Genomic DNA, 144,179 nt, shown 5'->3' on the forward strand with positions numbered 1-144,179 from the left:
TGATTTACCACTTCTGTTCTCTATTTTTTCTTCTCTGTACATCGATTTGTATGTGTACAATCTACTGCTTAATTAATTTTCAGAATGATAATTACAATGAAAATTTTCTGGTGCTGCAGAAGAGGTGCAACAATAGTCAGTTTGCTCAGAAGCATGTGTCCAGCTAATTAATGCACAGCGATGCATACTCCAGACAGTCAGGCTTATGAATGTTCATATGCACAAAAAATCTGTAACATAAGATTGTATTATTTATAGTTGTTGGACCTTTGAAGTTATTTACCTCTTCTTCTTCTTTAAAGACAATGTTAAGGCATCCAGCTTATTCTGCTTAAAATTCTTGCTCCGCCAAAGTATTACAGGTACCAGTGATACAGATAGATCAGGTGAAATAAGGAACTAATAAGCAACATAGCCTTCACAAGAATTAATACAATTCACACTATCAGTGAACTAAACGGGAAATCACATCCTCTCTCTATCGTGGACAGGAAAATACAGACAGTACAAGATCAATGAAACATCCACTAGGAATTTTACAAACATAAGAAAATTGATATTTTTTTCTCGCTGTCTCGACAGGCTTCATTGCTGTTGGCATACCACATTTTAATCTTTGCCATTAACTACTTAGGCAAATTAATTCATAAAAATAAACACAAAAATAAAACGTACACCCACCTAGGTAAACCAGCAATAGTCCCAATACAACTGGCCCCCTACTGTGTATTGGCACAGTCCACAATTACTGGACAACAGTGTACAGCAGTGGTGCCCTTTCTACAGTCAGTCATAACATATTAAAATTTGTTTTCAGTTATAACTTATAATGTATTTTGGCCTTGGCAGGGTTTAAAATCCCGTTATTGATGGTCAAACTTATTTTAATGTGAGCCCTATATGTGCCAGCCCCCCCTCTTATTTTACAGTTTCATTTACATATTCTGAAATTTTTTCCAAGTCCATGTCGCAACAAATGGCATGTTCAAAGTTAGAGTCCGTGGCTCTATTACTGCGGAGCAATCGCTACACGCCCCTTACAGGATACATTCACACACATTAAGAAATGTGGGTTGTGCACATGCCTCATAAATCGGGTAGGCAGTAGTTTCTTTTCACAGTTTTTAGATAACAATGAATTTCGTGTCATCAATGTCTGTAGAGCTGCTCCGTCAGTATGTATAGGCAAGTGCATGACAGTTTCCGATGCTGCAATAGAAAGGCCCAACATTTCTGACCTGTAGTACTGGAACCACATTGTGCGTCATATATTTCAGTGTCCAAGGCCAGCCCGTACATTCAGCAGCATGTTGAGATCCTGTAAATTTCAGTTAAGTCTGTAAACATTTTCACCTTGTATGGTCCCCTGTAGCAAAGACTAGCATCCCTCACCACTACAAATGAACCAAAAATGTTTGGCTCACTGTAAGCGCCTGCATCGCAATAACACACACAAGTGTAACCTTTTTAAAGCACATGTCAAGCATTTGATAATTGAATAGTTCCTCTTGACATCTCTTCTGTCAAGTATATGGTTTCACATAATATATACAAAATAGGCTTTACAGTTCAACATCACATGATTTAACCGAAACACACAAGCCTATATCTATGTGTTGCTGACACATCAGGTACACATGTGGTACAATTTATACATAGTCACATCTAGATCATTTTAACATTTATTTCACAATATTTGATATTTTCTTTGATCATTCGAAGGCTGTTTGTCTCTTACAGATTTGTTATGAGCAGGTAACAGTGTCTGTATATGTGCGGATGGATGTGTGTGTGTGGGTGCGAGTGTATTCCTGTCCTTTTTTCCCCCTAAGGTAAGTCTTTCCGCTCCCGGGATTATTGGAATGACTCCTTACCCTCTCCCTTAAAACCCACATCCTTTTGTCTTTCCCTCTTCTTCCCTCTTTTCTGATGAAGCAACCTTGGGTTGCGAAAGCTTGAAATTTGTGTGTGTGTTTTTTAATGTGTCTATCTACCAGCACTTTCTCATTTGTTAAGTCACAGCATCTTTGTTTTTTTACATATATTTTTCCCACGTGGAATGTTTCTTTCTTTCTATATGTGTGTGTGTGTGTGTGTTTCATTATTTTTCTGTGGTGCCAACTACCTAAATTATTTGTGCATTTATCAGGACATTCCTTGCATCATTAACTGGAAAAGAAACTTAATAACAACCTGCAAACTAAGAATGTGGTTACTTCATGGTTAACTTATGTTTCTCTTCACAAACACATCTTTTTACTTTAGGTACGTGGATATGCAAATTCATCAACTCCTTTTAATTTTCAACACCAATGCTAAAGAGCAAATATTCAGAGCATGTGCATCATTTTGACTTACCTTTTTCAGTCCTTCCATATTTATTACACCTGCATTTAATAGGCATTGTTGTAGACATGCTCAACCTCGTTATCTTTCACAGTTGTTCATAATGTGACCATAGTCCTACATTTATTGTTTCTTTCATTTTATGTAGGTACTTTTCCTTATAGGTTTTATTCATTGTGTGTATAACTACTCGTGTAAATTTGAGTATACTGTCCAGTTACTTTGGAATAAGGCTGGGCATCTCGGACATATTCTGAGTTGTGGTCACCTTTGTGCTCATATGGCAAAGACTACCAAATCCCCCGGTTAGTCCCTCAGCCGTTAGGGGTAAAACCCAATGGGACTCGGGGCAAGTAAGGCTAGCAACCTGCTTCCTTAGTACTTTAAATATGATGCTGGCAACAATCGGAGCAAAATGCCTCGGACCTTTGGAGGTGACGGAGTCCCACCTCTAACTGACAAACCAGGGACTCCTAAGATACGACTTGGCAAACAAATGGTAATGAGATGGGGAGCTATTAATATCAATGGGGGCTACTCTGGGAAGAAGGTAGAGCTGGCAGAGGCTGCAAGTAAGATGGGGCTGGATGTTTTAGCTGTTAGTGGCATTTGGGTAAGGGGTGAGAAAGAAGAGGAAGTGGGAGAATACAAGGTCTACCTGTCAGGAGTCAAAGCAGGAATAGCACAATGGGGTGTAGGGCTTTACATCAGGAAAGAAATGGAACCCAGCGTAGTTGCAATAAGGTATGTAAACGAACGACTGATGTGGATAGATTTGACAGTGTCTAGCAAGAAAATTAGGATTGTGTCGGTATATTCGCATTGTGAAGGGACAGACCAAGATAAGATGGATAGTTTTTATGAGGCACTGAGTGATGTAGTTGTTAGAGTAAAGGACAAAGACAGTGTTCTGCTCATGGGTGATTTTAACGCCAGGATTGGAAATCGAACAGAAGGGTATGAAAAGGTTATGGGTAAATTTGGAGAGGATATGGAGGCCAACAGGAACGGGAAACAACTCTTTGATTTCTGTGCCAGTATGGGCTTAGTAATCACAAACTCCTTTTTTAATCATAAGAACATTCACCGGTATACCTGGGAAGGCAGGGGAACCAGATCTGTCATTGACTATATAGTAACAGATCAGGAATTCAGGAAGGCTGTGAGGGACACACGTGTATTCAGGGGATTCTTTGATGACACTGATTATTATTTAATCTGCGGTGAAATTGGGATTGAGGTCAAAAGTGCAGGAGGTCAGGTCCATATGTAGGAGGATAAGAGTGGAGAAACTTCAGGATAAGGAAATCAGGCACAAGTACATAACAGCGATCTCAGAAAGGTACCAGTTAGTTGAATGTAGTCAATTACAGTCATTGGAAAAGGAATGGACAAGGTACAGGGACACAGTACTAGAAGTGGCTAAAGAATGTCTTGGAACAGTAGTGTGTAAAAGTAGGATCAAGCAAACAGCTTGGTGGAATGATACAGTCAAGGCAGCCTGTAAAAGGAAAAAGAAGGCGTATCAAAAATGGCTACATACCAGAACCCAGGTAGACAGAGAAAGTTATGTTGAAGAAAGAAACAAAGCCAAACAGATAATTGCAGCATCCAAGAAGAAATCGTGGGAAGACTTTGGAAACAGGTTGGAGACTATGGGTCAAGCTGCTGGAAAACCATTCTGGAGTGTAATTAGCAGTCTTCGAAAGGGAGGTAAGAAGGAAATGACAAGTATTTTGGACAGGTCAGGAAAACTGCTGGTGAATCCTGTGGATGCCTTGGGCAGATGGAGGGAATATTTTGAAGAGTTGCTCAATGTAGATGAAAATGCGATCAGTAATGTTTCAGATTTCGAGGTAGAATGGGGTAGGAATGATGATGGAAATAGGATCACATTTGAGGAAGTGTAAAAAATGGTCAATAGATTGCAGTGCAATAAAGCGGCTGGGGTGGATGAAATTAAGTCTGAACTAATCAAATACAGTGGAATGTCAGGTCTTAAATGGCTACACAGGATAATTGAAATGGCCTGGGAGTCGGGACAGGTTCCAGCAGACTGGACAACAGCAGTAATCACACCAATCTTTAAACATGGAAACAGAAAAGATTGTAACAACTACAGAGGTATCTCTTTAATCAGCGTTGTGGGTAAAATCATCTCAGGTATTGTTGAAAGGAAAGTGCGAGTATTAGTCGAGGACCAATTGGATGAAAATCAGTGTGGGTTTAGGCCTCTTAGAGGTTGTCAGGACCAGATCTTTAGCTTACGGCAAATAATGGAGAAGTGTTATGAGTGTAACAGGGAATTGTATCTATGCTTTATAGATCTAGAAAAGGCATATGACCAGGTTCCTAGGAGGAAGTTATTGTCTGTTCTACAAGATTATGGAATAGGAGGCAAACTTTTGCAAGCAATTAAAGGTCTTTACATATATAGTCAGGCAGCTATTAGAGTTGACGGTAAATTGAGTTCATGGTTCAGAGTAGTTTCAGGGGTAAGACAAGGCTGCAACCTGTCTCCACTGTTGTTCATATTATTTATGGATCATATGTTGAAAACAGTAGACTAGCTGGGTGAGATTAAGATATGTGAACACAAAATAAGCAGTCTTGCATATGCGGATGACTTAGTTGTGATGGCAGATTTGATTAAAAGTTTGCAAAGTAATATTTCAGAGCTAGATCAGAAATGTAAGGACTATGGTATGAAGATTAGCATCTCCAAACGAAAGTAATGTCAGTGGGAAAGAAATATAAACGGATTGAATTGCAAATAGGAGGAACAAAGTTAGAACAGGTGGACGGTTTCAAGTACTTAGGATGCATATTCTCACAGGATGGCAACATAGTGAAAGAACTGGAAGCGAGGTGTAGCAAAGCTAATGCAGTGAGCACTCAGCTACGATCTACTCCCTTCTGCAAGAAGGAAGTCAGTACCAAGACTAAGTTATCTGTGCACCGTTCAATCTTTCGACCAACTTTGTTGTATGAGAGCGAAAGCTGGGTGGATTCAGGTTACCTTATCAACAAGGTTGAGGTTACGGATATGAAAGTAGCTAGAATGATTGCAGGTACTAGTAGATGGGAACAATGGCAGGAGGGTGTCCACAATGAGGAAATCAAAGAAAAACTGGGAATGAACTCCATAGATGTAGCAGTCAGGGCGAACAGGCTTAGATGGTGGGGTCATGTTACACGCATGGGAGAAGCAAGGTTACCCAAAAGACTCATGGATTCAGCAGTAGAGGGTAGGAGGAGTCGGGGCAGACCGAGGAGAAGGTACCTGGATTCGGTTAAGAATGATTTTGAAGTAATAGGTTTAACATCAGAAGAGGCACCAATGTTAGCACTGAATAGGGGATCATGGAGGAACTGTATAAGGGGGGCTATGCTCCAGACTGAACACTGAAAGGCATAATCAGTCTTAAAGTCAATGTTTATATCCTGTTTGGAACTTTTTTTTTCCATTTAAGTGTGCAAGACTGTGAACACCTTTTACAACTTCTGGATAGAAATCCAAAAATGATAAAAAATATACAATGCATTAATTTCACTAGGTACATCATATGCAATAGAATAATTAGTAATATGTTTTAGTTACACTGGGAATTTGAGTTCTCAGAAAAAAAAATAAGATTAGACAGTAAATGTGACATATTTCTGAGTGAGAGAGAGAGAGGTGTTCATTTCCTCATGAAAAAATTTGGGAATCTGTAAGAACAAAATTGCAAAATATAACAAGAACTAATAAAACAATGTATATCCATTTGATTTCACTATATTATTAAATTCATTATGTATTTATTAGCTTTACATTTTCTACTGAATTAGTACTCTAAACTACAATAATAAATAGTTTCAATATAAATATCAATAATGCATAAAGGTTATTATGCATATATATTTCACAGCCTTTTTAAAATAACGGTGCAGGCAACCGTTACACAAACAGCAGTTACAATATTAGTTGACGTCAGAGCGCATAATGTCCAGTAACTTTTTTGCAAGAGGTTGTCTGAGGTCCTCAGTTGGAACAACGGATAGACTGACTGCTATATTTTTTTCCGTAAGTAATTTTTCTGCAGTCTCTCTGCCATCCACAATGCTTCCCATTAGAGATGCACAAACGTTGACCCATATTGAGCACGATGTATGCTTCACAGATTGTGGAAGGCAATTAAAGAGATAAAGCACTTTCTGGAAGATTTGCAGAGATGACTGTACATTTTCTGATAGTATGGCTTGACAAGTGTTTTCCTGTGAAAGAGAATGTGTAATTAGTGTTTGTTCTTATTAACACAGATAATAGATTAAGTGAGATAAAGTTACATGTATACACAGCTAAAGATACACTTACAGATATACTGTCATCATCATTCTCCCTCTGATAAGATAATATGAAAAAAGAAAAATCTCTCTCTCTCTCTCTCTCTCTCTCTCTCTCTCTCTCTCTCTCTCGCATGTGTGTGTGTGTCCACTCTACCCTCTCAACAAGGCAACTGAATTGTTATTGGTGAACTGTCGATGACATCTTCTCATATCCACATTCAAATAATTACATTGTCTCATTGTGGCATTTTGGTGTATTGTTCAATCTGTTGCCAGCTCACGGGAAGATAAAGAAACTCATCATTGGATCTCTTCTCTTAACATCACCTTCATGTGGGTCTCAGACTACAGAATAATACTAAAGAATCTGTCTTACAAGTCAACTCCTGCTTCTTGCACTCCTAACTGCCGCAATCTGAACAAAAGCAAGTGATGTTGGTGCTTGAATATAAACACAGATTAAGCATTGAAAAATTCTTTTAATATAATGATAATTTTGTATTTTTTGACGTATGTGGCTCACATACCATTACAATTTATTTGGTGTGTGTGTGTGTGTGTGTGTGTGTGTGTGTGTGTGTGTGTGTGTGTGTGTGTGTGTGTGTGTGTGAGAGAGAGGTGGGGTGGGGTGGTGGGTGGGTGTTAGGAGAGAGGAGGGCAAAGGCAGAAGTAGGAAGAGAGGGGGGAGGGAGGCAGTTGAATATGATGTTGCACTTGAAGGAGTCTGGGTCGATTGTTGAAATATTGTGCATGAAACAGAAACAACTACTCTGCCGAGCACTCTGAAGCACACCATTAATAATTGCAGTGAGAAAACCTGAGCAATCGGATCTTTGTATGTAGTTTTTCGTATGTTTATATTCACAATGTTAACAAAAAAAGTGTCAGATACAAAATTTATGCTTTTACAGTATAAGTGAAATTTACTGAAACTCTGTGCAACTGATAACAAAAGCAGTTAAGTATTGTTTTCACAAATGTTTATTTTAGTCATGATTGTTTCATTATAAAACTAAACTTCATTTTTGCAATAGGGCCAGAGAGAAATAACAGATAAAAGTAATGATGAGGTATTATGTTAAGCACCTGACAGTGGGCTTTCAGGGCTCAAAATGTATCATGCTGTTTACTAAAAATCAACACAGTGACTGATGACACATGCTTTTCCTTTATAATTTACAGCTCTTCAGTTTTAAGCCAAAATAAATAGCACTCGAACAAAATTTACTCTCACCATTTTCTTTGCAAAATGAAGAAAGAGTCTTATGAAAAAGTCACATATTTATTGTGAAATTACTTAAATGAAAACCTCAGAGCTTTATGGTCATACAATTAGGTAAGAAAATAAATGAGGGGGTATCATTTACAATAGATGTAATTCATAAAGTTTTGTTTGAGAGTAACAGAAATAAATATTTACAATTTTGGGACGATAAAGTAATATTTCTGATCTAAAATCAGGTGCTCTGGCAGTAAAAGGCTTCTACATCATAGCATAAAACAGGGACATAATGGATGTATTTCTAAAATTTTGACTGCGAACGACTACCAAGTAGAAGTATAGGGATTTTTACCAAGTTTACTTGCACGATGTGTGTTCAATTTTTTACAGAAATAACCAATACTATGTATACTATCGATTCATGTATAGGTGAACATTATATATATATGCTGTTTAACTGAATGAATTTCATATGATTTTGAATACAAAGTATTATATTTCAGGCTAAAATCTATAAAAAGAAATTAATTTGTTACAATTGATATTTACCAATGGTTAAAATTCTTCTTGTTTTAAAAATATTTGAAACTACGAAATTTCTGGCCTACTTAAAATTCATATTATTAATTCCACAATATAACACTAATTATTAAATTTATTTCTGGATTCATTTATAAAATAATGTTATATCTTGGTGATGATTCTTTTTTTTACAAGAAAGTTTGTACACTTTTTTGCTTTGTAAACTCTTTGTAATATCGCGACAAAGAATAAAATTCAAGAAATATACAGGAAAATCTTCATCAGTTATTTAGTAATCAGAAACTGGCAATGTTATATCAAAATTTCAGCAGCTAGAATGTACCCCTAGACACAATAAGTGGAGCCAACAACAACAAGAAGAGGAGAAAATGAAGATACGTAAAAAGTTTTTCTTTTGTATATCTTACGCCTCTCGAAGTTTTTTGAAACTAATGAAGACTCTAACAGAATTTTAATGGTGATATGTGGGAGGGTAAATTTACAAGCCTATCTAACTTAGTTTTGGATGCCAACAATTTGCTGCTGTTGCAGAGATTGTTGATGTTGCCCAGATGTAATCAAACAGACAATCAGTGAAACTTCCTGGCAGATTAAAACTGTGTGCCCGACCGAGACTCGAACTCGGGACCTTTGCAAAGGTCCCGAGTTCGAGTCTCGGTCGGGCACACAGTTTTAATCTCCCAGGAAGTTTCATATCAGCGCACACTCCGCTGCAGAGTGAAAATCTCATTCTGGAAACATCCCCCAGGCTGTGGCTAAGCCATGTCTCCGCAATATCCTTTCTTTCAGGAGTGCTAGTTCTGCAAGGTTCGCAGGAGAGCTTCTGTAAAGTTTGGAAGGTAGGAGACGAGGTACTGGCAGAAGTAAAGCTGTGAGTACCGGACGTGAGTCGTGCGTCGGTAGCTCACCTGGTAGAGCACTTGCCCGCGAAAGGCAAAGGTCCCGAGTTCGAGTCTCGGTCGGGCACACAGTTTTAATCTGCCAGGAAGTTTCATATCAGCGCACACTCCGCTGCAGAGTGAAAATCTCATTCTGGAAACATCCCCCAGGCTGTGGCTAAGCCATGTCTCCGCAATATCCTTTCTTTCAGGAGTGCTAGTTCTGCAAGGTTCGCAGGAGAGCTTCTGTAAAGTTTGGAAGGTAGGAGACGAGGTACTGGCAGAAGTAAAGCTGTGAGTACCGGACGTGAGTCGTGCGTCGGTAGCTCACTTGGTAGAGCACTTGCCCGCGAAAGGCAAAGGTCCCGAGTTCGAGTCTCGGTCGGGCACACAGTTTTAATCTGCCAGGAGGTTTCATATCAGCGCACACTCCGCTGCAGAGTGAAAATCTCATTCTGGAAACATCCCCCAGGCTGTGGCTAAGCCATGTCTCCGCAATATCCTTTCTTTCAGGAGTGCTAGTTCTGCAAGGTTCGCAGGAGAGCTTCTGTAAAGTTTGGAAGGTAGGAGACGAGGTACTGGCAGAAGTAAAGCTGTGAGTACCGGACGTGAGTCGTGCATCGGTAGCTCACTTGGTAGAGCACTTGCCCGCGAAAGGCTAAGGTCCCGAGTTCGAGTCTCGGTCGGGCACACAGTTTTAATCCGCCAGGAAGTTTCATATCAGCGCACACTCCGCTGCAGAGTGAAAATCTCATTCTGGAAACATCCCCCAGGTTGTGGCTAAGCCATGTCTCCGCAATATCCTTTCTTTCAGGAGTGCTAGTTCTGCAAGGTTCGCAGGAGAGCTTCTGTAAAGTTTGGAAGGTAGGAGACGAGGTACTGGCAGAAGTAAAGCTGTGAGTACCGGACGTGAGTCGTGCGTCGGTAGCTCACTTGGTAGAGCACTTGCCCGCGAAAGGCAAAGGTCCCGAGTTCAAGTCTCGGTCGGGCACACAGTTTTAATCTCCCAGGAAGTTTCATATCAGCGCACACTCCGCTGCAGAGTGAAAATCTCATTCTGGAAACATCCCCCAGGTTGTGGCTAAGCCATGTCTCCGCAATATCCTTTCTTTCAGGAGTGCTAGTTCTGCAAGGTTCGCAGGAGAGCTTCTGTAAAGTTTGGAAGGTAGGGGACGAGGTACTGGCAGAAGTAAAGCTGTGAGTACCGGACGTGAGTCGTGCGTCGGTAGCTCACTTGGTAGAGCACTTGCCCGCGAAAGGCAAAGGTCCCGAGTTCGAGTCTCGGTCGGGCACACAGTTTTAATCTGCCAGGAAGTTTCATATCAGCGCACACTCTGCTGCAGAGTGAAAATCTCATTCTGGAAACATCCCCCAGGCTGTGGCTAAGCCATGTCTCCGCAATATCCTTTCTTTCAGGAGTGCTAGTTCTGCAAGGTTCGCAGGAGAGCTTCTGTAAAGTTTGGAAGGTAGGAGACGAGGTACTGGCAGAAGTAAAGCTGTGAGTACCGGACGTGAGTCGTGCGTCGGTAGCTCACTTGGTAGAGCACTTGCCCGCGAAAGGCAAAGGTCCCGAGTTCGAGTCTCGGTCGGGCACACAGTTTTAATCTGCCAGGAAGTTTCATATCAGCGCACACTCCGCTGCAGAGTGAAAATCTCATTCTGGAAACATCCCCCAGGCTGTGGCTAAGCCATGTCTCCGCAATATCCTTTCTTTCAGGAGTGCTAGTTCTGCAAGGTTCGCAGGAGAGCTTCTGTAAAGTTTGGAAGGTAGGAGACGAGGTACTGGCAGAAGTAAAGCTGTGAGTACCGGACGTGAGTCGTGCGTCGGTAGCTCACTTGGTAGAGCACTTACCCGCGAAAGGCAAAGGTCCCGAGTTCGAGTCTCGGTCGGCACACAGTTTTAATCTGCCAGGAAGTTTCATATCAGCGCACACTCCGCTGCAGAGTGAAAATCTCATTCTGGAAACATCCCCCAGGCTGTGGCTAAGCCATGTCTCCGCAATATCCTTTCTTTCAGGAGTGCTAGTTCTGCAAGGTTCGCAGGAGAGCTTCTGTAAAGTTTGGAAGGTAGGAGACGAGGTACTGGCAGAAGTAAAGCTGTGAGTACCGGACGTGAGTCGTGCGTCGGTAGCTCACTTGGTAGAGCACTTGCCCGCGAAAGGCAAGGAGTTCGAGTCTCGGTCGGGCACACAGTTTTAATCTGCCAGGAAGTTTCATATCAGCGCACACTCCGCTGCAGAGTGAAAATCTCATTCTGGAGACAATCAGTGCTTTCAAATATTACTATAGATCAAATGGAAGTAAAAATGAAATTTTTTCTGGTAAGTCTTCACTTATATCAACATATCTCTGTACTCTCCGTCTATAAATATGATGTCTCAACAATGTTTCTCATTACAATAGCATTTCTAGCACTATACTAAAATTGTTTGCTAATTTGAAGAGCCCATCCTTCATATACATTTGTAACGAAGTGCCAAATAAGGACTTACAGGAATATTTCCTGATTGACTTAACAATGCAGTAGCACCACCCACATATAAAAATAATGAACCTCTAATTAAGGGTCACGGTTGGAAGAAAGCACAGGTCACTCCTGTCTACAAGACGGGTAGCAGAAGAGATCCAAAAAAACTACTGTCCAATATCTTCACCACTCATTTCTTGTAGAATCTTAGAACATATTCTGAGCTCAAACATAATGATGTATCTCGTACAGAATGCCCTCTTCCATGCTATGTAGCATGAATTTCGAAAACATAGACCACATCAAACCCAAGTTGCCCCTTTCTCAAATGACATCCTGAAAGCCAGGGATCAAGGCAGTCAGGTAGACGCAGCATTTCTTGATTCCCAAAAAGCATTTCACTCTGTACCACTCGTACTCTTATTATCAAAAGTACGATCATATGGGGGTATTGGATGACATGAGTGACTAGACTGAGGATTTCTTGGTAGGGAGGACGTAGCATGTTATTTTTGATGGAGAGTCATTGTCAGGTGTAGAAGTAACTTTAGATGTAACCCATAGAAGTATGTTGAGTCCCTTGCTCTTCATGTTGTATATTAATGATCTTGTGGACAATGTTAATAGTAACCTCAGACTTTTGCAGGTGATGCAGTTATCTAGAATGAACTTCAGTCTGAACGAAGCTGTACAAATATTCAGTCAGTCCTTGATAAGACTTCAAAGTGGTGCAATGATTGCCAGTTTGCTTTAAATGTTCAAAAACCTAAAATTGTGCACTTCGCAAAATAGAGAAACATAGTATCCTATGAATAGCATTAATCAGTCACAGCTGTAATCTACAAACTCATACAATACTTGGATGAAACACTTAATAGATACATGAAGTGGAAAGATCATCCAGTCTCAGTCGTGGGTAAAGCAGGTAAGCACACTTCAGGTTATTGGTAAAATACTAGGGATATGCATTCATTCTATGAAGGAGATTGCTTAAAAAATCACTTGTCCAACCCATCCTAAAATATTGCTAAGGTGTGTGGGACCTGCACCAAATAGGATGGGTACAGGATATTGAAAGTATATAGAGAAGAGTAGCATGAATGGTAACAGTTTATTTGACCCATGGGAGAGTGTCACTGAGATGCTGAAAGAACTGAATTGGCACACTCTTGAAGATAGATGGAAACTACCCGGTGAAAGTCTCTAACAAAGTTTCAAGGACGAGTTTTAAATAATGTCTCTAGGAATATATTAGAACCTCCAACAGATTGCTCCCATAGGGATCGTGAGGATAACACTACATTTATTACCATACAAACTGAGGCATTTAAACAATCTTTTTTCCCACACTCTAAACTTGAGTGGAATAAAAAAAGTACTAATGACCGGTACAGTGCGACATACCCTCTGCCATGCACTTCATGGTGGTTTGCAGAGTATAGACTTAGATATACAAATAGATGTCATACAAACCATTATAAGTAGTCCAAGATTTTGCAGGGAGAAATCTAAGAAAGTTGCAAAATTTTCTATTGCATTTTTCCTGTTGATAACAGCTGTTATAACAACAATTACATCCATAAAAATGTGAAATGATTCGATGGCAGCATTTGATTCTGGTTTTAAGATCTGGAACAGCTTCTCAACACAGGCTGATAATAATTTCCATTCCGCAGATGTGAGTTCTGGCAACACCTGAAATACATCAGACACTGATTATCTGACAAAAAACCTGTACCTTTTGATAAATACGTTACACTGACCTTGCATAACTGCACAAAACAGTAAGCAGACAGTAGAAATATTCTATTAGGGATTCTAAATTTTTCCCCTTTACTTATTTGACTCATTAACTACACAATTACAAGGAGGTAAAATCAGAGCAGTATTTACCTCCAAGAGGGGAAATTCCATTTCTGACTAGAAGGACACATGCACATATGCACACTCGCACATGCACAGAGAAGAACAAGAGTATTATGCCAGCTTTTCTAATTATTAGTTCCATTCAGTCAACTTTTAATTTTATAGTCTTCTCATATAACAAGTGAATTTTACTTTGGATATCATTAACCACACAGATAGACATACTCATTTTTTCATGCAGTTACTTCACCCTAAATTAAAATCATTGGAGTAATCATTCAGATGAAGTAAGTTGGACATTAGCCTATTCAAACCTTTGATCGAATAACAGAACATCATATTTCATTGAACTTATCTGCTGTTTTTATTACTACCTACCCGCTATCTTTATGCAGAATACTGCACAACAGAGATGAACAAAAGCAGTAAAACATATCAATGACAACAATATGAGGTGAAAGAAGACTACAAAATAAAAACAACTACGAGGTAAAATAGTAGTAGCAGTAGTAATAATAAGAAGAAAATATAATTTAACAAAACTGATAAAAAATCTATGCACAAAGTGGCGGCAGGAGAACACGTACGTTAAAAAAGGTTTTACTTATGCAAGCTTTTGGAGCCAGTGGCTCCTCCTCCTGGCAGAAGGGTTAAAGGGGAAAGAAGAGGAGTGATAGGAAAGGAACTGGAGAGCATTAAGAAAAAGAGTTAGCATTCAGAAAAAGACACCCAGAGCTCCAGGTCAGGGAAGACTTACTGGACAGGAGTTCTTTTCCCTTCACCCCTTTTCTTTCCCTGTCAACTCTTCTGATGGAAGAAGGATCCATGGGCTCTGAAAGCTTGCATAAGTAAAACCTTTACTACATGTGTGTCTCCTACCTGGTAAGTAGATTTTTTACCTACCCAACTACAATATATTGTATAAAATTGATTATTTTCATTGCTATAATAAAAATGAAAGATGATTAGGACAGTAGTAAAATGAAATAGAAAAAAGAGTGGAACTTCAACGCACTTTCTAACAATGCAAAGCAGTCATAACAGACTCAATCTTTGACTCCACAAAACCAAATGATCTTTTCCAAGAAAAACCAGTAAACCTCTTGTTTGTTTAAAGAACTGAACTCCCATGTATAAAACAGCTTCAAACACCACATTCCTTTACAAATGAGTTAATTTTTTAAATATTTGACTTTAAGTATGCAGGCAAGAAAAAGTTCAGGAAACGTGTACTATTATGCTTGAAGTTTTTAGGAAGTCACTAAGTGCTCTCATTATGAAACAGTGGAATGTGAATGTACTAGAATGTGTTTAAATGTAATGCCTGAATTTTTAAGTGAAAATTTTTAAAGCTTTATAAATAGAACAAACCTTATTAACATTCTAAATCTTCATTCTTCATGTCTACATATTTGCAGCTCTCTATCACTAGAGGGCTCCAAGTTTTAGTGTATAACATGGCAATGTGTAACGTAACTATGTCAGTGTGTGAGAAACAGCATGCTGTAATCCAGTTTTGAATTCAAAGTTTCTGTCCTCACAAGGAGCACGCTCTCCTTCAGTATGACAGTGCCAGACCACACATGAGCACTGCAACATCTGCAACAACCTATCACCTTGGGTTCATTGTCATGAATCATCCTCGACAGAGTCCTGACTTGGCCTTATCGGATTTTCATGTGTTTCAAACACTTAATGAACACTTTTGAGGATTTCACTTTGAAAATGGTGAAGCGGTGCAAGCAGGGGTGAGGTTATGGTTCAGTCGAGAAAGTCAAGCATCCTACAGTGACAGTATCAACAAACTGGTCTCACCTTGGGAGAAATGTATTTTTCACTAGGGTGGATGTTGAGATGTGAATATGCGGATGGGTGGCACTGCGGGGCTCAATCTTCAGAGAGATGCCCATCCTCCAAGCTCTGCTCCCTACTTACGACAGTGTTGTCTTTAAATCTTCTTGTAAAATTCATTCATTGGTAGAGTTTGACATCGCTGATCTTGGCTATATGCTCATTTTTCAATGGTCTCTTTGAACTCTGTAGTGAAATCTGACAGACCTTAATCACGTGTCTGATGGACCGCAGTTTATTGTATTGGGTACTATCTTGTCATTTGTCTTCCTGTTTCGCCAGGTTGCAGTGTCTAATGTGTGCCCTTAAGTCTAGTTTGAGTATTTCCATCCTCACTACTTCTCTGGTTAATTTGTCCGACAGATCATTACCTAGAATCCCAATGTAACTCAATATTCACATACGTACAATGGATATCAATTTACTGTTGAAAGCATACAGTTTGTCATGGATAACAGAGGCCAATGGATGTTTTGGATAGCACTTTACTACTGATGAAGTCTTCTCACATTATCAGCTGTGTCAAGGCATCGTTCTGTGGTAACATTTCAACAAGTTTCATACTTGTCATCTTCAGGCAAAATGTAGGGTTTGTGTCCTGTCCAGTTCGTTATAGCCACTGGACTGCAGGCTCTTGTGCCTCGTCTGTGTTGGCAGTGCCAACTGCGTGCCTCTGGAAGGGGTGCCATCATGCATGGTGGGGGAGAAGTCATGACGTGGTGGTGGTGATGGTGGTGGGGGCGGCGGCGACTCCCTGTGTGCTGACGTGTGTGTCGCACCCTGTTGAGGCCTGTCCATTCTGTCCACTGCCTTTGCCAGATTCGCATTGGAGTGTTCTTGTGGTGTTTTTGTTATCACTGCATCCCATGTGGTGCTAAGTTGGATACAGCTATCTTGGTTGACCGGTTGACAAGGTTATCATGAACTCATATCTCCATGATAACCTTGTCAACTGAGAGAGCGGTAACCAACTCAGCACAGCATGGGATGCAGTGATAATAAAAATATGACAAGAACACTTCGATGCGAAACCTGCGAAGAAAGCGGACAGAATGGGTATGCGACACCAGCAACTGCCAGCGCAGGGAGCCCCCACAGCCACTGGCCATGACTCCCCCACCACCACGTGCTACAACACCCCTTCTGGAGGCACATGATTGGTGCTGCCGATGCAGATGAGGCAGTGGAGCATGAGGTCCAGAGGCTATAAAGAACTGGACAGGACATGAACCCGATACTTCACCTGCAGATGACAAGTAGAAAACGTGTTGAAACATTGCCACAGAATGATGCCTTGACTCAACTGATAACCAGAGACGTTTTCATCGAGATTTGCAGAGAAAGTCTAAATTCGCATACAGCACTTGTCTACTGTTTGCAACACACTCAAGGAGTCACTAAAATGAAATTCTGTCATGGGAAAAACATTATGTTTTGTAGTGCTTGATGTATGGCTATTAACTCTGCAGTATAAATACTGGATGTTTTTGGTAAAGAACGTTGTTGCTGATTCAGGCTATGTACATATGCATAGCAGACTTTTCTATTATCTTTGGAGCCACATGTGTAAAAGAGATTAAAATGTGGATACTGGTGGATGACTGAATGAAGTGCACAGTTGTAAAAATTGGGAGTTGTATCCTCTTTTGTGTCACACCTTATGTGCATCCTTACTACTGTTTGGGGAACCTACTTTGGAGGTGTTTGCGATTGAGAATATTGCATACGGGTAATCTGAGGCAGCTGAAGTTCACTTTGGAGTTGGTTGTCCTGCTCTAAGGCACTTCATGAGTAACTGGATTGTTGGGTTGTAAGGAAAAAAGTTCTGAAGAAGAGAAATTTGTTAACATCGAGTATAGATTTAAGTGTCAGGAAGTTGTTTCTGAAAGTATTTGTATGGAGTGTAGCCATGTATGGAAGTGAAACATGGACGATAAATAGTTTGGACACAAAGAGAATAGAAGCTTTCGAAATGTGGTGCTACAGAAGAATGCTGAAGATTCGATGGGTAGATCACATAACTAGTGAGGAGATATTGAAAAGAATTGGGGAGAAGAGGAGTTTGTGGCACAACTTGACAAGAAGAAGGGACCGGTTGGTAGGACATGTTCTGAAGCATCAAGGGATCACCAATTTAGCATTGGTGGGCAGCGTGGAGGGTAAAAATCGCAGAGGGAGACCAAGAGATGAATACACTACGCAGATTCAAAAGGATGTAGGTTGCAGTAAGTACTGGGAGATGAAGAAGCTTGCACAGGATAGAGTAGCATGGAGAGCTGCATCAAACCAGTCTCAGGACTGAAGACCACAACAACAAGAAAAAAAAAGGATCCTGGGGGTGGTTTGGCATTTGATTTATTGTGATTGTATAGTTAAATAAATTTTGTTGGCATTATATTTTCAGTGGTTGTACTCCTGCGTCTGCAAGAATGCTATCAAGTGGGCTCATTCAAAAAACTCCAGTTGTCAAATGGACCCATTGTGGTGGATAGGGTCTAATATTTCTAGGATGGACAATGCTTCCACAAATGGGATAAAATAAGTGCTTTATAAAATGTTAATGAAACTTTTCAATCCACACCCCAAGAGCTGTTAGCATGGAAATGGAGACTGGTCGGTTTAGTTGGGGCAAAGGACCACATAGCGAGGTCTTCAGCCTCATCGGATTAGGGAAGGAAGTTGGCTGTGCACTTTCAAAGGAACCATCCTGGCATTTATCTGAAGCAATTTATGGAAATCAAGGAAAATGTAAATCAGGATGGCTGGATACGGGTTTGAACAGCCATCGGAAATGGAAAGTACTGGGTATCTTTGTGAAGGAGGTCCTGAGTTGGCATATAGGTGGTAATCATGTACATTTATTATCAAAAAGTCTTAAAACATGGTACTGGTCTACTACTTCCAGTTTTTGGGTTTTGAGGTATAGTTCTGGATAAGAATGGGCAGACCATATTCTACAAAAGCACATGATGCACTTCACATCCATTTGCAGGGTATAGCTGAAGATGCAGATTGGTAGGTGAGAAACAGTATCCATGGTTTTGTGCCCATTTTAATGACTGCTGTATAGCTGTCTGTAGTTTGTGTTCTGCTGTACACAATGATATGGAGCTACAATATTATGTTGGTGCACTTATGTCCCACTGAGTCTACTACGTCATTTATTATACTTAAAACTGATCCTTGTAAGACTCCATTTTCTTGCATGTATCAGGTACTTAGGGTTGAACCAACCCTGACTGTAAACAGTCTGAGAGAGAAAAAAAAATTGGGCCAAGGCTAGAAACATTACCCAAACAGCTAAGTTCATAAACTGTTTATGTGCTACACTGGTTAAAGTATATAACATAAGCAAAGTGACTCTATCCAAACCCCAGCGCTCAGGCAATTGTGGTGGACCTTGGACCATAGATCACAGGGGTGAGTGTCAAGCAGCGGAGATGTGTGTGGGCAAATAGATGTGCAACTGTTGTGTAACTGACTGCCCAGATGAACCAAGGGGCTATCAACAGTGTCTCCTCAATGACAGTTCAGAGAACATTACCGTGTATGGACCTCTGCAGCAGGCACCTGGTTCATTAACCAATGCTGAGTACTGTTCATCAGCAACGAAGTCTGGAATTTCCATGATAGTACTGCAACTGAATGTCCACTGAGTGGTGACACGTGGCCTTTTCAGATGAGTCACCTTTTATGCTCCATCAGACTGAAAGCAAACATTCTGCAACAATCGTCAGAAGGGTTCTAGCAGGAGAAGAGGACGTTATGGTCTGGAAAATGTTTCCATGGCATTCCCAGGGTGATCTTCGAATTCTAGATGGCACAATGGATCAATACATGTATTCATTTATCCTTAGGGACCAGGTCCACCCCTACATGTAGTTTGTTTTCCCTCAGCATGATGGCATCTACGGGCAGGACAATGCAATGTGTGTGCTTTGAGGAGCAGCAAGATGAGTTTACTATACTCCCTTGGTCACCAAACTCCCTGGATTTAAACCTAATCAAGAATCAATGGGGCCATCTTGATTGGGCTATTTGCACCATGGTTCCTCAACTGAAAAACCTAGCACAGCTGGCCACGGCACTAGAGTCATCATGCTCCACATCTCTGTTGGTACCTTCCAGAACTGCACTGGCTCTTTTTCTGCATGTCTTGCTGTGGTCCGCGCTGTGAAAGGTGGTTATTCCGTCTTTTGACAGGTGGTCACATACTGTCACTGCACAGTTAAGAATGTTACAGAATAAATTATAACTCTCTAGCATGCATAACGTTGTGTATTTATAACAGGAAGCAGAAGGCTGTTAAGTTTACCCCCTACCTATGGAAAAATCAATGTCTACCCCAGTGTCTGGCATATGTAAGTAATTGTGGCTATTTTCACTTGTCCCACCCTTCTCATCAGTTCAACTAGCAAACTGGACTGCCATGACTGAGCAGCACATGACACTATAAAATAAACAAAGCTCAGTTACAGTGATATAAATAAATAAATGGTTGGGATGTGACTTATTTAATAATTGCCAACTCCATGAAGTTAACACCTTGTAATAAATTATGATTTATCCATTAAATAAGATCCTTATAAATAAACCAAATATTGGACTAACAAAGTTCACTTAATGCTATAATTGCATCGCATAACTAAAATTCGAAGTTCCATCTGGCTAAATCACATAGTAACAAACACCAGTACATAACTACCTGAAATTCAAGAGTTTTATACAATGTTGAAATGTCAGTACTTTACTTGTATTCCAACTGAGTCAGGCCCACACAGTAGATTTCCACAAAATTATGGGTGTCAAAAGCTCTCCTCAAAAAATTTGGTATGCCCCTAGAAAGTAGGGTCCTTTTGCCGCACAGAAAGCAAATTCGAAAATTGCAACTCACTAACACATATTCTGCTTTGCAATTTGCTGAAAACAGTAGTGTTCAGCACAGTGGAATTTCAGAACTGAGTCCTGACTATTGTGAGCACTTTCTATGAATCTCATCACATCCTGATAGTGATGATTATCTAGCCAGTCAGAAAGTAAGACAAATTTTTTTCTGTTGCCTCAAATTCTTTGACCAAAGACGTGTAAAACAGAGGGGTCTACATGAACTGTCCACTAATATTTGTCTGCTAGTGGCAACCCCTCTATAGTCCAACAGTTGTGTTTTCTTTGAAGTGCAATATGGTCAATCATTCAAATATTACAATAATAAGTGCATACATACATTTACAGATGTGTATTACCACACTGATTATTTTGGCATCATATACAATGTTCTGGGTTTGGGTTGTTTGGGGAAGGAGACCAGACAGTGAGGTCATTGGTCTCATCGGATTAGGGAAGGACAGGGAAGGAAGTCGGCCGTGCCCTTTCAAAGGAACCATCCCGGCATTTGCCTGGAGCGATTTAGGGAAATCACAGAAAACCTAAATCAGGATGGCTGGACGCGGGATTGAACCGTCGTCCTCCTGAATGCGAGTCCAGTGTCTAACCACTGCGCTACCTCGCTCGGTACAATGTTCTACTTTTAATAAATTTAAATGACAACTTGTTTTCTCAGTTTTATTATGACACTGACTAATCTTAAATTACAGCCAATTTTGCTAATTGCCATTTTATAAAAGGTCAGATTTAACTGTAATAATCATCTTTGATCTAGATGGTATGGAAGTTATAGGATATATAGTATTACCCCACACTGTTCACTCACTGCAAGAACAGGCAGTTTCAGAGGTTAATCACCTTTGCACCATTACAGAGAATAGTAGAGCTGGTAGTTTTTCTTTGTAAAAATTAACTGCGAGCTTTAAGGTAGTACTTTTTTGTTGAAAGAAAACTGCTGTGCATAACCAATTGTGTAAAGGAAGTAAAAGTAAACCTACATTCTCAGTGCAGTTTAGTAGATCATACTGTGCCCCCCATAGTGAGTGGGACAATGTGCTTTGTGTACACTGTTCAGCCCATGAGCATGCCTCAAAGTCTTTGCATGGCAAGAAGGGTCGTCAAGCCAAACTAATTTCTTGAGGAAATGGCGTACAGCACAGCAATGTCATTTGAACATTAAACAGCTCCTGTCAGGAGAGACAAAGCATTCACAATCTGCCTTTTAGAAGAGCACTCGTATGGCCAGGTTCCAATGCTGATCTCAGGTGTACAGCCCCACAGGTTTAGCAGGCATGTGTATCAATCATGTTTTGGGTCAGTATAATATGAGGGTAGTTTGATAAGTCTAGTAAATTTCCATGAAAGAATGGAACATTTTTGTTGCACCATCATGATTGGGAAGCTTGATTATTCCCAAGATTGTATAAAATTTCAACAGTATATACCATACAGTTCATTGTTGACAGCCATCTGACTTTCAGTGGTTGACTGCTACTGAAAATGGAAAAAAACCAAGTTTCATGCCATTATTAAACATTTTAATTTGAAGGGTTGGAATGCCACACAAATCAAAACAGAATTGGATTAAGTTCATGTGGACTCTGCACCTTCACTGAAGCCTTTTTCTTTTGGATTAAACATTGACTTTCAAACACCGAAGACAAAGCAGAGTCTGGCTGTCCAGCTGAGGTCACTACAAAGGGCAGCACTGACAAAATCCATGCTATGGTAATGCAAGATTGCTGGGTAAAAATTTGTGAGATTGCTGGAACTCTAGGCACCTCAGTCAGTTGGTAAGCTGATGGCCACTGTTTTCTGGGATTCCAAAGGAATAATCCTCACGTGAAGAAAGGCAGGAACATAACTTGATTCTATTCTGCTTCAATGTTGGATCATGTGAAACTTGCATTGACTGACCAAGGTTGGCATACAAAAAAGTGCTCTTTCACCAAAATAATGCATCATGCCACACATCAGTGAGAGCAATGGCGAATGTGTCCCCACCCACCCTATTCACCAGACTTATCCTCTAATGATTCTCTCCTGTACCTAACTTGAAACTTTGGCTTGCTGGGAAGACATTTGCATCTACATCTACATCTACATCTACATCCATACTCCGCAAGCCACCTGACGGTGTGTGCCGGAGAGTACCTTGAGTACCTCTATCGGTTCTCCCTTCTATTCCAGTCTCGTATTGTTCGTGGAAAGAAGGATTGTCGGTATGCCTCTGTGTGGGCTCTAATCTCTCTGATTTTATCCTCATGGTCTCTTCACGAGATATACGTAGGAGGGAGCAACATACTGCTTGACTCTTCAGTGAAGGTATGTTCTCGAAACTTTGACAAAAGCCCGTACCGAGCTACTGAGCGTCTCTCCTGCAGAGTCTTCCACTGGAGTTTATCTATCATCTCCGTAACGCTTTCGCGATTACTAAATGATCCTGTAATGAAGCGCACTGCTCTCCGTTGGATCTTATCTATATCTTCTATCAACCCTATCTGGTACGGATCCCACACTGCTGAGCAGTATTCAAGCAGTGGGCGAACAAGCGTACTGTAACCTACTTCCTTTGTTTTCGGATTGCATTTCCTTAGGATTCTTCCAATGAATCTCAGTCTGGCATCTGCTTTACCGACGATCAACATTATATGATCATTCCATTTTAAATCACTCCTAATGTGTACTCCCAGATAATTTATGGTATTAACTGCTTCCAGTTGCTGACCTGCTATTTTGTAGCTAAATGATAAAGGATCTATCTTTCTGTGTATTCTCAGCACGTTACACTTGTCTACATTGAGATTCAATTGCCATTCTCTGCACCATGCGTCAATTCGCTGCAGATCCTCCTGCATTTCAGTACAATTTTCCATTGTTACAACCTCTCGATACACCACAGCATCATCTGCAAAAAGCCTCAGTGAACTTCCGATGTCATCCACCAGGTCATTTATGTATATTGTGAATAGCAACGGTCCTATGACACTCTCCTGCAGCACACCTGAAATCACTCTTACTTCGGAAGACTTCTCTCCATTGAGAATGACATGCTGCGTCCTGTTATCTAGGAACTCCTCAATCCAATCACACAATTGGTCTGATAGTCCATATGCTCTTACTTTCTTCATTAAACGACTGTGGGGAACTGTATCGAACGCCTTGCGGAAGTCACGAAACACGGCATCTACCTGTGAACCCGTATCTATGGCCCTCTGAGTCTCGTGGACAAATAGCGCGAGCTGGGTTTCACATGACCGTCTTTTTCGAAACCCATGCTGATTCCTACAGAGTAGATTTCTAGTCTCCAGATAAGTCATTATACTCGACCACAATACAAGTGAGGAAATGATAGTAGTTGCACCCCCCCCCCCCCCCAAAAAAAGAGACCATGTCAAAACATTTTTTCTTCTTTTTTACTATACTTACACATATCAGACACTTCTCAACACTGCTGAGGGTAATTTCGAGGCTGTGAAGTGTCAAGACAGAAATCTCCAGCCTTTTGGTGATTTGTCCATCTTTCAAGATGACAATACACAAACACCCTGCACTTACTTCGTGAACACTTTCCTCCACATGCTGGAATCGATGGAACGAAGTGGCCTGTGGCATATGCTGATGTAAGCCCAATTCACTATGCTCTAGACTAGTTCAAACTTGCAGGGAACCTCCTCAAACAGTGGCAGAGTTCAAGAGAGCCATTGTTGAAGAGTGAAACACATTGAACATGTATTGGCCACCAACTAGACAGCATGTCAAGGAGGATCCAAGCATGTTACAATTTTTGCAGTAAAGAAACTAAAGGAACACATTACTCAGTGTTACCCAGCAGCAGATGTTGAGTTCACAGATGTTCACTTTCGAACAGACTGACTATTTTTTTTTTTTTTTTTTTATTTCATGGTAAAGCTATATTTTTTCCATTTTTCATTTTTTTTAATTTTATTTTTTTAGTTCCATAAGGCTTATGATTTCACTCCTTTCTCCCCTTGAATATATGCCCACACACATTCACATACATGCAGGTGATGAATGACAGGTTGCGAATATTCTCCAAGCAGCCAAACATAACCGTTTTCAGTAAATAATCAGTTCAGTTGGACCAGGGGACTCCGTCCATTCCATGTGAACACTGCCCACACCATTATGGAGCCATCACCAGCTTGCACAGTGCCTCATTCACAACTTGGATCCATGGCTTCCTGGGGTCTGCACCACACTCTAACCCTACTATTAGCTCTTACCAACTGAAATTGGGACTAGTCTGACAAGGCCACAGTTTTACAGTCGTCTAGGGTCCAACTGATAAGGTCACGATCCCAGAAGAGGCACTGCAGGCGATGTTGTGCCGTTAGCAAAGGCTCTCACATCAATCATCTGCTGCCATTGCCCATTGCACCAACAGCTCAATGCAAACGCTGCTGCTCTCCGTCATTAAGTGAAGGCTATCGGCCACTGTGTTGTCCATGGTGAGAAGTAATGCCTGAAATTTGGTATTCTCAGCACACTGTTGACACTGTGGATCTGAATACTGAATTCTCTAATGATTTCCAAAATGGAATGTCCCATACGTCTAGCTCCTACCACCATTCCGCATTCAAAGCCTGTTAATTCTCATCGTGTGGCGATAATCACATCTGAAACCTTTCACATGAATCACTTGAGTACAAATGACAGCTACACCAATGCACTGCCCTCTTATACCTTATATACACAATCCTACCATCACCTGTATATGTGCATACCGCTATTCCATGACTTTTGTCACCTCAGTGTAAAAATGAATTACAGCTGAACTGAGATTTACACAACCGCAGTACAGGACAGAAAAATAATATTCATAGAGACTTAGCCTCCTTGCCTACAATTCAGAGCGGTATGTATTCTGGTGCAAATGTCTTCAGCAAGTTTCCACTGATACATAGCAACAAATTGAGAAACACTATAAATTTTGAATACGAGTAAAAAATTATATTATTAGCTACTCATTTTACAAATGATCACATTATATAGATTCTAGGTTTGCAGATTCCTGTTAGCTGCCTAACAATTAGCAAAGTTCATTGCAAACTGATCTATAGTCCTATGGTACATACATAACTGATTTTCTATGATAGACACTGAAGTGATCAATAATAAACTGAGCTAGCAAGCATAGACAAACAGCAGCTATTCTATGTATGTGAGGAAGCAATAATTTTATTCAAAGTGGGGGCACACTGTTTAATTTTGGTTTGTTAAATGTAGCCTGACTATGCACAAATACCTTACAACAATTTAATAACAGTCTAATAATTAACATAGGTGCTAATAGATGTTTCGGTTTGTAGAAGTATTCAACTTTTTACATATTCCGGAAGGTACTCCTCCACAGCGAGGTTCAAATAATGAATGAATCAATGAAAAGTAGTGAATTTATAACATCTATTTATTTGTGTATAGAAAACATAGGTTCTGACAAATTTTACAGCAAACCTTTACCTTTATCTCCAAAATATTTTTGAGAAAAGCAAAAGTTCTAAAATTATAGGCAAAGAGTAACTGGAATAGGTATATTGATTTATTCATTACCTGTAGCACTGCCGCCTTGAGTAACACATCTTTTTGTGGGCTTTTTCTGATTATGTCCGCTAATGAACTAATTTCCATCTTTCCATGCATTGCTGCCACAAGAGCTGAACTCAGGTTTCCCTCACAAGCCACAAATTCATCTTCCACCAACAACTTCTTAAAATATGGGATATTTATTGGTCTTAATATTGATTTTAGCTTTGGAGAAAGCCAGCTTTTTAAAATTTCTGGAACATCAGTGCAATATATGTTACAATCAATGAAAATATTCATCTGACATTAATGCAATAGTGAAAATATCTCATCAAACTTGTCAATAAAAAAGTAACCTTTCCGTCAAAATTGAACAATGGAAATTCCAGTCTGGAATATCAACCATGAAAGTAAAGGATAGATTGTACTTACCATAAAGATGACACATTAAGTTGCAGACAGGCATGTAAATGTTAGCTTTTGGCCACAGCCTTCATCAGAAAAAGAAAGTGAAACATACATACATTCATTTATACAAGCAAGCACACATGACCACCATTTCCAGCAGCTTGGACAAGAATGCAACTGTCACGTGGAATGGAGGCAGCAATTTGGAGGGGGTGGGGATGGGGGAGAGTAGTGTACAGATGGGGGGAGAGAAGAGCGTTGTCTGGCAGCGTGTGTAGAGATTAGACTGGCAACAGGTGCAGCGTTGGGAGATTGTGGGACAGTGAGTGGGAGAGGGAGGCAGGGAGCAGAAAAGAAATGGAGCAGGGAAAGATGAGTGGGAGCACTGGCAGAGGGTGGGAGTTGACAATAGGGAGGAGGTGACATGACAGAGGGGTGGAAACTGTGGGGACAGTATGTTACCGAAGGTTGAGGCCGGGATAATTTCAGGAGTGGAGAATGTGTTGTAAGGATAACTCCCATGTGCACAGTTCGGAAAAGCTGATGGTGCAGGGGAGGATCCAGATGGCTCTGGTAGTGAAGCAACCATTGAAATCAATCATGTTATGTTCAGCTGCATATTGTGCAACAGGGTGGTCTCCTTCGCTCTTGGCCATAGTTTGACAGTGGCCATTAACCCAGGTGGACAGCTGGTCTGCAGTCATACTAATATCTGATCTGCTAGTGAGTGCAACATACAATCCTCTTACATACTGCAAGTGAATTATTACTGCGACAATATACTGAACATTAGAAATGATATAATAAGATATTAACCTGTCATTCACACTACAGTTTTTTGCCAGAATATATATTTCTACAGTACTTAAGTACAATGAGATTCAAATAGTTTACACATCATTAAAGCTAACCATTCCATTACTCACAACTGAACAATCCTCCTACAACTACTTCTCCACTGTGGAATAATAAGACATGCCATCAAGGAAAGAGCTCTCCTTTAAGGGGGGTTGGATGTCAAACGGCCCGATTTGGAGCAAGGGAGGCACCACAGGACATTTTACTTTCCACTGTCTATACTTTTACAAATAAATTAATAAAATTTTGTCAGTGTGACCAGGAAAGATTCAGGGATTCACACTCATACATGTGAAGTGTCATCATTTTTTCACTTACTATTTGGCTGGATTTGTTGCTATAGGTACACTTTTCTTCATAAGTAAGAGAGATTCTTCGATGAATTTTGCACAGCATACAAACCATACTTACAAGTGTACGAAACTCAAGAATTTTCCAAATCTATTAAAAACTGTGGTAAAAATTGGGATAATTAACTATAAAATTTGAGGTTTTTCTGAACATGAAGTTTAAAATGTAACAGCTCAGTCATTTTTTCATAAATTAAATAAATTCTAGAGTTTCATACACCTGTAAGTATGGTTTGTATGCTGTGCAAAATTCATCGAAGAATCTCTCTTACTTATGAAGAAAAATGTAGCTATAGCAACAAATGCAGCCAACAGTAAGTGAAAAAAAATGATGAAATTTCACAAGTAAAAAAAATTATTTTATTATGTTTTTGCACTTCCACTGCTACGAATGTTAATCCTGACTCCTTCCTGGTCATGCTGACCAAGTTTTATGAATTTCTTTGTAAAAGTGTTGACAGTGGAAATTAAAATGTTCTGTGGTGCCTCTTCTGCTGCAAGCCAGCCCATTTGATGTTCTACCCCCCTTAAATCATCAACCGTCTATCAAATATCGTATCAGGATAATCATCAATTAGTCAACTCAAAATTTTATTTCTATTCAAAATTTTAATAATGGCAGGAATTCTAAAAGCCAGCTTACACAGTAGTCTAAATTCAATACTGACATTTACAATTTGGCCTACTGGAATCAATAATTTAAACAATGGAAAATTCAGGACAGAATAACAACAGTATTATGAAAAGGATAGATTGCTACATACCATGTAGAGAAGATGCTGAGTTGCAGACAGGCACAACATACAGACTGCTAAACATGCAAGCTTTTGGCCATAAGACCTCCTCCTAAATTACACAAAAACACACACACACACACACACACACACACACACACACATACACACACACATTCACATAAGCACAACACACACACACATGAATATTGTCTCTGGTCACTGAGTAAAGGCTGTGATGCAAGCAACTGTACATGTTGGGAGAAGCAATCTGCATGGTGGAGGTAAGGAGGAACCTGAGGCGAGGTTGGGGAGAGATACTGGGGTAGGGGGTTGGTGGGGATGGTAAAGTGTTGCTCGTGAAAGCATGTTAGGAGCTAGACCAGAGGGGAGGGGGGGGGGGTTACAGGAGCAGAGTCAGAACGAAGAGAAGTAGAGGAGGGGAAGAAGACTGCAGGGGCATCGGTGGAATTAGACTGTATTGCAGTGAGACTTCTCACCTGAACAATTCAGAAAAGCCAGTGCTGGAATGAAGAATCCAGATGGCAGAGGCGTGAAGCAGTCACTGAAGTGAAGAACATTACATTGGGCAGCATGCTTAACAAGTGGGTGGTCCAGCTGTCTCCTGGCCACAATTTCTCGGTAGCCATTCATGCAGCAAACTTATTGGTTATCATGCCCACATACAATGCAGCACATAAATTGCAGCTTAGTAGAGCATTCCTCATTCCAGGGCATAGTGAGAGGTAGTCTAAGCCCTGGTACAGAATGTGATCCAGTTGCCGCAGTCCTGGGGGGTGTAAAGTCATAAGTAGAATGCTCCTTTGTACCCGTATGGTGGGACTCTCGTGGGTGGTGTGTGGCTGGAGAGATAAGGCAATGGAGATCTGTTTCTGGAAGGTCAGTGGGTTAATTTCAGTCTATGAAAGCCTTAGTGAGATGTTTAGTATATTTGGAGATGGAGAGGGACTGCTCATCTCTACAGATGTGATTGCCATGGGTAGCTAAGCTGTATGGAAGGGACTTCTTGATATTGAATGGGTGGTAGCTGTCAAAGTGGAGGTATCTCTGGTGGTTGGTAGGCTTAATATGGATGGAAGTACTCCTGTAGCCATCTTTGAGGTGGAGGTGAACAATGAGGAAGGTGGTTGTTGGTTTGAGGAGGACCAGGTGAAGCAAAAGTCAGAGAAGGTGTTGAAATTCTGGAAAAAAGTGGATAGGGTGTCCTCACTCTCGATCCAGACCACGAAGATGTCATCACTGAATTTGAAGCAGGGGAGGCATTTGGGATTCTGGGCATAGAATGGTGCCATGCGAGTGCCTATTGCTGTACCATGGATTTGTTTGTAGGTGATGCCTTCAAAGTGAAGTGAGTGAGGTTATAGTTGGTCATGGTGACCAGGAAGGAGTTTGCAGATTTGTAATCCAATGTGCATTGGGAAAGGCAGTATTCAACACTGGCAAGGACCTGGGCATCATGGATGTTATGTAAAGGGAGATGGCATCAATGATGACAAACAGTGCATCGTGTGGCGAAGGAACAGGAACTGTGGAGGAAATGGTTGATGTCTTTTTTTATAGGAGGATAGGCTATGGGTAATATGATGAAGGTGTTGGTTTACGAGAGCAGAAATCTCTCAGTGGGGGGCACAGTAACTGGCCACAATGGGGTATCTTGGTTGTCTGGGTTGCTGGTCTTCAGGAAGCATGTAGAAGGTAGGGATGTAGGGAGTGGTAGGGGGGAAAGGGGGGTTATGGAGGGGGGAATGGAGTTAGTTAAGAGTTAGAGGGGGGGAGGGAAGGAGGGATGGAGAGATAGAGATAGAGGGGGAGAGAGAGAGAGAGAGAGAGAGAGAGAGAGAGAGGTGCGGGGGGGGGGGGGGGGGAGGGAGAGGAAGATAAGCTGCTTAGGGGAGAGATTCTGTTCTGGGATGGGCCTAAGGATTTGAGGGGAGACTGGAGATCCTGCTGGATTTCTGGAAAGAGATCACTTGGCAGAGTTTGTATGTGGATGCTGGCAGTGCCCTTCCTCCAGGGAATCCCTGTGGTTCAAAAGCACAATGGTAGAGTCTTTGTCAGCAGGTAGGATTATAAGGTCAGGATCAGTTTTTAAGTGGTGTATTGTGGTTCTTTCTGCGGATGTAAGGTTAGCTTGCATGTTGAGAAATTCTGGGAATGACGGTGAGGCAAGGTTTGAGGTTAATGAATTCTGTAATGTTAACAGGGGATGGTTTCGAGGCAGTGATGGTGGATCACACTTGGGTGGAGGTGTGAAATGAGTCAGGCAGGGTTCAGTCTGATTGATAGTTGAGTCTGATTGATAGGGATGATGACAAAAATGTGTTTCTGCTGTAGGGACAGGGAGAAGGAGATAAGATCTTTAACACGTCCAGCATGATTGAACTTGGAAATGGGGAAAATGTATGGCCTTTGGAAATGACTGATACTTCTATGACACTAAGGCTATTGGAGGCAAGGTTCAGGACTGTGTTTCGGGTCTGTTTAGGTTCTGTATTTTGTGTGGGTATGGAATGGAGTTTCTGGAGGTGTGGTGAATGTATCAGGCCTGCAAGGCAGCATTTGTCTGATATGAGGGGATGTGGGGAGGTTTGGAGGCTGTTGTAGAGTTGGTGAATAGTTGTAGTTCAAGATGGGGGTAGGAATTGAAGAGGTTGGAGAGGTTTTTTGAGGTGGCAATTTGCATGCAGCTCTAGTTTTCTGAGGGCAAGAATTTCAGTGTGAGAGATGGGATACAGGAATTGGGATTGCAGTGCAGGATTTGATGCATGGAGAGGAGGTATTTCAAAGAGGTTCAGACCTGCTTTACATGATCTTGCAGTACTAAATTGGTCAGCCCATATCTGGCAGAATCTGTCCAGATGGAGGTCACTGTGGAAGGAGAGGTTGCAGCCGGAGATAGGTAGTTTGATGGTAAGCCATTTGGGGGTGTCCCATGAGCCAGGCAACAATGTTGGAATAGTATGTGGGGCTGAGTTCTGGTTAGAGATACGGAAACTTTTCTGTACAGGTGCAGATGGATAGGGCACAGATCCATTATGTGATGTATCCTACATTCCCATAACCCCCCTGCCACAAACCTTTCCTTCACCCACATATTCCCTTCGCAGCTCCCACTCCAGCACTACACAGACTTCTATTCCACAAATGCAGCCACAGACTAGCCTTTTTTCTCCTCCTCTACTTCTCTACCCTCCTTACTGCACTTAGCTGCCCAGTCCTGTCACCACCATCCCTGCATGCTCCCACAAGCAGCACTTTACTCCCCCCAACACTGCCATATCTCCTCCTTTCCCATCCCAGGCCCCTCCTTACATCCACCACCCAGATTGCTTCTCCCATCACGCACTGTTGCTCACAATCTGGCCAGGGACAGTGGTCATGCGTGTGTAAGTTGTTTACGTGTGAATGCTTGTGTGTATGTTGCCTAATTCAGAAGAAGGCCTTTTGGCCAAAAGCATACTAGTTTAGCAGTCTTTTTGTTCTGCCTGTATGTTATTCAACATCTACACTATATGGTGAGCAGCAATTTAGCCTTTTCATAATACTGAAATCAATAATTTCAATTTTATGTCCCTTTTATGCAAGATTAAATAAAATATACCTATTAAAACCAGAATACAGAAAGGACCTTACCCTCTTCAATGTCAGTGGAATTTTCATTCAAAAGTACATTAATGATGGCAATAGTTTCTTGTCGAACAGTTGCCAACTGCGGTGTGTAAGTTGAAATATTCCACCTGGCAGTTTCAAGTAACTGTGCTAACATAATGAGCACAGCAGGAATACTGAATGACTTCCCTTCATTCACTGTACCATCTACAAACACCTATAACAGACAACAGTCATAATTATGCTTTCAAACAAATAAAGTTCACAGTAAAAACAAATAAATAAATAAATACGTAATGCTGTTAGCTAACATTTAGGCTACATGATTGCACCCCAGGCAATAAACATTGCTACCTGCTGCAGGTGCAAATGGGAATCTTCAGTACTTGAATCTAAATCAGGGGCCTCTAAACATTTTAGCCTAAGGGCCACACTGATGTTTTCACTAAGTCCCAAGGGCCAATACCTAGCTATAGTCTAAGTGTTCTTGAGGCCTGATACCATAGTACTGTTTTCAACTCCCTGGTACAATTCAGAAATTTTCATGACACTTACCATAGATGACAGTCTTCACGAGCTGACACTGAGTGGCGCTGCAGTAGTCATTATAAAGTGAACCGTTGATTGTTTGACCTTGAGCTGTGGTCTTAATTTAATGTAATATACAGTGTTACAAATAAATACCACTCTTGAAGGCCACTGTAACACACTTTCATTACACAATGTTACTTCTGTATGTTATTAACGCAAGCACCCCAACAATTAGTCAGATTATAGTGTGGTCTGTGTATGGTATCTGCACTGTGGTATATTTTCCCCGCTTCGCATTCATCACCAAGTGGTGGCAATAGTGGTTACCTCTTCATTCCCTGCTGTCACCACTGGCATGCGTCACAAAAAGCTCATCATACCAACATACTGCAGAGCTGAATTGCTTGCAAATTCTTGTTTCAAGACTAGACAATGGATGATATATCTGTGACACAGGGAGTGGTTATGGACTCCACTCTACAATTTCTGTTGATTCATATGGCCACGTGTCCACGTAATTTTACTGCCATGTTGATAGCCGATGCGCATACTGCCTTTTATGTATTGTTCCAACTAATGGGTGGTTATAATTAAACTTTCCCTATTTAACACATTATAATACAGAAACTAATTACCATATGAGGACCAAACTCGGTAGCATTAATGTCAAGGGCATGGGGAAGAGAAATAATGCAGAATTAGTTCAATCGAAACACTTTTCATGTGCTGCTACAGTACATCATACCATTACATACCAGTACAATTACTGCTACAAAAGGAGCTCAATATGGTGCCCATCAGTGTCCAGAAGAGTCTGAAAGTGCAGGACTGCATTCTGCACAGCATAATGAAACATGTCCATAGGTAAGCTGACTATCTCTCTTCATATGCTGGGCTTCATAATTCTTTTTACGAATTCATTTCCTAAATCACTGAATCGAGTAAGAAATGTCAAAGTGCTGCAAAGTCACTTTGTTTTGGGGACATCCATATGCATTTTTGGAACCCAATGGGAACACAATTTGTGAAAATTTAAGCGATTTGTGACAGTCCCATACAAAACAGTTTTTGAATTTCAGGGAACTCATCACAAAGCATTCTTATTGTGAACCATCCGTTTTCCTGAATTTTCATTTGCTTGGTCAGCCAAACCATTTTTTTTACAACATAAGGCCATCCACTCCGTGTTTTGTCATGAGCACTGGTTCATCCATCATTGAACTGTCTCACCCACTTTCTCACCATTCCATCAGTTTTTACATTTTCGTCATACGTCTCAACAAGCTGGCAGTTCAAAAACTGTATTACTGAACGCACTTCACAGACGGTGGGCTCAGAGATTGTCTTTAACATTCTGAATGATCACTAACAAATGTAAACTCAACACAGTCCAGCGGTAATGGTGACACTGGAAACACAAATGAACCTGAGAGACAAGTGTGAATGTGCAGAACTGCAACATTAGTGCCACAGTGGTGATAGAACGAAACAGTACTTACTTTCTGGACATGCCTCGTAATGCTGCAAAAGAACAGGAGACAAAGAATTAAGTGGAAAGATGCAATTCTTTGTACGCGATGTTGATAAAAACTTGAACCAGGAGAAATATATTACTGAGCCACTCAAACAACTATTGCTAATTATGCGAAAACAAATCCACATCTTTCAATGTACGGACAAGAAATTGACCTTCTATGGATGTCTAGCACTAGTGTTTGCAAGGGTCGCTAGTCCCTGCTGACAGGCAGGCTGAAACTCCAGGCGATCAGACTCATTTCGCTACGCTGCTGGCAACACACACGGACAGAGGGACCCTTTTTTTTTTTTTTTTTTTCCCCCAATGCTGCATTCCTCTCGGCCACACTTCAATGTATTCTTATGCAGTTATGAGTAAATGGCATTGTGCACCATGCAGAGAGCAACAAAGTGACACTTATACAATTTGTTAGGCTGCTGATCGGAGACCTTGGGAAGGAATGTTAGTTTTGAAGCACATGGAATGTGAGACTCTCACAAGGGACATTGGTGATGGAAGCTGAGTGAAAAACTGTTAAAAAGAGGAGAAAGGAGAGGAAAGAAACTCATGGTAAAATAGGGGGGAATGATGAGCAGAATTCATGCACTCAATCAACTGCAATGGTGATTATGTGGTCCTACATGAAAAATGGAAGGGGAAACAAAGTTTTTATGCGAATGAGAAATGAATTTTAGGACATTCTACAATAAGTCAACATCAGAGCTGGACAATGGACCCAGTCGGTAGCTGCCACAGCTAAGCAATGTAATGCAGTACTCTACTTCCGACCTAGTTCAGGCAATCTTTAGAGAATTGGGCATTCTTTTTAAGTCGTGTAATTAACTGTTTATGGAGTTATAAAGTTGAAATTTTTTTGCATAATTCCAGCACACCCCCAATATAAATGTCAATTTAATTTTAAATGCAGGCCTAGTGCCCATGGCAAGAGGTGATACCTGACAATGGAGAGATTATGGCAAACACAGGGCAATCTCCATATCAATATTATTCCCTTTAGATAAGCTGAAAGCATTACAATCTTTAACATATTTTGCTTAGTTCTGCTTATTAGTGTCTTATGGTATAGATTTACACACTCACATACAACTTAAAAAAGAATACATACTGACTCCTTAAAAAGAAGCAGTAAGAACAGAATGTCACATTCACCAACTATCATCTTTTTACCACTCCTTCACAACATGTTTATTCACTAATAAACTCCAGCATAAATAATTCAACACAATTTGAGAAAAAACAGTGATGCCAACAGGTATAATACTAGAAGAAAAAATGATTTGTTTTAATCGTTACTAAAGCTGTCAAAAAGAAGAAGAGTTCAAAGCCGCGAACTTCTCAAAAATTTTCTCAAAACTTGTAGCACGCATATCTAAGATAAAGTGTACTATGGTTATAATAGGAAACATTCCACGAAGGAAAAATATATCTAAAAACAAAGATGATGTGACTTACCAAATGAAAGTGCTGGCAGGTCGACAGACACACAAACTAACACAAACATACACACAAAATTCAAGCTTTCGCAACAAACTGTTGCCTCATCAGGAAAGAGGGAAGGAGAGGGAAGGAGAGGGAAAGACGAAAGGATGTGGGTTTTAAAGGAGAGGGTAAGGAGTCATTCCAGTCCCGGGAGCGGAAAGACTTACCTTAGGGGGAAAAAAGGACGGGTACACACTCGCACACACACACATATCCATCCACACATATATCACATATATCACATATATCACATATATGTGTGGATGGATATGTGTGTGTGTGCGAGTGTGTACCCGTCCTTTTTTCCCCCTAAGGTAAGTCTTTCCGCTCCCGGGACTGGAATGACTCCTTACCCTCTCCTTTAAAACCCACATCCTTTCGTCTTTCCCTCTCCTTCCCTCTTTCCTGATGAGGCAACAGTTTGTTGCGAAAGCTTGAATTTTGTGTGTATGTTTGTGTTAGTTTGTGTGTCTGTCGACCTGCCAGCACTTTCATTTGGTAAGTCACATCATCTTTGTTTTTAGATATATAAAGTGTACTATTATTTACATAAGTAGTATTAGCCACATTTTTTAAAATTTTCCCAAAATTGTTAGCACATGTAGCTAAAAAAATTACTACTATTTACACGAGTAGCATTAAACACTAATATGTTCATTTTTATTAAATTGAAGCCCGTGTTGTATTTAGCAACCTAAAAATAGCCAGCATGTAGCCATATTCACAAACAAATCACTTAGATGTAGTCCTTAAACTGATTTGTTCCATATCATTTTACAAAACCTGCAAATGATCCACAGAAAAAGCAACATGCTATAATATGGAGCTCCTCTCACAGCCCTTGACAAGACAACAAAAGATATATGAACATTATATTTGTGTTATACACTGCAGTTGTGTCAATCACAGTTTGTCTAAAAGTAACTTGTCTTATGAGAAAACTAATAGCATTAAGGAGTAAAGATACTTGGGAAATAGAAGCATTCCACGTCCCTGAAGAGACTTCAAGATGTACAGTTATTATATACATTACACAATTTTCATATTACCTGCTTTAGCTGCACATCCAAAAAGATAATAGGGAGTGGAAGAAGGCAAGACCTAGTCTTCTGGTTATGAATGTGAGATACTTCTGTATGCAAATATACCAAACTGAAGTGTTTTATTTGTTTATCTGAGTGATGACTCAATTTTAGCTAGTCATCAACTTGAATGCCAAGGATTTTTGCAGTGTTTCACTTACTTGACAACTCTTAATGTCTGTTTTTTGATACCAACAATTTGCTCTTATCTGTTCGAACAGGATTATGTGCATCTTTCCAAGATTAAGACTTTAGATGCTCACCATGATCCATTTGAATGCGTATTTAATAACTGTTGGGCCACATCTGGTGTGGCTGTGTTTGGGCCCTAGATTAATATGGTTGTATCATCAACAAACATAATAGCATTAAATTAAGAATAAAAGCAAACTCAGTACTGAAATATATGGTACTCCATGTTTCATGTTCCCCTTTTCTGAGTATTTCTCTTCATGTAGATCAGTTTACGATTTATTCTCTGCCAGCAGTAACTTGCATAATATATTAGTATGAGAGGAAAAAAAAGAAAAAGTTAAATTATTAATTTTTGTTAGTTTGCACATACATGCCTACAGTCCTGGACACACAGAAATTCCTGACCTCAGTACAGCAGCATGGTGCTGTACGAGTCAGAACAAAATACCCAACCCATTGTAGAGCCAAGCACTAATTTGTTTTCTGTATTTGAAGTGGAATAATGGTGCAATGGACATAGCTGAGTTGGAGGAAGCATACAGCCACAATATACCCTTATATAATGTGTTGAATCGGTGGTGAAGATACTTCCAGTAAAGTCAAACAAATCTGAATGGCAAACAAGCAAGTGGCAGACCCGTGAAGAACCGGTAACCACTAGAGAAGTGAAAATGATGGTGTTTGAAGATTAGCGTATCACAATTATAGTGATAGAGGAAAAAATGAAAATCAATTTTAGATCAGTTTTTTACACCTTGAACATGACAAATGTCGCAGCACAATATATTCTGTGACTGTATACACCTGCTCAAAAATTCATCTGAACCATGACAACAGTGTAAATGCTGCAGCTGGGTCAAGCTAATTGACGCAACTTTTTTAGTCACCTAATAATCATGGATGAGTGCTGAGTGTAACACTGTTATGCCGAGGAAAAGGACCAAGCAAGGAGTGTCAAAACATGGATTCACCACTGCCCAAAAAAAGGTGAAGATCTGGCTATCATCTGGCAAGGTAAAGTTGAGTGTTTTTAGACAGCCAGCATGGATTCCAAAAACATCAGTCAAAGTCAACTTGCACCTTTCTCACATGATATATTGCCTTCAATGACCAACAAAGCAGAATACTGTCAAATGATACTTCACAAAACCCAAAGAAATTCTGGTCATATGTAAAGGCTGCTAGTGGCACCAAAGTTAGTGTCCAGTTCCTAATGAGCAAGACAGGAACTGAAATAGAGGACAACAAAGAAAAAGTTGAAATTCTTAACTCCATTTTCAAATGTACCTATACAAAGGAAACCCCAGGAGAACTGTCCCAATTTAATTCTCATACCACTGAAAAATTGAATGAAATAAGTATTAGTGTCTGCAGTGCTGAGAAACAGCTGCAATCGTTAAAACAACAAAGCTTTAGAACCAGATGGAATCCATATCAGACTCTATGCTGAATTTGCGGCCGAGTGGCCTCTCTGGTAACTGTAATCTACTGTATATCCCATGACCAAAAACTATGTCCAGTTCTTAGAAAGACGTGCAGATCACACCTGTCTACAAGAAGGATAGTACGGGCAATCCACAAAACTACTGTCCAATATCCTTGACATCAATTTGTTGCAGAATTTTAGAACATATTCTGAGCTCAAACATAATGAAGTATCTTGAACTGAATGACCTCCTCAGTGTCAACCCGCATGGATCCCGAAAACATCGATGATGAGAAACCCAATTTACAATTTTCTTGCATGAATACTGATAGCTTTGATCAAGGCAGTCAGGTAGATGCAGTATTTATTGATTTCCAAAAAGCATTTGACTCGGTGCCACACCTACACTTATTGTCAAAAATTTGATTACATGAGGTATCAAGTGAAATTTGTGACCGGATTGAGGGCTTTTTGGTATGGAGGATACAGCATGTTATCTTGGATGGAGAGTCAGCATCAGATGTAGAAGTAACTTCCGGTGTGCCCCAGGAAAATGTGTTGGGACCTTTGTTGTTCACGTTATATATTGATGATCTTAACAGTAATCACAGACTTTTTGTAGATGATGCAGTTATTTGAAACCAAGCACTGTCTGAAAGAAGCTGCATAAATATTAAGTCAGATCTTGATAAGATTTCCATGTGGTGCAGAGATTGGCAACTTGCTTTAAATGTTCAAAAATGTAACATTGTGCACTTCAAAAAACAAACAAAAACATTTCTTATAACTATAATATCAATGAGCCACTGTTTGGAATCGGCAAACTCATACAAATACCTGGGTGTAAAACTTTGTGGGTATATGGAAAGAAATGATCACACAGGCTTAGTCATGGGTAAAGCAGGTGGTAAGACTTCAGTTTCTTGATAATATACTGGACAAGCACAATCACTCTATAAAGGAGATTGCTTACAAATCACTCATATAACTCATTCGAGAATATTGCTCAAATGTGTGAGACCTGTACCAAACAGGACTAACAGGGAATATTGAAGATACACATAAAAGAGCAGCACGAATGGTCACAAGTTTGTTTGATCCATACTGAAGGAACTGAACTGGCTGACTCTTGAAGATACATGTCAAGTACCCATAGAAAGCCAATTAACATAGTTTCAAGAACTAGATTTAACTGATGGGTCTAGGAATTTACTAGTATCCCCTACGTATTATCTCCTGCATAGGTATGGTGAGGATATGATTAGAATAATTACAGCACACACAGAGAGATTCAATCAATCATTCTTCCCACCTTACATGCATGAATGGAACAGGGAAAAAAACCAAATAACTGGTACAATAGGCTGTCCTTTGCCATGCGCTTCACAGTGGTTTGCAGAGTATAGATGTAGAATTAGATGTGTAGTGCTAATGAGTCATGCTTGTAAAGGGGAAAATAGTATGCTACTGAAAAAAAAAAACAGAGGAAGTCACAGGATAATGTCAAGACAAAGGGTTGCTAGAAGGTGTTCAAAGGGATGCTTTTGTTCAATGACCCACACTAGCTACGATGTGGGCAGCCTCTGGTGACCTGCAGGATTGATTCACATACCTACTTAAGCTCACGTGCCACCTCGTTACATGATGACAGCAGCACTCTTGGCACATGAAGTCAAAACTATACTGTCAGTGACATTACATACAAGGGTGTGCAGAAAATTAATGCCTCCGAATTTTTCCATTCTGTTCTCAATTCCAGTTGAGGTCTTACATATCATGCTTATTTCTCAGTTGATTTTCCCACATCACTGACAGAAGTTGCAACCTTTTGCCACTAGAGGGCTCCGAATTGTAGTGTGTCACTTGGTGGTGCGTAGTGTAACTACATTGGTGCACGAGAAACAGCATGCTACAGTCTAGTTTCTAACTGCATACATCTTGGCTCCGACTGAAATCTATATGGACCACCCTCTACTTCAGCATGAAATGTCAGACGACACATGAGCGCTGTGATATGTGCAACAATTTGATGCCTTGGATTCACTGCCACTGATTGCCTTCTTTGCAGTCCCAACTTGGCCCCATGCAATTCTCATCTTTTTCCAAAATGTATAGAACTCCTTCAAGGACTTCACTTTGATTCTGTAATGTCTGTCTCCTTCCTACATCACTCTGCCATTTCTATTTCCCCCATAAGTGTCTGCGAAGCCTCTTATGATTCAATGTGTAGAATACGAGATCTATTCAAAAAATTCTGGAACGTTGTCCACAAAACTTTTCTATGCCTACCTTTTGCACATTGTGTATAGTCTCCTTCAAAATACTCACCTCCACAATTGACACACTGTTCCAATCCCATTTTCACTTCAGCAAAGCAGTCTTGGTATGCCTCTTGCTGCATCAGGTAAAGTGCCATCTGCGAATTTTCTTTTATCCTGTCTGCCGTTGCAAACACTTGTCCTTTCAATGCAATTTTCAACTTTGAAAATGAAAAAGAGTCCACAGGGCCCAGGTCTCTCAGTTGCATGATCCAAAAGCTCTTCACAGAATGCGAGGTGAAGGTCTTTCTGGTCTTGACTAATGAACCGTAGCAGGAACTCGGCAGCAACACAATGGACTCCAAGATGCTGTATCAGAATTTCAGGACACAATCCAACTGCAATGTTATAGTCTTCTGCAATCTCATTGGTAGTCAGTCTCTGATTGGCATGCACAATTTCATTGATGTTCCCAACATGAGCTTCGGCAGTAGATGTCAAAGGGCGTCCTGAACGAGGGTCATCTTTAACTTTCACCCAGCCATTTTTAAACTGTTTGAACCATTTGTAACAATGAGTGTGGTTTAAGCACTCGGTACCGTAGGGTTTGTGAATCATTTTGTGTGTCTCTGTAAAGTTTTCCTTGAGTTTCATGGAAAACTTAATGCAGACGCATTGTTCCTCTAACTCTGTCATCTCTAAATTCACAAACTGTGTGACACAATGTCAACACAGCACTGAATAATAACTACTGGACATACAACTATGAAACTTCTGGAAGTTACACATTAAACACAGGCATGTGCAGATGCCAATTGCATTTCGCTCCAAAACACCACTGGCATGAAATTATGAATGTTCCAGAAGTTTTTGAATATACCTCGTATGTGTCTAATTGCTTTACATCAGGGCAGGCCAAACGCTGCACAGTGTGCAGATGTGTGGAAGTGCTGCACATGTGCGCATGTGTGCCACAGTGAGCGACAGCGACATCTGTTATTAGACATGTCTCCTAAATGAACGGCGGCAGCTCCACTTCCCTGTTTATGTGGTACAAGCAAGAACGCAACATACCCACTCTCGTTTACCCCTGCTGACCATTACCTTAACAGAGAAGTACTGAGAACTGGCAGGTACTGTGAAAAAGTAAAGGACGCGAGATATATGTTCTCAGTCATTTAAAAATGACTGGGAACTGCAATTATTTTTTGTAGCCATTGGCGAAAACTCACAGTGTTTGTTGTGCCGCCGAATAATAGGGGGCTAGCGTAAGTTCCCAATTAAAAGACGCTACAATACATATCACAAAGACGAGCGTAGTGTACTCGACAGTGAAGAACGGCAAGCAAAATTAAATGTCCTTAAGAAAATGGATAAGACACATCAACTCGATTTTACTGTATGTCAAAGTAACTGATACTTCTTGAACTCTTGGTTTCTTGTGTTACATTTATGTCTATTTTACTGTACGCTGCACAATGTACTGTTTTCAATTTTCCAAAATGACAACCATACTAAATCTTCACTGCAAAAAGTTTTAAAATCGCATTAAGAATTGCACAACCTGGGAAACCTTTTTCCGAAGGGGAGTTTGTGAAAGGGTGTCTAATTGATGCTGCAGAACTTGTGTGTCCCACGAACGTTAGCAGGTTTCAAGAAATCAGTCTATCCAAACAAACAGTAACAAGACGTATCAGTGCTATTGCCAGCGATGTGCACAGGCAGCTAATAAATAAGGCTAAAGACTTTGTTGCTTTCTCTGTTGCGCTCGATGAAGCAACAGATCTTACAAAAAGGTTCAAATGGCTCTGAGCACTATGGGACTTAACATCTATGGTCATCAGTCCCCTAGAACTTAGAACTACTTAAACCTAACTAACCTAAGGACATCACACAACACCCAGTCATCACGAGGCAGAGAAAATCCCTGAACCCGCCGGGAATCGAACCCGGGAACCCGGGCGCGGGAAGCGAGAACGCTACCGCACGACCACAAGCTGTGGACAACAGATCTTACAGATACAGCCCAGGTTGTGATATACATACGAGGTATCGATGACGCACTTTGTGTAACAGAGCACATTTTGGCGTTAGTACCTCTGAAAGGGACTACTAAAGTTGCGGACTTACTCCAAGCTGTCGAGCAAGCGGTTGATGGTGTTGCTATGGACTGGAATCGGTTAGTCTCAGTGACCACAGATGGAGCACCATCAAAGCAAGGTCATCAGAGAGGACTCATAGCACAGATGCGCAAAAAGCTAGGGCGCACAGACGAGACATTGTATGGAATTCACTGCATTCTGCATCGAGATGCGCTTTGTGCAAAATCAGTAACGTTAGCAAACGTCATCCAAATTGTTGTGCGTACTGTAAACTATCTGTAGACACATGGGCTTACGCATCACCAGTTTTGGCGGTTCTTGGAGGAATTAGGAGCGGAGTACGGCGACATACCTTACTATACTGAAGTACCAGTCGAGGTAAAATGCTGAAAATATTTTTTTATTTACGTTTGGTTATAGTAACGTTCTTACATGAGAAGGGAAAAAGTGAACCTATGTTGGAAGACCCTTGTTGGATATCGGACCTTGCATTTCTCGTGGACATTACGTCTCACATGAACAGCCTGAACATCAGTTTGCAAGGTGAAAATAATTTAATTTCTGAGATGTTAGAAAAAGTAAATGCCTTTGAAAGGAAGCTTGCACTTTGGGAGAGCCAGCTATTGATAGAAAACACTGCACATTTCCCGACTCTTGGTCTGGTCCATGAAAGTGCCAGATTTCAAGAATACGTGTCAATAATTGTAAAAGTTAAGGAACAATTTCGAGCACAATTTGCAGATGTTACGAGCATGTCTCCCGTCATTCGCCTCTTTGCTCAACCGTTCTCGTCGTCAGCTGAAGATGCTCCGAATGATCTACAGATGGAACTGATCGACCTACAGTGCAATACAAGACTGAAGGACAAGTTCTTTGAAGTGCGAAGTACAAAAGAATTCTATGAAAATTTTTCACAATAAGAATTTCCACACCTGCACCAAGAAGCTGCGAGAGTTATGTCCATATTTGTGAAAGATTTTTCTCGGTGATGAAAATGAATAAATCAATCTTTCCATCAAGCATAAGTGACGAAAATCTTTGCAATTGCTTGCGTTTGTCAAAGAGCCGTGCTTTTGTGCCCGATATTAACTATATCATTTCTCATGACCAGGGATAAACGTGTTTGGATTTATTCCTTTCGTAATTAAAAATTATTGTTTACTAACTGTGCATTATTGCCTCATTCTGCTCCATGTTACATTATCATCAGAAAAATTGGTCATTAAACCGACTGTTCCAATGTATACTTACATTTAGGGTTTTTTTTTTAATGTGTGAAGGGCTACGCTCAGCTCGATAAAACATAACATTCATCTAATTGTCAGTTATTATGCACATTTCAGATGGAACCGATGAAAGATATAGCAATAACGGTATTGAAATAACAGGCGATCATCGAGAGGTCTGGGGTTATCATTCTGTTCAGAGGTCAGTGAGACAGAAATTATGTGGGTCTAACTGAGGGCAACGAGAATTAGTTATAGCAAACCTTGCATTAGTTTCATGTTATTTGAAATCATGAATAAGGTTCGTTGGAAGTCGCTAAGTGCTCTCTTTCGTAAATACTACATCAAAAACATTACGCGTATTTACGTGCCATCAGTCAAGCTGCCTTAATAAAAACCCACGGTTGTTAACTGTATTACTTGTCTTACTGGGTAAAAACTGATAGCATACAAGTAGACATCTCAATGAGTAGACTGTGACAGTATTTTAAATGTTTAATACGCGAAATACCTTCCCACGGTTGGCTTGCAAGTTGTGGAAAGAGCACTAGAATGCGCCGGTCCGAGTATCCCAGCAAGTGGATAAAGCGACATCTGTGCGTAGAAACATGCACTACATGAACACTGACGGCTGCGGCGTGCTCGCTGTGACCTGGAAGTTGCACATGTGCAGGAGCACCGCACGCGTGCAGAATTTCTGGCCGGCCCTGCTTTACATTATACCTAATCCCACAAACAGTTTCCTGGGCATCCATGACAGCAGCTTATTGATTGCCAACAGCTGAGGTACTGTTTAACATCATATATTCTAAGGAATACACTTTATTTCTAAAATTTTATTTCCCTTTTACAAATTTCATTTTCTCAATATTCTCAAACTGGGGAGGCAATCAGTGCAGTAGGCACATAGCAAAACTTTAAACCTTTATTCTGTTCTATAGTACCTATACACCACTAAGTGATTCAACAAACAGATGACTAATAAATTTGTCCACTGAGCAGCTACATTCAGATACACACAAAATAACAAATATATGAAAAACAATCAAACATGATCCCTAAGTATCTTGAGTTAAAGATATGCAGCAGAAGTTTACTTGTATCTATTGCTTTCTGCAAATCACTTTAATCTATATCGCTAAACAGTTAAAATGGTCACTTGGCACCAGTTGAACATTGCCTGTCTAATGTCTTCTAGAGGCAACAAAAGTTAGAAATTGTGTATGTCTCTTGAGGCACTGTAATTCACAGCACGCGAATTACTCACACAATTTCCGTCAAGTATTTGAGAAAGAGAGTACTTAGCAAGTTCTGGTAAACTTTATGCATAATTGCAAACATTTTCAAATTTTTTCCTTTTTGACATACCCACAAAACAATGAAATGAAAAGAGTTTCTTGTTTACTACATTTCGCTGTTCATCCAATAAAACTTCAGCATCAGGCAGGATGTTTTACTTTATTACTTTTGCAACACATTTTGCCTCCAGTCTCCACATATACCACTGAATGTACCTGCAAAATTATATCAGTGTACAGCTCATAGTAAATCATAAACATCGAGATGTTGAAAGTATTAGAGAAGGAAAGATGCTACTCAACATATAGCGGAGATGCTGAGTCGCGATAGGCAAAAGATTCACACAATAATAGCTTTCGGCCAATAAGGACACACACACACACACACACACACACACACACACACACACACACACACGTCAGACCAGTCAGACTGCAGACGTGTGTGCTAGTTGTGTGTGTGTGTGTGTGTGTGTGTGTGTGTGTGTGTGTGTGTGTGTGTCTCTTTTGTGAATCTTTTTGTTGTGCCTATTGCGACTCAGCAACTCCGCTATATGGTGAGTAGCAACTTTCCTTCTTTAATATTCTTACATTCCATCTTGGATTTTCCAATGTTTGAGATGTGTGAAAGCTTTTACAAGCTTAACATCAAATGTTTAACATGTTAATTCATTTCTACAGTAATCTGATGTCTGAAGCTGTTTTATACATGGGAGTTCAATTATGTAAGGAATCGGTGTGGGAGTTATTGGTTTGACACAAATAATAATAATAAAATTTCACAAAACGCCTAAATATAATCAAATACCTTAAAGATGGAGCGTCTAACATAAAACTTACGTGTAAAGTCTGAAGCCAAATTAAAAGGCTAGGCCACTCTCTTCTTGTTGCTGTTTCATGTATGCTTGGGAGTAGAAACATCTCAATGTAAAGTTTCCCACTAATGAGACGTTCATTAACTAAAGCAACAACCTGAAAAGTAATGAAAATGATTAAAGATATTAACACTTATAGTAGTGTACATTTACCTATCTTTTGTCAATAGAAGATTTTACCCAACTTTTAGTTTACCAAAATCTAAACTTTATTCACTATATCTACATATAATTGCACTTGATTTTATCACATTTAGGCACAAACAAAAGGATGCTTTTAACCCACAATTATAAATGGGTTGTAAGCATGCTTCCGTGTAATGTACTAATTGTTGGTTTACAGTATGGTTTTCTGGGAAGTAAAGATAAAACTATAATAAAAGTGAAAGAATAGTTCAAAGAATTATATATTTTTCACAATGCTTACCATATCCAATGTTGCCCACAAGGCAGCGTTTAGAATTAACACAGTCAAGTGAAATGTTCGTGGTGTAGGATAAAGAATTTTTTAAAAAAACTGCTCCTCTTACTTGTACATTAAATTCACATTGAAACTTATGGCAACACTGAGTAAATTTGAAGGCTCAGAAAGTTTCAACAATGGTTCTCAAACAAAAAGACAAGCTTACCAAATGCCAAAAATATGACAACTGGACCAAAGCTCGCTGTTTATACAACTATCAACAGCAGAGCCAAAGAGGAACAAAGGAAGTTCCCAACAAAACTCTTATGTCATCCATCCCAGAAGTATGTGGTATCCATATCAAATAGGACAAAACCAAATATGTGGTGCCATGAGTAGTACCCAGAGCCATGGAGTTCCCAGTGGTTTGCAGATGTGGATGTACATGTAGACACAGATAAAATAATGGAAACACAGTCTTTCAAGTAGGATGGCATAGAGCAAGATATGCAACTGCTAACCATCTAGATAACATGTAAGTATCATAACAACTTGTTTGGAAAGGCAGGATACCATCAGTCATTCTTCACTTATGCTCATTTCACACAGTTCTCACCGTATTTATTGCTGGCATCAGTTACAACAGTGTTGGCTTTTTCTGGACTACGCTTATAAATCTTATTTGGATTTCTACTGTGCACACTCTTGATAACCATGGCTACAGCTACAGACACTATCTAGATATCACTTGTTATTTCTCTCTACGATAGTACTGTATATGCAGTGCAATGCAAGAACTGATTAAGGCAGCTCATTGTTTTGTACAGACTTAGCTTCTTCAGCTATAAATAATTGTTAGTTTATACAGTTCAGAACTGGTGAAATACTAACATTAACCCAAAAATACATAAATAAATAAAAAACTTTTGTGTGCACAATGCAGACATTTTGAGAGCAAAGGGGACGCTGACTGTGAATATATAGTTACAATAAAGTTGGCATGCAGTGAACATACGATTTTTTAAAAGTTCTGGGAGCTGGTGTCAAATCTTATTTTTTCTGCGAACATTGGTCTTACTCTATTTTTTTCTGCTCCAGCCGACAGGTACACACTCACCTTTCATCTCAAATTGGTAATATTTATATGTGGCATTCAGTCTGATTTGCCTAGCAGAGCTTTGACACATATGGATCTGTATAAAAAAAAAACTTGGTTTACAGTGATTTTGTGCTTTGTTGAGTGGTTCTAATCTTCAAGTAAGTTCCTAAGTTAATCTAATACATATTCAACAGCTGGCTCATTTTTAGTTCCTACCCTTTCTATCACTGTCAGAAAACATTCATTCACTGAAGTTTGTGACCAGTGAATTACATATAGTTCCACCAAGATAACATATGCTGTCACGAAATGAAATATACTTTGCTTTATTTCTTCCTGTTAGTTTACGTTCCAATCTGTTTCTACTTTACTTCTCAGACTGTTTTAACAATTTTATGATGATGGCAAAACCTTCAAACAAAAACTTGCTCACTCAATATCATCAAGGTCCTAAAACGGCAAACTGCACTGTGTAACAGTCATATTACCTGAGGAGACAGAAAAAAGCTGCAATAACCAAAGAACACTGCAGGGTAATTCCATGTCAACTCACCTAGGCGTCTCTGTTTGACCATCATGGATTCAATTGAAATTGCATGTCCCCAATGAATAACGGTAAAGTTTAACATTTGTGAAAGGAATACTAGGCAAGGTACAGTCACTTGTTCTCCATGTGTGAATTTGCGCAGACTGGGCAAGAATTTCCTGGAACTTTAAGCTGTTATGTCTCAGGTAATATTTTGTTGAAAGAAATGAAATTTGGCCATCTTGTACAATGTTATACACTCCATTAAGAATAATAACAAAATAATTTTACAAACCATGTTCAGCCAGAAAATTTTGGGCAACATTGTCTGAAAAAATTTCAAATTTTGTCTTTTTAATCTCTCAGGGACTAAAGGTATGACTATGATGAATGTGAAATTTGGCATTTAGCAAACTAATAATACAAGGTTACTCAATATGAAGTTTCATTTATGTAATACTTTCCAATACTGAATAAATTAAGTACAAGGTTGACGATTTTGTAAATAGGGCAAACATCCAGTATTTTTTGACCTCATTTTGCCAAACTTCTGCTATAAAACTTTCCAAACTGAGCTCATTAGGTGGACCATTGTTTTAAGTACAAAAAAGTGCATTTCATTATCAACGTGCACAAACAATTCTAGATAATTTGAATCAAAGTTGGGTACAAAATAATGTCATGAAAAAAATGGAAACTTCGGATTCTTATATCTCATGCCGTAAACACATGCTGAACATGAAACTTAATATGCAATAAGTTGTTAGCACATGGATGTTGAATACAAAATTTCATTCGCCAACTATTTTCTAATAATGTACAAATTTACTGAAAAGATGACAGTTTTTTTCAAAGAGGTGAAAATAGGGCACATTTGACACTTCTTTCACAAATACTATTTTCTACTGGAGCTTCAAAACCAGTCTCATTTGAAAGTACATGTTTTAAGTACATATATTGTGTTTGAACATAATGAATTACCTCAAAGAAAACAGTCTATTGACACACAGTCAACATGGGTTTAGAAAACATCGTTCATGTGAAACACAACTAGCTCGTTATTCACATGAAGTGCTGAGTGCTATTGATAAGGGACTTCAGATCAGTCCCGTATTTCTGGATTTCAGGAAGGCTTTTGACAGTGTACCACACAAGCGGCTCGTAGTGAAATTGCATGCTTATGGAATATCGTCTCAGTTATGTGACTGGATTTGTGATTTCCTGTCAGAGAGGTCACAGTTCATTGTAATTGACGGAAAGTCATAGAGTAAAACAGAAGTGATTTCTGGTGTTCCCCTAAGTAGTGTTATAGGCCCTTTGCTGTTCCTTATCTGTATAAACAATTTGGGAGACAATCTGAGCAGCTGTCTTCTGTTGTTTGCAGATGACACTGTCATTTATCGATTAATAAAGTCATCAGAAGATCAAAACAATTTAGAAGAAATATCGGAATGGTGCGAAAAGTGGCAGTTGACCTTAAATAATGAAAAGTGTGAAGTCATCCACACGAGTGCTAAAAGGAATGTGTTAAACTTTGGTTACACGATAACTCAGTCTAATGTACAAGCCGTAAATTCAACTAAATACCTAGGTATTACAATTAAGCGCAATTTAAATTGGAAGGAACACAAGAAAATGCTGTGGGGAAGGCTAACCAAAGACTGAGTTTTATTGGCAGGACACTTAGAAAATGTAACAGACCTACTAAAGAGACTGCCTACACTACACTTGTCCATCCTCTTTTTGAATACTGTTGCACAGATCCTTATCAGATAGGACTGACTGAGTACATCAAAAAGTTCAGAGAAAGGCAGCACGTTTTGTATTATCGTGAAATATGGGAGAGAGTGTCACGGAAATGATACAGGATTTGGGATGGACATCATTAAAAGGAAGGCGTTTTTCGTTGCGATGGAATCTTCTCACGAAATTCCAATCACCAACTTTCTCCTCCGAATGCGAAAATATTTTGTTGACACCAACTTACATAGGGAGGAACAATCACCAAGATAAAATAAGGGAAATCAGAGCTCGTACAGAAAGATATAGGTGTTCATTCTTCCCAAGTGCTATACGAGATAGGAATAATAGAGATTTGTGAAGGTGGTTCGATGGACCCTCTGCCAGGCACTTAAATGTGATTTGCAGAGTATCCATGTAGATGTAGATGTAGATGTAAGCCGTGCTAGAATAGGAGATTTTATTTTCAAGTTGAGCTAGCAATGCTACATAAACTGAAGCAAAATAGTCGGAAAAATCACACTGTGAATAATGTTTTAACGTTGGCTTCTTATGTGTATTTTGTTAATTAAAGGCATGATAAACATGAAACTCTGGATACAACAACTAAGCAGTGCAAGGTTTTCCAATATAACATATTCATATTCCATATGTCTACAACATCACTTCGAACTTAATTTTTGTAAAAATTACAAAATAGATCACATTCAATTCACTTTTAGAAAATCTGTTTACTACAGCAGATTTCAAACTAATCACAGTTGGAAAAAGGATGTTTTCAAGCATTCAGAAAACCACATTTGATTTTCCAATGTGCACTAACAATACCTGAAAATGATGGACAAGTTTGAGGGAATGTACCGCGGCAACAAGCTAGACTGCACCAACCTTTTGATAGTGTTTTGTTGCTTGTAGTCTGCATTTTTTAATTTTTAAACTGACAAGTAACGTACTGCATTGGTCCATGGTGGCACATCACTACCAGTTCAAGAACATGAACTGTCAACCTCACTGCCATTGGGGTATGCCCGACAGCTGTGCAATAACAGCCACAGATATCTTCATCTAGGTTCCCAAGCCTGTAATTTGGTTTCTTAAGTTGGATGCCAAAGCCTCGTGCTGGTACCTCTCTGCTTACAAAGCCATTTGCTAAGAACTTTATCTCTGATTCACAAATCTGCAGAGTATCTCACATAGGCAGCAAGCAAAATGTAATATCAGTTTTGTTTTAAACTTCTTAACTTAGAACTTCGCATTTTTTTAAATTTTTGTGTTGCTTTCTGGTAGTTCATTTTCTAAAAATTGATATTGTCAGCCAGTGATAATGCTGAAGGAAGAGAGTGTGGAAATGAGGTAGTGTTCTGGTACCCAACAAGCATCCTGTCTTTTGGGCCAATAAATGAATGAGCCAGGCCTTGGAGATGCATAACTAATACCAGTGTATCATTTTGTTCCCTTGATATGTCAATACCGGCAATGTTGCCAATGCAGCATTCATTATCATACATAAAGGCAATGTAATGGTCTAGTAACAACTCCACTAGTTCCAGACTTAGCATGGCCGCACTAGATACTATGGAAAAAAAATGTATTGAGTCATTAGAAACTTTGCTGATACAAACTGAGCTTGAGTCAAGCAGTACACATTGATTATGTTTCCTTGTACAGGCAACCGCTGTTTATCTGCCATCTTTCTTCTTGAAAGCTTTTCCTTTCTTTGATTTCTCCTTTTGCCATATACAAAAAGATTTATTCAGTTTTTGCGACTCATGTTGGACGTCAAATCCACTTTTCAGGGGAGGGGTGGGGGCTAAAGCACATTATTTTGAATTAGACAGGTATTAAGACTTTAATAGAAAACAGTATTGGTAAAAGAAGTGTCAAATATGCCATATTTTCACCTTTTCATAAAAATAGTCATATTTTTGAGAAAGCTGTCCGATATTGGAAAATAGTTGGTGAACGAAATTTTGTATTCCACCTCCATATGCTGCCACCCTATTGCTTATGAAGCTTCATGTTCAGCATGCGTTTACTCTACAAGATATAAGAAACCAACGTTTAAATTTTTTTCGTGCTGTGATATTCACACCCAACTTTGATTCAAATTATGTAGCACTTTAGCATGCACTGGATAATCAAATCCATCTTTTGTACTTAAAACCATGAATTTCCTAATGAGCCCAGTTTCAGAAGTTTTACAGAGTGTAGATTTTGGCAAAATCAGGTTGAAAATACTGCAGTTTTGACCTTTTCACACAATCATCAACTTTGCACATAATTTGTTCAGTACTGGAAAGTGCTAAATAAATGAAACTTTACATCTGATAACCTTGTGTTGTCAGATTACTACGTGGCAAGTTTCACCTTCGTTAGGGTCATATCTTTAATCCCTAAGGGATAGAACATATAAAGTTATACAAGACAGCCAAATTTCAATACTTTCAACAAAATATTGCCTGAAACATAACAGCTCAAAGTCTCCACAAATTCACACTCGCTCTGCGCAAAGTCGCGCATACAGTCAAATAAGTGACTATATATTGGCCAGTATTGCTTCGACGAATGTTAACCTTTACTGATTTTCATCAGAGACATTTGGGAGTGATCAAATAATATCATCAATATCAGTGAGGTTCGAGCAGGAAATTGTACTGAAATGAGGCAATTTCAGATGGAATCATCCATTATACACACATCAAAAACATAGTTGCATTGCCCCGGTTCCCAGAGCTCCTGAAGACAAACGTTGACTGTGGATATTGTATCACAGACACAGACACTTTGACTGTTCAGAAATGTCACGAAACCTGCCCAAGGATGTAAACAACCATGCATGAGCAGCACCTATTAGACGGAAGGGGTCTGATAGCTGATAGTTCCAGTCATTCCATAGGAAGGAGATACACGGCTCGTGTTGTCTGTAGTTCAACCCTGTCTAGACGGCCAATAGCGCAGTTCGATCGTGTCTGCATTGTTACTCTGTGCCAGGAAAGGCTCTCAACAAAGGAAGTGTCCAGGCGTCTAAGAGTGAACCAAAGCGATGTTGTTCAGACATGGAAGAGATACAAAGAGACAGGAACTGTCGATGACATGCCTCGCTCACGCCACCCAAGGGCTACTACTGCAGTGGATGACCACTACCTATGGATTATGGCTCAGAGGAACCCTGACAGCAACGCCACCATGTTGAATAATGCTTTTTGTGCAGCCACACAACGTTGTGTTCTGATTCAAACTGTACGCAATAGGCTGCATGATGCACAACGTCACTCCCAATGACCATGGCAAGGCCCATCTTTGCAACCACGACACCATGCAGCATGGTACAGATGGGTCCAACAACATGCCGAATGGACCGCTCAGGATTGGCATCACGTTCACCAATGAGTGTCGCATATGCCTTCAACCAACCAATTGTCAGAGACATGTTTTGAGGCAACCTGGTCAGGCTGAAAGCCTTAGACACACTGCCCAGCGAATGTAGCAAGGTGGAGGTTCCCTGATGTTTTAAGGTGTCATTATGTGGGGCCGACATATGCCACAGGTGGTCATGGAAGGCGCCGTAATGCCTGTATACGATCCGTGCATGCCATCCTCCAACCGACAGTGCAACCACATCGGCAGCATATTGATGAGGTATTCGTCTTCTTGGACGACACTTCGCACCCACATCGTGCACGTCTTGTAAATGACTTCCTTCAGGATAACGACATCACTCAACTAGAGTGGCCAGCATGTTCTCCAGACCTGAACCCTAACGAACATGTCTGGGATAGAGTGAAAAGGGCTGTTTATGGATGAGATGACCTGCCAACCACTCTGAGGGATCTACGCCGAATCACCGTTGAGGAGTGGGACAATCTGGACCAACAGTGCCTTGATGAACTTGTGGATAGTATGCCACGACGAATACAGGCATGGATAAATGCAAGAGGATGTGCTACTGGGTATTAGAGGTACCAGTGTGTACAGCAATCTGGACCACCACCTCTGAAGGTCTCGCTCTATGGTGGTACAACATGCAATGCGTGGTTTTCATGAGCAATAAAAAGGGCAGAAATGATGTTTATGTTCATCTCTATTCCAGTTTTCTGTACAGGTTCTGGAACCGAGGTGACGCTAAACTTTTTGTGATGTGTGTATTTATGAATTCTACGAAGGTGAGTCAGTTATTATCCACAATTTAGTTATATTTTTGTTCATTTTGGTAGTACTGTTATTTTACGTTGATGACGCATGATTTGTTTATTTGTTGTTATATCTTTGCAATTTTCAAGCTGCTAGGTTAGTTTCGTTATCGCTGCCGTGCTGTTAATCATGGCTGCTCCACTGTCTATTTGCACCCAAGAAGAGCAACGGTCAGTGATCCATTTTTTACGGTCAGAAGGCGTATCAAGGGCCGAAATTCATCGAAGACTTTTGGTACAGTACGAGAACAATGTTTTGCCACAACGTAGTGTCTACAAATTGATTGAAAAATTTCTAAATGGTCACACAAAGGTTACACACGATGAAGGGGCCGGACGACCATTTACCGCCACAAATGAAGAAACCATTGAGCGTTCACGTGAAATGATTCTCTTAGATAGACAATTAACTATTGACGAAGTGGCATATCATCTGCACATTAGGCATTAAGGGGCTGTCGATTTGCCTCAGATGAAGCAGTGAAAGAAGCCAGGCATTCCTGGCTCACAGCTCAACTGAGAACCTTCTTTTATGAGGGCATGAGGAAGCTTTTACAACAATGGACCAAACGCATTGAAACACACGGAGACTATGTCGAAAAATGACGTCCTTGTAAGTTTCCTATTTGATTACAATGAAATTTTATAACTACTTTGCGGATAATAATTGACTTACCATCATGTCTTGTCCTTGACAATGACCCTGAAAAAATAACAATTATTAAGCATGCCATGACAAAATGTAATTTAGCAGCACCCTCCTCCCTTTCAACTATCTGCCCTATGAAATGGGTGTGATTGGCTTGTAATATTAAACTGTGAACAATGTGATAATTATTTGCTTCCATCTGTTTTATAATTATTTGCTTCCATCTGTTTTATGGCTCTCAAATAATTTATTATTTCTTTTCAAACTGAATATTATGAGTTACATTTTTTTATGCAATTTAGTTTTAATTATATACAAAGGGACAGTGAAGCATAGGCTGGCAATAATTGATGAGTTTCGACTGTATCAATATCTTAACTTGAAAAGACAAGATAAAAGAATAAACTGACATTGAATAACTCAATTAAATTGCCCAAGAGATATAACATAAAAAGTGGAGCAGTTGCAAGCAAGGCCTCAGACCACTTTAGCATATATACTTAAAGTGTAAATTTTCATCTTTTATTTATTTAGTTATTACAGTTTTGTTAAAGAGTAAAAAAGACACAAAAATAGTCATCTAAAGTAACAAGAATTACAACCACCAAACAATAAAGAATATTACAGGTATAAATTGTTGAACATAATTTATGAACAAAGATAGCATGTGAGAGCTAAAAACATTTTAAGACATTGGATCTGTCTGGACAGTAGGATGTCAAGCAAATATAAAAAATTGTGCTCATATTTGGAAGAAAGAAGAACACACCATAAAGAAACTATTAAAAATAAAGTACTGTCACAGTGACAGAAAGTGCATGGTGGTGAATATCTGTACAACATTGTTTGATATTAAATAAAAAGATCAGGGACAGTTGTAACAGGTGGATGACAGTGTTTGTGGGACTCTTCTGAATCTGTGTAGATTAAAAATAGGCTGGAGTTAGAGAACTGTATATTAGCCACACAAGAAAGATAGTTAAGGAAAGATACAGGGTATGCAAACAACTCACCAAACAGCTAAACAAATTACTGGCCTTGTGAAGCAGCTCACTTATTTTCACCTATGAAAACAAGTGAGCTGCTTCACAGGATCAGTAATTTGTTGTTTGGTGGGTTGTTTGCATATCCTGTATCTTTCTAACTTACATTTAATCTTAATTTCCTTAAGCCTCACCCCCCCTCCCCCCTCCAAAGAAGATAATAGTGCATAGTTCGCACATACACACTGTCCGTGGTTATTCCATTTTCATTCTCACTTACAAACAACCATGGCATGGGCCATAGGAAAGCCATGTCATGCCATGTACTCATAACTGCACAAACTGTCTTACTAACCTCTATCTTTTCTAGATTCTGGTGAGTAGAAGTGAAGGTTTTAATACAAATGAGTGTTCCATTGATTTTACCAGTCATGACTGTTCAACCAGTGATACATTGAAGAAATCGGCATTGAAGAAAAAACAGCAAAAATAGCAGTGCAGCAAAAATACCCAAGTAAGGCCAGTGACATCAAGAAACACCAATGAAAAATCTCATCCAGCTAGTGAAGGAGGTGAGCGCCAGTTTAATGTGGAACCTGGACTGTCGTGCAATTCAGCTTTTTTCCATTTTCATTTTTTTCATATGCACAGCACTGCCAGAATTGAAGTCAAATGCATTAAAAATCCAGGGACCCACAAGGGATTGAAAAACCAAATCTTTGATTTTATAGGTTATCATCCACCTGTCAAGACCTTTTATTAGCCATTTAGTCCCTTTCATTGCAATATGATGTCACTGATTTGTAGCAACCCAACAGTGCATAACAAATATATTGCACAATAATTTAGTAGACCACACTATGGAAGTGTTAATGGCTAATATCGTCATGTTAATTTAAAAGTGTTGTAAAATAGATAGTCTTCTAGCAGCTGTATAACTTTCAGAATACTGTTTTTCATGGAACAGGCAAGGCACATATAAGTAATGTGTTCTTTACTCTGGGTGGCTCAACTATGTGAGAATTTTCATTCATTCCTAGCTATATCACACCTAACTATATCAAAATAAGCCTTAGTTTTGGTATTATGTTAATGAACTTGCTCACTCACAAGCTCTGGAATGCTGTTTTTAACATGGAATACTGAAACATAAATGCATAAATTCACAACTTGAAATACTTTCAACCTGGAATGAAAGGCATGTCAGAGCTCCATCTAACCACTGTTAGAAATCATAAGTACAACTGTCTGATTTTACTTTTAACATGATAATGATATCAATCATCATAAAGGTAGGCCACATGAAATTCATGATGGAATTGTGTGAAATATACTACCTGACCAAAAGTATATGGACACCCCCATGTAATGTGCAAACTGACCACTATATATCACCTGAATAACAAAATTCATCGTGGATATATCAATCCTTCTAAAGCAGCCAAAGTAGGTGGTGATGTGACTATGAAGTGGAAATCCAAAGGAACTATAACAGCTAAACGAAGACAACACAGACCTCATGTACTGACGAGCAGGCACTGTCGAGCACTGTGAAGGATGGTTGTAAAAAATTGTATGAGATAGCAGAAGGTATCACTTCCAAAGTGCTACCTGCAGTCCAGCTAGCAGAATGACAATGTGGTACAATGGTCAGACAGCTCCTTATAATCCACACATTTCTGTATTCAGTGCTAAGAAACATTTGAAGTGGTGTAAAGAGAAATGTCACTGGATAGTGGATGACCGGAAACAAATGATGAATCATGTTATGCCCTGTGTTAATCTGATGGAAGGGTTTGGGTTTCGTAAATGTCTGGAAAATGCTACCTGTCACTTATAGTACCAATGGCGAAGTACTGGCAAGGTAGTGATACTGACCATATTATACTGATGAGGGCAAAGGTACAAACCTATGAGGTCATCAGGCCCTTCATCCTATATGTGTCAAGCCGGGAAGAGTCCTCAGCGAGGAAGGACACAGAAGTCAAATCCTTATGAATCCAACTGTAACTGAGGATCAGTAAAAGAAACAACAGGAACAAAGAGAATTGAGAGAGGGATAAGAAGGTGAAGGTAGGCAACTCGGTCTGCCCCAAAAACAGCTTGAGGCCCCCACGACATGTTATGTGATGGGAGGTGCACCTTCTGCATCTGAATGATGTTTCCTCACCCTCCATTACCACAAGAAAACTAGCAAAGGAGACAAGTCGATAAAATTTCAAAAAAGAGAACAATCATTATGAAACAGTAAACCAACAACATATGTAGAAGTATAAGAAGAATTAAAAAAGATGGGAAGAGCTGGAGCCAGGCCACACCACTGAGCAAGGGTAGCCATGGGCTCTCTGGGTTGGAGCAGATGATGGGACACCCTTTCAGTATCTCAAGCAACTGATGAGGTTATTGTGCCCTACCTCACTGAGAGGGGTAGAAAGCATCTTCACAGGTAAAACATAAAACCAGATCAGCCAATTTACTGTCCTCTGCTAGCATCAGAGGCAGTGTGTTAGTAAGAGCAGTCCACTAGGATGATGGATCACCGTCAGACGGGCACCACACCGACAGTGGGATGGGTTCTTGTGTTGTAGGATGTGGCCACAAGTCAGCCTAGTGTAGCCAAGACAAAGTCAACTCTTTGTTAGATTCCTTGCAAGAAGCATCAAGAGAAGACTCACATCGCCGTAGTCCACTTTATGGCTCGTATTTTGTTTGAGGAAACCAGAGCACACCAATCTTCGTTTGAAGTTTTCAACAACTGATGGTACAGAGTTGACCGAAGATCTGGTTTTGGTATCCATGCCCCCATAGTCGACATCCTGCTAGCCATCTTTGTCAACCAGTCAGCATGTTCATACCCCAGAATCCCAATGTGAGCTGGGGTCCAGAAAAAGACGACTGACCGTCCAGCTTGATTGAGATCAGAAAGGAGATCCTGGATAGTTACAACCAATGGTTGTCGATGGTAGCACTGGGACTACTCAGGGAGTCACTGCCTATTAAGAACTTGTCACCAGTGCAAGAACAGCCATGACTGAGGGCTTGAGCAGTAGCCAATTCTGCGGTGAATACACTAAATCTGTTCAACAGGAAGCGAAGTTCACTGCACCTTGCATGGGTGGGTGCAAGCAAAACTGATTCGTCCATTGATAATAGAGCCGTCAGTGCACATCACTTCCAACCTGGAAATGAATCAGGGATGGACAGGAACGGGTGGCAAAAAATCATGGGATAAACAGAGTCTTTTGTTCCAAAGGAAAGGTTGAGTGTCAGATCCGAGGATGAGGTACATGCAATTCATGCAACTGCTCCCTAACCACATCTACATTTACATCCACACCTACATGATTACTCTGCAATTCACAATTGCCTGGCAGAGGTTTCTTTGAACCTCTTTCAAGATGTTTCTCTACCGTTCCACTCTCAAACAGTGTGCAAGAAAAATCAACACTTAAATCTTTCCCTGTGATCTCTGATTTCTTTTAGTTTATTATGATGGTCATTTCTCCCTTTTTAGGTGGACACTACCAAAGTACTTTCATAGTCTGAGGTGAAAGTTGTGATTTAAATTTCACGAGAAGACGCTGTCACAACGAAAAAGCCTTTGTTTTAATGATTGCCAACCCAATTCACATATCATATCTGTGGCACTCTCTCCCCTATTTCAGGATAAGACAAAATGAGCTGCTCTTCTTTGAATTTTCTTAACATCCTCCGTCAATCCTATCTGATGCAAATCGAACACTGCACAGCAACACTTCAGAAGAGGGCAGACAAGTATAATGTAAACAGTGTTTTTAGTAGATCTGTTGCATTTTCTAAATATTCTGCAAATAAATTGCATTCATTGGTTTGCTTTCCCCACAATAATATATATGTGATAGTATTCATAATTGTAATCCCTAAGTATTTAGTTGAGTTTACAGTCTTTAGATTAGCGTGATTTATCACATAACTAAAATTTAGCGGATTTCTTTTAGTACTCATGTGGACAACTTAACACTTTTCATTATTAGAGTCAACTGCCATGTTTCGCATCATACAGATATCTTGCCTAAATTATTTTGCAATTGGTTTTGATCATTTGATGACTTTACAAGATGGTGGATGACAGCATCATCTGTAAACGATCTAAGAGGGCTGCTCAGATGCCTCTTAAATTATTTGTGTAGGTCAGGAACAGCAGAGGGTCTATAAAACTTCCTTTGGAAATGCCAGATATAACTTCTGTTTTACTCTATGACTTTCCAACAATTACTACAAACTGTGACCTTTCTGAGAGGAAATTACGAGTCCAGTCACCCAACTGAGGCAATGTTCCATAGGCACGCAATTTGATTAGAAGTTGTTGGTAAAAAACAACATCCGAAGACTTCTGCAAGTCTAAAAATATTGACTCAATTTGACCCCTTGTAGGTAGCACTCATTAGTTTGTGGCATTAAAGAGCTAGTTGTGTTTCACAAGAACAATATTTTCTGAATCTGTGATGGCAATTTGTCAATAAATCATTTTCTTCCAGGTAATTCATTATGTTCTAACACATCATATGTTATGAAAATCCTTCAGCAAATCTACATCAGTGATAAGGAGCTGTAATTCAGAGGATTACTCCTATTTACTTTCATGTGTATTGGTGTGACTTGCGCAACTTTCCAGTCTTTAGGTACAGATCTTTCAACAGGTGAGAGGCTGTATATGATTGCTAAGTACGGAGCTGTTGTATCAGCATACTCTGAAAGGAACCTGACTGGTACACAATACAGACTGGAGACCTTGCCTTTACTAAATCATTTAAGCTGTGTTGCTACACCAAGGTTTTCTACTTCTAAGTTACTTATGTTAGCAATCGTTCTCGATTCAAATTATGGAATATTTACTTCATCATCATTGGTAAAGGAATTTCAGAAAACCATACTTAGTAATTAGCCTTTAGTGGCACTGTCGTCAGTGACATCGCCACTGTTATCATACAGTGAAAGTATCGACTGCGTCTCACTGCTGGTATATTTTACATACAACCAGAATCTCTTTGGGTTTTCTGCCAGATTTTGAGACAGACAGTGAGGTGACAGTGGGGGAAGTTGAGACACTATATGCAAACTGTGATTGTTACTCCAGTCCTCGTTCTCTGATGTGGAAGGTAGATCTCCTACCAGGAAAATGGACATGGTAGTTTGGATGATCTGGCAAGCAGCAAATCTGTCTCGCACAGTTGAGCAGCAGCCGTTGGTGCCTAATCTGTAGTGGAGGATCTCCCACCTCTGCGAGTAAGCTGTTCACAGGGCAGGTCTGAAAAGCACTTGTCACCAGTTTGACCCTACAGTGTGGTAGCGGATCCAGTATCCACAATGCTGGAGGCAGTTTTGAACCATACTCCAGGCTCCCATAATGAAGATGGTAGTTTTATAAAGCTGCAAACATGTAGAGAAGTCTATGCCCCAGCTAATGTTACAGAGGCTGTGTAGAGTATTAACATGTGACCATCATGTTCGCATAAGTTGTCAAAGATGGGGAAGCTAAGCCAAATGGGCATCAAAGACCAGACCCAAAAAGCGATAAGACTCAACAGCTTTGACCAGTTCATTGTCGAGATAGAGTTCTGGTTGTGGATGGGCAGTACAATGGCAACAGAAGTGCATGACATATCTTGGCGGCTGAAAACTAGAGGCAATGAATGAGAACTCATGACTGTGCCTCTTACACGAAGTCTGCTCCAAAAATTCCAGAACTTTGTTCACAGATTTTTTCTACACTTACCTGGTCTCCTTCAAAATACTCCCTCCACAATTGATTCACCACTCCCAAAACCATTTCCGCTACCATAAGCAATCTTGGTACGCCTCTTGCTGGGTCACGTGAAGCTCTGCCTGCAAATTTTGTTTTATCTCATCTATTGTTGCAAATCTTCATCCGTTCAATGGGATTAACAACTTTGGATATAAAAACAAGTCCGCAGGGACCAAGTCTGGAGACTATGGAGGATGAGGCAGCACAGCGATTTAGTTTTTTGAGCAGTAGTCACGCACCAACAAGGATGAATGTGTGGGTAAGTTGTGGTGATGCAAGAGCCTTGAATTGTCTCGCCACGTTTCAGGCCATTTCCTTCTCATATTTTCTCACAGGCGCCGCAACATGTCCTCATAGTACCATCAATAACAGTTGTCACTGTGGCACAAATTCATAATGAACTAATCCTTAGAAGCATGGCTTTGAAATCTGACCTGACCCAAAGAGCTTTTTTTTTGGTCATGGAGAAACTTTCCCAACCCACTGAGAAGATTGAATCCTGGTCTCACCATCATAACTGTAGACCCATGTTTCATCAACAATTATGAGTCTCTTAAGGAACATCTAGTTCTCATTTGCGCGATCCAAAAGCTCTTCACAGACTGCGAGGTGAAGCTCTTTCTGGTCTTGACTCATGAGCCATGGGTCGAACTTGGAGGCAACACAATACATTCCAAGACGCTGTGTCAGGATTTCATGACGTGATCCAACTGAAATGTTACAGTCTTCTGCTATCACTCTGAGAGTCAGTCTTTGATTAGCATGCACAATTTTGTTGGCGTTTCTGACATGAGCATCATCAGTAGGCATCGAAGGGCACCCTGAACAAGAGTCATCTTTAACTTCCATCCAGCCATTTTTAAACTGTGTGAACCATTTGTAACACCAAATATGACTTAAGCACTCATCATCATAGACTTTCTGCATCATTTTGTGTGTGTATATAAAGGTTTTCTTACATGTCATGCAAAATTTAATGCAAACATATCGCTGCTCTAACTCTGCCATCTAGAAATTTGCAAACTGTGCAACAACATTCTACTCAATGCAGCACTGAACAATAATTAACAGACTTACTAGAATGAAACTTCTGACAGTTAAACATTAGGTACAGGTGAGTGCAGGCATTTGCTTCAACACGCCATCAGCATGAAATTATGAAAGTTTCAGAGTTTTTTGAACTGACTTCATATAGTACTCTGGCAGGGGGTAAAGTGGGAGGCACCAATTTGAACCCAGAAAGAATGGTGTGACAAAAAGTTCTGAACAAAGCTGGTGTGGGCCCTAGTGACCCCACTCATTTAGAGTAACGAGAAAGTGATGATGCCATGTGGTGTCATAAACCTTTTACAAGTTGAAGAAGACAGCAATAAGGTGTTGACGCTGGGCAGAAACTGTTCGGATAGGAGACTACAGGCTGCAGAACAGCCTTGGCGAAAATCGCCCTGGATTGTAGTCAAAAGACACCAAGACTCAATGTACCAACACGGTCACCAGGCTCACCACATGTTCAACTTGCAGAGAACATTAGTGAGACTAATTGGGCGATAGCTGTCCATCTCAAGGGGGTGTTTAACCAGTTTTAGTACTAGAAAAATCACGATTCCTCGCCACTGAGATAGGAACTCACCCACAGTCCAGATACAATTGAAATTGGCATGGACATGATTTTGGTAACCCACTAATAGTTGTCTAAGCATTTGGCTGTGGATGTGATCTGCCCCTGCTGCCATGTCAGGGCAAAGTACTGGGGCACTGAGGAATTCCCTCTCACTAAACAGAGTATTATATAGCTCCTGATCTGCAGTGAAAGGTTAGTGAATTCACTCCACATGCTGCTTGATGACACAAAATACAGGTTGATAACCCTCCAACACAAGTGCTCAAGCATAATGCAGAGCAAATGTTTGGCTACAGCATATGGGTCAGTGTAGACAATGCTATTCAGTGAAATTCCAGTTGCACCTGTGGGGAAACTGCCCCTAGAGGCACTGAACCATTGCCTAAACCTGCAAAGGATGAGTATTTAGCAGAGATGGGCAAAACCACTCTTTTCAGAGATCGGAGCAGAACTGGCATTCACTGGAATGAGCTAGCTCTTTTTCATGACTCATCACTCACCATTCACTCACAAAAATTTGCCTTTTTAATTCAGGTCATTATGCTTGTAATTTTATCTGGTTTAGTCCTATTTTGAAAGATCATAGGAAGATAAGTAATAGGTTTGTGGTATGTTCCCAGTAATTTTGAGATTTAAATGTTTTGCATTTCATCTGCTGTAAAAATTAAAAATATTAGCACAAAATCCTAAAATTTTAATAGTAAGAATGATTCTTGTTACATTTTAATAATTTTATCGGAGACAAAATATAATATAAGAAATATAGCCAAACTATTATTAAGTACCTACAATCACAGTCTATAATCATTGTGATAATATATGCATTCAAGAAGGAAAAATTGAATTAATCAGTAGTGTGATCCATAAATAAACTTTGATCTATTTTATTCAAAGTGCATCACTTTCTTTTCTAGGAGCATTATTGCCCTTCTTTTGAAAAAATACGCTCACTGGGCACTGACATACACTATGTCATCAAAAGTATCCTGACACCCCCAAAACATACATTTTTCATATTAGGTGAATTGTGCTGCCACCTACTTCCAGGTACACCATATCAGCGACCTCAGTAGTCATTAGACATCATGAGAGAGCAGAATGGGGTGCTCCATGGAACTCACGAACTTTAAACGTGGTCAAGTGATTGGGTGTCACTTGTGTCATACATCTGTACATGAGATTTCCACACTCCTGAACATCCATAGGCCCACTGTTTCCAATGTGATAGTGAAATGGAAACGTGAAGGGACACACACAGCAAAAAAAGCGTGCAGGCCGACCTCTCCTGTTGACTCACAGAGATCACCGACAGTTGGAAAGGGTCATAATGTGTAATAGACAGACATCTATCCAGACCATCACATAGGAATTCCAAACTGCATCAGGATCCACTGCAAGTACTATGACAGTCATGCAGAAGGTGAGAAAACCTGGATTTCATGGCCAAGCGGCTGCTCATAAGCCACACATCATGCTGGTAAGTGCCAAACAACACCTCACTTGGTGTATGGAGCGTAAACATTGGACGATTGAACAGTTGAAAAACATAGTATGGAGTGACGAATCGCAGTGCCTAATGTGGCAAGCCAATGGCAGGGTATGCGTATGGCGAATGATCGGTGATTGCCATCTGCCAGCATGTGTAGTGCCAACAGTAAAATTCGGAGGTGGTGTTATGGTGTGGTCATGTTTTTCATGGAGGGGGCTTGCACCCCTTTTTGTTTTGCATGGCACTACCACAGCGCAGGCCTGCACTGATGTTTTAAGCACCTTCTTGCTTCCCACTATTGAAGAGCAATTTGGGGATGGCGACTGCATCTTTCAATACGATCGAGCACTTGTTCATAATGCATGGCCTGTGGCGCAGTAGTTACACAACAATAACATCCCTGTAATGGACTGGTCAGCACAGAGTCTTGACCTGAATCCCATTGAACACCTTTGGGATGTTTTGGAATCCACCTGATTGAACGTATGCCTGCGAAAGGGGAAGCTTTCATAAAGGCTAAGGGTGGGCCAACACCATATTGAATTCCAGCATTACCAATAGAGGCCACTACGAACTTTTAAGTCATTTCAGCCAGTTGTCCAGACACTTTTGATCACATAGTGTAGCTCGGATATTTTTAAAACCAACTGTTGTAGTTTTACATACAGCAATTTTCTGATTTCCCTGTTTCAAGGCAAATATGCCTCAAATAAATATTTGTCTACTAGAGGATATTTATTATTGAGACTCAAGTTCAAGTTTTAATTACAAGCAAATCAATAGGCCTACCATAGAGTGGTTGTAGCTTCTCACGATGACAAAAGAGACCTCCAAAACCAACCAATGCTTTCTGTCTTGTTTATCCAGTGATGAGAAAGAGTTATTTTAGAAACATCATAACTTCTTTTTGAGTGATTGAAAAATTCTGTAACTTGAGATTTCTACTACCAGTGTATCTGCCTATAATGAATTAAAATTTCATTAATGTCGGGAAAGTACATTTCAAGCAACATACTTCTGAAGTGAGCAGTTGTAGCCAAGATGCTGAAAACCAGACAATCCTTACTACAATCTAAAATTTAAAAAAAATATATTGAACTTTAAGACCAAATTCCTTCATACAGCCTAATGCAGAATGAACTAAGAAAAATAGTGGTCCAACTCATTTTGCGATAAACTTGAGTCTCCATAATAAAAAATCTGGTAGAAGTTTGACAATCACCACTCACCCCGAGTCATGACTTCCTTGGGGCTGCAAACACACTCAAGACAGCTGTTAATATTTTACCCACAACTGCTAAGGGATATCTGTTTCTATCTTTGAAGAAAAAAGAAGTTATAGTTTCCAGGACCTCGACCCAATTCCCATCAAAATAATAACAAAGTATCTCATTCATGACAGAAATAGACATACAAAAGAAAGCAGAAAGATTTAATTATGTTAACAGAACAATGTATTGACCCTTCGGAACTAAAGTAGGAAAGGAAACCCAACCTAAGCTCTGTAAAATGATGTCAGAGCCAACTATGACATTTGGAAGTGTATTGTTACCTGTGACAAAACAAAATGAATAAAAAATGTGTGCATTGGATAAGATTCCTAAGTAGTGTAGCTTGATGCACACTGTCTGACACGAGGATGTCTACTGACATCAAAGAAGACAGAGAGTCCAAGCTTAAATGAGCAGATTAAGGAATGTAGGAACAACTGTATGTCACAAGAATGGAAGGTGAAGAATACAGTTAATAATAATGAATTGTTACCCAGTGGGTATGATGTCTTTAGGAAGACCGAGGAAAAGGTGGAAAGATCAATTATTTCAATCCAGAAGATGTAACAGGCAAATGCCAGATACATCCAGGCAAAAGAAAGTATCAAATAATGGAAACTCCAGGTCAAAATATCAACAGTGTAGGAAAAGACAGAATGATGTCTTCTTTACAGTAGGTAGCAATCTGTCTTTTCCTACACTATCAAAAGAAATTATGATTTTTTAAGTAAGTGTGATGTAATAGGTTCTGAAGTTATGTATAAAACCCTCGTCCAGTATAAGAGGTGTCCTGAAAGCATCAATCTGGTCAGGTTATCAAATAAATAAATAAATAAATGAAAATAAAAACAATATACACATACACTATTATAAATATATAAATAATAATGTAAATACATAGTGTTATGATAAAGAACAATATCCAGTAAAGCTGATCTTGGATGGAGAGGCACTGAGTCAAGGAAGTGAACTGCAAGCTAAATCAGAGCAGAGTGATTCCACAGCAGACTGGCGATCGGGCTGGCCGGCGAACAGGGCCGGCTGGCAAGCCATAGGGAAGGGTCGTTTTGGGATCTGCTTTGGTAAGGCGCATGCACGTCACATGAGATTTTCAGTATTCTCTCACTCTCTTCATTCAAACTATTTGTTCTAGACAAAAAAATGAATAGGACCTTTTTTAATGTAGCTTGATTTTGTACTAGAATATGTTTTCACTAGATGCTGCAATTTTGAGTTTTTCAAGGAAAATGTATAAGTGACACTAAATTTTCCACTACAGGTTTCTACTAATTTTTTTCTCTCCAGGCCTGATAGTATGTGAGAGAATATATAAAATCCCATGTGACATGCATACGCTGCAGGTTAGGTAATTTTTGTAGGCCAATGTGAAGTAGTTTCACAATTTTATAGACGACAAATGTCCTATATCAAATTGTTTCTCCTTCCTCTACACTGCTGTGATACTTTGTAAACAATTATCGCTTATACCCAGTATATGGCACAAAGTGTTAATGCAGTGTTCTGCAGAACTTATCTTTCTTCATTTTCCACACTTTTGATTGCTGAGAATAGAGGCACACATCAGTAAGATACGCAAATCCATCCATGCTGTATTATTTTGCTGCTTGGGAGATGTTTCCTTCTGCATGTGTTTTTCAAGAGAAATGTACAAGTGACATTAAATTTTCTACAAAAGGTTCCAGCCAGCCACAGAATCTTCGCTCTCGTCGCTAATATCACCATACAGACATTTCGGATCAGAGGAGCTAACATTCCTTTTTCCCAAGTCACTGATTGCTCACTCCTTAGAAGGATCTGCATATTTGAATCAGCTCAGGAGCGGATCACCCATCCCTAGTATGCAGTCCAGAGATAGTAACATACCATTCCCAGCATTCTTGTTTCTATTGTTTTATTAGTCGGAGACTCAGGCATGGAGCCGTTTCAAGGCAATGAGGTGCTCCATCAATGGATGTCACTTATGGTGTTGGAGAGCCTGCCTGTAATCCCTAATGATTATGTCAATTTCTGAAGTCCACCAAGGTACTGCCTTCCAATGGGGAGATCTGGAGGAATAGGGGATTGCCAAGTCTGCTGCCAATAGATAGGCTGCAGTTGCACTCTTGACAGCCACCTCGATACCTCCATGTGGCAGGGTGCTAAGGGCAATGGCGGAGAAAAAGGCATCCCAGTCAGCACTACTGAGAGCCCATCTGGGTGGATGTCCAGGTGTGATGTTGATGGGGGGACATGACAATTGGAAAATGATGACTGTTCACACAGGTTATCATGGACCCTGCAATGGGTGGAGGCGAGAAGACGAGCGCTGCAAATGGAAGGATCACTGACAGAATAAGATCAATACGTCATACTGAAGTATGCAGGGGCAATGGAATTCAAGAGACAAAAATCGAGCTTTGTGAGCAAAGTTTTGATAGCTCTACTGTGGACCATCATCAAATTCCACCCCACAATGGATTATGGGCATTGAAGTTACCCAAAATGAGGAAGGAACGGGGGAGCTGAGAAACCAGTGCAGACAACACAGTCTGAGTCACTTTACCATAGGGAGGGAGACACATATCGCATATGGTGTAATCTAGAGACAGCCTGACACGAACAGCCACAGTCTCCAAAGTTGTACTGCAATGCAGGACAATGGAGACACAGGGGAAACACATAAGAGACATTGTAGTTCAGCCAGGTGGTGGCAAAAAACACTACAATTCCACTGGCGGATCACATTATCAGTATGCCCTAGGGACATGAAGGAACCATGTGCCAAGGTCATCTGTTGTCACCGGTTGTGAGGATACTGTATCACCACACATCGGTTCTGAAGTAGGTTGCATAGGGGGGGATTTGGTGCCACAGGGGCCACCACAAACTCTGCTTTAGGTACAGAGGTTGAATAAGCAGGATTTGGTGGCAGAGGGACCATCGGAACTCTTTGGAAGATGGTGCAACCCCATCATAAGGGGAATCAGTGCTCTCCACAGCAGACACAGATGGGGGAACGGGCACAAGGAGTGGCTGTGTGCAACAGATATCCACAATCCCTACAGATGGGGCTGACATTACAAAGCGAAGACATGTGCTCATATCTCACGCATTTGAAACATCATATGGGAGGGAGAACAAATGGTTTCACATTGTATCGATACACCATGACCTTGACCTTTTCATGCAATGACTCACCTTCAAATGCAAAGACGAAAGCCCCAATATTAATCCTACTGTCCTTTGCTTCCCACTGTACACAACGGAAAAAAAATGCACACCACGCCACTCCAAACTGGCACATATATCGGCATTGAGCCATAAAAGTAAGTTGTGGTGGAAGATAGTACCTTACACCAAACTGAGACTTATGGGAGGTGGTGGTTACAGGAGTGTCACTCAGCTTGTCACAGGCAACACCATCAATGGCTGAGTGGAGGATGTCATTTTAATCAGAACTGAACTACTTTTCATTTCCAAAATCACTACTACTACTCCAGACGCATCTTATAGGGGTTCAACAAAGAATAACAGCATTATGACCAAAAGGAATCCCCATTGGTCCTAGAGCAAACTAAGTATTGTGGGGAGTATTTCTTCCCTTATCTTAGTCCAACATTCCTCCTAAGGCATAGCCAGGAAAGGAAACATTACAGGGTCATCTCTCACCATACTGTAGCAATCATTTCCTTCAGAAGAGATCGCTAGAAGTGTACGGCCATCACTAGAAGAAAGTTTGAGCTGCTTCATCCACAAGTCATCCATCTTCGTGCCACCCACTCTGAACTGGTGCTCTCCCCACAGATACCAGTGCCCCAACCATGATGGCACACACAGGGAGTTTCTACTTCATGCATCAATAGTGCGGCTCCTATGTAGTCAGGGGGCTACCACTGTGCAGGTACTTATTGATGAATCCCCCTCCCTTCAAAATGGGATGGTAACTATGTTGAGTTTTGAGTGTATTACTTTTGCCAGAAAGGAAGGGTCCAAAGACAGAAAGATACAAAAGACAGAACACATGAAGCCAAATCCAACAAAACCAAGCATGCTCAGCTCCCATGATTACAGCATGGTCCCCTTATTGTGTTTAATAAAATACTAAATGCAGAAGGATATGAACACATTTGACAGCATTGAGTCTATGTACAGTAGAGGAACAGTTTGGAGATCATAACTGATTGTATCAGCACGGCAATCCTGTCATAGAGTAGCCTCTGTGAGGTGATGCTTTGTGGGCAACAACTTTCCTGAAATGGAAGATGGACAGGCCTGCCCAGAGGCCCAACCTGGGTCCATTAGAACACTTTTTGGATGGGTCAGAATGTCAATTTCACTCCAGACACCAGTGTCCAACATCGCTACCTTCTCTAGTTTCGACTCTTGAGGAAACATTTTCTGCCATTCCTCCACAGATGTTCACGTAACTCATTGAAAAAGTCCCAGCATAGTTCAGTGCCATCATAAAGGTACAGAATGGGCATACCCCATATTAATGTCCACAAATACGTGTTTAGATACTTTCAATGCTATAAGTGCGTGTCACCTAAAGACAAACACTCAAAACTATATATTTTGGTTTTGAACTGAGCTTCACATAATGTATGCCTTGATTCATTCCACATTCACAAAAATTTTCCTTCATGATGGAAAACACAGCACACAATGAATGACTATTAATGCCAATAGAGGTTTTATATTTTGCCTGAATAACACATGAATTTCTTAGCAGTAAACTAAGTCCTATCGCTTCTCAGGTATTCCTTTTTTATCTGATTCAGGACTAACATTCTAAGATGTGTTGTAAGTATCGTTTCAACATCAGCATAATATATTACAGTGCCTGCTTCCTAACAGGCCAAATCAATAACTGCTACAATGAAAGATAAGGTTGCAAAGAAAGAATTTTACTAAACACCAGAGCTAATTTCAACTAAATAGGAATTTTTAATTTTTGATGGAAATAAAATGTTTTCTGTTGTTCAACTATGAAGTATAGTCAATTTTGTATTACCTACAAAGGTAAACTCCAGCAAAGTTCTCATTTTGCAGGTATGTTGGTTCACATACTGGCAGATACGTAAAATTAATTTGCTCATATCATGGATCAAGAGAGTTGGCAACCATTAAAAGAAATAGTGTACTCAGGTAATATAACTTACCATACAAATGTAGTTGTCAGCCTCAGTATCTTCAGAGAACTTGTTCAATATAATTTTTTCAATGGAATGCAATATCAGGTTATTTCCATTCACTGTTAACGCAGACAATGGGCTTTTCAATTCTTTAAGTGCATTAATTACAACAGCAAGCTGCTGCTTGTTACGAAGCACTTCTGACAATGCCTTCGTTACAAAATTCTGAGGTGATTGTAAACAGACTGCAACACACTGTTTAACAAACTGTAAAAAAGTATCACACAATATGAACATTTCAGTTAATAATGGACCAAAAGGTAATTTGTAAAAAGTAGTGGAAAAACAGCTAAAAGATATGTGTACAAAAATTATATTATAGATTAGTTACGAAAAGCAAACACTGATAATGTGTGGCAGGGGCCAGGTGTCAGTCACCCATAGTTCTTTCTCAAGTACCACCTGATCACTGCATTGGCTATTTTGTAGGTACAAGCAGAGATTAAGTGTGGCTGACAGTACACAGGCAACACTTTGCTGCCCCCCCTCAAATCCCAAAATCATAATCACCACTCCATCATACAGCAGTATTCAGCACACTCAATTCTACAATGTATACAAACTAATTCCTTAAAAGGAGTAACAACAGCATAATTACCTCCTCTTGTTTTGCTTCTTCAGAAAATTCTGTAGATTTGTTGAAACACTCTGTACAATCTTTATTAAATTCTTTTGTTTCCAGTACCGATGTCACACCTTGCTTCGAAAAGAAATGATTCAACACTTCAAACTGCAGTGGTAGCTCCAGACTTTTCACTGCATTAAGTGACAAGTGTTTCAACCTCTCACATGGGATATCACTTAAATTTTCAGTAGAAGACAATTTATTAGCAGCAATGTCTAGTATCCTACAAACATCATCTTTATCCACCACTGATAAATTCCCTTCCAAGCACACCAAAGTTTCTTCAGTCTCACAGAGACAATCAAAACTAAGAAAGGCCTTCCACCATCTATTAAGTCTTTTATCTTCATTTGGTATGTTTTTCATTACTGTTGCAAGATCTGCAGACATTATTATGTCTTCCTCACTTATAGGTTTGGTAGCAAAGCGCTGTAGTAAGGGCAATAATCTTTCCACACAAGAAAATTTCTGACTGAACTCCTGAACACTATTTATAGCTTCAGTGACACGAAAGCTTGCCTCAGCAATATCCAGTTGCAAATGCCTTTCATCTTTTTCATCACATTCTACCCAAAACAACCATAAATCTACTGTAACTCCATACAAATTATGCAAACAAGCAGTAAGTAAGTCATTGGTAATTTCAGAAATAGAATCAGTTCTACAGTGTTCCTCATGTTTACATTCCTCAATGGGATAATCTATGCTCTTGTAAATGGTATGTATACTATCATTATGTTCTGGACAGTTTACAAAATATTTTAAACAATGTTCACAAACAATTAATAACTTTTTCATTGCACAACCTGCAAAATAATGCAAGTCTTTAGTTCCTCTTCCTTCAAATCGTTTCTTCCCTGGGTCCAAAAATATTGTCAAGAAATTTTTTAAGTATTCTGTGAATCTGCACCAACAATAATTCATGTTTTCTGAAGTAATTCTTCCTAAGGAAATCTTCAAAAGTTGTGTATATATACCTACAATTGATTTGGAGCTCAATTCCAGGGCATCATACAGCTCCATCGAAGTCTTTTTGTGAGCCAGTGTATCTATTACATGAATAACAAGTGACGGTGGTCCATTTGCAATGAAATCATAGACATAAGCTTGCAAGCCTATATCCCAAAATATTGAAATTAGTAAATCCTTACTGACAGTTGGGATGCTTCCAATGAGATGTCCGCAGTTTTCATCTGCCATTAATGGGTCCTCATCAAACATGTCAGAATTCAATAATAAAAATATTACTATTTTTTTCAAACCATCATGCAAATTTTCTGATTTAGCATTTAAGAAATCTTTGTACTTTTCATGTATTACTGCTGCTAACTTTTCAGTGATGTCTTTGGTCTTCAGGCTATCTCCTGAAACAACAGAAACAGTACATACAGTTGACACAAAAGAAATAAAATCTAATTTTATAGTTTAGGAATAGTAAAAAGCAAAACAGCATGTCAAGGAAAAAATCTCTTCTATTTCTCTGACTGTAATGTTTTTATTTCAAGTCTGCTTCTTCAGCAACACATATTTTATTAAGCTCGAATTATGTAAAAATATATCACAGGAGGTACAGATCTCGACTCCCCTGGAAATACACAAAATGTAAAACTTCTGTAAGTGGATAGCTCTTGACTAGCACAGTAATCTGGAAGTTTGTTGAAAATCTCACATGTTAGTGCAGGAGAATACTGTTTACAGGTTCTGGAAGCATTCTAATATGAACCAAGCTCTTGGGGCACCGATACTCTGTTCGTTACTGAAATCACAAATTGGTAGAAAGGTGTCTGAAGACAGTACCACATTAGGTAGAGAGGCAAATATATGTGCTAGCCAATGGCAGGTAACAACTAAGTCAAAATCACAGTCCATGAGAAAATCATATAGAACAGTGTCATCATTAATAGGTATCCATGAGGCTTGTTATAAATGTCAGCTGGTTGACAACTGTGGTTGTGATGGTACGCGGAAGCCCTTGACCTGGTACCAGAGGATGTATCCTCCCTAGCAACCTTACCAGACATGTGCATAATTATAGCCACTGATCCACTGACATGTCGGGTGGATTACAAGATCCCTTCTGCCTTGGATCAGCCTATAAGACTGAACTCATCTTGTTGGGGAGATGGGGGGGGGGGGGGGGGGGATGAAGGGATGCAATATGGCCTGCTGCAAAAGTTGGCATGCTGCTTTGGATGCTGCCAATGGTAGAGGAGCTGTTCCCAGGTCTGCCACTGGAAAGGCATGAGGAGATGACAGTTTGGACTCCTGGCTTGCTGATGGTTCCAGAGAAGGCTGTGGGTCTGATGTAAGACCCAATGCAAACTGTGGTGGAGGGGGAACGATCCCCTGCATATTGTTGTTCAGGTACGAATCATATAGATGGTGGATGATGGCTGGAGGACTGGGAATGCCAGGTGCCCATCACTTGGAATGTCATCCTGAAATCAAAACCCACATCTGCTGTTGTTGGCCCAAGGGGTGGGCAAGGAGGGCTGCGCGCCATGAGAGTAGCATATCCACAGGTGGAGTGTGCCCAGATGGCACAAACAAATGGAGCTGGTTGCTGTACCAGCGAAGGATGCCTCAAGGTGTGGCCACGAAGATCAGTTGGTGGCTTGTTGGGCTGTGATGGAGCCACGTATAAAGTCACGCATATGGCCAAACATGAAGGCCATGACTCCCACCTTAAAAGAAGTGGCCATTTCTTCTTCTTCTTCTTCTTCTTCTTCTTCTTCTTGTACCAAGAGAGTCTGCAACATATCTAACAATGAACAAAGGGGTGTCCATGCAAGAGCTTCGCTAGGCTTTGATAGTGGATTGGTGTTGGCCTGTAAGAGGACAAAATAGAAAGCAGCACATAATTGGTTTTTCGATCTGCATTTTGAACATTTGCACAAAACATTCAGCCATGGAATTAGAGGCAAGTCAAATGGAGGTGTGGTAACATTGCATTTGGGGTGCAAAACTTTTGAAACCAGCACATGCAAACTGCCATTGACTATTGGTGAAAAGAACTTGTTTGGCTCCTCAATACAAAAAACAGTGACCAGGGCCTTAACAAAATTTTCCATTGTGTTCTGTTGCATTTTTATGATGTAAGGAAAATGAGAATATGCAGCTATTAAAGTCAGTCACATGGTCCCATGGACTAGAACCCATAAAATCCACATGCTCTCAGTCCCACAGCTGGCTGAGTGTAGGCCACAGTTGGTAGGCTTGGGCTGTGCTGGTTACTGCATCTGACAAGCTGGGCAGTGTTGAGTCATGCACACAATATCTTCTTTCACCTGTGGCCAATAAATGTCAGTAGGCCATATTCTTCATTCTAGAAATGTTCCAGTGGTGCTGATGTAGGAGTTGCAATATATGGGAGAACAGAACTTCCAGAATCACCACTCAATACTGACCATCATCTTGACTCAATAACAGGTCATCTTTGCAGAGATGAAGAGTATGGCCTTGTCGATAAGAAGCAATGAAGTTCTGCAGAGACTGCAGGAGGAAGTGCCTGTGGGTAGCTAAAAACCTGTCTCAAGAGTGGATCCTTATGTGTGGCTGCTGCAACACTTCTGGTAGTGATGCAAAAGCACAAAAAGTACTTGCCACATATTCAACAAGCTCCTCATGACTGCTTTCTGTGACTGCTATATCACCAAAATAATTGATGCACTGTGGAATATTGGCAATAGTTCATTCTAAAAATGGATATTGAAACAGGTTGTATGGAATATTTAATACCAGTATGGGTTTGGAAATTTTGTTCAAATAAGTTGAAAATAAGCTTCCAAAAGATCGATTTTAGAGAAATATTGAACTCCAATCAAGTTCAAAAATGATTCATCACAAGTGAATAGGCATGAGACCACAACTGACTGATCATTTACCATATTTTTGAAACAACCATAAAGGTATAACAATCCACCTGATCTGTGAACACTGATTAAAGGTGATGCCCATCTAATATAAGGAATTAGGGACAGCAGTGTCAACTCCTCTGAACAATCACAGTATTGGATGGGCTTTGCAAAATGTAACATGGAAAAGGAAACCAGAAGCCATTCCCAGGCCTGGAGAAAACGAGGGAACATTTTGGAGACACAGAAGCTCTATTTCTGCCCATGGAATGGTATACTTTGAACTTCTTGGACAGAAAGTTTGATAGAAAAAACCATAGGCTGCACTACACATCCATACAAAAAACTGTATCCACTGTAGGTTCCACAACAACAGAGAGAGAGAGAGAGAGAGAGAGAGAGAGAGAGAGAGAGAGTTCTGATTACTTGCTTACACAATAATTCCAGAACTACTTAACCTAGTACCAAACTTGCAAAATCCAGGATGGAATGCAACAATGTAGTGAAAAGGAAAGTTACCACCCACCATATAGTGGAGATGCTGAGTCGCAGATAGGCTTAACAAAAAGACTGTCACAAATAATAGCTTTCAGCCAGTAAGGTCTTCGTCAGATTTAGATGTCAAACACACACATACATAAACAAATGCAACTCACACACACGACTGCAGTCTCAGGCAACTGAGGCCACACTGCGAGCAGCAGCACTAGAGCTTGATGGGAGTGGCGACTGAGTGGGGGTAAGGAGGATAGTAGGGCAGGCATGGCGGACAGTGACATGCTGTTGGGGAGTGCAGAGCGAGGAGGTGGAAAGAGAGTAGGGCAGATATATGCAGTCAGGAAGTTAGAGGAAAGGAGCAGAGAGGTGGGGAGGGAGTGGGGGATAGCAGAAAAGGAGAGAAGTAAAAAGACTGCATGCGATGGAGGAATGAGGGCTGTGTAGTGTTGGAATGGGAACAGAGAAGGGGCCAGATGGGAGAGGACAATGACTAATGAAGATTGAGGACAGGAGGGTAATGTGAATGTAAGATATATTGCAGGGAGAGTTCCCACTTACGCAATTCAGAAAAGCTGATGTTGGTGGGAAGGATCCATATGGTACAGACTGTGAAGCAATCATTGAAATGGAGGATGTCATGTTTGGCAGTGTACTCAGCAACAGGATGGTACACTTGTTTCTTGGCCACAGTTTGTTGGTGGTGGCCTGTTGGGTTGAGCAGGACCAGGTGAAGCAATGGAGGAGAAGTTGTTGAGGTTCTGAAGGAATGTAGATAGGTTCTGGAGGAATGTGGATACGGTGTCCTCACCCTCGATCCAGGTCGCAAAGATGTCATGGATGAATCTGAACCACATGAGGGGTTTAGGATTCTGGATGTTTAGGAAGGATTCCTCTAGATGGCCTATGAATAGTTTGGCATAGGACGGTGTCACACGGGTGCCCATAGACATACCACAGATTTGTTTGTAGGTAATGCCTTCAAAGAAGAAATAATTGTGGGTTAGGATATAGTTGGTCATGGTGACTAGGAAGGAGGTCGTCGGTTTGGAATCTGTCGAGCGTTGGGGATGGTAGTGTTCAATAACGGTAAGGCCATGGGCATTAGGGATGTTAGTAAAAAGGGAAGTGGCATCAATAGTGATGAGCAGGGCACTGTGTGGTAAAGGGACACGAACTGTGGGGAGTCAGTGCAGGAAATGATGGTATCTTTTGTATAGGGGGGTGGGTCCTGGGTAACAGGTTGAAGGTGTTGGTCTATGACAGCACAGATTCTCTCAGTGGGGGCACAGTAACTGGCCACATTGGGGCATCCTTGGTGGTTGGGTTTATGGATTTTAGGAAGCATGTAGAAGGTGGGAGTGGGGAGTGGTAGGGGTGAGTAGAGACATGGACCCAGGGAGAGGTTTTGGGAAGGGCCTAAGGATGTGAGGAGTGACTGGAGATCCTGCTGGATTTCTGGAATGGGGTCACTGTGGCAAGATTTGTAGGTGGATGTATCTGACAGCTGATGGAGTCCTTCTGCCACACAATCCTTGTGATTCAAAACAACAGTGGTGGAGCATTTATCCGCAGGTAGGATTATAAGATCAGGATCACTTTTAAGATGGTGGACTGCAGTTCTTTCTGCGATTGTAAGGTTAGTTTGCATGTTGAGGAATTTGGGGAATGGTAGTGAGGCAAGGTTCAAGGTTAAGAAATTCTGGACAGTTAACAGGGGGTGACTTGGAGGCAGTGGGGGTGGATCATGATTGGATGGAGGAACTGAGTTGGTACGGTTCAACATTGGTCTTTGATTGAGTCTCATTGGTAGGGTTGGTGGCAAAAAAGTGTTTCCACTGTAGAGACCAGGAGAAGGAGAGGTCTTTAACAAGTCCTGCATGATTGAATTTGGGAATGGGGCAAAAAGCGAGGCCTTTGGAAAGGACTGATATTTCTGTGGGGCTAAGGCATTTGGAAGAAAGGTTCATGACTGTGTTTTGGGTCTGTTTAGATTCTGGATTCTGTGTGGTGGTGGCAGGAAGTTTTGGAGGATGGGGTAAATGTAGTTGTTCTACAAGAAAGGGTTTGTCAGCTATGAGGGGACATAGAGGAGGCTTGGAGGTTGTTGTAGAGGAAGTGGACAGTGATACTCCAGGGAGGGAGTAGGAAGTGAGCACAGTGGAGAACTTTTTGAGATGGCATTGTGCATGTTGCTCTAGTTCCCGGAGAGCAAGAGTTTCGATGTTGTTATGGGTTCCTGGAATTTGGGATTGCAGATGGAGAGAAGCTACTGCAAGGTGGTTTTGGCTTGGTTGATATTTGTTTTGCAGGACTATGTTGGTGAGGGCTCCCATCCAGCCCCTTCTCTGCTCCCATTCCAGCACTACACAGCCCCCATTCCTCCATCGCATGCAGTCTTTTTACTTCTCTCCTTTTCAGCTAACGCTCCCTCCCCACCTCTCCGCTCCCTCTGTCTAACCTCCCGACTGCACATAGCTGCCCTACCCTCTATCCACCTCGTCCCTCCGAGCTCCCCAACAGCATGTCACTGCCCGCCACACCTACCCTACTATCCCCCCCCCTCTCCTCACCCCAACCTCCTCATTACCCCCCATCCTGTCACCACTCCCATCATATGCCGGTGCCACTGCTCGCAGCGTGGCCTCAGTTGCCTGAGACTGCAGTCGCGCGCGCGCGTGTGTGTGTGTGTGTGTGTGTGTGTGTGTGTGTGTGTGCGTGCGTGCGTGCGTGCGTGCCGTCTAATTCTGATGAAGGTCTTACTGGCTGAAAGCTATTACTTGTGACAGTCTTTTTGTTGTGCCTATCCGACTCAGCATTTCCACTATATGGTGAGTGGCAACTTTCCTTTTCACAATACTGTTACTAGCCTAGTACCGGAATTTTAGGATGAGCAGATGTCCACAGCTAATCCACAACTACTTTTAAGGATGGAGAGCCCAACCAGAGATATGTATGTTGATTAATAATTGAGAAGGATCCCCCTATATCCAAAAGGTATAAAATTTATCACAAACTGTCGTTGGCAGTATGAAATGGCATGGAGCTACCCTTGACTCTGTGATCTCATTAATTTGAATCAGCACACTTCACTGTTGACTGCAAGGCCAGCTCTGGGAAACACCTGCTATATGACTCTGACAAAAACAGACAACATTATAAAGTGGGAAAGAAAGCTGACATTTAAGAAAAGTAATCAGGACAACTGGGCATTTGCAAAAATTTTGACAAGCCAGAGTGGGAAACATTTTATGCCATTTGGGGAGAGCACCTGGACTGCAAGACATTTTCGCTGTTTCACCACCAGATAGATTAGATTACACCTCATTTGCCAATTGACATGGCAGCTCTCCTACCTCATGGTCTGTAGAAATGGAAGTCGAAGCAGCTTAGAACACTTTAAAGCCCTAGCAACATGTATAACTTCAACTAAAGAAGGATCTGATTGCTGTAGTGCTTGGCACAAATTTCACTGCTTGGTGCTAATCTAATCACAATGTCTTGTGTTAACAATTCTACATAAAATTGACAAGAACATGCAAACTTGCATTTTCTATTTGGTCCTTGTAGATTTGCTTTCCCCCTCTGAAGTAGAATTTTCTGATGCTACCTAGAAAGGAACTCTAAATGAGCAGTCACCGATGCATTTTTGTAGCAAAATGTTCACTTAAAAGTGAGTGAATAGTGGTGAGAGGTAGCAGTGACGAGTGAGATAAATGGGCTAATGTTGGCACACTAGAGCTGTGGTTCGTAGACAATACAAAGACCCATTTTTGCTCAGGGCACTTAAAGTCACTTGCCTGGAAATGAAGTGCAAATGCTTTTGATACACTTCCCAACCCTCTTGAGCTTCACTAAATTGCTGGAAAGTTGGGACTGTCAGAAGCAGACATGTCAGATCTGTCAACTTCTGTACAAGCTCATGCTGCCAGTTGAGTTGTTTCCAAGAGCTCAAGAAACTTGTTTGTTCATCATGGTTGAAAAACTAAGTAAAATGGTCTGAACAGTCCCATTCTTGCATGGGGTAGGTTGCAATTCAGAAAAATCATCACCACCATTCTTGTAAATCTGCTTCTTCAACAACACAAATTTTATTAAGCACAAATTATGTGCAAATAAATCACAGAAAATAAAAGTTGCTAGCTCTTCTGGAAATACACAAAACAGGAAACTTCTGGAGGTGGATACTCTTGGCCAATAAAGGCCTCCGTGCCAGCCTTTAGATCAGCTGTGTGCATTTGCAATGTGACTTGGCACCTTTGGATGTATCCTTATGCACCGTGCCCAGCTACCCCCGGATGTATGCATAATTATACTGATTGATCCATTGTCAGAGATGAGGCCTTATCTGTTGGGAAAAACAGTGAAGTAAAGAACCACTGCAACTCTAGGGTGCAGTGAAGCACTGTAATCAGTTGATATTATAAACTAAAGTCCTCTGCAAAGTTTTTCTGTCTGCCTCATATGGCTAATCTCACACACAACTGTAGTGATTTTGATACAGTTTTCATTAATATCTAAACCAATCCAAGAGGGAAGTTTCTGTGCACCACTACATATTAATATGGCTGGTCACTAGTGGAGAAATAAAATGAAAGAGGTACTAAACCCAAAAACTACAATGATCTGTTCAATATAAATTTAAAGAAATTCAAATGCACTTGACCACCTCCGATTAACTGACTTACCCAAATACTATCACCAAATGAAACTCCACTTTAAACACACAAAAATTCATTAGTAATGAGTTTGTCTTCAATTACACATTAAACCTTGACTTTCCTTTCTTTGTTCTACAGACTATAAACTGTTGCAAACAATGTTAAAAAGTAATGCCTTTCAGACATAAGCTCCACAATTGAAGATGCAGCGAAGTGAACAAAATGGTAACGAACCTTAAATGTATGAAAACTATAGCTGCTTTTACATGGGCTACAGACAGACAACAAAGATGAGAAAGAAAGGAATGGAAGAAGAAAATAAAGAAAAAAAAATGTTATGGAATGAAGGTAACATCTCACTGAATAGTAGAAGCATTGAGAGCAGTTGAAAGGTGAAACCCCCCCCCCCCTCACACACACACACACACACACACGCACACGCACACACACACACACACACACACACACACACACAAAGAGAGACACACACACACACACACACACACACACACACACAAAGAGAGAGAGAGAGAGAGAGAGAGAGAGGTGAAGAGAGAGGGGGAGGGAGGGAGAAGGGGAAGGGAAGGGGGAGGGGAAGAGGTAGTTGGGGAAAGGTGGCTAATGACTGAGAGGCAGATAGCAACTGCACTCACATGAGACTGGAAAGCAAGAGGGAGTGGCAACAGGTGCACAGGATAAGAATGCAACATGAGCATTGACAAAGGTAAGCTTGTGCAGTGCATGAAGAAGTAGATGATGATGATGATGATGATGATGATGTGGGGTAGGAGTGGACTGGGAGGAGGTTACAGAGCAGAGGGAGGAGAGAGTGTGCAGACGACAGTGTGGATGATGGATGAGTTGTGTTCAGGGTGGAGGTGAGCACATGGCTGGAGGCTAATGGAGAATGGTGCCAAAAAGATTACAGGAATGGAGGATGTGTTGCAAGGTCACATCCCATCTACATAGTTCACAGAAGTTGGCAATGGAATGAAAGATCCATATGGCAAATATTGTGAAGCAGCCATTGAAGTCCAGCATGTTACGCGCAGCAGTCTGTTCCACTGAGGGTTAGTCAACTCTGCTTTCAGTCACAATTTAGCAGTAATCATTCACTTTGGTGGTCGGGTGGTTGGACATCATGCCCACATAAAATGCTGTGCAGAAATTGCAGCAGAGCTAGTACATAAAGTGACTGCTTTCACAGGTGGCTCTGCCTCTGATGGGATAGAATAAGACTATGATGAAGCTGGAGTAGGATGTGCCAAGTGGGAGTATTGGGCAAATCTTGCACCTGGGTCTTCCACAGGGATGTGACCCATGCAATATTGGATTGAGACTGATTGTGGCATAAATTTTCAGATACCACTTTGGGATGTGTGGTAAAAGTTGTAGGTAAGGACATTCCCCATTTCGTAGTTGTTCCAGCCTGAGATGATACTGGCTGAGGAAGAGGGGTTCTCCTGGGCAGCTGGTTCTTGGGTGTGATAGGGAGTCTAGGGATATGTGAGGATGTGATGTGGGAAATCTGTACGTGGACTAGGTTTTGGGGATCATGCCTGTCTGTGAAGACCCCACTGAGATGTTCAGTATAATGTTTGATTAGTTGGGAATTAAGGGACTAAACAACGAGGACATCAGTCTGTCAGTGAAGAGAGTGTTCATCAGGAGTTGGTGATGACAGCCAGAAATTTGATCCTATTATGAAGCCATGTACAAGTAGTAAAACTGAATCACTGAACACAGTACTGATGCAAAAGCTGAGAAATAATTTAAAGACAAATGAAAGTTTATAAGCCGGATTGGTGCGTAGGTGAGAGCAGATGAGGGGACTCCTAGTGGTCATCTGTGGTGAAAGAAACCTCACCTCATCTAAACCTCCTGCCAATTCAATTAAGGACGAAGACAGTTACAGAGTAAATAAGGACTTCTAGCTAGGAGGTGTGTAACGGTAAATGTCACAAGGCTAAAAATGTTATGGACATCAGCTGGACTGACAGTAATGAAGTGAGAGAAATAAAAGGATCAGTCGGGGGATGGTGCCAGGCAAGCATCCTGCACAGCTCTGCATTGCGTCCCGATCCATTAAAGTAAAAAAATACAGTCAAATAAGAGAACAGCAAACACTATATATCGGAGTGCTACCCCTAAAATGGAAAATAAGGAGCAGCAGAAAAATGGGGCTAACCACATCTAATAGCATTTAAAACAGAGATGACAAAGGGAGCTGGCATAGGAGGTAGTGTCAATGGTCCCCCAAACCCAGCAAATGGCGGAGATGCCCTAATGCTAAGTCCCTGCTCATGCCTTGAAATTAGTTAAAAACTTTACCCTAGCATCAAAAAATGGAGAATCAGTTCAACTACCTGTCAGTCATCCACCAATACTAGAGACAAGGAATCTGGGAATACCACGTTCATAGAGAACCAGAAGGAGACGTCGTTCCACCAGGATGAGAACTATTGTTTGTATTGCTCAGGAACCACAATGTGGGGATTGTGTTTCACGTAAAATAAAATTGTGTGTTAATCTGGTATGTGCAATATGGAGGCGACAGGATGCTGGATTTCTCGCAGGAGGAATGTATGGTTGGTTGGTTGGTTTACAAGGGGGGAAAGGGACCAAACTGCTTGGTCATCATTCCCTTGTTCCTACTGTAACAATTCAACAAAGGAAAGAATAAAACAAACTAGACATACAGCACAATACTGAGAGGAAGGAAAAACCACAAAAATGACAGAAGAGCAACGAACACTACTAGGAACAAAATAGGAAAAGAAAAACACAGACACAAGAAAATAAAAGGATAAGCCAGCCACTCTGCAACACATTAAAACCTCCACCTTAAAAGCACTAGCGTGGAGGACACTGAGGGACAAAGGACATGCGCTAAAACTTAGATCACATAATAAAACCCACCCTCACGTACCAAACTTAAAACCAAATCAGCTGATGAGGTGTTGTCTGCTAAAATTAATGATAATGAGTCCGGTAACTGAAGATGATATCTCAGGGCAGCCAAACTAGGACAGTGCAAAAGAAAATGGGCCACTGTCAAGTGGGCACCACACCGACACTGGGGTGGGTCTTCACGGCGCAGGAGGTAGCCTTGGGTTACCCAAGCACGACCAATGCGGAATCGGCAGAGAATCACAGAGTCCCTCGAGAGGCCCACGTGGAGGACTTCCACACATTCGTAGTCTCCTTAATGGCATGCAGTTCATTGTGCGTACTGAGACTATGCCATTCCGTCTCCCAAAGCCAAAAAACCTTGCAGCATAATAATGAATGCTATTGGAATGGCAATCTCCATAAGCAGTTTCCGTGTAGCCCGTTTCACCAGCCTGTCAGCATGTTCGTTGACTGGGATTCCGACGTGATCTGGGGTCCAGACACACATCACTGAACAACTGGATCGTTCCAGGGCAAAGAAGGACTCCTGGATGGTCACTACCAAAGGATGATGAGGGTAACACTGGTCGATAGCATGTAGGCTGTTCAAGGAGTCAGTAAACATAACAAATGACTCCCCAGGGCATGAATGGATGAGCTCAAGAACACAAGATATAGCCACCAACTCTGCAGTGAAAACACTGCAGCTATCGGGCAAGGAATGCTGTTCAATATGGCCTCTGTGAAAGTAGATTAAGCCAACGTGACCATCAGCCATCGAGTTGTCGGTGTAAACCACTTCAGAGCCCTGGAATAAGTCAAGAACGAGAGGGAGTGATAGCAGAGAGCCGTGGGAGTAACTGAGTCCTTAGGGCCATGTGAAAGGTCCAGGCAAAGCTTCAGCTGAGGTTTACACCATGGAGGTGTACATGAATGGACCTCGAGTAGAGGTGGTAAAGGGAAGGAATCCAGTTCAGACAGAAGCGATCAGATGCAAATCACAATTGTGAGCCCTGACCTGGGCTGCAAATCCGGGAGCGCAGTGGTTGGGAAAATGAGACAGTAATTCGGATGCTCAGGAGAACAATCAATGTGTGAAACATAAATGGAGAGCAGTTGTGCATGCCTAACCTCCAATGGACGGACTCCAGCCTCCACCAGGACGCTGGTCACCGGACTCGTCCTAAACGCCCGTCACTAGTCGAACGCCACAGTGGTGCACTGGGTCGAGTAAACATAACACCGAGGGCGCCGCCAAACCATAAACCAGACTCCCATAGTCAAGGCGGCATTGAACACGGGCTCTGTACAGCTGCAGCAGTGTAGTGTGATCTGCACCCCAGTTGGTGTTGCTCAGGCAGCAGAGGGCATTGAGGTGCTGCCAGCATTTCCACTTCAGCTGGTGAGGAAGCCATGTCAATTGGGCATCAAAAACTAGTCCTAAAAATCAATGTGTCTCTACTACAGGGAGTGGATCATCATTAAGGTACAGTTCTGGTTCCAGATGAACAGTACGACTCCGACAGAAATGCATGACACACAACACTGAGACTGAAAACTGGAAGCCGTGGTCTAGAGCTCATGACTGCACCTTGTGAATGGCTCCCTGTAGGTGCCTCTAAGCAACACCACTACTGGAGCAGCAGCATGAAATGCAGAAATTGCCTGCATACAAAGAAGATGAGACGAACGGCCCTACAGGTGCTGCTAAGCCATTAATGGCCACTAAAAATAGAGATACACTCAATACAGAGCCCCGCGAGACCCCATTCGCCTGGATATGGGAGGAACTATGGGAGGCACCAACCTGGACCCCACCTCATAAAATGTGGCAAGGATATGATGTCGCCAGGTCGTGTTTTAAGCTTTTCATAAATAAAAAAATTACACCAACAAGGTGTTGGCGTCTGGAAAAGGCTGTTTGGATGGCAGACTCAAGGGACACAAGTTTATCAATGGTAGAGCAACCCTAGCGGAAACCGCTCTGACATGGAGCCAGTAGGCCACGTGACTCCAGGACCCAGCCCAACCGCTGACACACCATACATTCCAGCAGCTTACAAAGAACGATGGTGAGGCTGATGGGCCGATAGCTATCCACATCAAGTGGGTTTTTACCAGTTTTGAGCACTGGAATGATTGTGCTCTCCCACCATTGCGATGGAAAAGCACCATCATGCCAGATCCTGTTGAAGATGATGAGGAGATGTCGCTTGTAGACGAGAGCTGTTTAATCATCTGACTGTGGATCCGATCTGGCCCAGGAGCTTTGTCAGGGCAATGTGCAAGGACGCTGAGGAGCTCTCACTCTGTAAATGGGCCGTTATAGTGTTCACTGTGGCGTGTAGTGAATGAGAGGACTTTCCTTTCCATCCACTGTGAAAGGCTGGGAGATAATTCTCTGATGCAGAGGCTTGAGCATAGTGCTCGACAAAGTGCTTGGCTATCGCATTTGCATCAGTAGAGAATACGCCATTGATGGTAATGCCAGGGACACCTGTTGGGGTCTGGTACCCAGAAATATCTCTGACCTTCGTCCAGACTTGGGAAGGTGACACATGGCACCCAATGGTCGAGACATACCTCTCCCAACACTCCTGTTTCAGTCTGTTTATAAGGTGGTGAACGCAGGCACAGAGCCGTTTAAATGCTATTAGGTGCTCCAGAGATGGGTGCTGCTTATGCCACTGTAGAGCCCGCCTACACTCTTCAATGGCCTCAGCAATTTCCAGTGACCACCAAGGTACTGTCTTTCGGTGGGGGCACACTAAGGAACCATGGATCGTGTTTTCCACCGCAGCAACGATCATTCTAGTGACCCGCTCTACCACCACATTCATGATACCATGTGGGGGAGATTCAACAATGACAGCAAAGGTGAAAGCTTCCCAGTCTGCCTTGTTTAGAGCCCATGTGAGTAGGCATCTATGGGCATGACACCGGGGGAGTGAGGATGATGGAGAAGTGGTCACTAATACACAAGTCATCGTGGACTCTCCAGTTGACAGATGGGGAAAGTCCTGGGCTGCAAATTGCAAATTGATAAATCAATGGCCAAATAGGTGCCATAAACCACACTGAAATGTGTGGGAGCCCCAGTATTTAGGAGGCAGAGGTTGAGCTGAGACAGTAAATTTTCGACCTCTCTACCTCGGCCAGTAAGCATGATGCCACCCCACAAGGGGTTATGGGCTTTAAAATCTCCCAAAAGTAGGAAAGAGTTAGGGAGTTGATGAATCAGTGTAGCCAAGACGTTCAGGGTACCACACCATCTGGACAGAGATATACATTGCAGACAGTTATTTCTTGTGTCGTCCTTATCCTGACAGCCACAGCTTCAAGAGGTAAGTGAAGGTGCACAGGTTCACTACACAACGAGTTCAGGACATAGATGCAAACTCCACCTGACACTCTATTATATTCACTATGGTTCTTGTAATATGCCCTACAGCTGCGGAGGGCAGGGGTCAGCATTGCCGGGAACCAGGTTTCCTGGAGGGCAATGCAGAAAGTAGGTATAAAGCTTAACAGCTGCCGTAGTTCAGACAGGTGGAGGAAAAAACTGCAGCAATTCCACTGGAGGACAACGTTATCGTGAGGCAGGGAAGGCATGGAACGCTCAATGAGGCAGTTTACGCCTCAGGGCCACAGCTGCCACCGACTTAGTTCCGGAGCAGTCTATATCGATTGTGTCTGAGGGTTCAGCGGGCGCCAGAATCTCCGCCTCACCCTCATATGCAGAGCTTGTAGGTAGCAGTGGTGTGGGTGCCACCATAATTTCCTTGTTTTTGAGGGTCTTCTTTTTGGATTTCTCTTACTGTTCCTTGGGTTTCTCTGGCTGGGAGGGCTTCTTTGACTCAGTCTCCGGGACTGAGGAGGATCATGAAGCCCTAAGACCAGCTGCTTTTGGGCACTTCAGCCACTGGCAGGTGTCATCTTTCCCACTAGTAGAAACCTGGGAAGGGAGGGACCCAAGGGACCTCTTCCCAGCGAGAGGATCCGAAGAAGACTTACTCTCGCGCTTCTCTGGATAAGGACTGATGTCCCCGATGGTTGAGGGGGGGGGGGGGGGCAGTGCTCCCAAGGTAGGTGGTGCAGGAACAACAGGGAGGGAAGTGCCCCCCACCATTAAGAGGGCAGGTGTAGTCTTACGGCTCTGAGAGCCAACTGGAATTGACTGAATGGATGGGGCTAGAACTGTTCTTGTAGCAGCAGCATAAGATGTCAGAGGTACAGGATGTAGGCAGTCAAATTTCCTCTTAACCTCAGTGTAGGTCAGTCAGTCCATGGTCTTGTATTCCATGATTTTACAATCCTTCTGGAGAATCCTGCAGTCTGGTAAGCAATGGAATGGTGCTCTCCACAGCTGACACACATGGGAGGCATGGCACATGAAGTATTGGGATGTGATGGACATCCACTGTCACAACATATGACACTGGAAGTGCAGCAGGAAGACATGCCCGAACTTCCAGCACTTAGCACTGCATCAGGGGAGAGATATATTGCTTGACATTACACCGGTCATAATGACCTTCTTGGGTAATGTATCACCCTCAAAGGCCAATATGACGGCACCGGTGACTACCCGATTATCCTCTGGACTCCTATGGACACGCCGGATGAAATTAACTCCTCGTCGCTCTACATTGGCGCACAGCTCATCATCAGACTGCAAAAGAAGATCCCTGTGAAATGTAATACCCTGGACCATATTTAAGCTCTTATGGGACGTGATGGAAACACAAACATCCCCCAGATTGTCCCAGTTGAGTACTGTCCGTGATTGGGCAGCGGATGCTGTTTTTATCAAGACTGACCCCGATTGCATTCTGGACAATCCCTCCACCTCCCCAAACGTGTCCTATAAATGCTTCACAAAAAACTGAGACTTTGTTAACATGAAGTGTGTCACATCAGATCTCGTACATACGAAGTACGGGGGGAGTAAGTTTCGCTACCACCCTTAGCCTGGCATTCCTCCCTTGATGTAACCAGGGAAGGGAACAATTTGGGGTCATACTTCTTCACATTGTAGTTAGACGTCAACCACTTAGAGACTCCTGGATTGGACCATCAGCAAGAGATGATGTACTATGCTTCACTGCGTGTCATCCGCCCTGATGCCACCCACTCTAACCAGGGGCCCTCTCCTGGGCGCCACCCAGCTGCAGCAAAGCCACCTGGCAGGATGACCATTGCCATCGTCCCGATGCGCCAGGGTGATGGGCATCTGCTCCTTGGCATACATGGGGACTTAATGGCGCAGGCATCAGCAGAGCGATCCCTGTGTAGACAGGGGGCTATAACCAACAAGGTACATGGCAGCCCCACCACAACAGACTGGCTACTGTGATGGATATCAGGTGCAAACAAGCAAACAAGTCCATTATCGTCAGCACACAAAACGATACTGCACAGTGGATGGAGGGAAATGCACCCAGGAGGGTGACCTCGCCCAACAGCTGGAGAATGAGCGGATGTGCAGATCCATGTCAATGATGGATGCGAGAAGTCTCAGCACATGATGGACACGATGCATCATGTAAGGCACCCTTCCCCAATTGGCTCGCTCTTCACAAAAATTTAGAGGAATGGAGGTCAAACTCGACAGGGGACCATTACATAAAGGCCAAAATGTGTGAGATTCCTTTTAGTCGCCTCTTACAACAGGCAGGAATACCTCATTCTAACCCCTGGACCCACTCGAGCGGGAGGGGGGGATGTATGGAGGAGCGCAATAGAGCAGTGGTCTTCTTGAAAGTGCAAAATTTGTTAGAGGTTACATTAACCCATGAGACAACATTCCATCTCTGAGTAAAGAGAGGTGTTATTTGCAAACATAAATCAGCACCTGTGATTGATAAAGCGAATGTTGGATGAGTAATCTCTCCTCTAGCTGAATGATTAGTAAGTTCACTCCCTGGGATGCTTACACAACTTGAGACACAGAGAAAGACAACCGAGCAGGAAGCATGACTAAGGTCAATGAGATGGGTCATTCCATGTAAATGAGGAATCATTATAAAAAAATAATTTTTCTGTGGGAATATTTTCCCCCGTTACTTATGTAGGTTGGGCATTGAATTTTGTTGGCAAGATTGATTTTTCCCTCCAAAACCTATTGTTTACTTGTGAGAGCCATTGTTCTGAAGATTATATTGTTGAGTTTGTTAATGCAGAAGATTTGATCAGTTTCAAGGTAAGAAAAAAAATCATGAAATTTATAATAATTCTTTGTGGTTTATACATCACTTTAAAGTGCATAACTTCTTTTTGGTATATTTTTAGAAGCAAACAATTTAAGCATGATAAATACAAAAACATTTATATAAGCTAACCCAAAATGTGTAACATGAGTTACCAAATGCCAATTTTTTAAGATTTTCACAAAATATATTAAAGTACAGAAACTTATATTCCATGCTGTCCTTCACATAAGTGTACTTGATAATTTGGTGTCTCAAATTTCCTCCTGGAAGCCTTCTACTAGTATAGGATATTTAATTCATGTAACGTGAGTTACCTTTATTTATGTAATGTGAGTTACCAAAATTTTTGTAGGATTAGTTATAATTTTGATCAGTCACATTGGTTCTGAATTACATACAACACAACAAACAATATATTTCAACAATTTTAATGTATATTTATCTCCATATGCCACATAAAATCCCATAGGGAATATCTATTTCTATTTTATAACAATTTGCAATTTTTGAGAACGCCTTTACGTGCAGCTGAAAAGATTAGACGAAGAAGGCAGAAATTAAAGATGAAGGCAGATATGAAGAGTATAAAATCAAACACAAGGAAACTATGAAAAAATTCAGGAAAAAGAAGCAGGAACAGGAAAAATGTTTGAGTAAAAGAGAACAAGAAAGGATTGCTGCAAACAGGAGATGGAATGCTAGAGAAAGAGTTGCCAAGTACAGGAAGCGGCCAAAGGAAGCATCTTCGGCTACACCAAGTAGTTCTGCCTCTCCACCATATAAAAATAGGTCTTCATTGGGAAAAGCCATATCAAAAATGAAACGCGTACTTCCAGCATCACCCAGAAAACAAAAATGTGTTATTAGGAGATTGTATCATACATATGTTGAACCTTTAGAAGTAGAAAAAATCTCTAAACAAAAAATAGGTGATGAAATAATAACTGCAGTGAGCAAATTCTATGGAAGGGATTACATTAGCAGACAGGCCCCTGGACACAAAGACGTTGTGACTGTAAAAGATGAGAAAGGTAAGAGTAAGTTGCAAATGCGACACTTGATGTTTTCTTTGAAAGAAGCCCATGCAATGTTTTGTGAAGAAAATGGCAAAGTGATTGGTAAAAATAAATTCACAAAATTATGACCCAAACATGTAATGCTTGCCAATAAACTTCCACACAACGTGTGTCTCTGCAGATATCACGAGAATTTCATCTGTGCTATTAACTCTCTTCATAGCATAGTACCTCAAATACCCAAGTACACCAGTAACTGGCCAGAATTTTTTCTATGTGCAGTGCCTACAGCCGATTGTTGGTTGGGAAAGTGCATGAAATGTAAAGATTTACTGGCAGTTAAACTTCTTGATTTATGTACTGGTGTACAAGAGTACAGCGTGAAATGGTATGTGTGGCAAGAGAGTGATGGCAGAATTTTGAAAGCAGAGGAAGAAGGTACACTACAGAATCTTACTGATCATATTCTTACCATAGGACCTAAATTTTTGGTGCACTGCTACTTAAAGAGAGAACAATCAAAGAACTATCAGAGCGATAAGGAATCACTATCTTCTGTGATGCTAACTGCTATGATGCAAATCGATTTTTCTGAAAATTTTACATGTGTAAATCAAGATGAAATTCAAAGTGCACATTAGCAGCACAATCAAATTAGTATTTTTACTGCCATGATTTGGCATTCAGGTACTTCTCACCCCTACGTGTTGGTATCTGATAATCTGGATCACACAAAAAACACTGTCGTTCCCTATGTTGATAGACTTCTTGAAGAACTACCAAAAAATATTAGAGAAGTTACAATCTGGTCAGATGGTCCTGCTTCCCAGTTTAAAAACAGATATATTGCAGAGGCTATAAAAGTTCTAAGTAAGAGTCATGCCAAAAGAATTACATGGAAGTACTTTGCAACTTCTCATGGGAAGGGGCCAGTGGATGGAATTGGTGGGGATGTCAAACGCCAAGTTTGGTCTCTTGTGAAAAGCCGGAAATTTGTCGTAAACAGTGCAACAGATTTTGTAAAAGCATTGTTAAATTCTTCTTCTAATGTGACAGCAGTTCTTATGGGTGAAGAAGACTTTAGCCAAAGAAGCAAAAAACTACATCTCTCAACCCTAATCAAGAACTGCAAGACTTTCTTGAACATTTCTAAAATTCATCACTTGGAACTCTATAATAATGAAGTTGTGGGACACACCACTTCATCAGTTGCCGAGGAAAACACTAACAGAACAGAAAAATCACTAGACATACAAGTAGATGACTGGGTGGTGGTAAAATATGACAATTCATATTTTCCTGGTAATGTTACTACAATTGAAAATGGTGAGCTTAAAGTTGATGTTATGATGAAAGATGGGAAATTTTGGAAGTGGCCTGAAATTAAAGATGAGATATACTACACTAAAGACAAGGTTGTCAGAAAAGTGAACCCTCCAAGTGTTGTAAATTCCTGTGCTTATTTCAAGTTTGACTGCGATCTGTGACAATGTAATGTGAGTTACTGTATGTTGTAACGCGTTACCTGTTCATTGTTTTAATCTTTATTTTATTGGAGATTAAATGTTTGGAACTTTGTTAAAATACTTATCAGATCTTCTGGTATTGTATGTAAAACTTATAAGGAACGTTCACATAAAACAGAGCAGATTTTTGTATTTTCTTTATCTTATGCAAAAGGCATTTCTTGGAAATGTAATGTGAGTTACCAAAAATAATTATAAGATTTGGTTTTATGAATATAGTAATGTAACAATTATTGTGATAAAGGTTTACAGAGCATTCTGTATAAACTATGTTTTGAGGTATAAAAATATTTAATAGAAACATTACCTTCTGTTAATTGTCCAAAAATTATAATACAAACATCACTTTGTAACATGAGTTAGCATGGAATGACCCAGATCATCAATAGCATATTTTATAGAATGATAACAGTAATACCAATCAATGGCCTGGAGACACTCATTGAGTCACTACAAATTAAAATAGGATCTAGGGAGCTCTGTTTAATAAAACGTAGGACTCTGATAATGGCTATCAATTCCACCATAAAAACTACACACATTCCTGGCAGCAAATGTTGTTCCTGACCAGTGAGGCATGTAAAGCATACAAGGATTGTTCAGAAAATTCCACACCATTCATAATTTTGCGCCAATGGTGCATTGGAACAAAATGTGGTTGGCATCCCTGCAAATTCCTGTGTTTAACTTTTAACTGCCGGAAGTTTCATTCTTGTATACCTTTAGCTGTCGTTCAATGCTGTATTGAGTAGACCATTGTGTCACACACAGTTTGCAAATTTCGAGAAACATGATAGTTTGACACGAAAAGTAGTCTGCTTTGCTTAGCTTCATTTGCTGATGACATATGGTATCATATTTTGGAATAACTCTTCCCATTCTCAAAGGATATTTTTTGCTCACAAACAGGTGGTTCCAGGCGTAAATTCAAGAACCTCTTGCGACCCCTGTTCATTAGTCTGGGTGTTCTGACATTGGCCTCTCTCAGCTTATTCCCAAGAATTAGCAGCTTTCACTCAGTTAATGCTAGGAAGAAATCCAATCTGCATTTGTATCACACTTCCTTGACTCTTGTATAGAAAGGTGAGCAGTATACTGCTGCATCCATTTTCAATAGAATACCACAAGAATTCAAAGATCTTAGCAGTAATCCACACATTTTCAAATCAAAACTGAAGAGTTTCCCATGGGTCCCTCCTAGTATTTTGTAAAGGAGTTCTTTGAAAAATTAAACTGATTCCAGTGTTGTACTGTTGATTGTGTTTACATAAACTTATGGCTTTTTTATAAATATTTTATTTTATCTGTTATTACTTTTATGTTGTGATTTAATGTACTGATATGTTCCAAGACATTGGAGATTTGCTCCTCAATTCAGTCCTATGGAACTAGACATGTAAAATAAAATTTAAAAAACCACAGGCCTTACTCTCAGGAAGAAGTTACTGAGAATGTACGTTTGGAGCAAAAAGTGGTACGGTATTGAATCACTGATCTGTAGGACACCAGATAGGTCTGATAAGGTTGTCGACAGAATTAAATGAAGAAAGGAACATGTGGAAAACATTGACAGGAAGATAGGACATGTGTTAAGACATCAGGGAGTACTGGAAGTGGATGCAATGGGTAAAAAAGTGCAGGGGAAGACAGAGACTGGAATACATGCAACAAATAAATGAGGATGTAGGATGTTAAAGCTACTCTGAGGTGAAGAGGCTAACATAAATGAGGAACTAAAGGCACATTGCACAAAACTACTCAGAACACTCAAGAAAACAGCTAGTTTCAGGGAGAAGGGCCGCTTTCAAGAGTATTTCCAAAATAAGTGCGTGAACTCACTTTTAACAGTGCCCAAATCATTGACAAGTGATGGCATATATATGAAGTACGAAAGACAGAAAAGATTCGTATGTTCCAGAATGTTAATGCAAGAAGAAAGGAAGAAATGGAAACAGTGGAAGATAGACATAATACATCAGGTTCTTAAACGCTGGACAAAATGTGTTCAAGAAGTTGCAACAGTGAGCAAAAAGTACAGAAGTTGAGGAATAAATTTAATGTTTTACTTCAAATAGCGTTGGGAAGTAATAATAAGCCCATTATGATGGCTGCATACTCCAAAATTGTATGCTGTGACAAACACAAGATAGCATACGAAATACTAGTTTTTGTACAAGGGCGTGACTAAGGCTGGAATGTTTTTATAAGTTCTACACTCTCTCTGTTACAATGTAAAGATTAAGGTATACGCTTTCAGAAAACTGTAGCCACTAAATATTTCTTACATCACCTTCGTACAGTGTGATTTATCAGTACAAGGCATAGGAGTGAGTCAAATGCATATAGAGTGGGTTGGCGGATTGATGCTTTACAAGAAACGAGCAAGTATGTATGGAACCACAATCGGTCAGAAAACAATGTCACAGCATAGCTCTTTCTCGCGGATTTGTACAATGGACAGAGTCTCTGTAAATATTAGTCGTTCATGTCTCAAAAATTAACCGAAATGGCAGTTGTCAAAAAGTATTTTATACTCTCTACATTCCAGCGATGCTTTTTATTACATTTCCACATGTCAAATCAAAATGTAAATAATTTTTCTTAAAGTTTTAAATTGTTTAAGAAGTGTCAACGTGCATACAGGTGATTGTTTACAGCCTGGCAAAGTTATGAAATACGTCTATGACAAGCACGAAGGTTTAGCAAAACATAATTACCAGTTATAGATGTATCGCACAGAGAACCATATTTATTTTGAGCGCTATTAAGCGCTCTTTGGATATTGACAAAATCTTCGTTGAATTCCATATTTCCCTATGATTACATAAATTCCCGCTTCACACTTTCAAATAAATAAGGTAAAGGTACAGACCCAAAGACGTTCAAGTTTGAAATTACATTGCAAAGATACAAACCGCTTAAAGATTTGTTGGCGCCATCGTCTAACACAACGATACAAAGGCGACCTCACCTAACCTTTTCTATTCTGCCAGTAAACCCCAGAATCTTTAAAGATTCCCACTCTCGTCTATAAAACAGCTTCAAACTTCTGATTCTTTACAAATGACTTAATATCTGTCGTGAAGCATGTACGGGAGAGAAGGTTTAGAAAGGTTTTGAAAATAAGGCCCCCCCGTAAACGATCAAACGTGTTTGACAAAATCGTCTTATCTAGCCACGGATATATCAAGCAAGGCCGTACAAGTCAGAACAATGTTTGTCAGTTTAATCTCACGATGAAGCGGACGCTATTCGTGTTCACGTGTATTTTGGGCGTAGTGAGTACCGCCGCAAATGCAGACAAAGCAGTCCTGGCACTGACTTTGGCGTTATGTTTAAAGAAGAAGAAAACAATACTATGGTATAGGAAATGGCTTAAAATGAGAGATTTACCCATGAAAATATGCTAAAGGAAATATTACTGTAACAACCCGATAATTACTTCAACTTTCTCCGAACGGACAATGACCCTTTTTAGAACTTATTAAATCCCTCCTAAAAGAGCAAACTTGGCTGTCAAATTCACCCTTATCTAGCCACTGATGTGTCAAACAAGCCCGTACACGCACTAAGAAAGCTTGTCAATTTAACCTTTTCTGAAGCAGACACTTTTCATGTATACTGTATTTTGACACTAGTCGGAATGGCTACAAATGCAGATAAAGTATTTCTAACATTGACTCTGGAACTGTGTTTAAAGAAGAAGAAAACAAGACGCTGGTCACGGGAATGGTTTAAAATGAGAAATATGCAACTGGAAACCCGTTAATGGAAATGTTTTACTCAGAAGCTGATGATTGTATCAACTTTCTGCGGATGGACAGTGAAAATTTAAACAACTTGTTTAGCGTTACTCCAAACTCACAATGAAAAAGACGACACAAGTACGAGAAGAGTTATTCTCTTCTACTCGTCGTCTAATGACAGGTCATTTAAGTACCGCAACATATAGCCCACATCGTCGGTTGAAGAACCGGAGAACTTCGATTTCTTTTGTTTCATTCCAATCCGCTTATATGTCACTGTACGCGTGTAATATCGATTTTGTTCATAATCTCGTCATACGTAGTATATGGTTGCGAAAGATATGGTAACTATGCCTTTTGGTAATTGTTAGTGCAATTTTGTTTTTATACGTGACAGTAGTTCCATGGTAGTGGAAACTCACGATACAATGAGATAAACCGTAATAAAATAATTTTACACCACACATGTGCAGGGTAACTTCAACACAGACTTTCCACTATAAATGTGCAGGGAAACGTCAACACAAATGAAGTCTGCTATCTTGTCAAACTTCCCGTCAATAATGTCTCTAAAACACGTTAAACACGATCTATGCTTGACAAACACGTCAAACTGCACCGTACATGGTCTAATATTTGGCAAGTATAGTTAAGTTTGACAAAATATTTTATGTTTAAAGTTGGTTGAAAGTCGCCAAGTGCTCTCATTATCAAACATGTGTGTAGTCCGTGTAATTTATGCTCCTTTTTTAAGCAAAAGCTAGTTATTCACAAATCTCAATGCTTATGACGCCATAACTCCTGAACTATGTGCTGTACGATACAGTGATATTGTTTTGCAGGTACATTTAGTGATGTATGTGGACACTGTCTGCAAAACGTATTGCGAATATAGAAGTAATAAATCAAAATGTCGTGCTAGATATGCCAGTTTTACTCCATTAACAGTGAAAATGTAGCAAGCAATCAACTTTTTCTTTCAGCATTTTCGGGACTGTGTCAGCAAGAAAATGTTTCATAAAAGGTAGAAGTTATTTGTAAAATTTGTTGCTGGTCACTAATTGCGCTCGTTTTCAAATTCTCGGTGAATACAGTTGGAGTGCTTCTGCGCATCAAGACATATATACACTGTCTAACTAAAATCTACATCTTACTGTGTTAAACTTTTAAATTATGGTTACTGAGAAGATAATAACAGCATTTAATTTTTCTAATTCCATCAAAAATTATATGAAATAGTGAAAAATCAAAATTTTATTGCTCCTGGAAGCCATTAGCTAGGCAAAATGCAACTGCAAGGGGGTGCCATGAGCTGGATTAGCCATTTAGTAACACAGAATATAGTATTTCCATCATGCAGATCTCTATACAAAGTCAACACTGAGACTGCTAATGAAGATAAGGCTGATATTATTAATACTTTACTTAACCAACAGAAAAGAAATGGCCACAACCTATGCAAACAAGAAATGAGATTGTCTGTAGGTCACAAATCACCATTAGTGATAAGACTGTCTGAAGACTCTGTATCTTCAGGCCTTTAAGCATGCTAAGATTAAATGGAATCAATACGAAAAAATCAGTTAAATAATCTATGGAGGAAATTAAATTTAACACAAAATACCTTTTGCCTCTTGCAAGCATATTCCTTAAAAACTATTGTATATGAGGCTGTTGCAAATTATAAAATTAAAAAAAATGTATTAAAATATTGGCTTAACTGAAAAATCCTGTTTATGACATTTTAAATATCAACATAAATAATCTCATAAATTAAGTAAAATAATAGCTTTCATCTCTATAATTCTGTGTAGTCTACATACAGCAATTTTTAGTATTGTAACTGTAAATGTAAATCTAACCTATACCAAGGTTTTTTTTTGTTTATTGCTCCTTGTCATCTTTTCTGTACAGGAGTAATATTAGATATAAATGAAGTTAACTTGCAATTTGAATGACACTATTGGAAGTAGGCTGTTTAGGTTCTTATGTTGGTAACACCATGTAGCGCTCTGTAGGAAAATCACTGGCTGTGCTGTGTGCAGTCTGTGGCTGGGTGGCATTGTTGGAATTTGCTGTTGTAGTGTTGGGCAGTTGGCTGTTAACAGCGCGTAGCGTTGTGCAGTTGGAGGTGAGCCGCCAACAGTGGTGGATGTGGGGAGAGAGATGGCAGAATTTTGAGAGCGGATGATCTGGACGTGTGTCCATCAGAGAGAGTAAATTTGTAAGACTGGATGTCATGAACTGATATATATATTATGACTTTTGAACACTATTAAGGTAAATACATTGTTTGTTCTCTATCAAAATTTTTCATTTGCTAACTGTGCCTATCAGTAGTTAGTGTCTTCAGTGGTTAGAATCTTTTATTTAGCTGACAGTATTGGCACTCGCTGTATTGCAGTAGTTCGAGTAATGAAGATTTTTGCGAGGTAAGTGATTCATGAAAGGTATAGGTTATTGTTAGTCAGGGCCATTCTTTTGTAGTCAGATTGCGTTGTGCTAAAAATATTGTGTGTCAGTTTAATGATGATCAGAATAAGTAAAGAGAGAAATGTCTGAGTACGTTCAGTTCTACTCAGTTGTTTGAAAATCAAATAATGTAAGACGTTTATCAGCACAGTAATTCATTAAGTTTGCTAAGGGGACGTTTCACTATAAGAACATGTTTTAGATGATATTGTCAGTGCCTGGTAATATAATAATAAACCATTAAATACATTACAAAATTATAGCATTAAATAGTGTACAGCAACAGAGGAATAAGATGATAAAATAATAAGACAATATGACTATTAAATACATTACAAAATTACAGCAATAAACAGTGTACATACAACAGAGGAATAATATGATGAAATAATAAGACAATATGACATTAAGACAGTACTGGGACAGCTACATACTTTGCAATAGTCTAGTATTTGATGGTCCAAGCTGTTACAGCATACAACAAAAAATTTGCAGATTGGAATATCTACAGATGAAAAGCTTACCTATTTCATCATTATACAGTTTAGGGTAGTATATTTTCATAGACACTGTGGTACATGTTATTTAAGAGATACGATTTTAGAGACAATTTAAAACTTCGGACTTTTTCTATTTTAATGTAATATCTTAAATTGTTGTAAACCCTTTCCCTACTAGCAGTGGCCCATCTAGTCTCAGTTTTGTTTTTATGTGTTCTGTTTTAAGAAACATTTTCTGTCATGTGTAATATTTATGAAGTGTTTCATTTTTATACAATACATGGTCGTAAGTGTCCATTATTTTCTTAATGCATTTTGTAACTTTCAGAATATATAAACAATATAATGGTAGAACCTACAAGTTCTTAAATAGTGGCTTGCATGAACTACTAGAAGTTACACTTCCTATAGGCTGTATAATTCGTTCTTGGACAATAAAGAAGTTTCTGCTGGCAGATGAGTTGCTCCAAAAATGACTTTGTACCTTGATAGGGATTCCACATGTGCATAATATACTTTTTTTATCATATACTATGCCATGCATCCACTACAAAATTTCATACAGTATCAGATAGTCCTTACTTTTTTACTGATGAACCTTTCATGTTTAACTTACTTCACATTTTTTTGGATATATAGTCTAAGAAATTTAGTGTTGTTTACAGTTTCTAATTCTTCACAGGATAGTATTACAGCGGGACTTTGTGCAGTATGCAAGTGCATGGTTACTGTCTTTTTTGCATACATGATAAAGCAGTATGGAGAACCAATCAGTGCTATGTGACACAAGTAATTTGATTTAATTGTCCAGTCCTTTTACAGTCTATCCTCATCAGAATGTTGGTGCCATCTGCCAATTTTATACTTATTTGCGGTAGGGTTGCTTGGTTACCAGGTATGATTGTATTTTTTTGTTTCCTAACAAAGCTTTTGTGAGGTCTAAGAATACAGCAGACATGAGGGTTGTTTGATAAGTCTGATGAAAAAGCAATAAAAACTGTTTCGTAAACAATGTGCCTTATTTCTCAATAGTATCTGCTTTGTGAGATATACACTTTTTCCAGGGATCTTCCAGATTTTTCACACTAGCGAAAACTTGGTTCTGTCAAACTCCACAAAACAGTCATTGACTTCAACTATCACTTCCTCGTTTGCTGAAAATTTCTTCCCAGCAATCCAAAATTTGAATTTAGAGAACAGGAAAAAGTGATTTTGGGTAAGTCTGGTGAACAAGGTGGTTGAGGAACCAATTAAAAGCCAGTTCATGCACTTTCGCCATTGTTATCGCTGATGAGGACTTTTTGCATGCCAATCTTGCTTTTTTTCAGCCAACACAAGTTTCAAACGATCCAACAACGCAGCATAATAGGGTCCAGTTACGGTCCTGTCTTTTTTTAAGTAATCTGTGAGAATTATTTCTTGGGAATTCCAAAAAGCATTGACTATCAGCTTACTATCTCACTAAATGTTTTTTTCCTTTACTGGTGCAATTCCACCATCGTTTATTCCTTGATTTGACTTCCGTTTGACTTTGGTGTGTAATTATGGGTTTGTGTTTCATCAACAGTCACAAATCGGTTAAAAAAGTCGTGCAGACTGCGATTAAATATGACCAGAGATTGTGCTGAAATGTTGTGCCAGAAGCGCTTGTGGTCAGCTGTGAGTAAGTGTGGCGCCCAAATCACAAACAGTCATTTTATAGTCAATTCTCTGTGCAGGGTATTATTCACTCTCTCTGTTAAGATGTGTACAGTCTCAGAAATACCATGAATTTTTATTCAGCGGTCTTTCATTAGCATATCATGGATTTTGTCAATGGTTTCCTTTGTGTTGGTATCAGCTGGATGGGCAGAGTATGCTTTGTCTTTGGTGTTTATACGACCACGTTTAAATTCATTAACCCAAAAGTACTTGTAGCGCTTATTTCAAAAAAATACCAAACCCAAAATATACAAAAAATGAGTTAGAGAGGGCAGTCTCTACCTTGTAGCTTTCTAGATATAACAAGTAAATATTTTCTTACAAAAAGTACCAAACCTCTTACATAAAGGTCGTCAGATCCAGCATTTTACACCAAAACGTACCAAACCCATTTGAACTTTCATAGCAAAAATTATCAAATCCTCTTGCACTGATCAGGCTGACTGCTGTGACATCACATATGTAGTAAGGCAATATAGAGTGCCTATGCGATCGCATGATTATGTTTCATTAAGGGCTACATTCAGTTCGTTAATGTGTTATTTAATGGAATATTCTTGTGTTTTCTGTTGTGTTTGTTTATGTTAAGCAATTTAATTGACTTCTGATATGTCCAATTAATATGCTAATGTGCCATAATTTACATGAAAATCCAAGGAAACGTATAATATGTCTAAATGCATGGAAGTGGAGTGCTTAGAACACAAAAAACCGAATGCCTCTGCAAGTGTAAAACTTCAGATCATGTGTAAACATAATGAAAGCTTTTGCAAAGCATTAAGCATATCAGGAGACAACATTATAAGTGAAAGTAACAGATATTGGAACAATACAGATGCTGTGAGTGAAAGAAAATTTTTAAAGAGGTATATTACTGTGAACTATCCTGAAAGAAGATGGTTTAATCAAAGTAAGAAAGAATGTTTAAGCAAAAAGAAAACTATAAGTTACAGCATACAAACTGCTCTTCAGAAGAAGGTCCCCATTTGTAGATCTACGTTCCTAAATATTTTTAATGTTCAGAGAAGGAAGGTTGGGCATGCAGTTGATGAGAAAATGAATAGTGGAACAGCAATTTCTGAAAGAAGAGGTGGTGCAAGGCTTGGTGATGATATGAAGAAACTACAGGCTGAAAGTATCACTCACATATGGAAGTTTAAAAGCAGGGAGCAGTAGTGGGGGAGGAAAAAGATGCCATTAAGAAAATACTTGTCTCAGAATTACCTATATGTAAACTCTGTCTGAACAGGCCTTGGATGGCGCAACATTACTGACTGACTGTTTTGTCATTCTCAGAATATAGGCGTCACTAGATGCAGATATGGAAGGGCATATGCTCAACATACCATTCTCCCAGCCATTGACAGTTTTCGTGACCGGAGCTTCTACTTCTCAATCCAGTAGCTCCTTAATTTGCATCATAAGGGCTAAGTGCACCTTATACATAACACATGGAATTTATTTTATGAGGAGAGTGCAACTGACAGTAGAGCTTCAACAAAGCTACTTATGCAGTTTATTATACAGTGAGCAATAATGTAATTATCTAGTAGATATGGTTCGATGAACTGCCAGTACAAAATTAGATTCATATTATGTGCAAAATTTATGTTAAAAAAAACCACTGCGTACTAAAAGGCAGTTTCTAATTACCTTTTTTTATTTTCTTGAGTTTTGCGTCACCAAATTCAATCAGCGGCTTGGCACCACAAAACAGGACACCTGCAATGGCTTCCTAGCATTCAAAGTTCGTTTTATACCTGCTACTGATGACGATATCAGGAAGCAGCTTGTTGTGGAAAGGCTGAACTAAAAACAAAATCTTTCTTTCAGACCTTTAAGAAATTTCTTCTGTTAACAACAACTTTTTTGGTGAACTACTTGGTACATCAGTAAATTCTGTTGTCAATACACTATGAATTATACATTTTGTAGTTAAAACCTAAATTTACTCTTATTGCAGAGTTTTGTCTGATGATGATCTAAAACAGATGGAAACTAGTCACAATTTTTAGTATTTGTGTATTCAAAATTGCTTTTTAATTTTTATTATATGTCGTTTGTAGACTGCTGCTTTTTCAATTATGATTACAAAAATAATGACTGTATTTATTTCACATGATAATTAAATGGCTCATATGAAATGTATGATGGCTTATGATTATTCTGGTCATTTGCATTTCCATTTTCTGTGCCTCTCTCTGCTATGATGTGGCGAAGTGAATATAAATCTACTTATCAAAATTAATTAATAATGATGTTACATGGTTCATCCTCTTTAATTATAACGAAAATGAAAGAATGCAATCACAATACATACTTGTTTACATACTTTGAGGAATCATTAAATGTAAAGTAAATATTAATATAATGGCTCAATATACTTTAAATTACCCTCATCCTGCCTGAAAACAGCAATTACATTACCATTATCTTTCATTACTCAGTTCATAATTTTGCCATGTGTTTGACACAAATAAACAATTACAATTAGTCTTTTTGGAAAAACCAAGTATGAGATGGTGGGAGGGTGGGGGGGTATCTGAGAAGTTCCTCGCTTTGGTTTTGACAATTCAGGTTTATTGAATAAAGTCTCCACCCCTCACCAGACTATTGCAGTTTCAACATTGCTATAACATCTCTTTTAGACCATTCAAAAAGCAGTCATGGGGTAAAAAGCATATTTGGAATCATCAATATCGTCAAAATGGTGCCTCTTGAAGTGTTTTGAGAGTTAGGAAACAGATGAAAGTTTGAGGTGGCAAATCAGATGAACGGAGGGGACAATCAATCAATGAATTAGAAACACAGGGCCTTCAATTTGGCAGCAACAAATTGGGAAGTGTATGAAGATACATAGTCTTTGGAAAAAAGGATCCCTTTGGTCAGATTTCCATTTATACTACAGCCCTAAGATAGGTCTTCAACCCACTCAATTCCATCTTTCTCCCAAAAGACTGGACGCCATGGCTGATTTCTGGATGTTGAACTTCTTTGGGCAGAAGGACCGACTGTGACGCTATTTATTTACTGTTTTAAGTTTTCAGGGTTGTAAATGTAGTTTTCAGGTTCCATCCTCAATCGCTAATGTTGGCAAAAAGTGCATTGTAACATTAAATTGGGACCAAATAACTTTGGGTGTCAAAGATCATACATTCTTTTGCTCACTGGTCAAACATTTCGGTACCTATTCCTCTGAATTTGTCTCATATAGTATATTGCTAACAATGAAACCAACACATGTCCAGGAGAAGTGCGGAGCCTTAGCTATCGTCTTTTTGAAGCTATTCACTAGCGCTCAAGAAGAGTTTATGGGAAGCATGACTTATTATCAGAGCTGTTCTGTCATGGCGCACACACTGCGGGATCGTTTTCAAATGTGAATTGAGGCAATCAGGTTTTGACAGTGCTATAGTAATGAAATTTCATCACTAGTGTTTATGATTCTGAGTGTCCTTGCCTGTGGAAACTTCCCCTTGATAAACATAAATTTCATGATGTCCTGTAGCTCTACAGATGCGAAACTTTTTTGTGACTCAGTCATCTCACATTCTATCTAAAATTAAAGGTAGTTCCAAGAATAGAAAACATAATGTTTGTGCAGTTACATAAAGAATACCAAGCTTTCATAAGGAACTTAATTCATATTTCAGTATCGAATGGAACGAGGTAAAGCAAATAATTTTTCAGCCTTCCTCCTACATTAGCTTTATATGAATTAATTGTTCCAGAAGTTTTCTGTAGATGCAGTTTTTTGACACTTGTACTCTTTGGCTTAGCATGCACCCGAGCCATAGAGTACACATTTATACCATACAGGTAGAGCAAACGTTAAACCCTGTGCAGCCCACCTTATCCAGTTCCCCCGTCTTCCCCACCCCCCACTCTTCACCCTGCTAACATCTCTGCAGCTCGTCTCATCCATCGAATCCCACTCTTCCCCCACTCCAGAGATAGAGGCTAGCAATGTGCTCATCTTGCTCGGAAGTAATGTTGAAATCACGGATCACTCAAAATGCTTGATTATTTGCCTATTTCGTTGTTGTTGTAGTACCATGGGTGGTATTACGTTTCAAGGCAATGGTGCAATGAAGATTTATCACAAACATGTCATGCTTGGTAAAATTTGTTATAAATAAATCTCATAAGCAGTAAAAGTCTTCAAGAGATATTATCATCAGCAATACTGACGTTGAAACTATAATGACTTCAGTGCACTACTGTGGGTAAGGACATGAAATACTGAATGGAAGGAAGTGAGTTCATATCCTCCCATGTGTGGACTTTTCATTTCCATCTTAATGTTTTTAATACATTCTGGGACTTTCCTATGAATGTAATACAATTGTGTTCGACAATATTCGATGCTACTTACATATGTCATCATGCACCTTGTGACTGACATGTGTAAAAGGAACTAACGATGTGTGAAGAGCATAGAGTTGTGACATACAAATATTAGTTCGAAATTATTTAATGCAGTCCTGCTCTGCTCATATTTATTTATTTATTTATTGTTCCGTGGGACCAAATTAAGGAGAAGTCTCCACGGTCATGGAACGAGTCAATACATGAAATTATAACACGATATTAGAAACAGATAAAATGAAATATAAAAAAACATATTCAGGTGACAAGTAGTAAATTTAAATAAACAAAATCAACAATGTAACACTGGAATTTGCTTAATTTTTTAGCTCTTCCAGGAGCTCCTCGACAGAATAGAAGGAGTGAGCCATGAGGAAACTCTTCAGTTTAGACTTAAAAGTGTTTGGGGTACTGCTAAGATTTTTGAGTTCTTGTGGTAGCTTATTGAAAATGGATGCAGCAGAATACTGCACTCCTTTCTGCACAAGAGTCAAGGAAGTGCATTCCACATGCAGATTGGATTTCTGCCTAGTATTAACTGAGTGAAAGCTGCTAACTCTTGGGAATAGGCTAATATTGCTAACAACAAACGACATTAAAGAAAATATATACTGTGAGGGCAATGTCAGAATTCCCAGACTATTGAATAGGGGTCGACAAGAGGTTCTCGAACTTACACCACATATAGCTCGAACAGCCCGTTTTTGAGCCAAAAATACCCTTTTTGAATCAGAAGAATTACCCCAAAAAATAATACTATACGACATAAATGTATGGAAATATGCGAAGTAGACTACTTTTCGTATTGAAGTGTCACTTATTTCAGATACTGTTCTAATGGTAAATAAAGCAGCATTTAGTTTCTGAACAAGATCCTGAACATGGGCTTTCCACAACAGCTTACTATCTATCCGAACTCCTAGGAACTTGAACTGTTCCGTCTCGCTTATAATATGCCCATTCTGTCTGATCAAAATATCGGTTCTTGTTGAATTGTGTGTTAGAAAATGTAAAAACTGAGTCTTACTGTGATTTAGCAGCAAATTATTTTCCACAAGCCACGAACTTATTTCATGAACTACATTATTTGATACTGTTTCAATATTACACACAAGATCCTTCACTATCAAGCTGGTGTCATCAGCCAACAGAAATATTTTTGAATCACCTGTAATACTAGAAGGCATATCATTTATATAAATAAGAAACAGCAGTGGCCCCAGCACCGACCCTTGGGGAACGCCCCACTTAACAGTGCCCCATTGGGACTGAACATTACTACCACTCGCAATATTTCGGAGAATTACCTTCTGCTTTCTGTTCTTAAGGTAAGAGGCGAACCAATTGTAAGCTACTCCCCTTACTCCATAATGGTCCAACTTCTGCAGTAACATTTTGTGGTCAACACAGTCAAAAGCCTTCGTTAAATCAAAGAAAACACCTAGCGTTCGCAACCTTTTATTTAATCCGTCCAAAACCTCACAGAGAAAAGAGAATATAGCATTTTCAGTTGTTAAACCATTTCTAAAACCAAACTGTACATTTGACAGCAAATTATGTGAATTTAAATGCTCCAGTAAACTTGCATATAGAACCTTCTCGATAACTTTAGCAAACACCGATGGCATAGAAATAGGTCTATAATTGTCAACATTATCCCTGTCTCCCTTTTTATAAAGTGGCTTCCTTGGGTAGATGACTCAGGTATCCACATGTAACAAAACCATTTAGTATGAATGGTGCTGATGAAAGCACGTGAAAGTCTGTTAATTTTAGACATGGAAGCTCTTGTAAAACAATAACAAAACATATTTCACTGAGATATTTGTTGTGACCTAACAATAGATCCTACTAAATAATCACACAGTTGTGGCCACAATACCTTCAATTACTATAGATAAACAAAATTAAATAAATAGTTCAATCAGTATATAATTTTGAAAAGAATTATTCATTCCATTCAACGATTCCATAGTAATAATTCGTGAGTTGCAGTACACCTCTTCCTAATATCACATACAGACCCAAATACAATAATATTGAATAGAGCACATGTCATGTATGGTAATAGCTTCATAATGTATTTGTGATCAATACCATTTTATATTCTTTATTTCTTTACAGTTTTGCTTTTTTGTGTTATAATTTGCAGTATGTCATTTGGAGTGAATGGTGCATCACAAACATGTCACCATTGGCACAATTTCTTATAATAGTCCATTAATGACACACCAGCAATAAATGTCTTCAGGAGACCGTAAGATCACTAGTAATGTTTATCATGACACATATTCACCATGGCTGAGTGATGAGAGATGTTGAGTTATGACCTCGAAGGAAGTAGATTCATATCCAACTGTAAGCTAATTTTTTCTTTTTTTCTTTATCTTCGCCTTTTTGACAGATTCTGGGACCAAAAATCACATTTGTATTTGTGCCTGTGGTAAGCTAACATGCCATATTTGGTGGTCTCCGAATTTACATGTGCATATTACGAAAATACGCAGTTTTAGTGATACACTGCATTACAGATCTCTCCAAAACTTGTCATTTTTTATCATGGTTTGTTCTGTGTCAATAAATGCACATAAATGTGGAGGTAATGCACTTAGCACCAAACTGCAGTTCCAGTTTAACAATGAACATAATTTATTTGAGATGCCACTTTTTGCTGGCTTCTCATTACAACTGAGGAGGAAATTTAAAAGCAGAATATCAGTTACTGATGACCAATATAACCCAAACAAAACTAGCATTAAGACTCTTATTATTAGCACCTGGAGACATTACATTAGTGACTGTGTTGTATTTCAGTAACTGCTGTATGTATGAGATAGTATGAGTGCATGTCTGCATGACTTACATCAATAAAATATAATTAATGAAATATGAAATACACATATGACCTGTCACATCGGTTACTTGATAAAATCTGCTATATAGTTTATCAGAGGACAGATAGTGTGATCCTGGGTAAATGATTTTTATTTCTCATCAAAAATCACTACTGTAACAGTGATACATAAGCCATATAATTACAAATAGCATGAACATATGTAACTCTAATTATCAGGTCTTTTGTATATTTTTAATTTTAATCAGTATTATATGTACATACATACACACACACACACACACACACACATGTGTATATATATATATATATATATATATATATATATATATATATATAACTTTCAACTTTCAATGAAAGTTATTGTGTGTTTATTTTTTAATAAAATCTTGCGCTTATTTATTCCATTTCTGCCTGGTGCAAGCATATATAATGAAATAAATTCGTTGTTTCTTACATCACATTGCTGTGAGTGAAATATTTCATTTGTCTGTGATTTCTGAGGGACCACGCACTCACATGCCAAGAAGTGTCAATTTCATGCTCAGCAGTGGAGAAACCAGGATTTTGGTTTGGAAAGGGCTTGATTCAGCTGAAGGTAGGCAGTATGAAGGTAAATACTTAACACAAGATTTTATTTTGCTCACTAAACACATAACTAGTCTACTTCTATAATTTTTTCCCAATTCTTCGATGACTTTGATAGGCTGTAGGCCATCAGATATATATGGGTGAGTATACATGGTAGCAAAACAATTCAACCTGTCTTTTGTCATTTTTGTACAAAGGTACGATTTTGATAGTTTATGTAAAGAGAGGCTACAGTCCACCCTATAGGTGGTTACTGATGTGGGTATTCTGGAACTATACGCGACTGATCTACAACAAGAATACCACACTTCACATAAACAGTTTTTATTACCAATAGATGACAGAACAGAATAAACAGTGTGTACATACACAGAAAGTCAAGGAAACACTGTTCATAGACCATCGGCCTTGGAAAGATGGCCAGAGCTGGTGATCTGATAATCAGTCCACTGCTGATCGTCGCCACAGAGCTCTCCCTCCTCACCACCTACCTTCCCCCCCCCCCCCACTTACCCCATTTCCTAGTAGTGCAGAGAATGTGCAAAAGGATGTACCACCTGGACCGGAGTGAGGCCATGTAGAATGAGCTGGTGGTGGAACGGTATTGATTAGGTGGTGCGGCAAGTTTGCCTGACCAGCCATGCCATGGCAAGTCCTGAAGGAATGCGCAGCTCGGCCATTTCTTGATGAGTCGGTGCGCAGGTATGTATGGCCAGTCGTCCTGGGATTGACACTTGCAGACACAACTGTACCATTTCTCAGAGACTGGAGGTTGTCTGGGGTGTGTATACCCATCAGAACGAAATTCTGCAGCCAAAGAGGCACACGTAAACATTGGCCCAAGTGAGAGCATGGGAAGTCCATCGAGGTACCTCGTGTGTGTGCAGTCGCCTGTGATGAGACGATGATGTGAAGGTGGCTATCCTTAGTGATGTGAACTGCGACGCTGCCTTCATCAGCGTTGGTAGGAAGCTGGTGAGAGTGCAGTGGGTGGTCGCAGAGGGATGGTACAGCCCTCAATGCAGAAGGAGAATCGATGAACACCAGTAGCATACCACGACATAGTTGTAGCGAGATGTCCTTGAGGCAGAAATCCGGTAAGTCAACCATGTAGATTGTAGCACTATAGGGGGAAGTGACTGAAAGGCGCTCGCACTGATGTACATCTTCCTTTGGGAGGTGAGTACTACATGTATGGGCGATCTCGACTCATACACTGGATGGGGTATCACTGGGAGAGTATGGGACTGCACAGGAGTTCGCATAGTCTTTGGCTAGCCCCTCCAGAGCAGTGTCTATGGGCAGAGGTGATTCATCATCCAATGCCTACACAAGTTTAACTCTACTGAGTGAAACAGTTTTACTCATTCCTTCTAGAAGAATGTTTAAAGTCTAATAAATGTAAATATGGTCCATAGTAGGCTGTAATGCGATATTTATTTAATCATGCAATTAGCTAATTTCGACTAAGTGTCATTGTCAAGCACAATTGTAACATTTGTATTTCATGTCATCTCCAAATCACTCTTAATTACTAGTAAAAAGTAGCCATAGTCCGTCATTTTACGACCACATTTACGAATGTGCTTGACAATGACATTTAGTAGAAAGTAGCTAATGACACGATTAGTTAAACATCGCATTACACCCTTCAACGGACCATGTTTACGTTTAATAAGCATCTGGAGGAAGTGGATCCTCACAAATGCAACATTTGAAGCCCAAAGTGTTGCCCAAGCAGCTGAGAACCTTGTATGGAGCTGAAGAGGGAGGTTGAATGGCTGTGTGTCACCACACAGCATGATATATTCGCAATGCACTAAGTCACTATGAAGAAACAGTCATTGGAGTATATTATGTTCATACAGGACCAACATGCAGATGTTTGAAATGTGAGAGCAGACACGCCTCTCAATTACAGGTTTCTTTAACGAATTCGGTGCTTAAAACGAGCAGCTCGCCTAACGTATTTCAGCGAGGGAAGAATTTAAATGTTCTTCATGGACTACGCGAATTCCTGGTAAGCGCAGGACAAAGCCTCTGACCATGACCCTTCATGGCACATTAGGGTTACTTCAAGTGTATGATGCCCTTGTTCGGCTAGCCCGCTGCTTTGTGGGTGATAAGCCATGGTATGGAATCTGTCCAAGCCGTATAAAGTGCACAACTTAGAGAAGAGTAGAGGTTCAAATTGATATCCTTGGTCCGCCATAAGGGAATAGCGACAGCCAAAGTGCACAATCCGTCTAGAAATGAAGGTTTGACCGAGTGAGTCCATAGTGACTTCTGCCAGAGGAGCAGCTTCAATCCACCTGACAGTACGATTGATCGCTGACAGAATGTATTTATAGCCATCTGAAAGAGGAAGTGACCCAATTAAATTTCAGTGTACCTGTCGTAGGCAGCCCTTCAGAATGCAAAAAGTGCCCAACGGTGGTTGTGTGTGACGTCTGACTTTACTACATTGGCACGGAATGCAAGCCCTAGCCAAAGACGACAGAAATACCCCAAATCAAATGAAACGTTCGGCGATATAGTGGCCTTGATACCAGTGTGCTCAAGGTCGCATAGAGCTATAGAAACAGTCTGGTGTAGAGGGCCTGGGAGGAAAAGGAGGAGGTTACTGGTACCAAACAGGGAGACAGAGCCAGGAAGCCGACGAGAAATGAAGCGTAATGCTAAATTAACATCTTGGCGTAAAGTTTGAAGTTCGGCGTCGTTAACTTGTAATTTACGCAACCCCTCCAGGTCGAGTGTTCTACTGAAACCTCCTCGGAGATTAAAATTGTGTGCCGGACCGAGACTCGAGCGCGGGACCTTTGCCTTTCGCGGGCAAGTGCCTACCATCTGAGCTATCCAAGCACGACTCACGCCCCGTCCTCACAGCTTTACTTCTGCCAGTATCTCGTGTCCTGCCTTCCAAACTTCACAGAAGCTCTCCTGCGAACCTTGCAGAACTAGCACTCTTGAAAGTCTGGCACACAGTTTTAATCTGCCAGGAAGTTTCATATCAGCGCACACTCAGCTGCAGAGTGAAAATCTCATTCTCGAGTGTTCTACTGATTGCCTTGACGCTGGAGAGATAAGTCATTACCACGTTGTCTGCCTCATGTATAAGTCTAATGTCTATAGAATATTGACAGATGAAAAATCTGTGGGGAGGAAGACGCTGTGGAGGTTTTGGATTGTATCGGCGAGTGGCTTATTATCCATATAAATTATGACAGTACGTTCCTCAATGTCGTCACGGAAGTACCTCGCTGCCTTATGTACTGCAAGCAACTCTCTGCCGAATGCTGTCCACTTGTTTTACGTTATGCTGGGCCTGCAGCATAGAACACGTCGGTATAAGACATTATGTAAATGAATGCTCCAAACCAGCTGCAATAAGGTAATAATTTTTTTAAATATTTTGTACGACAGACCTGTTTCGGCTTATAGTCATTATCATGTGACGTCTAGTCGGAGGTGACGACCATATTGCACCGATAGTTAAGTGTTTCTGTCGTGCCTCGGTAAGTATAATAGTTTTTGCATTTACGAAACGTAAAAACACGTTTTTGTCAGATATTTTGACAATTCAGTTTTGACAGTTCTTACCATGATATGGATCTATGAACTGCTATCCTACTACACCATGACGCCGATTCCTGTACACCCGGCTCTTTTAAGTACTGTTCCTTCACATTGTGACACATTTCTGTCCATACTTTCAGAGTGCTCCTCTTTGAACCATCACTTGGCTTCTCTGCTTGGCAAGCTATCCCGTGAGCTAACGGAGGTCGATTCTGTATGATGGTATAGCATCATAGTAAAGAACTGTCAAAACTAAAATGTCAAAAATATCTGACAGAAACGTATTTTTACGTTTCGTAATTAGAAGAACTGCTGTACCTACCGAAACATGACAGAAAGACTTTACCGTGGATGCAACACAGTCGTCACTTCCAATTAGACGTCACGAAACGGGCCTGTCGTGAAAAAAATTAAAAAAAAACACATTACCTTATTGCAGCTGGTTTGGGGCATTCATTTTCATAACTCTTTACGCTGACAAATTATGCTGAGAAGAAGGAAGTTTCTTTGAAAAGAAGTTCAGGGACTGAATAGAGTCGACCACGTGTTGTTGAACCACAGCATTCATCAAAGCGTCGCTCGAATTGGCTCTGATGGAACTGCACGTATCCAGTAACGTGTGCATGTGCGTGATGGCAATTGTTAGTGCTGCACTGAGAGTGTCGAACGCCTGAACCATGGCAGCTAGCGCTTCGCTGAAATGTTCTTGCCTGCTCAGTGAGGAACATCTGAATGGACGGGGCTTGTAATAGTTGTTTATGGCAAAAATTGCCGATCGCAACTCGCAATATGTAATGGGTAGTGGTAGATCCTTAATGAGATCAACATGGTCAGAGACTGAATTGCTCCCATCGGGCGTTATGGTGTGTCCAAGGAAAGTAACGCTTGTGCGACCAGGCTGAGACTTGACAGTGCTTATGAGACTCTTTTGGCAAATAGGACAACTTGCACCTAATCGACGTGTTGTTTAACCTCCTCAATTGAGGAAGAGAATATAAGGATGCCATCAAGATAGGCATAACAGTGTGAAAATTTCAACAAGATGGGATCAATGAAGTGTCGCCAGGTTTGGGCCACGTTCTTCTGACCATATGGCATAAAACATAATTCGAAGATCCCAAACGGAGTAATGAGCGTTGTTTTGGGAATTTCATTGGTATACACAAGGATTTGTAAGAATGCCTTCTGACAGTCGAGTACACTGAACACTTGTGGCCTGTTAAGGATTTGTGCAAAATCCTGAGTATGAGGCATATGGTAAATATCAATAATAGTGCAGGCATTCAATCAGTTATAGCCCTATACACAAATAGAATCATCTGTGTGAGCTACAAGGCATCGACCTCCAATAGCTTATAGGGTAGCTTCACAAGTAGGGAAGCCAAGTGATGATCAATGAGGAGCATTCAGAAAGCATGGACAAGAATGTGTCACAATGTGAAGGAATAGTATTCAAAGGGACCAGATGTAAAGGAACTAGTGTCTTGGTGTAGTAGGGTAACAGTTCGTAGATTCACAGATAGACCAAAGTTTTTAAGGAAGTCGATACCTATGTCCGGTTCTTCGACACTGACCCCTTGGAATATCCACCCAAACATTTTATGAGGTGCAAAGTGAACGCAAAGGTCAGTAGCACTGTGCATGTGGATGAGGGCTGTATCAGGTATAATGGCAGTCTAGCAGGTAGAGGTTCTGAAGGTGTGATATCAGTTGGAATAACACTTGCATCTGCACCAGTATCGATGAAGAAGTACCTACTCCATGCGAGGTCCTGAACATAAAAGTCCACCACTGGGGCCGGTCGCGGTGGCCGTGCTGTTCTAGGCGCTTCAGTCCGGAACCGCGGGACTACTACGGTCGCAGGTTCGAATCCTGCCTCGGGCATGGATGTATGTGATGTCCTTAGGTTAGTTAGGTTTAAGCAGTTCTAGGGGACTGATGACCTGATATGTTAAGTCCCATAGTGCTCAGAGCATTTTGAACATTTTTTGAACCACCACTGGGTGTGCTGGATTTATTATCAGACTGTTGATGATGAAAGCATCATGAGGAATCACTGTGAGCTATGGCAACTAAATCGACTAAGTCGACTTGTGCACACCATTTGGGTTTGCACATGTCAGTCAACAGTTTATTGTTTTGTCTCCAAACGTCATGTGAAACAAACATGATTGGTGCAGAGCACATGGTGTGGCCACAGTATCGTTCTCCTCACCTCTCCTAGCGACCAATGGCAGTTGGGGTTCCAGCCCTGTTAGTGTGAACTGGCAGCTGCAAGGTGGCAGTGCACTGTCTTGTTGTTGTGTGGCTGACCTTGCACGATCCCTGCCACTGGAGCAAGGGAGTGGAGGGAAAAGGTGCTTCTGTTGTCAACCTTGCTCCCCAGCCTCAGAATGACAGCTGGTAAAAGTTTCGTGTCGTCTTGTTGTCACTGTAGGCTTGTACCACGGGAAGCAAGGAGGGGATGTTGTTTGGTGGCCGGGATCCTCCTTCTGTAAGACAACTGCATGCATTTATTAACAGGGTTCTTTATTCATAAGAACAAGAAGTTACTTAACTCAAGATAGTCCAGGTGTTGTGGTACAAGCTCATCTGTAATAGACCATATTAGCCTGACTGCTGGAGAAGTTGCACACTACTCTGGTCGCTATGTGCTGCCTGACTCTGAGGTAGAGGCTGAGCTAACCATGACAGTGGCTGCGACTGATGACTCAACTCGTTGACGCACTGGATGACTGCCTGACTGGGCCCCCTGGTCCACAGCGCCGATCTAATTACTGGCGAGAGGGCATTGGCAGCGCGTTTCTTGCGAGTCTGTCTTTGGCCTCTATCGATCTTCTCACAACCTCTTTGCCGCCCAGAGTGCTGGCGCCAGCTTACGCCAGCACATTCCTCTGCCCAAAAATGCCGCACTGTTGTCGTGTAGTGAGGCTCCAAAAGACAATGGGGAGGGACGCAGAACGCTGGACATAGAGATGAGCCGGGAGCGGTTGCTGTGGAGGTCGCCGTACTCCCTAGCGTACCGCGTCATCTGGCTTGTGAGGCGACAGGAACATCCTCCAGAAAACTGCTGTGAGGGCACACATCCACGTCTGAGGGCGCGCCGTGGGGCGATGACGGCAACAGCGACATCTATGGCAGATCCAGGTCCATTGGGTCGGCGAGCCGCGACGGGGGGGTGGGGGCCGCATCGTCCAACCGCACCAGCGGGCGGCTGTGAAGGCCGCGCGGTCCGTGAAGCTGTGAATCTGGGGGAAGAAAGGGAGCAGAATCACGGGGCAAATGACAGGGGCGAATTTGGTTCTGGTAGCGGTGCTGCAAACCATCGGGACCTGTAATCAAATACATAGAAGAAGAGCCAATGAGTTCCTGGATCACGCCTCTTTCCCAGCTGCCTCTGAAAAGAACAAGCTCGCGTGGCGAACAGCGATACTTGCGGACCATTGGCGGCGCCGGATGCTGCGGTGGGTGTAGCAAGTGTAGCGGCGTCCGATGGCGGTGGCCATGCAGAATTTCCGCCGGAGATGGTCCGTCTCGTGGGTGGGAGTGGTAGGAGGCGAGAAAGAGTTGTCTGAAAGTACATATGAAGCGTTCTGCTTCTCCATTGGACTGCAGGTGAGGTGGAGCACTTGTTAGATGACAAACGCCATTGCGTTCACAAAACTATTCAAACTCTCGTGAAGTGAACTGTGGTCCGTTGTCTGACACAAGTACTTCTGGCAAACCTTCGATGCAAAATATGGAGGAATTGTGCTACGTGATGTGGTAGAAACCGTAGGCGCGGCAAATGGAAATTTGCTGAAAGAATGTACCACTATGAGCCAACGGGTGTTCAAAAATGGTCCTGCAAAGTCTATGTGCACTCGTTGCCATAGCGATTGAGTCTTAGGCCAAGCTGAGAATGTCTCTGGCCGAGCTGATTGATTCTCCGCGCATACACGACACTGCGACGTCATCTGTTCAATGTGGGCGTCCATGCACTGTCAAGTACAGTACCGTCGCACTAACTGATTAGTGCGAACAATTACCCAATGTCCTTGGTGGAGCAATCGCAACACATCCTTCTGCAATACTTTGGGAATAAGCACACGTCATTGTCCACTGTCATTTTGAACTAGAATCACACCTTGTTGAAATGAAAGGTTATAGCGACGTGCAAAATATCCGTGCACAACTTAGTTCTGGATACCATTCAACGAACGAGGCCAAGACGTGCGAATGTAATGCAACAAAATCTTGAGGTCGGGGTCTGCTTTCGTGGCCTGTGCTATTTTTCTGTAGTGCAAGGGAAAAGATTCCAGCAATTCAGACTCCTGCGCATCGATTTGACAACAAGATGCGGCCGATGCATCAAAACCAGAGCCTGGGGCAATCGGAAGGCGAGATAGGGCATCTGCATTGACATGTTTTGCCGTAGGCCTGTGCACAACTTCATACTGATACTGCGAAAGCAACAATGCCCAGCGTTGCAACTTTTGAGCAGTACGTGTAGGAACCGGATTTGACGGATGAAACAAGGACTGCAAAGGCTTGTGATCTGTTACTAAATAGAATTTAAGACCATACAAATAGTGATGGAATTTTGTCACACCATACACAATAGCGAGAGCCTTTTTTTCTATTTGAGAATAATTGCACAATAATTTTGAGCCAAAAGCAGTAGGTCTGTGTTGTGCACCAATTCTGTGCGAAAGCACAGCGCCGATTCCTTAGGAGGAAGCGTTGACTTCCAAAACTAGAAGCTTGGCAGGGTCATAACGCACAAAACATCTGTCACTAGGAAAAGCAGTTTTGAGTTTCTGAAATGTGTCTTGGCAGTCTTTAGTTCATACAAAAGGCACATTTTTGCGACCCATGCGATGCAATGGAGCCGCGATCTGAGGCGGCATTCGGGATGAACCGAATGTAGTATGTCATCTTGCCTGGTACTGACTGCAATTCAGACACATTGCGAGGAGCAGGCAGGTCACAGATTGCAGGGCGTGTACACCCTGACTGTTTATTACATGACCTAAGTACTGTAATTCAGTTTGAAAAAAGTCACACTTTTCCAAACGGCACTTGAGTCCTGCTTCTGACAACACTAGAAAAAGAGAACGCAAATAGGCAATGTGTTTCTCTGGTGTATGACCAGAGACAACAATATCGTCAAGGTAGTTTGAACAAAATGGCACTTTTGCAGTCAGATGCTCCAAGTAACGTTGAACAATGGCGTGTGCGGAAAACACCGCCGGAGGGCAAATGCAAACACTTTCTTTGATTCTTCATCCAATGGAATTTTCAAGTAAGCATCACGCAATCTATCTTAGAAAAGTAACGTCCTGTACTAATCCTATCCATAAGTTCTTCAGGGCGAGGTAACGGATAAGTGACAACTACTGTTTGTGGGTTGACTGTAGACGAATGCGATCAGAAGGCTTAGGCAACAAAACGAGAGGACTTGGCCATTGACTGGCTTGAATGGTAGCAATTACACCATTATCTTGCAATTCTTTCAATTGACAGGCTACAATGTCTCGTAAAGCAATTGGAACGGGGCGGGCCCGAAAAAACTTAGGTTGTGCATTGTCTTTCAATGTAACATGTGCTACAAAGTTATTAGCTTTTCCCATTCCTTCTGAAAATAGTTCAGGAAATTATTTAAGCAAGCTAGCTACATTGTTTTCTGGATCACAAGCCGATATGGAAGTACGTTCTCGTAGGTGCTAGGTCCAAACAAATCAAAGGCGTCTAGCCTGAATATGTTCTGACTGTATCTGGATTGCAACACAGCAAAATTCACTGTCCTAATGTGAGATTTGTAAGTGGCAGGCAAACTACATTGTCCAAGCACTGAAATTTCCTGTCCGTTGTAGGCAATGGTGTGTTTGTTAGATTTATAAAGGCGTGGTGAGCCTAATGTTCGTACGTGGTGTGATTAAGCAAAGCGTCTAACTGGAAGTTCACACGACTGCCAGCAATTCGTAACGAGACAAATAGTTTGTTAGAACGTCGGTGCACAACAGTAGGGCGAGAAGGAGACAGAATCTAAATTTTACTTTTGTCAGTACCTGTTGTAGGTTTAGAAAACACAATGTTCACTGCATTTGCACGAGACTGTTTTTTTCTGAGAACGGGCAAAATTGGCGTTTTTGTGGCGCTGCAAACTGCTTGGACATGGTGGTTTTTTCCACACGTGTAACACGTTGCGTAACGTGATGGGCAATCTTGTCGTTTATGGCGAGCAAAACATCTAGGGCAAGACTTCACTGAGTTCATAGGTCTGTTTACACGTTTGCGTTAATTCTGTGTACCACTGACAGTATGTCTGTTCCGGCTTTTTCTGTACTCGAAAGAACTAATATGAGGCTGGAGCTACTTGGACCTGTTGGTCATAATATTGAGTTAATACAGCAATTACTTCGTCAAAGGTGAGTGCGTTGGGAGACGCAGTTTGGATTAGTTTTTGTGTTAATCTGAACACTGGGGATCCTGTGATCCAATGAAGGGATTCTATCTTCACAGTACCCTGTACACGATGAGCTGGACAACGTGCTTGGAACTGAGTCAGTTATTCACGCTATTCCTCTTCGGTGTCGTTAAACTGGTGGAACGTTGGTATGCTGGTCGGTGGCACTTGTTTGGCTAGTCGATCGAACGGTTTTTGTGTGGCCGACGCGGCTTGTGCCGCCGGAAGTTGTTGTACCTTCGTTAGAAAATCAGCAATTTGTTGGTTCTGAAAGTGAAAAGCTTGTGTTAAGTCCATCACCTTGGCCGTCTGCAGCATAGGCGCGGGAGCAGGGCACTGAGGGGGCCCGGGTAGCCATGGTTTACACAAATACGTTATAGCAAAAAAGCAAGCAAATCGTCTGAACAGAGACTTTGAGTAGTTCTGCGGCTCCCCTCATGGAATACATGCAAGAACACAAGGAATCAGCAATTAGAAACAAGCACCCCTGCAGCTAAAACCCAAAAGCAGCAAGCAAAACCTGCACTGAATAATACTCGTCGTCAGTTTTTGAGACGTCTCGTTGTCACTGGAGGCTTGTGACATGGAAAGCAAGGAGAGGGTGTTGTTAGGTGGCCGGTATCCTTGCTCTATAACACAAGTGCACACATTTATTATCAGGGTTCTTTATTCATAAGGTGAAGAAGTTACATAAGATAGTCCAGGTGGTGTGGTACAAGCTCTTCTGTAATAGTCCACGTTAGCCTCACTGCTGGAGAACAACACAGCCCGCAATGCACACTACTTTGGTCGCTATGTGCTGGCTGATTCTGAGCTAGAGGCGGAGCTAACTGTGGCTGCGACTGATAACTCAACTCGTTGACCCGCTTGATGACTGAGTAACTGGGCGCTACGGTCCGCGGCGGCGATCTACACTCCTGGAAATGGAAAAAAGAACACATTGACACCGGTGTGTCAGACCCACCATACTTGCTCCGGACACTGCGAGAGGGCTGTACAAGCAATGATCACACGCACGGCACAGCGGACACACCAGGAACCGCGGTGTTGGCCGTCGAATGGCGCTAGCTGCGCAGCATTTGTGCACCGCCGCCGTCAGTGTCAGCCAGTTTGCCGTGGCATACGGAGCTCCATCGCAGTCTTTAACACTGGTAGCATGCCGCGACAGCGTGGACGTGAACCGTATGTGCAGTTGACGGACTTTGAGTGAGGGCGTATAGTGGGCATGCGGGAGGCCGGGTGGACGTACCGCCGAATTGCTCAACACGTGGGGCGTGAGGTCTCCACAGTACATCGATGTTGTCGCCAGTGGTCGGCAGAAGGTGCACGTGCCCGTCGACCTGGGACCGGACCGCAGCGACGCACGGATGCACGCCAAGACCGTAGGATCCTACGCAGTGCCGTAGGGGACCGCACCGCCACTTCCCAGCAAATTAGGGACACTGTTGCTCCTGGGGTATCGGCGAGGACCATTCGCAACCGTCTCCATGAAGCTGGGCTACGGTCCCGCACACCGTTAGGCCGTCTTCCGCTCACGCCCCAACATCGTGCAGCCCGCCTCCAGTGGTGTCGCGACAGGCGTGAATGGAGGGACGAATGGAGACGTGTCGTCTTCAGCGATGAGAGTCGCTTCTGCCTTGGTGCCATTGATGGTCGTATGCGTGTTTGGCGCCGTGCAGGTGAGCGCCACAATCAGGACTGCATACGACCGAGGCACACAGGGCCAACACCCGGCATCATGGTGTGGGGAGCGATCTCCTACACTGGCCGTACACCACTGGTGATCGTCGAGGGGACACTGAATAGTGCACGGTACATCCAAACCGTCATCGAACCCATCGTTCTACCATTCCTAGACCGGCAAGGGAACTTGCTGTTCCAACAGGACAATGCACGTCCGCATGTATCCCGTGCCACCCAACGTGCTCTAGAAGGTGTAAGTCAACTACCCTGGCCAGCAAGATCTCCGGATCTGTCCCCCATTGAGCATGTTTGGGACTGGATGAAGCGTCGTCTCACGCGGTCTGCACGTCCAGCACGAACGCTGGTCCAACTGAGGCGCCAGGTGGAAATGGCATGGCAAGCCGTTCCACAGGACTACATCCAGCATCTCTACGATCGTCTCCATGGGAGAATAGCAGCCTGCATTGCTGCGAAAGGTCGATATACACTGTACTAGTGCCGACATTGTCCATGCTTTGTTGCCTGTGTCTATGTGCCTGTGGTTCTGTCAGTGTGATCATGTGATGTATCTGACCCCAGGAATGTGTCAGTAAAGTTTCCCCTTCCTGGGACAATGAATTCACGGTGTTCTTATTTCAATTTCCAGGAGTGTATATACTAGTGGCCGAGAAGGAGTCGGCGACGAGTCTGTCTTTGGCCTCTATCGATCTTCTCGTAACGTCTTTGCCACCCGGCGTGCTGGCGCCAGCTTATGGCAGCACAAGGAGCTGCTGGTGTCATGTAATCTCGAGGGCCTGTTTATCCAAATGGAGGTTCATCTTGACAGGCTCAAATGAGCTGCCGTTCATGGAAGAGCTTAACTGACCACAGAATTTACAATGCAATGTCTGGCATGTGTTCAGGATCAATGAGAGTTCAGAGGTGATGCAAGAACTGGCAGCCTGTCCTGGATCTGAGGTACTCGTCTTGGATGGTGTGGTTAATGGTTTCAGCCTGAGGGTGCAACAGGGGCTCTATGCTGGCTGATTTAACCGTTTCATACTCGTGATGCACTGGCTGTGATAGTTTCAGATCGTTGGTTATATCTGTAAGCCATGTGGGAGACTGATCAGGCAAATAAACTGAGCATTGTCATCCAGGACGCCATGTAAACTGAGAAAGTTGTCGACTAAAATTAACTGGCTCTTGGTGTTGGCCTTTTGTAATTTGCCTGCCTGTACTTATTGAATATTCGTAGGGAGTGCAGATAGTCTTGATCACATGCAAGGCGTCGTGGATGGGTGTTGTTGTGAAGAAACTGCAACCCTGGGCTTGAGATATCGACCGAAGAGGAAGTGTGGAGCAGGAGTGATGTGAGGGCTGTCCAAAATGGTTCAAATGGCTCTGAGCACTATGGGACTTAACATCTGAGGTCATCAGTCCCCTAGAACTTAGAACTACTTAAACCTAACTAACCTAAGGACATCACACACATCCATGTCCGAGGCAGGATTCGAACCTGCGACCGTAGCAGTCGCGCAGTTCCAGACTGAAGCGCCTAGAACCGCTCGGTCACATCGGCCGGCTGTGACGGCTGTCACCCGACGTCTCGTTGCTCTGTGTAAGGTTATAGTCGCACTACGCAATAGGGGCTGGCGCGATATTTACCAGCACAGACGAAACGACCGACATTGCCTGATTGCAGAACGGAACATGATCGAAAGGCAAGGGGCAGTCTCAAACATACGCTGAACTGTGCAGGCTCAGCCCTCTAACTATTTCGCGCCTCATTAACGATCTTCGTGTGGATAACTTTGGAGGTTAGCTAGTGGCACCATCGATGATGAAAAAGGCAATGAAGCAGGAAAGTTTTGGGCAGCGAGTGTTTGGTATGCAGAGCGACCTGGGTGGGGGTGCGAATGGTTTGGCGTTCTGGACGGTACACAAGAGCATGAATTTGCTCTGTGAAGGTGCCGAGCCTCGTTTTGAATATCGGTTATCACCTGCCTTGCAAAGTGGCTCTTGTGAATGGGCGTCATATTTTGGAAAACACACCAGTGACTTGGAGGTTATTTGGCCAGTATGAAGGAGTGGAAGGACGGCAGTCGTTCCGTCCAAGTTAAGTAACTTGTAACTTCTTAACTTCTCTGTATGTCCTTACCTCTCACTCTTTTGCTCTTCGCCCCCCCCCCCCCCCCCCCCCCCCCCCCCCGCGGCTCCACTATGCAACCACCATTCATAATTTGAAACGTCCCCTTAGAACAATTGTACAAGACTCTGCTTAAACTGACACACAATATTTTTAGCGCAATGCAATCTGACTTTCAAAATTCCCTACAAAAGAATGGCCCTGACTAACATTAATCTATACCTTTCACAAATCACTTACCTCACAAAAATCTTCATTACTCGAACTACTGCAATACAGCGAGCGCCACTACTGCCAGCTAAATAAAAGATCCAAACTACGGAAGGCACTAACTACTGATAGGGATAGTTAGCAAATGAAAGATTTTAATAGAGAACAAACAATGTATTTACCTTAATAGTCATAATATATGATATCCAGTATTACAAACTTCAAAACTCCGCCGTCTCTCTCCCCACATCCACCGCTGCTGGCGGCTCACCTCCAACTGCGCAACGCTACGCGCTGTTAACATCCAGCTGCCCAACACTACAATGGCGAGTATTACAACAATGCAAAGCAGCCACAGACTGCACACAGCACAGCCAGTGATTTTCATACAGAGCGCTACATGGCGTTACCAATAAGTAAACCTAAACAGCCTACTTACATAGCCCCCATGCTCCCCACGAAAAATTTTACAAATTGTTTTGGGCAGTGGCCAATAATTATTTGAAGAAATTTTTCATAATTACAATAATAAAGATATCAAATGCACACACTTATTGATACAATGTTGGTCAAAAGCGAAAATAAAATTTTCTCACAGTCCATAAAGACAGTCCTGATCATTCATCATAGTAACATTGCAGTGTTTTTCTCAAAGTCTGAGCAGTAAAAGAAAATGCACACAGAAGTAGTGGATTTCCATGCAATCTTGAAGAAGTAGTTTTGTCCTTCCAATGGAAAGACAGTGCTGACTCTTGACATGCAGACAGGTAATGGGCCACAACAGAGCAAACCCACAGCAGAGTCATTCGAAGTTGATGAATATTGGTAGGTAGGTCCTCACAGAGCAGACCCACTGTAGTCGTGGTAGAGATTACGGTATTGGTGCGTCATCAAAGGTGTAGACCCACTGTAGTCCTTGTAGAAATAATGGTATTGGTGGGTCATAAAAGGTGCGGACCCACTGTAGTCCTTGTAGAGATGGCCAGCAGCCATCTGTTGCGACTGTGCAGGTGCACAATCACCATCAAAGAGTCTTGCGGAGAATATAGCAAGTCCATAACCACCACTTGTGCACTCACAAAGTTTTTGGAATTGTCCTTGGAACCAGCAATGCTGTTATTCAGTCCCTTGCTGAATTATTAACACACGTGCAAACACTAACAGTCCCTACTTTTCACATATTGTCCATATACTATGACCAACAGAAACGTGTGCAGTGAAATGTAACTTACAAGTTAATAATATGATGAACTGGTGTCAATTACAATTTTATAACATGAGAATACAATTACAAAGGTACAAAATACATCATTAAAGAACATAACAATACAGATAACATTTGTAGTACAGGCTTTACAAAAGAATAGAAATAAACAGACACATCAGTGTTACAGGAATTATGACATAAGTACATACATAAAAGATCAGAATAACTTTTGAAACATCAACTTCACACATGAGCATTAAAACAAAACAGAATACATAATGTCTAAACATCTTTACAAAGAAAATAACATATTATTAATGCAAAGTATATTTGAGGATAACAGTATTCCTCATCATAGTTCAAGTAGCTGAGTATTAGAAAAATTCTACAACATAAGTCTTATCAGATAAACATATAAAGACAGGAAGAACATAAATACACAAGGGTACACAAACACATAGTGGGATAACACAAAGGGAAAGGACAGGGTTTGTTTTCAGTGCAACATTTGGTACTGCAGTCCAACCCAAAACTTCATTCCATAGATCTTTCGTCTTATTTCGTTATTTACTCCAGCCAAAAAAACCCTATCCAAGCATGCTTTCTGTATTTTTCTCGTATAACCTCTCAGTGCATTTCTTCAAATTCATCGCAACACATTCTCTTATAGGCTACCCCCTCTTAAGCTAACTTAAATCTACTGAGCTCAGATGCTAAACTAAGGGACGAGGCAATGCAGCAGCACAAAACAATTAACATGAACAGCAATGACAAAAAAAATGGAAAATTGCAAAGCAAGCTACAGTAAATCTAAATTACCAAGCAATGCAACATTACAACTAATATGAGCAAATGTGCAGCAACAAGAAAAATAAATCAGTAATAAACTGGCTTAGCAGAGTAACACAAAGTCAAATTCAGTAACACCATGCCTGGCAAACAGCAGTAACTTATACCTAAACATGACTTAGCTCAAGCAGAAAAAATATTACAGTAAAAAGGGAAATGTCTATTCACATCTTAATGTCTATGTAATTAAAGTGGTGCACCACAACAACTTATTGTAAAAAAAATATTACCATGTACTTGAAAAGAATATTATGTATGCAGTTACTGTTACTAGTCCCTTCTTATTGTTCTTTCCTTTCCAAGTGCTCCTTTTTTGAAGAATGTGGATCACAAAATTATTATTTAATAGATCTGTTGACAGAAAGTGTTCACATTAGCATCTGCATTTTATTTTATTTTATAAAACCAATGCTGCAACACAGCAGGAAAACAGATATCAAATGAAATAAGCAACTAAGAAAAGCAAAGCATAAAAATATCATTCAATAGTCATGTGACATTTCATAAGTTAGTAGAAATTCTCTCAACTCTCGTAGAAAGACGCTTGTTATAATCAGGTGATATGAAACGTCCCCTTAGAACAATTGTACAAGACTGTGCTTAAACTGACACACAATATTTTTAGCGCAATGCAATCTGACTTTCAAAATTCCCTACAAAAGAATGGCCCTGACTAATATTAATCTATACCTTTCATAAATCACTTACCTCACAAAAATCTTCATTACTCGAACTACTGCAATACAGCGAGCGCCACTAGTGCCAGCTAAATAAAAGATTCAAACTACGGAAGGCACTAACTACTGATAGGGATAGTTAGCAAATGAAAGATTTTAATAGAGAACAAACAATGTATTTACCTTAATAGTCATAATATATGACATCCAGTATTACAAACTTCAAAACTCCGCCGTCTCTCTCCCCACATCCATCACTGCTGGCGGCTCACCTCCAACTGCACAACGCTACGCGCTGTTAACATCCAGCTGCCCAACACTACAATGGCGAGTATTACAACAATGCAAAGCAGCCACAGACTGCACACAGCACAGCCAGTGATTTTCATACAGAGCGCTACATGGCGTTACCAATAAGAAAACCTAAACAGCCTACTTACAAATTAACAGCAGCTGTATAAAAGTAATTTGGTTAAAAACTGATCGGTGACTTTTGGCTAACTGTAGCTGCCTATTCGTGACTGTCACTTACTTTTATAATTCTGTACTTTGTGTGTACAGATTGACGGTGGCTTCATAATTGACTGAAATTGTTTATAGGCCATTTGCTTAAAATCTGATCAGTGCATCTTAGCTAACTGTAGCTGCTTATTTAGCGACTTTAATTGTTCCTAAAATTCTGTATTACAATGGGTTCGTAATTGACAGCAGCTGTTTAAGAGTCATTTGCTTAAAATATGATCATTGAAATTTGGCTTACCGTAGTTGCCTATTCAGTGACTTTACTTGTTTTTAAAATTCTGTCCTTTTGGTGTACAGTTAAAGGCTGGTGGCTCATAATTAGTGGCAGCTGTTTAAAAGTTATTTTTCGGAACTCTGCTCAGTCAGTTTTACTGTTGATTGTTTTTAAAACACGTTTGACTTTAATGAAGGCGAGTTATGTATTAAAGATGGTGAATGCTGAAGCAGTTATGTGGGGACCCCAGTCCTTCTATTATGGTGATCCAATCCCAAATCTTCCCGCCTGAATTACTAGTAATCAACTGGTATCAGGGCGTGCTTATTTTCCTTTTCTGGAAAGACCCAGAAGAGGGGGAGTGGCCATCCTTTTCCTTATTGCAACAGCGTTTCAGTTACTACCTTACTTATGTTAACTGTAAACTGTATTAGGTTAATTATGTACTGTTTTCCAGGTAGCAATCATCAGCATGAAAGCCAGGCTGTACCTCTAGAAAGACCACTTTTGTACGCATTATGAATTAGCCAGCAATTGGGTGAAGGTGCAGCGCCTGAATTGGCTGCTAGTTTGTGCTGTGCCGTGGGGAAAGCCTTAGACTTCAGCCTCAACTCTCCTGTGAGGTAGGTGCTGTGCTCATAGATATTTTGGTGGCATTCGGTGAACTTCTTATGGGACAGTCAGTCTACGTGCAAACAAGTGCAGGCCACACATTGGGTGAATCGTCTTGGCGATTTAAAGCAGGCATCCCAGAAGCCTGACGAAAGTGCTACCGCTGATAGCTTAAATAGTTAATTTAGGGAGCTACAGGTAGATTTGAGCCTTTTTGCGTTACATGACCTAACTAGTACAAGCGAGAAGGATGGTGTAGATGGTAATATGTACCATCAGGAGAAGAGGAGAGAAACCAAGGGAACAGTAAGTGTGATCTCTAATGCTATAGCTAGGTTTGCAGACCCCACTTTGCATCTGCTACAAGGGATTGACGAGATTTCTATCGAACAAGTTGAACAGGTTGAATTTATGTTATGGTTAACAGTTCAGTTTTAAATTCATACTGATGCATTGTGCATTGTGCATGCCATTGTTCTTCAGCTTCTTTATCCGTTAACTCGTGGGGTTTCAAGAAAGATTTTCTCTGAAATTATGCAGAGTGAAGATTCCCTTCCTGTAAAATTTAAAATTTTCACGGTGAATTAAATGTTCGAAGAGATTTAGGGATCGCAGGTGGAAGTCGTAAACTTCACTCCATGATAGTTCAACTGGACACCTGCTAGTCATCTCCAAGTGAGCCATCGAAGACTGACGAAGACGTTCTCCACTCCAACTTATAAACCGCACTGAGAGTGTTGCCGCGCATACGTCAGAGTCACGGTGACAGAAGGTCTACACCGCCTGGCGGCTGCGCCCTCGCTGGTGGAACTGCAAAGATCAGCTGTCTTAGGCGTTGCCTCTCGCCACAGTCATAGGAGCATTCGGGTGTCTTCGTGTGACGGGATTCCACCCATTATCCAGCTGGTAGCCACTGTAACGGTTCATTAGATTTTCCACGATGCGTATTTAAACGGATCCTTTTGAAATGTTGTCGCGAAAAGATGGTGCTGTGGCAAAAATTAATCTACTTTTTCTTTTTCGTGTCCGAAAACTACAATTTGTTTGCCCAGTATTGGGCAATGTCCAATGCTTCTTCTTTAGCCAGCCATAGATCGTCGAGAGTGCATCTGTGGGAGCAGGCAGGGCATTGTAGGAGATGTTCCATGCCCTGTCGAGTGCCGCAGTCGCATTTGTCGTCATTTTCGTCCAACAAACCCCATTTGATCAGATTAGATTTCACAGGAGACACCCCAGTTCTGATGCGGTTAAGCATTCTCCAGGTTTTCCAATCACCAGAAACCCCGCTTGGTGGGTCATCTATTACTGGATAGTAGATGGGGGGCTCATCTAAGGCGCAACGTAGGAAACGGCGTCTGGATTTGAGTCTGCTGGTGCCACACTCTAGGCCAAATATTGAGTGACGGGCATCAAAGGTTTGTTTTAGCTTCTTGGTATGTTCATGGGCTTTCCTACGTGAGTCAGGGTTTGTGAAACCTGCGGCCCTGTGAAGATTTTCTATGGGGGTTGGTTTCATGCAGCCTGTCACTATCCTGCATGTTTCATTCAAGGTAATATCTACCTTTTTTGCGTGGGCGGATCTGCACCATACCGGGCAGGCATATTCGGCAGTTGAGAAGCACAAAGCTTGGGCTGAAGTTCTGACCACGGTAGGTTTGGCACCCCATTTGCTGTTGGACAGCTTTCTTATTAGGGAATTTCGTGCTTCTACTTTTTGCGTGTTTTTTCGCAATGATATTTGTATGTCAATGTTCTGTCCAGCACGACGCTAAGGTAGGTGGGAGTATCTATGTGTTCTAGTAATGTTCCATCCCAGGCAACATTGAGCCTGTACTTTGCCTGCCTCGATTTCAGACGGAATGCACTCACTTGAGTTTTGGAGGGATTGGGTTTTAGACAATTATTTTTGTAGTAAGTTGACATTGTAGAAAGGGCGGTTTCTAGTTTCTCCTAGATGGCTTCAAACCTGTTGCCTTGAACTGTTATTGCCAGGTCGTCTACATATAGAAAAGTTTTGGTTTTGTCTGGAGTTGGTTGGTCATTTGTATATATGTTGAATAGGATTGGCGCCAACACGCTCCCTTGGGCGAGCCCATTTTTCCGATTCCGCCATCGACTCTTTTTCCCCTCAAGCATTACGAGGAACTGTCTATTTTGGATCAGGGATTCGATTATCTTGACTAGATGGTAGTCTTTCAGGGTCTCATAGGTTTTATGCAGTAGTGTCCGGTGATCTACTGTATCATTGGCGGAACTTAGGTCTCAACCCCATCCTCGATATGTTCCATCAATGCCAGAATTTGACTGGTACAGGACTTTCCAGGTCTAAAACCTGCTTGGTGTGGAATTACCTTCGAGTCAACGATCTTCTCTATTCTGTTGAGGATCAATCTTTCATAGAGCTTAAAAGGTGACAGAGAAGGGTTATGGGTCGATAGCTCATCGGAGACTGTGGGTCCTTACCGGGTTTAAGGAGAACCACCACTTTTGACTTCCTCCACGGTTTTGGGATTTAAAAGGTTTCATGGCACACGTTAAAAAGTTCAAGTATCCAGTCCCTGACGCCAAGGCCGAAGTTTTTAATCTGTTCCACGCAAATATCATAAAACCCAGAAGCTTTCCCATTCATCATGGTAGCAAAAATTAATGTTTTGTCATACTCCATTGAATGTTCATTGGAGATACAATGGTCTGCAATTGCAAACTTGCTGGGTTGCAGAAGGCGAGAGCAACGTTCATGTTCTGTGCAACGTCCTTCTACTGCATATGTTGTTTGCTCTATATACTGTAGGCCATACCACACTGGCGAGGTATTTTAAGAAATTCCCTCCTACTGCTATAACAAATAATCCTTTTTATATCCCTGCAGGCCCGAAATCTTAAATGGTGGGTGGAAAAGCACTTTCACCTGAAAATTACTAAGGATTCTTACTATTTTGAAGGTAATATTTTCAGCGAAGGGAAGACAAGGTAAGAACTTTACTGGCATGTTCTCTTCTTTGTCCACATCCCGGTTCTTGGTTTTAGCTGAGAAAGCCCTATTAATTTGCCGGACCGAGTATCCATTGTCTCTGAACACTATTCTTAAATGTGCAAGGTCTTTAGGCAAATTATCTGCATCCAACACTGAATGGGCCCTGTTTACACGGGTTTTAAGCACCCTCATGTCTTGGAATGGGTGATGACGACTTTAAAAAGGCAAGTACAAACCAGTGTGAGTGGGCGTACGATAAAAAGAATGTCCCAGAGAACCAGAGGCTTTTTATAGGAAACCTACCACCTTCGTGGAATTAGATACCTTGGTTGCTGAGAGGGAAGGATTAAGATTTGCTGATGAGCTACAGGAGGCAAACAGTTGCCTAGTTACTCCAACTGAGGGGAATCAGCAAGAGACTGTGGGTATTGCGCTCGGTAAGGTTAAAGCTAAGGTCTGTTTCAGGCGTGGTGATAGTAGATGTTTTATAGTTTATACTGTCCTGCCCGGTGAAGCGGGTCCCACATCTGAATATCTGGCGCCATAGGACACCGGTGGGAAGAGGTTCCCATCTTTCTGTTAAGAATTGCTCCCACATTAGAAAGTGGGAAATTTGATGCTTTCTTATGTGTGTGTCCATTTGAATAATGAGTCCATGTGCTCTCTTTTGGATTCTGGGGGTTCTGTTTCACTACGTGATTGCAATTAGTACCTTGAATTTGGGATTTATGTAGAATGCTTCCTCTGTGCCCCCCTTTCAGCGATATTATGTGGTTAATGGACAAGAGTTACCTTTTGTAGGGGAGTTTCAGGGCAAGTTAGGTATACTGGATTTTACATGGCCTGTCAATCTTGTCGTTTCTAAGAATTTGTCAGTTTACTTGGTACTTGGCTGTGATTTCATCGAGTGTACCAGTCTGGTTCTTAATTATCAAGCCCATGCCTTTTATTTCAAATTTTGCCCGAATGAAAGGATAGCACTGTGTTTGTGTCAGCTCTCTCAACCATTTAGTAATGTGCAGTCAGGGTCGTCTGTGTTTGCCACTGACCATTTGGATTCTGGAGAGGCTAGGCAACAGTTGAGGGTGTTATACCAATTTCACGATGTCCTCATCAATAAATTTGGCGTCACTAGTAAGATCCAGTATAAGATTCGCTTGGTTGACAATATTCCTGTTCATTAGCTGCCTTATAAACTATCCCCACCTGATATGAAGATTTTGTGAGAGATAATTAATAACATGCTCTGGGATGGTGTCATTAGACCTCCAGTTCCTCCCTACGCTTCACCCATTTTTCTTGTTCCTGAAGGACAGAGTGGCAATTATTGGCCACCTGTCGACTATAGGGCACTCAACCACAAGGTCATCTTGTTGCTCGACCTTCACAATTGCTTCACTTGGCTTGCAGGAGGCCATTGGTTGTCTGTACTGGACCTCAATCAAGCCTACCATCAGATACTCTCCATCAAAGATCCCAAACCAGTTACTGCCTTTTGTAATGATTGGAACCTTTGCAAGTTTAATCGTGTTTCTTTCAGACTGTCTATGGGAGCAGCCGTATTGTCTTGTCTTTTGACCATGGACCATGTTTTGGGAGATCTTATGTTCATCTTGATGATGTGTTGGTTTACAGTGCCACATTCACTGGTCATTTGAACCACCTCAAAGAAGTTTTTTATGTCTTAGTGGGGCCAGGTTTACTTACAAGCCTTCTAAGTTTACCTTGGCTTATACTTGTATCTCCTTCTTGGTTCACCTGGTTTTGGCTCAAGGGGTTAGCACCAATCAGGATCAGACACATTCTTTCCATGACTCCCCTCGCCCCCACCCCCTCGAGAGCAAGGAGGGAATGGAAAGATTTATTGGAATGGGGAATGGCGGATTTCTTTGGAATTGTGTTCCCAATTTCGATCAATTGGTGGCGCAGTTGAAATTGTGCATGAAAGGCGATGTATTCATTATGGGGGGGGGGGGGGAGGAGGGGCGGGGAGTCATCAAGCTTTCTTTGAGGAAATTAAAACGGCCCTTGTCAACTCTCCTGTGTTAGTTATCCCTTCGTCCATGTACTCAGCAGCAGTAGCAGCGGTACTCCTGCAAGAACACCAGAGAGAATGGCATCCCATCGCCTATGCATTGTGCTGCTTACCTCCCATTGAATTAATTCAGTGTATGAGGGGAAGATTTAGCAGTTCTTTTCACCTTGGAGAAGTTTAAATTCTACCTAGAGCAAAGAGAATTTGTGCTCGAGACTGATAATCTGGCATTGAGCTAGGTATTGACTTGCCCCAGAAAAACTGGTAGGGTTGCTTGTTGAGCAATCCACATCCAAGCATTTCGTTTTAACGTTCATTGTATCAGGTGTCCAGACAGCAGTGTGGCCAATGCTTTACGTTGCATGTATGAAGCTTGCAACTCCCCGCAATGTGTGGAGGAAAATGGCCAACTTGCCTTGGGTGGCGCTGTAGTGACTGAAGTTCTTTAACTCTTTTGCGATCTCAAGGGGAGACAGGAAGAAGATTCCCGCATTTTCCACACAAAGAAAACCTTTCAAATGGCGAACACATAGACAGGTATGTTCTCAATAAAGGCATTGTGTGTCAAAAGGGGAAGTTCGTCCACACATTCAAAATTTGTTTGTCTCAGTTATTGTTCTCATTATTTTTAGATATTTTCATAGCTTCATGGAGGGCGGTTATGTAGGGTTCCATAACATCTTGACCAAAATTAGACAACATGTGGTTTGTCCCCCTATGTCTAAGGATATATGTCGGTTAGTGGGTCGGTGTCAGTTGTGCAAACAAGGAAAACCCAATTATATCTCACGCAAGGGTCTTTGCGAGTCTACTAGTGAGAATATACCCATGGACATCCGCTTTTTGGACTACATAGAACTCTTTCCATGTACCCAGGTGGGAACTGTTACCTCTTGGTGGTGGTGGATGGGTTTTCCCGTTAGTTAGTTAATCCCAATTGTCTGTCATTAGTGGCCAACCTGTACAGCATCTTACCAAAATCTTTGCCGTATTTGGACCACCAAGCACCTTAGTAAGTAATTAAATTCTGGCATCAGATTTTGTTTCAGTCATGGAGTGAGGCATGTTACCACTACTGCTTACTACCCCCAGCCATGCTTTACTGAGTTCATGAATAGGATAAGAATTTGAAGCTGCATTAATAATATTTCATGCTAGGTCCTAAACACAGTTGGACCTTTCTATCCTGTAGATAAATCTTGTTTTTAATACTCTTCAGCATGGGCCCATCAAGGCCTCATAGATCCTGGCCTATCGAATAAAATCTCTCTTGAGTATTCTTTGGACCATTGACAAGCTGCTCCCTGACCGAATCCCCCAATCCAAACACATAGGGATCAGGCACACAGATGCAGCTGTGGGAGATGTGAGTTCAAGTGATAGGTCAGAGACCATGTATTAGTAACTAGGTTTAACGATGGAACCATGGCTAGAACAAACCCTTATAGTAAACTGGTTCAGTATTTTATAGAGACCTATAAAATTTTAAGATTTCTGAGTTCAGTTAATACCTTGGTCCATAATGAATTGAATGGGAAGATCTCTAGAGCACATGTTAGCCAGGTTAAGGAGGGTAGCTAGCCCCATTTTTACCTTCTGCCTTTGAGTTTCAATGGGGAGATTGAGCCGTACAGACTTGGCCTTCTATCAGTTTCGCCTCCCATTGACGATCTGTGTGTGAATAACTTCAGAAGTGCACTGGTGGAGCCATTGGTGGGGACAAAAGCCGAGAAGCAGGAAGGTTTCGGAAAGCAGTATGGGGAGTGAGTCAGCTGGGGCCACAAGATATTTGGCGTTGTAGATGGCACATGAGAGAATGAATCGGCTCTTCTGAAGTGGTTGAGCGACTGTCAGTTATCTCCTGCCCTGCAAAGCGATTTCTGTGAGTGGGCATGATATTTTGAAAAACACACCAACGACTTGGAGGTTATTTGCCTGGTTTGACACTAGTAAAGGTGGTCTAGTCTCGTTCACACTTAAGGAGAGGAAGGACAGGGGCCATCCAGTCAAAGTTATGTACTTCCATGTACCATGTACTCTCCCTCTTCCCCCACCCACCTTCATGGTGGGGTTTATGCAACCACCACTCATAATTAATAGCAGCTGTTTAAAAGTCATTCGGTTAAAATCTGACTAGTAAATTTTGGCTAACTGTAGTTGCTTATCCACTGGTTGTTAATTCTTTTTTTTTTCTTTTTTTAAAAATCTCCATTTTGCTGTCTACTGAATGACAGTGGATTCATAATTCATGGCAGCTGTTTATAAGTCATTTGCTGAAAATATGTTCAGTGAATTTTTGTTAACTGTAGCTGTTTATTCAGTGACTGTTAATTGTTTTTAAATTTCTGTAGTTTTGGTGCACAGTTAATGGCTGTTGTCTCATAATTAGTGGCAGCTGCCAGTGAACATGTTTCATGCCATGGCGAGATCGCGGAGATTGGTTGTGCCTTAGGAAGTGCTTGTGGAATGAAAAAAAGCATAATGTGTGTCTGTCAGGTGAGTCTATGATGGCACATGTTTTCTCAGTCATATCCAGGCATGAAACTCGGAAACGTGTGTTCAGTCACTCCACTGCTGATAAACCATTGTTAACATGAACCAACACGGATGCAGAATTGGAATGAATTGTGTGAAATGAACTACTCGGGGTCATCCGTGTGGGTATTCTGAAACTACACACGACTGATATACCGCAAGTTCGTATAACAAGTTTTATTGACGATAGCTTACGCCAGAGAGTAAACATTATGCACACAGGAAGCAGGTCAAGGAAGCATTGTCCAAAGGTTGTCAGCCTCATTGAGATCGCTCGAGATGGTGAGGTCGATAGGCGATGCACTGTCGATTGCCACCACACTGGTAACGTAAAGAGAATTTCTAAAGTAATTTTTTATATTTGCGAAAAAACTCTGTGCTCGATATGCCTCTGCTGCTCTTTGGTGGAGATGTTCCCTACCCTTCCAAAGCTGCTTTCTAAGAGTTATTTCTCCAAGTATTGGAGAGGATGAGGCAAGAAGCTGCTGTAAAAACGTGCAGCTGCCATTACCGAGTTCAGACTTTCTGTTTTTGCCATGGCACTTGGCATAAGGGTGGACATATCTAGAACTGAAGGGCGCTCTGCACTAGAAAAGCGGCTACTCAACCGTACCAATATAAACTCGACGAAAGGAAGTAATACATTCAGTCTGAAACAAACATGACATTAATCTTGAGCTAAAAGAACATAACAGAAAAGAAAGAAATGCTGAATCAAGCAAAAAGCGTGTGTATATACAATGTAAGAAAAAAAGAAAGATGATGCACCACAAATTAATTATTTGAATTGGACATACGTGGGTAGATGTGATGTACATGTATAGACAAACAAATGATTACAGTTTATGAAAAATAGCACGATTTATTCAAGAGAAAAGATCTACACAAATTGAACAAGTCAATAACACTTTGATCGCCTCTGACCCTTATGTAAGCAGTTATTCAGCTTGGCACTGATTGACAGAGTAGTTGGATGTACCAAATTCTGTCCCACTGCTGGTCCCAGTGCTGGTAGGCTGCCCCTGCCCATTATGTTCCAAATGTTTCGATATGGGAGAAATCTGGCGACCTTGCTGGCCAGTGTAGGAATTTGCAAGCATGAAGAAAAGTGGTAGAAACCCTCGTCGTATAAGGGAGGACATTGTCTTGCTAAAATTTTATCCAAGTATGGTTTGCCATGAAGTGCAATAAAACGGGGTGTAGAATATCGCCAACATGTCGCTGTGCTGCGTGGATGCCGCAGATAACAATCAATGGGCTCCTGCTAAGAAAACACATGGCACCCCAGACCATCAATCCTGGCTGTCAAGCTGTATGGCGGGTGATAGTAATGTTGGTATCCCATCATTAACAAAAAAACCTGGTGCTATAACAACTAAAAAGATACTCGAATAACGCATTCTATTGTGTTCAGTTCAACAGAACAAACATGATAGGCACACATGAGGTGTGACAATAAAGTAATGAGACTGATTTTCTTTGCAAGATGTGGCAATCCTGCAGGATTGCGTAGGCACAATATCTTTGACCTTGGTCTATAAGGTGCTTCTTGTCCTAGCGACACACGGATGCAACTGCTCAGTCATGAGTTGTGCTGTAATAATTTAACACATGGTTGTGTCTCTCGTCACGAAAATGGAACTGCATAATATTGTGCAACGGTATGCCATTTCTTTTTGCATTAAATTGGGTGAAAACGGGACGACAACTTACAGTAAGCTTCAAAGGCTTTTGGAGAGGAGGTTAATTTAAGAGCTCAAGTTTTTCATTGGAATAAAATATTTAGTGAAGGCAGAACGAATGCTGAAGATGAAGAGTGCACTGGACGACCATCAACCTCATGGATGGATGTCAACTTAGCCAGGGTGCCACCTGGACAAACAGTTAACCAATATTTCTACAAAGAAATTTTAGAAAGACTTTGTAAAAGAGTTCTTCGTGTCCATGCCAACATTGCTGATAGTTGGATTCTGCATCACGATAATGTGCCATCACATACTGTTCTGTCAGTACAGAAATTTTTAAACTCAAAACAAATTTCAGTACTACCACAGCCACCTTATTCACCAGATATCGCTCAATGCGATTTTCTCTGTTTCCAAGGTTCAAAACGGTGGTCCAGGGACACCATTTTCAAACAACACAAGATGTCCAAAAAGCTGTGATGAGGGTCTTGGAGGATATTACAGAAGATGAGTTACCATCAATGACAGAAGTGCTGGAAGAAGTGTGTACAATCATAAGGAAACTACTTTGAAGGAGACAACACCAAACTTGACTAAAATGGTAAGCAACTTTTTTCACATCAGTCTCAATACTTTATTGTCACACCTCGTATGTATAGGAGCGAGATGCATGCACTCACAAACCATACATTTGGGTCTCAAGTACCAGGCGCGACCGTGGTGCGCTCACATAGCTGGTGGTGATGTGGGTGTGGCTCCATTGTGAGGGAGTGGTGAGCGGATTAAAAGCTCGTCACATTAATATATTCTTAAAGAAATTTAAAATTTGGAAATATGCTGTAGTTATTCCCAAAGGATTGAGTAAGAATAAGTGAAGAAAACTGTTTTTAGGTAATATAGTACTAAGAAAGGAGGGTAAAATAGAGTTTAATTTGAAATTTGTGAGGAGTGGACCCAGATACTCTTGGAGGGCAGCTTGAGTCCCATAGACTCCCTTTGGATCTGCTATCGACGATCAGCTTGATCGAAATGTGCTGCTAGACATGTACATGTCATTTTTATATCACTTCCAAGTCTACACCTTTCACAGCTGCACAGGCGTCGAGCTCAGGTTCCCTGTGAGTCTTATCTTCAACTGTCTTATTGTTATGTATCTTTTTATGGCTGGTAGTGCATTGTGTCGCGCCAACAATCCTTGCAATAGTGAGCTTACAGAATCTATTGTTTTGGGCTGGCTGAGTTAACATCTGGGGACAGAGTTGCAGGAAATGACCATGTTAAAAGTTTAAGTGTGAAGTGTTTAAGCAGTTGTATTATTTGATACATAAAGGTTAATGAGAAGGTGTAAATTCGAGAATGTTTCATGTTGAGCGGAACTAAATTTACAGGACCAGATTCAACTTATGCGATTCATTGGAATACCTATCATTCACGTTGACAATGGCAGGTGAAATAAATTGCAAGCAAGCTTACTATATTTATAATCAGTGAATGAATAAACGGCCTTGGGTTTGTGAATTACATCAGTGTCAATGAACAGGACATGGATATGTTCTTTTGTTTAAAGGTTAAAAAATATGTCAATGGACATGTATTTCCTTGCAAGGCATCCAAGTCATCCATGGTTATCAATTTTGTGTGACAATTAATTACAGTCATGTCATGGACAGTAGGCACATAGTTTCATCATATGCACAGTGTGATATTTTTGCAACTTGTCTCTCTTCAAAATATCTGACTACGTTCAAATCAAATGTACTGTAGTATTTCGAAAACAGAGGGGGCGCTCACAAGCACAAATATAAGCTAAGCACACAATAATGGCTACTAATTAGAAAACGTAAAGTATTCATTGCCATTTAAGTGTTCAAAAACGTGTTCTAGGTATTTATACTTGTACTGCTTAAGGATTTGCGATGTACATGGACATGCATAACCTTTAAATCATATTTGTGCGGTATAAAGTTAATAATTATATTTGCAACCACCACAAATTATGAATTTTGTTTTCTCTGGAATGGAACAGATTTGAATTTACATTACAGATTCTTGACACAACTCAGTGGAGAGCTACTGAATATGTCTGGTTATTCTTGTTTGTCTCCTTCTTTTCCTGTTACTTCTTCAATAAAATCCATTCTGTTTTTCTTATGAAAATAATTACTTGGCACAATATCCAGATATTTCTAAATACAAGGTATTTTCTGCCAGAAATTGACTTACATGAATTACAGAGTCTGCTGGCTTCAGATCATGCACTGAGTACACATGCACTTAATTGATTATAACTTTAGGAACTGTTTTGTCCACTGGTACAGTATGGTTCACCTATAGCTATCACCTAACACCTCTGTACACCTGTCTGTTAGAACAGCTCTTCTGTTAATCCAAGCATTTGGGGGTGTCGAGCAAAAATATTTAAACTCTGTGAGAAATTTACACTCAAAAATAAATGCAGGTTCTGGCTTGCACTGTTATATTTGACCATTAACAGCACCTATGCAATGTTCTCAATACGTTGCAAGTGTTAGTTGTGGTCAAAAGAGTGTTCTGTGTACTAGTGAGTGCATTATCCAGAGCTCAGTGAATTAGAATGTGGGCAAATTGTTGGTGCTCTTATAGTTGGTGCTTCCATAAGTTGGGGAGCCGAGTGTTTGGTATTTAAAGAGACACCATGCATACAAAAAAAGGCGAAAAATGTTATCCACTAAGTCACAACACAGACGAAAGTTTGTGTTGAGTGATCATGATGGATGGTCATTGAAGTGATTTGTGACAAAAAATAAGAGAACAACAGCTGCAATAGTCCCTGCAGAACTGAATGTCACACTCATGATTCCTTAGAACCTTAAAATAACACTAAGGGTCCTCCAGAAGCAGAGGTTCTCAGGGCAAGTTGGAATTCAAAAACAAGTCATCAGTGATGCAAATGCTTGTAACAGGAAAATATATAAATGTGGGTTTCAGGTGATATTTTCACAAATTTTTAAAAATTACGAAATCTCAGCTAAATTTCACAAAAAGATCTAAAATCCATCAAGAAACGCAATTTTACCAAAGTTCAGATTTTGATAACAAAAAAAGTTAAATGATGTGCACTAAAAACAGTTTTCAAGTATATTAACCGTTTTTTCATTATTTGTTAAGTATTTTCACCAATTATTTTGAATGTTTACATCATTTCTCCAAAGGATTTTCAAGTGAAATATGTTCCACATATCTCAAAGAAAAAGTGTGAAATTTCAAGTAGCACATCTAGAAATAAAATATTGAATCATTTCCTCATATTCACCTTATTTTTCTTGAAAATGTGGATAAGAAAACTCGCAAAATAACTAACAAGTTTTTTACTTCTCTCTAATTTACTGTATCAAAAATTTTATATTAAAATATATTTTTCAATATTAATGGGTCTCTTCAATGTTTTAGAAGAAATAGAAAATTTTAACATTAAATATATTTTAAAACAAACATCAAAGGTGTTATTTGACAAATCAATGACTTACACATTCTATAGTAACAACTGTGATACGAAAATTTTTCAAATTTTTATGATGTTACAGGTTTAAAAGACGATTATTATGGCTGGAAATATAGTTCAGGAATGAAAGAACACAGAATTGATTTACTTTTCAATGGAAAATATAAATATATTAAATGTGAATTTTATAAAAATAGAAATACATTAAATCTTATAACTGTATGTGGATTATTTAATTATACAATGTTCATATGATAATGTACCTATATTATTGTACAAAACATATCTTTAATCGTTACATAGACTAATTGTTTTTGATTAACCTCAACATAATTATTGTATAATTTCGGCCTTAGGCCATTTTCAAGTATTTTATGGATGATTTTTTGGTAGCAGATTGTGTCATGTGTGTCTCTGCTCCTATTACACCATGTTCCACTCATCAAATAAATCAGTAGCCTGAACATCTCGGATTTATTTTAGGAGTAATGACACACATGATATAATCTATTAGTAAAATATAGACCATAAAATACTTGAAAATACCATAGGCCGAAATTGAAAAATCATACATAAAATAAAGAAAATGGAAGCTGAAGGTATCAAGAAATCTTTCACAAAAATTAATCTCAGCTGTGGACCCTATCGCATTGAAAAGCAATAGAATAAGTTACTAATTTATTGCTTCAAATAGAATTCATAGTTCCATATTGTTCAGTATTATTAAATGAACAGTCTTTATTATCTCATTAGCTTATTTTAGTTTTTGCAAATTATTTCTTAACTCCTTTCGATTTTTTCCTCCTCAATACATCCAACTCAAAAATTTTTTTATCGCAAACCACAAAATTCTTCTGTTGTTTCAGTGTAGCATTCATCTTTCATTTTACCTAATAACTTTTTGTTTATGTGAGGACTGTTGCACATATCACTTTCCAAATTTATCAATAATTTTTGTCATATCTTCATAAAAATTGTCTGTTTCTAATTTAAAAATGTACTGTCGATATACTGATAACAAGCTCAATTTTTTCTCCATGTTTTGGCTTCATAACTCAGTATGATTTATTGAAAAAAATACGCCAATTCTTTCCACAAATCAAGACTGCTCATTCTAACACAAATTGGCTTGTTGAACTTAAGTTTCCTCTTATTCAAGTGCAGTGCAGAAGAATTTTCATTGAATGTTTTTCACTTTGTTTCCATCTGCAACTCATTTAATATTCACTCTGTTTTTAATATTTTCTGTCAATTTTTCCAAACACTGAGTTACACATTAGTTTATAGATTTTTTTTTTCAAAATCCTTTTTCAGTTTAGTCTTCATTTCCACATCCAAATCTATGTCAGTATTCAACCAACCAGATGTTTAAATTTTAAATCTTTATGTATTTTTGTTATCTTCTCTCCTATATGTAAATATTAATATTTCTGTGATGACCCACATAATGTTTTCTCATTCAGTGTTCTTAACACTATTTTTCTTTTGCGCACAGTGGCACTTTAGTTTCAGGAGCTAATGGTGAACCTTGTTGTTCACAATGTAAATAATTTGGGTATTGTAAATCAATTTCAAATATATATCTGGACTGAGAAGTACCTGAAAGTTCACTCATATTTTTAAGATCAAAATTATTTGGATCATTCTATTCAAAATTGTTATACAGAGAAACTGATCACAGCCCAGCTACACAAATTATTTACATCTAAATATGTAAATTAATTTGCTTTCTTACTTGATCATAATTTTTCAGATTTTTATTATTTGCTTTGAAATATACTGCCTCTAATACTGCTTTCAACAATTAGAATAATCTATTAATTATAACTTATCATTCATCATTTTTAATATAAAATCTCAACTTAAACCTGGTGCTTTAAAGTACCAAGAGGGAACTAAATCGTAAGCTTTAATACAAGTTGTAAAATTTTCAAAAACATCAGATAACAAAATATCAAGTTTGAGATATAAATCATTTTATTCACTGAGGTTTTTTATTAATTTTTTCCCAAGCTAATTTTGCATTGTTATATTCATCATCACAGATATTGCTTTCATTTAAATTCTTTTAGGATTTTTGTTTTGATGGAAGTTCTGCTCCAGCAGATATTTTCTAATATCCAAATAATCATAAGGGTAAACTCTTTTTTCAACTACTAAATTTACTAAATTTTTCAGAAATATTTCTAATGTTTATCATTTGATCCATTCTCAAAATTTTATGAGAGTTTGTCGAGACTTAAAGATACAAATTTAAAAGTTTTTATAAATCTCATTTCAAATTTTCTGTTTTCTTTCTTTTTTACAAAAGTAATGTATCTATATTTATTATTTCGTATTAAAGCTATTTCTTTTTATTATAACCATTTCTTTTGTGAACAAATTATAATCATATCCTCATAAATTATATAAATATACTGATACATAACTTGGATGTTTTAGTTGAAATTACGATTGCTACATAATGGATTAATATATTTTCTTGTTAAATTATCAAGATGACATAGTTTTTTGCTTTGTTGAATAATGACATTTACATAATGAACATGACTTTTATGTGTTGTCTCTTGATTGCTCTGCAGAAGTATGTATTTTCATTTCTTCAATTTTAGAATACAAATTACCATTTTTAACCTGTTGTTTCATACTCTCAATATATTTTAATGGCAATTTGTTCCTGTATATGCAACTGGATTTTTATAATATCTATTGATAAATTTAATGTAACAACAAAAACTTTTCGACCATTTTTTTGATATTTTATTATATATGATACTTCTGTATGAGGTTTAAAGTTATCGATTTCTAAAAGCAAACTTTCAAAATCAGCATAAATAACAAATGGAACTTTTGTGTATGAATCCTTTTTGTAACTTACATATAACTTTTTGTTTGGTAATTAAACTTATAATAGCCTTTATTATTAAAATTCAATAAACATAAATCACAAAGAAAATTCAGTTGTTTAAATTTGAGTTTTGAATTGAAATATGTCAATATAAGTCTTTAATCCAACAATAATTTGAACTATTTTCATCATTAAAATATGATATATTGATAAGCTTATCTTGTTTATTTCTAATGGATGTACTTGATACATATCTTTAAAGAATAAACATTAATAGCTACATTAATTTCAGCCTTCATTTTGGGAATATTGTTAATGTCAATTGCACATTCTAATTTTTCAAGCTTCTGATCGCTATTGAGCACAACATTTTTATATTTACTAATTCTTTGCGGAATTTTATTTACAGGATTTAATACAGATTGTATTCGCCACAAAAATCTTTTTTTACCATTATTTTTAATATTAATACAAACTTCCTTTCATTTCTTCTGGTAAACCAATATAAGATGATCCTGTTAATGGATTATGTTTATTAATTACTAACTGGAATCCAATAGTCGAGCTAGACGCCAATCAGAAACCTAAGTCATGAAAATCAGATATTCATGAGACACTTTTTCCTACCTTTATAACGTTGTATCAAATGTCTTTCATTCAGTATTGTATAATTATGTGTTTCAAATTTAAATTCCATTGTTTTTTTCAGAAACCGATAATTTCATCTTATAGTAACAAAACATTCTCGACCGTATCTTTAATCCATTATGTAATTTTAAATTTTTTCACCAGTGCCTAATTTTTTGGGGTGATGCATTCATAATGAAATTTAAATCAAGGATAGTCAGATTTTCTAAATTTATAGTTTGTACTCTATTTTCAAATGCTGAAGGCTTCGTGTGAGTACTCCTCCATTTTGTATTTGTATCCTCTGATTATGACATGATGTTGTTCAAAAACGTGAGCATAACGTATTAAAAGCTCCTTCAAGTCTTCCTTTTGTTCTTCTTCCGTAAGTCACACTGACTCACTTACCCAGGCCTGATTCCTCTTCCCGTGATTGCTCAGTTCCCTGTGTGTTTACAAACAGGACAGTGGGATAGAAGAATTGTATTCGAAATCACTGGTGTGTTTTAGTTTGCTTTCTGTAGCGTTTGACTTGATTAGTCCTACTAAGTATGTTGGTCATTCACAATGAAATGGCACTTCTCCTGACCAATGTCTATATGTGCTTCCTAAAGGTGTTCTTGCTGATAAGGCAGTTTACTATTAGCCTTTCAACCATGAGAAAAAATGTATTGTACAGAGAATCTATCAGTTAGAACAGGAATCCATGCCAGAAGTTTTACATCTTTAGACTTACCGCCTACAGCAGTTGGTATTTTACAATTTTACGAGTAGATTGCAAACATCGGTGTGTGTCGTCCTGTTTGTAACTGATCAAACAAACCCAGTCCAGTTACATTCGTGGTAGCTCCAGTGTCCAGTACTATGTGTACCCCTAAACCTAGTATTTGTGCATTGATTACACCTGTACTTCGTCTTCATTTTCATGTACAAAATTATTAATATCTTCCTGACACAGGTCATCTCTGATATTGCCACAGTTGTTGTGTCTAAGAAAACAGCTTGAACTAGCACCATGTCCTCACCCCTATTGCTGGTCATTGAATGGGCCCTGTTGAGACTGTTTCGAGTTTTCTGAATTATCCTGATCATCGACCTTCTGATCGGGGGTAACTTCAACTTTATAGACATTATGCACCTGGTTTCGTCAATTTGTATCTTGCGCTCTCGATGCGAATTTTCGTGTCCCTGGCCACTATTAGAAATGCAATTTTGATTGTACTCATTATAGTGAGGCCACGGCAGATTGTTTGTCGCCTGGTTGCATACTGCACTTGCCAGTTTCCGTTTTGATCACTGTCCCCAGTTGGCGGCGTGTTGTACGTTTGCTGACTATAACCTCTTTGGCCATTAAATCCTAACTGATTCAAATTCTGACCTTGGTTATTTTTATATTCTCGCCTGAATTTTTTTCCCTTTCCGTTACCAAACTGTTTCTCGCTGGTGCTGTGGCGAGGGGGATATGACTGCCAAACACATTGG

At 40.5% G+C, this 144,179-nt stretch overlaps 2 protein-coding genes across 2 annotated transcripts; one reads left to right on the forward strand and one right to left on the reverse strand.

The window, feature by feature from the left end:
• Window positions 1-2,761: 2,761 nt before the first annotated feature.
• LOC126157592 (craniofacial development protein 2-like) lies at window positions 2,762-3,619 on the forward strand. The gene has a single exon (XM_049916385.1). It carries the CDS (start codon window positions 2,762-2,764, stop codon window positions 3,617-3,619), a length of 858 nt encoding a protein of 285 aa, XP_049772342.1.
• Window positions 3,620-5,782: 2,163 nt separating this feature from the next.
• Window positions 5,783-95,012, reverse strand: LOC126162437 (uncharacterized). Its single transcript, XM_049918946.1, has 8 exons — window positions 94,872-95,012; window positions 71,472-72,862; window positions 70,841-71,080; window positions 45,888-46,019; window positions 31,938-32,130; window positions 25,961-26,187; window positions 13,259-13,480; window positions 5,783-6,603 (listed from the first exon to the last, which is right to left on the reverse strand). The coding sequence occupies exons 1-8, from the start codon at window positions 94,960-94,962 to the stop codon at window positions 6,310-6,312; spliced, it is 2,790 nt and encodes a 929-aa protein (XP_049774903.1). The 5' UTR covers window positions 94,963-95,012; the 3' UTR covers window positions 5,783-6,309.
• Between the last annotated feature and the right edge of the window lie 49,167 nt (window positions 95,013-144,179).

The sequence above is a fragment of the Schistocerca cancellata genome, chromosome 2, assembly GCF_023864275.1.
Source record: "Schistocerca cancellata isolate TAMUIC-IGC-003103 chromosome 2, iqSchCanc2.1, whole genome shotgun sequence".
Taxonomy (NCBI): domain Eukaryota; kingdom Metazoa; phylum Arthropoda; class Insecta; order Orthoptera; family Acrididae; genus Schistocerca; species Schistocerca cancellata.

Bases quoted from the DNA above. Each gene is read 5' to 3' on its own strand.
- LOC126157592 (XM_049916385.1), top strand. From the start codon at position 2,762: ATGCCTCGGACCTTTGGAGGTGACGGAGTCCCACCTCTAACTGACAAA.
- LOC126162437 (XM_049918946.1), bottom strand. From the start codon at position 94,962: ATGGAATTCAACGAAGATTTTGTCAATATCCAAAGAGCGCTTAATAGC. The intron at 32,131-45,887 runs GTAAGTTTTATG...TGTCTGTTATAG, and splicing joins TTTGGCTTCAGACTTTACAC to GTGTTTGTAGATGGTACAGT. The intron at 13,481-25,960 runs GTAATGAATAAA...GATGTATTTCAG, and splicing joins TCAAGGCGGCAGTGCTACAG to GTGTTGCCAGAACTCACATC.